Source organism: Trachurus trachurus (genome assembly GCF_905171665.1).
Source record: "Trachurus trachurus genome assembly, chromosome: 21".
NCBI lineage: Eukaryota > Metazoa > Chordata > Actinopteri > Carangiformes > Carangidae > Trachurus > Trachurus trachurus.
This window is the reverse complement of record NC_139899.1, coordinates 9,338,042-9,482,220: the sequence shown is the minus strand read 5'-3', so window position 1 is coordinate 9,482,220 and position 144,179 is coordinate 9,338,042. Positions and strand designations below refer to the sequence as shown.

The 144,179-nt window shown below is 41.1% G+C and overlaps 6 protein-coding genes across 6 annotated transcripts; 1 reads left to right on the top strand and 5 right to left on the bottom strand.

Moving 5' to 3' along the window:
• Positions 1-1,481: 1,481 nt before the first annotated feature.
• On the bottom strand, positions 1,482-2,357 carry LOC311005149 (cyclin-dependent kinase 5 activator 1-like; the record flags this gene model as incomplete). The annotated part of the gene is made up of 1 exon (XM_083997493.1): positions 1,482-2,357. One exon carries the CDS (start codon positions 2,355-2,357, stop codon positions 1,482-1,484), a length of 876 nt encoding a protein of 291 aa, XP_083853619.1.
• A 49,812-nt stretch (positions 2,358-52,169) lies between these two features.
• wnt10a (wingless-type MMTV integration site family, member 10a) lies at positions 52,170-74,100 on the bottom strand (the record flags this gene model as incomplete). The annotated part of the gene is made up of 4 exons (XM_083996341.1): positions 52,170-52,721; positions 65,567-65,940; positions 71,964-72,229; positions 74,039-74,100. The coding sequence occupies 4 exons, from the start codon at positions 74,098-74,100 to the stop codon at positions 52,170-52,172; spliced, it is 1,254 nt and encodes a 417-aa protein (XP_083852467.1).
• Positions 74,101-86,483: 12,383 nt separating this feature from the next.
• wnt6b (wingless-type MMTV integration site family, member 6b) lies at positions 86,484-107,109 on the bottom strand (the record flags this gene model as incomplete). Its single annotated transcript, XM_083996342.1, has 4 exons — positions 86,484-86,945; positions 88,497-88,846; positions 96,245-96,465; positions 107,030-107,109. The coding sequence occupies 4 exons, from the start codon at positions 107,107-107,109 to the stop codon at positions 86,484-86,486; spliced, it is 1,113 nt and encodes a 370-aa protein (XP_083852468.1).
• A 12,894-nt stretch (positions 107,110-120,003) lies between these two features.
• LOC311004763 (FAST kinase domain-containing protein 3, mitochondrial-like) lies at positions 120,004-124,274 on the top strand (the record flags this gene model as incomplete). Its single annotated transcript, XM_083996932.1, has 9 exons — positions 120,004-120,861; positions 121,705-121,855; positions 121,953-122,140; positions 122,376-122,544; positions 122,814-122,899; positions 123,007-123,178; positions 123,603-123,672; positions 123,794-123,908; positions 124,162-124,274. The coding sequence occupies 9 exons, from the start codon at positions 120,004-120,006 to the stop codon at positions 124,258-124,260; spliced, it is 1,908 nt and encodes a 635-aa protein (XP_083853058.1). The 3' UTR covers positions 124,261-124,274.
• Positions 124,275-125,946: 1,672 nt separating this feature from the next.
• Positions 125,947-137,506, bottom strand: cfap65 (cilia and flagella associated protein 65; the record flags this gene model as incomplete). Its single annotated transcript, XM_083996931.1, has 32 exons — positions 125,947-126,289; positions 126,869-127,000; positions 127,164-127,384; positions 127,674-127,799; positions 127,972-128,088; positions 128,495-128,638; positions 128,801-128,959; positions 129,234-129,425; positions 129,566-129,676; positions 129,791-129,857; positions 130,043-130,128; positions 130,254-130,344; positions 130,574-130,702; positions 130,869-131,082; positions 131,205-131,333; positions 131,533-131,698; positions 131,852-131,998; positions 132,107-132,191; positions 132,310-132,449; positions 132,530-132,781; positions 133,003-133,125; positions 133,336-133,495; positions 133,640-133,866; positions 133,999-134,184; positions 134,272-134,540; positions 134,710-134,935; positions 135,019-135,155; positions 135,348-135,556; positions 135,644-135,810; positions 136,399-136,501; positions 136,603-136,790; positions 137,441-137,506. The coding sequence occupies 32 exons, from the start codon at positions 137,504-137,506 to the stop codon at positions 125,947-125,949; spliced, it is 5,112 nt and encodes a 1,703-aa protein (XP_083853057.1).
• Positions 137,507-139,049: 1,543 nt separating this feature from the next.
• LOC311004576 (uncharacterized protein) lies at positions 139,050-141,839 on the bottom strand. The gene is made up of 3 exons (XM_083996687.1): positions 141,202-141,839; positions 140,034-140,194; positions 139,050-139,584 (listed from the first exon to the last, which is right to left on the bottom strand). Exons 1-3 carry the CDS (start codon positions 141,665-141,667, stop codon positions 139,255-139,257), a joined length of 957 nt encoding a protein of 318 aa, XP_083852813.1. The 5' UTR covers positions 141,668-141,839; the 3' UTR covers positions 139,050-139,254.
• Positions 141,840-144,179: the final 2,340 nt, after the last annotated feature.

Sequence of the window (144,179 nt, the reverse complement as noted above, 5' to 3'; positions counted from 1 at the left end):
CATCCTGAATTGGCTGTAAACTGAAAATGAACTGAATCCAGCAAACTGAGGCTCACAACACATTTCAAAGAACAGGGCAAAAAAACAAACACACACCTTTTGACCATTAAGCTCTGTTTGTTCGTGTAATGCTTCAACTACATCATTTGCAACAACCTTCCAAGCAGGCGGAGGAAAACAGAAGAAATAGCTTAATAGATTTAACATGTGGGGTATGTACATGTAAACCATATAGTTTCAGGCCAAGAGAGTTTTAAAGTTGGCACATATGAGATTAAAAAAAATCCCTTAAAAACTGTACATTCAATCCATTCAGTCTTTGTTGGACTCTGCAATATGCTGCAAAGCAATACCAACATGTATTGAAAGGCAATACATAACAGAAACCTCAGATTCATAATGTTACTATTTGGCCATCTATGGCCCCATTCAATGCCGTTAATCACATTCTAGCCGGGGGAAATACTCCTTCATGAATTTCCCCCTGATGTTCAACTTGAACCACTGGCCCACTTGCAGGTACAGTACAAGGAGTATCACATTGGTAGGCAAAAACAAGTTGTTCTGATTCATAGCCAGGTTGTTGTCATGACAAATTTGTTGTTGTTTTTTTTGTACATAACACACAAAGAGATAAAAACAGTAATATTCCAACCATGTATTAAAATAGCCATACGTAGGCTATAGCACAGTGCTTTTTACATCTAGTCAAGGTTTGCAGATAGAAACAAGCTTTGAAAATGATGCTGCCCATAGAGAAATATCTACAGTTACACCAAATAACGTGTGTTGTTCCCCTTAAAGAAACATGCTCCTGATATCTGTTGCATGTCTAACACCTTAACTATCAGCTGGCTGAGACTTTTCCCCCCAAATAAATACAATACACTATTACCTCTCCTTACAAGGCTTAGGACTTATGTGCCGAAATTAAACTAGGCTGATTCTGGTCCTCTCGAGCCACACTTGGCTCCGTTGTGGAGCTCTGATTCAAGTAGCAGCAGATGCGGGGGCGGGGGGGTGTGTGTGGGGGAGGGAGGGGAGTAATGGCTGCACAGGTCAGCACCTCGGACAGCTCCGCCTCCTGACTCCTCACAAACACGCGTCTATTCTGGTCCTGCCTGGAACCTCACCTCACTGCGACATCCACTCTCTTACCTAAAGTAGGCTAATCATGAATGAAACGGGGGAGTTTGAGTGTCACTAATAATGTGATCTATACCTTCCCTGCGTCATTCAAGGGACAAGACAAAAAGAGAGAGACAATATCACTGGCATGCATTTTTATGAAATCTCCTACACTGTTGCCTAAACACCATACTGAAGTTGTTGTTCACGAGAGAGATAGTCAGCCCACGGGTGAGAAGAAGCCTTCAACGTTGGCCCTTTCGATCGAAACCACCTCTGTGTGGTTTCGCCATTAAATAAAAACATTCATCTCAATAATAAACCACCGGTGTTTTTTTGTGTTCATTTCCATGTCAGCGGTCCAGGTTGGAGTCGGTGGTGTCTCGTTGGTTTTTGAGATCCTGGAAGATCTCGGTGAAAAAGTGCGGGTCTGCATTGAGCTGCAGCATTTTGGCACTCATCCTGTCGATGATCCGGAGCGAGGTCTCCCAGAAAACGTCCTTGTTCGTATCGTTCATGAATGGCTTGAGCGGGTAGGAGATCTCGTTGCCCATGTAGGAGTAGGCGAGGTATAGGCAAGTCTGAAAGGTTCCCTGCAGCTCGGCCGGGCTGTCGACGCTGTCCTCTATCGTGTCTTCGCACAACAAGTACACGAACACCACGTTGGCCGGCGTGATGAAGCCTTGGTCCTGCCAGCCCTGGAGCAAAAGAGTCCGGTCTATGTTGCGGAACCAGAGGATCACCTCTCCGGTGTTGAGCTCTTTCAGTTTATAACACCTGCGGCACATGAAGTCCCCCAAGCAGCGCAACAGTTCTCCCGTTGAAGCCTGGATCACTATCCGCCTCGGCGACACTAAGGACAGGCTGCTGGGCTGCTTCTGCACCGTGGACAGCCTGGCCGCCTCGTTGTTCTGCGTGGGTACCGTCGGCACCGGGACCGGGATGGGCGCTTTGGGTTTCTTCTCTTCGTTTTGGTGCGTTTTCCGGTTGTTCTCGTTATTGAGCTGGGCCACCTGGCTGGACGGGAGCTCGCGGGTGGGCAGCGGATTAGGGGTCACTTTCTTGACACTCTTTTTGGCCGAAGTGGACACCAGCTTCTTCCACGACAGAGAGACGAACATCGAGTGGCGCTTCAGGCTCTTGTCGTTTTTCACTACATCTCCCCCGGCTTCTGCGTCCATAATAGACGCCTTCTTCGACGCGGGGGATATAGACAGGACGGTTCCCATGTCTGCGAAAGGAGAGAGCCGCGGTGGTGCTGGATGATGCTGCTGCTGCTCTTGCTGCTGCTGCTGCGACTTCAACGCAGGATCTTCTGCAAGCTGAGAGGCGGTGGAGAACAGGTCACGACAACGATTGAAACTCCATGTACGCGTTTTATTTCCACAGTGTGATCGCGCCTTGGCGGTGCAGAGCGAGGCTTGGTTGCTGCTTCACAGCGGAGCGGAGTTGTATTCCAGCAGATGCTCTGTCAGCGCCTCGGGGGGACGCTGCGACACAGTCCACAGGCTGTACACTAAACGCAGATAAGTTGCTCTGCGTAATTCATCGGTTTACACGAACCAGCGAGGACAGCCCCCTGACGGACAGCTGAGCCAGCCAATGAGAAAGCCGATCGATGATCCAATCACCGGAGATGTTGTTTCTGGTCCATGTTTCCCTTTATAACCTGTTTACAGGTAACACGCACTTGAAAGGTTCAGGTGCTATTCTTAACACTATGGTAAATCTGTGCTATCTCCATTTTGCCTATAATCCTCTCAGGGAAATAATGAACAGTGTGATTCAGAGAGCCTATTCAATGAATCATCAGCATGGTAAACATACTCTCATAGACTACTCATAGGCCATTGTTTTTGCTCCTGTTATGACCTAATGGCAGCTTTGTACTGACACTGATTTTGTTTACATAATGATTGGTCTAAAATGTAGCTTTCACATAGTATTCATACCAAAGAGATCAAAAGCACAGATGGGTTACAGAGAGAAATAGCATCCACCTGAAATCACCACATTTAGAGATGGAATCTAAACAAAGTTATGAAACAATTCTTCAAAACTGATCTTAAAATGTTTGAAACCACATGAGCACTTCATTCTTCCCCCTACAAGAATGTTCCCTGAACAGCTGCTGGAAGGAAAACTGTACAAAGTGTTTGTGCCAACGCTGGGTGAACTCAATTTAAAATGTTTTCCAGAAGTTGAACGATGATGCCAAGCAGTTTCAGTAGTGTTTATTAAACAGAACATCACTAAATCACCTAAATCCAGATTACTTGCACACTTGAATAAACCCACCTCTTTTGACCAGGTGGGCTTTTATTTTCATTACTATTTCTACGGATGCCATATTAAAGTATTTCAAACTGTGGTTCTGTGTAGGGCACAGCAGGGAGTGCGTAGCATGTCTCAGGAACCACCATAGGTGATCCAATTACCTGAAGCAGCGCTGGCACTGCTCTACCAAGTTACATGACCAGATGACCGTCTGATCTATCCACTGAACATCAAATGGAAACAGATACAAATAGCACTTGAGTCTAACACCACGGAGCCTCAGCTGCTTGTAATGCCCCAGAGCCTCCTCAGTGAGATATTCAACTCTGAGTGCTATTTATGAAGTGAGCATCTGAAGTATATGCAGACAGAAGAGCAGCATCCATGACCTTTCTATAGTCAACCTTTTTATCAGTGCACATGGAATCTGACCTCCTGGTATTCTCCACTTATTTGATCTCATGTCAGTTTGAATTGTGGATATTGTGAATATATATAATTCAGCACAATACAGCTAACATACATGGAGGTGTGACACACAATTCACCCACAAATTCTTGTATGATCCACTGGACACAATATTCAGTCATACAAACATATTAGATGCAATAGGTCTACAGAAAACAAATACATATCACAACTTAGTTGTTTTCAACTCAGAGACATGAGGCTTCACCTGTGAGCTCCATTTGTAAGTGGGCATGGACTGTATTGATGACATCACCACAGCTCGTTTCTGAGTGGTCAAACTGAGAGTGTTACAACTATCCCTTTGTTTCAACCATCCCCGGTCTCCCCTATATAATATGTTATCATTGTTAGTAACTCACTGACAATGCCCACATCAATAATACATTATAAATATAGTTATAATGTGTTATAATTGGCTTATAAACATGTATAACTCATTATAAACACTCATAAATTACCACAAGGCTTTATAACATCATAGAGCAATTATAAGTCTATCATAATACTTGACCTTTTAAGCCATTATAAAATGCTCTATGATGTGTTATGCTTATTGTTATAAAGCCTTATGATAATTTATGAGTGTTCATACACACGTTTATAAGCCAATTATAACACATTATTACTATATTTATAATGCAGTATCGACGTGGGCATTGTCAGCGAGTTACTAAGAATTATAACGTATTACCTGACTTTATAAGTCATGATAAAATGCTTTGTAGTGTGTTATGATTATTGTTATAAAGCATTATGATCATTTATGAGTGTTTATAACTATAGTTATACAGTGCTATAACTGCTTATAACTCATTATAAGTATGTTATAATGCGTTATAAAGATAGGCATCAAGTAAAGTGTTACCGCAACTTTCCCTGCAACCCTCACTGTCATCACTTTCACAAATCATCAGCATTAATGATCACCACTATCATCTGAGTCATACAACAATCAAACTCAGTTTAGCACATCAGTCATCATCAACAAGGCATTTGACACACTTCAACAAGTGTGTCAAATGCCTTGTTGATGACGACCAAAACAACTGGGACGAGAGAGACGGGTGGAGAAAGAAGGCGATCGGAACCAAACTTCAGGAAATTCACATGAAAGACAAAACTGTCCCAAAACTGCGGAGTGCTCTCCATTTCACACCAACTCTTTTGATCACACCAACGTTTGATCCAGCACATCATAAATCAGACCTAGATCAAAAGAAATTCTTTCATCACGAATCAAACAAAATGCAACAGGATGTAACAGAGGAATAATCTCAATGTATTAGGCATGAAGGAAAATGCTTTTCTCCTCCTATTATATATCATTATGTAGATGACAAAGAAAATAAATGTCTGGGGGGGACTGGTGATGGTGGGAGTAGACTTTAATACACATTTCATTTAATTAGGTTACTGGGGAGGATGTAATGTAAATGTAATGGGGGAAAAAGAGTTGAGGCAATTTGGAACCATCAGTATAATGTTAAATATAAATGTAACACTGGCATATTATGAACTTCCACACTGGGATTCTCTTTGAGTTGTGTCTCTGACCTCCAGATGAATCTAAGATACTTTCAGCTCTATGTGGGTGTCTACCAAGTGCTGATAAAGATTTCAGGATACTAATGCACTTCTAATGTCAGCAGCTTGTTGGTAATGGTTTCTGTCTCCACTGGGGCTGAACTGTGGACAGCCTGATGTGGCAAATTTAATGATGTGCAACAGATTAATTAGCTCCACAGTGAGGGGTGGAGTTTCACGACTGAGTAACCACTTACACACAGCCATTTAATCCATGGTAATTTTAAACCAATGTTTCCCAAGCATTTAACTCTTGATATTTCAAAGCTATTGAGAAATGCTTAATAATAGGTTGTCAGGGCACTTTTTCACTCGAATAACCACATTGAAAGTAGCAGCAGGATGTATTTTTTTTGTGTTTGATGTGATAGAGCTCACCTGTTAAGCTACCCTCTGGCTCTCCTTTTTTATTCATGTTGCTAACCAGCTATCCACTTTCCACTTTTAGCCCAGCATGAATGTAATGTTTTTAGCATTTAAGCAGATTAAGATAGAAAACAAATGTGTTTCAAATACACTGATTAATGAAGCTGTGCAACACCAAACTGAAAATAAAAACACACTGTATGGAATCCTTATAAAAGTTCAATTTCAATTTACCTGATAAAACTTACTTAATGGACTTAACTTAAATTTAGTTGTAACCAATAGGAAGCTCATTGTTGTGGAAATCAACACTGTTCACAGTTTAGCTTGAGTTTCAACCACCTTATGGTAAAGGAAGCTTTGTGCTATTTTGGACAAACTGTGCATGATACAGCAAAATCATCTGTGAGTCGCATAGAACAGTGACATGTGATGTGTGAAGATTGTGGAGATAATACAGTTTTTCTCAGTCGCTTTGGTGCTTTTCTCACATCACTATTAACATTTGCACAACAGTTAGTGCATTTCTCAAAACAATTAATACAAACTAGTGGATAACCTGCAAAAGCGCGTCACTTGCTCAAAATGGATTGGAGTATCCATGTCATTGAAACTGTGTCATCAAAATGAGAAGTCCTGACACCACTGTTTAGTCAAATGGCTTTGTCATGTTTTCATTATGACAGTTTACTCTGTAAGTGTTTTCCAATGCAAATAAGTCAGGTCTTGGTTACACGACCTGAAAATGCTCAACACGGCAATATACACTACTTGTACAGTACAGCCATTTGAAAATTCAAAAAATTACTGTAATTAGTGGAGTAACTGATACTGAATACGTATGTTTCACATTTTTACTGCAAATGCTTTTTGCAATTCTAATTTGTTCAGCATTGTGCAAAAGAAAAATACACTACAGTCATCTATTTACAACAAACATAATAAACACCCTTTGGGTAATAGAGCTGTGCACAACTGTAAACAATACTGCAGTACATATTGTAACTGAACCTACAGAGTACTGTAAATCATTCCTGCACATCCAGACATTCCTGTCTGTCAGGCTACATTTTCATCTACATCACTCTATCAATTGTAACGATTGAAACAGATTCAATATTCCCAAAGATATAGTCATCCTCGCCTGCTCTCAACCTCATGGCATTGTTTGCAGTCACCGTTGCACAAATGTCTTCCTCTTGTTGCAGAGTAAAAAGAGGCCCTCTTCCACCTGTCAGGTTGTCTTGTCATCCTATGTGGTGCAGAGTAAAATTATAGTAATGCACAGTAAACATGAAATATACTGCATCAACCCATATTACTGTAGTGTGCAGTACAATACTGTAAAAGTGCTTCCCACTTGTAAAATGCTGTAGTACAGTACTGTACTGTAAATATGGCAAATCTTTTCTGTAAGTAGGTTGCTGTAATACAATACAGTATATCTGTACTGTAGTATAGCTCTATGTCTAAATGTAAAATGTAAAAAGTTATTGTCCCACTGTAAGCTTAATGCCTGACACAATGACAGTAGTGCAGTGCAGATTGTAGTGCTGAATTACTGTCCAATACTATAGCCTACTGTACCTGTTCTCCCTGAAATGTTTAAATATTCACAGTGGTTCTCCCAACATTTCAAATTAGTTTGACAGATTTTGACAACTAGTTCAACAATTCTGTATGTTATGACTCAAGCAATGAAATGAGGACTATTAGTTTTATAGGGAACGACTATTCAGCATTCATAAGTATAGTTCATTTTGACTGACATGACATAATAAACAAATGATAATGTTATAAAACAGCAGAAAATTCTATGAAAGCAACTGATACATGTCCAAAAGCATTTGCAATTTGTTCAGAGGAATGATAAATTGCTACTATGATGTGCACAAATGACTAAATGTTGTGGAGGTTGAACTAATAGTTATGAGAATTTTCATTCTGATCTCAGAAAAGCACCAAAGCGACTGAGAAAAACTGTAAAGTGGAATCAAGTGGAAGGTAATGAAGCCACTGTTAATGAAGCACAGCTGCATCAAATATTTATTGTTTCTGTTCTTGCAGGCAAGGAGTGAGAAGAGCAGGGGGTAGGAGACACGTTTGTCACTTGACAGGAGGGAGAGAGAGAGGCTGGGGAGGACAACAGAGACATCTGGGTTTAGATTGAATTAAGACACCAAGACTGGGTTGGTAGCAGGAGTGGGACTGACAATATAAATACATAATATTTTAATCATTTATTTGGGGATTTATGATGCGCCCATGGCACATCATAGCCTGTGTTTGCATCGTATGATGTATGCAGGAAGATTCTGCAGCAAGAGACATTCAGAAGTTTCTGTTTCCCAGGGTAAGTTTGCCTCCTGGTGGTGTTTTAGTGCAACTATTGAAGGTGGATCAACTTCATCATCGTCACACACACATTCCATGTTTCATTCTCAGATCACTGCACATCCTCTTAGTGCGTCTTCCCATAGGTTTACAATGCTTGACTAGAATATTATGTGAAAATTAACTGGTTAATATAATATGTTGCATGTCTGTATCTTGAGATAGCATTTTCATTTGTCTAGTTGTCTTGTTGCAAAGATCACTGTGTTTTAATTGTGTTTTCATTCATTTGTATTATCATCAGTCAGCTTAATGGGTTTTATTTGACAGTTTCTTCTGTTCCTCTGTTTATCAGTGTTTCTAAAAGTGATCTAAAAGTGAGTCTGAAGACTTTCCAAAAAGTCTCAGATTTAAAAAGCTTTGATTGGTGGTGAAGGAAGGACTAAAAGAGTATTTTGAACACATTTATTACTTTCAGTCAAATTTGACTGCATACATTTGTCTGTTTTTGCCTTTCATGGACACCTGGAAGCATGATATTGTATTTTCTAACAGCCCGTCAATCTTTGACAAACACTGCCAATCTGTACATTTAGGGCTGGCAAGTAACAAGTTGACCACTGGAGAGCAGTCACATCCAGACGACTGCAATCAACCCAGACTGCGAGGAAGTATTTGTTATGAAGGGGCTTTCTGGTGACATTTCCTGTCAGCAGACATCTTTGACACCTCATCCTGGCATTTAATTAGTTTTAGTGAAACTGTGTGACGACATATCAGGCAGGACAACTGAAGAGAGGAGGAGTGAAGGTTTCTGAGACTCATATGAACTTTAGTGACAGAATTCTCCCATCAACTAACTGAGGCTCTGCCAACAGGACAGAGGGAGTGAGCAGGGAGATGGAGGCTGGAGGAGGCTCACAGCACTGACAGGAGAAAGATATTGCAACACTTTAATGTTTGTCGACACTTAACCGAGTTACACCGATTTAAAACCCATTTATTAAACTCACAGTAAGTTTTCATGTCATTCTCTTTATCTCTTATGCCTGTTTATCCCATATTTGTCCCAACATTGTACAATGCAAGAACACACATTTTAAAAAGAGAAAGAGGTGATTCATAAAAATGTCTCAAGATGTTACAGATGATGAATAAGATCTTATTTTTGAGAGCATTCAAAGGGAATGTGGCTCCGTCTCCCCCTCACTGTCTCTCTCCCTGTGTGTGAGTGTTTTGTGCAGATCAAACGTTAGTAAAGGGATCGGGTGTCTTGTCTTATCGAAGACCTGTCTGTCAAAGCCTGTGGGAGGGATTAGCACAGCTGACACAGACAGGTGAAGACAAAATACAATCTAGCAGGAGAAGACAGGGAGAGGCAGGTGGGATTGTGGATGCACACACAGACACACACACGCACGCTCGCACACAGGCATGCACACTAAGACACACACACACGCACATACACACAGGTGGGTCACTGAATGTCACAGACTTGTAAGAGCTGCCTCTCTCCTCTCATCTGCAGCTGCATGGCCATGGAGTTGCTGATAATGGTGCACAACACACTTGCCAGATATTCACATATTTTCCCATCTGTGACAGAGCAGGATTGTTAACACCACTGAAAGGGGCAGTTCATATATTATAGTCATAGTCATCCTCTCATTGAGACATATGCAGTCAGTAAGTACAGCTCTACGCACCTGCTTTTACCAAACCCCTATTCATATACATACGTAGCCTACATTTAAACTTAGGACAATATTATTTCTTGTCTATAATGTGTGGCTGAAATTTGTTGAAATCTGCTGTACCACCATGTCATCAAGATGTACAACAGTGTAGTTACTTAGTACTGTGAGACCTGTAAGCCCTTCCAGTACTGTGCTCCAGGTGGTTCACTCTGAATTTGCTACTTTTGCTTCTATTATGCTACACTTTGAAAGACCTAGACTTACTTTGTAGTTCAGGCGTCTTCAATGTTTTTCAGGCCAGGGACCCCCAAACTGACAGAGACATGGAGTAGGGACCCCTACTACTGTATATTAAAAAGTTGCACTAGGCCCAGTATAGCTTGATATTGTGCATTCAATACTAAGCTTTTGAAATAACACACAGGTTGATACATTCATGTTTTTTCTAAACGTGTATGTACAGTGAGTAGAGTAGTCGTCCTGGCATGGTCATCATAGACACGCTATTCAAAAATGATGTTTTTATTTGAAACATAAATGCGGAAACTTAAAAAATATAAAACTAATTTTGTCTAATCAACCAAATATTGCACGACCCCCCTGCAGCACCTCCGCGGACCCCCCAGGGGTCACGGACCCCCTGTTGAAGACCTCTGTTGTAGTTTCTTCACAGATTAGGTTTTTAAGATGCAACATCATTTTAATAAAAAATAGAGTGCAGATAGTTGGCTCCACCTCTAGCAGATACATTTTGTATTCTGCTTAAACTGCAATGCATCAATAACAGTAAGCCTTATGGTTCAACTATGCATTATTCTATTCAATTATTATTATAATCTATATTATGTTAATCCTATTTGTGTGTGAGATCCAGCATCTATCCAGTTCTGTATCAAAGAGATAAACTATGCACTATAATTGATCCTCAAGTGCATGAATTGAAGTAGATTTTTAGATTACAATTATGCGTTATAATGTTTTATAACTTTTTATAAACTTCATATGATTTCATGAACTGCTGCTGCTCCATGCTTGGCTGATTTTACAGAAAATAGGATGTGATTGTGAATTTCTCTTTGAAAGGACTTTCACTGTCTGTATCAAGAAAAACAAATGCAACAAACCATGATAAGCAGAAAACACGTGTTTCTTAATACTATACAGTATTATGGTGAGCACCTCCCTCCATTGTAAGTGTTTTATGATACTATTACAGTTGGACATGATAACAATCTGTCCTTTGAAAACCATTTTGGTTACCAGCTTTGAAGCAATAACTGACAATGCTGATTTGGCCACCCTGTTCAAGCACATGTAACCTGCAAAAACACAAAAGCAGCATCTGGCGTTAAACAACCCCACCTGCCACTTCCTATTGAATTATTTAACAAAAGACAAAAAAACGACGATATCAAAACAAGGCTTTAGCTCTGTACCAATTCAATCAAACACAGCCAGGTGATCAAAGGCTGTGATCTCACTCTCTCTCTCACACACACACACACACACACAGAGTTACGGGTGGATGTAGGTCTTTCCTCTCATTTAAAACCAGCCTGCAGTCCTGTCTGGCACTGTTGTGGCTCACTGCTATAATTACAACAAGGGATGATAAGCCTACAAATGCTTTGATGTTCTTATCTGAGGCAGCCAAAAGGCGGATGAGGACATGCACACAGTCAAGGCTCAATTTGTCAAGCATTCTCAAGCAATCTCAAGCATGGTGAAACCCACACAACTTGATTTGAAATCAAACTCTTTTAGCTTCATAGTGTGGAACATAAAGAGACAAAGAATATGCTGAATGGTGGATATTGTCTTGTAAGGATGGAAAGTAAAGTGTGGGAATAAAAAGGGGAAATCAAGACTGACAGGTTTTAAACAAAACAAACAAATACATTCATGGGAAAAAAAATGTGCACGTTGTTTTATGCTCATTGTAAGGTGCAGGTGCTGTGTTGCATACAGATTAGGTTACACTACCCTCCATCGCCACCAGGCTGCGCCCTTGTCTTGAGCTTCAGTAACATTTTGTTATTGGGATAATCAGTGGTGTGTCTAGATGTGTGTGTATAGCTGTGCACTGAAGTGTGTGCATGGATGGTTATACATTTGTAGACAGGGTTTATCTTAAATGCCCAATCCCCACCAGACAGAGCCTGTACAACTATAAGAGGGTGCAAGTAGCCTACTGTTGATAAAAACCGAGCCAGGCACACAATCCTGCTCCTTTACTTTCACACACATTCTCTCTCTCTCTCTCTCTCTCTCTCTCTCTCTCTCTCTCTCTCTCTCTCTCTCTCTCTCTCTCTCTCTCTCTCTCTCTCTCTCTCTCTCTCAGCTTGTCATCAACCCCTGTCTTTGATGACATGCACTGTATCCGTATCCAACCCCTCTTTGTTTTTCCAAAATAAACCCTTCTCGCTTCTCATCTTATCCTCTCCTGTCAGGAAGACCTGTCACAAAAAGAAGTAAAAATAACAACACCAACAAGTGGAAGTGATTTTCAGATCTTTAAATTAATTTATTATTTTGTGTATATAACTCCCAGCCAACTAAGCCAATATATTCACATTGTGAGAGTGATATGATGCATCTTGTCTTAAAGCCTGCTGATAAAGCTTCCTTTTTTTCTTATGGAGGTAAATTACTGTAGACCCAAAATAAGATAAACTTTGTTCCGCCAACACCCTAATTTCCCTTTGGCTGAATGGTACAGTATAGATGTTGAGGTTCACACGCAGGTTCAAGTCCAATCTGTTTCTCAGTAGGAAAAGGACTGGAGCGTTGTTTACACAGTAGGGAGATTCCTGCTCCATAGGAACAGAGAGTGGAGCCTTTGATGCTCAATAGGAGCTACTGAAAAAGAACAAGAGGAAGACAGAGGGAGAATATGGTAGGGGAGAGACAGAGATTAAAGTGATGATGACCTTCTTGGAGTAACCTTGGATTGCTCCTCTTGGAAGGATCACAAAATATGGGTAACAGATGTTTTATGTTTGTGTCTGTGGGCTTGTCATGCCCACAGGGCAGATGCACTGTGATCTGCCCTGGTTTCTGTGGAATTTCTCTCTAATTTTTTCGAACATGTTGGAAAAAGAATATTTTGCACTATATGTATTCATGTACAGTAAATGCCATTGATTTTGATTCTAATGAGGCAGATTAATTCAAAGATTCATTAATAATGGCTAAACCCGTAAAAGTAACATGTTTGCAAATTTGCAGGTGTGAGTCAAGCTCACAAACCCTGAGCTCTTCAAAATGCAGACAAAGAAAATACTAAAATATCCATTGTAACTTCAACAAAACTCAACTGCCCAGCGACCTTCAATGCAAATAGACCCTTTCAGCTCCCCTCTTGCCTCTGGCTGTTGTATTTTCTCTGAGCCAGAGATCAGGGAGAGCTCCAGAGTTCTGCGGCTGCTGGCCAGCTGGCTGATACATTTCTATCAACTGGTGGCTATCTAACTTCCCCTCCCTCCCACATCCTCCTCCTCCATCTTTCTCTTCATCCCACTGCTGCATTAGCACAATAACACACAAAGAGATACACATGCACACACACAGAGACAAATGCTGTGCGCCTGTCAGTGTGAATTATAAGGGAACCGCCCCCCCAGTCCCAGTAATAGAGTAACATTATTGTGAAAAGCATCATCATCAGGCTCCAAAACCCTTTTTTTTCCCTCCACCCTCACACAATTGTTGAGTAACCTGTCGTGATATGTATCAATTGAGGAGCAATGCATGGTTTTCAATAGAAAGCATGCATGAATCAATACAAATTGTGACATCTTGATGTTGTTTCTAGAGATTACATTTGTTTTGAATTAGAGAGAGATAAAGTTAAGATGAACTCATGGCTCATGATCGGTGAGATCAAGTTTTTGGAGAAAACAAGATAACATAAAGTAACGTATGGGTCAGGAGGCGAAACTGCCTCCAGAGGGTGACTCCATGACTCATGACTCTTGGGACAGACATGAGAGGCTGAATATCCTCATATCCCTGACATCTGGGTTACTCAATGAAATAAGTTATGTATAGGTAGTAAAAATGGTAGAGGAAAACACTACAATGAAGTCAATTGGATTGTATTTCGGTACTGCAGGAAAAATGAATAAATATGATGATAAAGCCTTGTTGAAGTACAGAGGCTTCCAAGCCAAATGTGTTGAGAGTGAAGTCTGAGACACACACAGTAATAGTTCTACATGCTTTTTGTCTCTGAAAGTTCATCCATTACTTAGCTGTGCACATTTGCCATCTCTTCAAAACCAACATCACTAATTTTCATGCTCCTTAAATGCACCTCTGGGTGTCTCAATCAGAACATTGGCAAAAGTCTTCACCAGCATTTTTCTTCGCTTCTTCCAGTTTGAAATCTTTTAGTACCAGTTATTCACAAAGTTCTACCTAGACTTGAATTATCTTCAGTAGTATCCTCATCACCAAACCAAACAAACCGACATTTATGTAACTGGTAGAACACTAAAAAGCAATTTCATATTTAAAATCAATGTTTCTCCATTGCCATACAGTGGAGACAAGGTGTGAGGAAAAAATGAAGCAATTTCAAATTCAGTTTAAATTTCAGTGATTTGCCAAAGTTCTTTTGTGAACACAGGATAGGTCTCCAGTGTTAAACATTTGTCCAGGTTATTTCTAGATTTCTAAATGTCCGATGACTAAAATCCTTTACCCTTCAGATATAGCCTACTGTATAATTGAAAATGACTAAAGCAAAAAATGTGTATGTGGTTTAAAACTAGACAAAAGTCACCCTTGAACATCTGGCACGAAACCACAACACACAATAAATGATATGTCGTTATCACGATTAAAATAACACGTCTTTAGGTTTGAGAAATGTTGTATGAAACATTTGGGATAATGCACATAACTCGATATAATGTCAACTTCAGACATTGAAAGGTCACAATTTAAGGTTGCATTTGTCAACCGTATGTATATTAGATGTTATCCTTGTCTTGCCCAACAACAGAGGGCAGCATTGCATCTTTGTGGTTGCTTCTGTTTCTCCCGCTCTTCCAGCTGGAACACATGACATCAGCCCCTGCATTCTCCCCTGAGAATTACCAGAGTCCTCACCCAGGGGTAAGGAGTCATCCAAGGAAAACAAACCAAAGCAACCAAAAGGCTCTATTACTGGAATGTGGGTTTGTTACACCCACAGTGATCTGCCATCTCTTCTACAGGTGCTGCAAATATGTGGAGGACAGTTTTCACTGGTTTGATTTTATAGTTTTTTTTTTATAATGCAGCTTTGTGTTTTTCAGTTGGCTATCACCATATGTGTAAACAGGGGAGGAAAAACTGACGCTTGAATAGAAAAATTCACACCAAGCTTCTGTATGGTCAAGTATTTGACTCCAGCAACAATTCCCATCAGGTATCAAAAAAACACTCCATAAAGATGGGAATGAATTATATCTGATAGGAGCTACAGTCAACAAACTAGTATAACTGAGAATCTTTCACTCCAGTCATGTTCAATTTGTTGTTTTTGTGCAGTAGCATCACATATGACACGGTAGGCAGCAGCACAGACTAGCTTAGCAGACAGATCACACGGCTACTGCTAATGTGGATCTTGTTATTGCAAGGCACCCAGAGGAGCATTTTAGCCCTGCAGTGGGCCTCCCTCTCTGGGCCGCTATCGTCCCACATCAGCCCAGGGTTCCTTGATGTGGTTTGGGAGGACATGATGGGGCCGAGCGGGGCCCAAAGTGATCAGTCGCGCAGTAACATCTGAAACCCATTTCCCCACAATTAAAGAGAGAGAGAAACTATCAGGACCAAACATCACCCGTTTCCACGACATCCAGTCAAACATTTGCATGTGTGTATGTGTGTGTGAGCTGTACCTCCCCACCACAATCACTCGCAGACACATACACACTGCTTTCCCACCCTAAACAGTGACAGAGCATTTCCAAATGTGTTTACTTAGAAAGAAAACCACTTGCCACCAAAAATGACAAATATCGAGACGGATGCAGATATTCAACATAATACGGAGAAAGACATAGATAGAAGAGATGACGGACGGAGCCTTCGGATGGTGTCGGATTAGTTGTTCTTCACACACCTGTGTCATATACAAAGTGTTGGCACCGCAGAGAGAAGACATGAGAAGTCAGTTAGACGGTGCTCTTGTCTGGTTGCTCTCCACCATGTGTGCATGTGTGAGTGTGTGCGTCTGCATTAGCAAGCTATGCGTGTTGAGTTGCTCCGTCTGGATGCTCATCGGACATCAAACACAATAAAGCAGCGAGTGGAATGGAGCTGATTGCTATCTCCAAATGTAATCAAACCAATTCAAACCACTAAAACACGGGCACATACTCCCTCGCTGCTCTCGCTTATACAACACACACACTGGCACGCATGCACACATGTCCACACATCTTCCCGTACTCCAAACCCAGAGTAAAGGACTCAGTCTTCCACTCCTCTCACAGTGCCTCCTCCCTGGTTCAGATCATTGGTCATGATGTGCTCGCCATGTCCTTGGCCCAGGATGTACGCTACAGTCACCGAGTGCTGCTCTTTACTGTGGTATCAGTGGTCGGCCATTTTACAAACATCCTCCAAGAGAACCTGTCAGTGAAGTTCCTATCCAGTCGAGCCAAGAACTGCAGCTTCCCATGACCCTCAGCTTTCATGGGTGAGGTTGACCTACAGTGAACCCAAGGATGACCTTTTGGAACAGCTCAAGGTTTTTGATCAGTTTGTCTGTTATGAATGAGGCATGAATATGATAATATCAGGCCATGTAAGAGGCTACTTATCATGCTCTTTGGGTTTTTTAGGTTAAGTTGCCTTGTGCTCTCTGATCATCTTTGGCTCAGTGGCTTTCCATAATGACCTTGGTTCCCTGCGAGTGTGTATGTGGATAAGAGAGGTGGATACAAAAACATAGAGACAGAAGTAGAGTATGTGTGAGACCCAGAAACAGAGATGAGCTTTGGGATAATTTAAAGTGCCTGATCAGTGAAGTGTGGCTGATATCTGACACTGAGCAGGGAGTAAATATCATTTAGTGGTCATAGAAAAGCAGCCAAAGATCAAATTTGGTTCAGGGACCTTGGACCTTGGATGTTATAGGGTTTTTCGTTCTTTTCTTCTTCTTTTTTTTAGTTTCACTTTTTTGTCTCATGTTTCATAACAGAAATATCTATGAGAACATTGAGCCAGGCCAAAACTTCTGTAGCTCTCAATTTAAGTAGTAATGTTTTATTGGCTCTGGAATACACTTGACAGAACAATCTGTTATAGTAGCAAATGAGAGTCATTCCTATAACATCCAAGGTCCTGTGTTCCCTTGGTTTATATGGCACATAATAGACATGGCAAAGGGTCAAGTCAGATCAAGCCAGTTAAATGTTCCCAGGATGTTCCCAGAAGATCAGTTCTATGTACTGACTGGGGGTCATATATTCCTTTGGTACCATTCTCTCCTGGTCTCCCATTTATATATTGCAAAGTATATGCTGTATGGCTCCAAATATAATAGGCCTATTTTGGGGGGGAACTTGTGGTTAGGCGTCAATAACCAGACATCATGGTTTAATTCTTCTTTGCATATAGGTTGAGGGGTTAGGGAACATAGACCCAAGTGGGAGTACATAGAGTACATAGAACCTTGAGATCCTAGACCCCCTTGAATACTGGACCCTGGGGAACATGGATACACACCCCAGCAAAGGAACCAATGAAATGTGAAGTGGTTAAGTGGACAACGACAAAGACTGACAGAGACGAAAGTCAAGGCAGAGGCACAGCGATAAAGCCAGAGGGAGACAGAGACAAACCAGATCTTGAAGTTCAAGAAGCAAAGACAATTTATAGAGCCCTGAGATAAAACACATGAGACGGAGAGACAGGCCAGACTGAGAGACAAGAGTCTAACAGAGGCAGAGCCAAATCTTTACTGTTTGATTCTTCACTAAGACAAGCATGTTCTAAGTATCGAGGAGTGAGCGGTACTTTCACTGGCCTTTCTCTGAAAACACCATCACAGGGAGAGGCATTCCTTAACCCTTCACCTTTTGTAACTTGGCAACAACCAGCTATCATCTCCCATTGCCTTCCTCAAGAGACGGGAGGGGAGCTGACGAGCATGACATCAATTTGTGGCTGAGGAAAAATCAAAGCTCTGAAAACAGAAAATCCAAACTAATCTGTTACGGGTTTGGATTACTGGGTTTGCTTGAGCTGCTCAATGTATACACATCTGACATTTAGAGGATGATTAAGATACAGTATGAGCAGAAATACTGTATAAAGGATTCAGTATCTCACCCAGACTGCTGTAAAAACATGTGCATACAATATGTCAAGACAAAAAAATATCCCCAAAAAATAATGATGAACAGTTTTAAAGCTTTGGACGAATAAGGTGACTATAGTTGGGTCCCAAAGTAAAGCAAACTATAGCAAAAATGCAGCAGCCAGACTGGAAGGAGGGGGGAACATACAATCTTGTTCTTCATACATTACACATTTTCCTTTCATTAAGACATTAACTTGTTTATTTAATTTGCACAATAACCTTCAAATGTAGCTTTTACATTTCAATTAGCTTGTGTTTTAGCTGCATGTCCAGTCTTTCCACCTGTTGGCTGTCGATTACAATTTTTTGTACTGACGTCAGGGTAAAGTGAATCTCCTCATCAAGCTGTTGGGAAATAAGTATAAGTAAATAAATACAGTATGTTCCCAACAAGTCAAAAGTTTTTTTTTTAAGTATTGATCAAAACATGTACAGTCAGTCACTCCCCTGTTGTTTTTCTTACTATATATTGTAGCTTATTGTTTTTGCACTGATGTTCATGTCACTATTGTTGTTCAGTGTACTGTTTACCACTTACACTGGCTGTATTTTTTGTGTGTTTGATGTCTACACTATGTGCCTTATAAATTCTTCCCTGGGGACAAATAGAGTTTGTTGAATTGAACTGAACTGAGATCAGATATAAATCAGCTTGTAGAAGCTGTGGATTCATTTTATGTGTGCACGGTGTTCCACCTTTGGTGTTAACCTCTGCGGAGGGCCCCTTCTGCAAAGTCATATGAAACAGATTTACCTGGCCGGTGAAGGGAGCGGAGAAATGCCGAGACAGGAACGGAAAGAACGAGACAGAGCAGTAAAGAAGGGAGAGGGAGAGAGAGAGAGGAAGAGTGAGAGAAGATCCTCTGAGGGCAGCAGCTCTGGTTTCATCCAACCACTGATGCTGACTGGCAGCCATGTCAAAAGCTAAGAAGTCAAACGATGCTGATTCTCAAGTTCATCTTTAGGGCACGTCAAAGTAAAGCTTATTATACATGGTTTCGGAGGGCCAGGAATGTGCAAACACACTAATTCACGTACACAAATACATATATGGAGACTCGCACGCACACACACACACACACACAGACGCACACAATACGTTGAGCACAATACATTTTTGTCCTTTTGATATACGTACACAGTTGAAAATGTGTGGACTCGCACTGTAATTTGTCATAGCATCTCGGCTGTCAGTATTTAATGAGAAGTAAAAACTTTCAGGGTTATTAAGTCACGCATACTGAGGAGTGGATTAAACATGATTACTGCAAAGACATCTTCATCTGGAGATTACCTCTGTGATGTAGAGTGAGACAGTCAGACGACGACCTTTGTGAGGACACGGGGCTCATAGATTACTGATCATAACACAGGAGGGATAATCACATGTCCTCTTTTTTTCTGTATGTGAGGTTACAGGTCAACGTCTTTGTGCTGTTAGTTGGTTCAACTTTTCCTTGAAGATTTTCTGCAACAGTTGAGTGAACACTGTAGTCAGTTACTACATAAAAACATTCTGCTATGTCCTCTGCAAAACTGTTTCCTAAGCTGTGACCATATTAACAAACCACTGGAATAGGTTGAAACAGAAAAGCTGTTTACTTGAATGTGACACTTTGTACACTTTTTCCCCCCTTCAACAGTTTAATTAAATTTCTTTTCTCTAACAAATCCTTGGAATTCAAAGTCTGACATTGTTTAGACTTGATTGGTGCCTAACAGAGCCCAAGGCACATCTCATATCATTTAATGCCTCAATTAGGCTGTTACTTCTTCATAATTTCCCTGTGGAAAATCTGTCACGGTCTGATAAAACAGTCCCTATTGCCCTTAAAAGACATTTTTGAAACATGGCCTAAGAATCTGGCTTCTGGCACCAAGCTTTTGGCCAAAGAAACGTAAGTGTAAGTCTTCCTCTGTGAAGCTTTTGTGGACCAGGTGGACGGCTGTGGTGCACTGGTGCCATCCTTTTTTCCTTCTGTTCCTCCTCCAACACAGGGGTTAGGGCTCAGCAGGAACTTGGCCTTAAACAAGGTTGTAAACCTCATTTATGATTAAAAGTGTTGCTTTTTCATTAAATGTATGTATTATAATGTAAAAAATAACAAATAGGACAGTGAAAAAAACAACAATTATTAAACAATTATTTATTTCATGATAAATAAATATCAAATAAATAAAATCTAAAGAAAGAAATATTGAAGGAATTCTTAATCCATGATTACAGGCTTGTCTGATAATTTATTTTCACTTTAAAACAGATGAACACTCTTGGAATATCTGCATATATCTGTAGTTTATGCCTACAGCTGTATGGAGCATTTTTGTCTTGACTTCGCGTTAACTCTCTCTGTCTGTCTCTCTCTCCCTTGTTCTCACACACACACACGCGGATGTGAAATCTTTACAAGATAGAATAAATCACCAACCTTAAGTGCCTTTTACTTAGGACATGCTGTGTCATGCCGAGATCATTTTTCATCATGACTTTAATGTGAATTGCTTGAGTGTCAACATTGCTGTTACGGCAACTAGAAGTGTTCATGAAAAATGAAACGAAAAGAAAGGGGAGAAAAGGTGGAAGGAAAAGATGTCCACCACCCAAAATATTTCATTCTATTTTCCAGTGGCATTAAACTCAACATTTACCAAATTCTTGAGTGAGGCAAAAAAAAAAAAAAAAGTTTTCACGAAGCCATAAAAATTCTCCATTGTGTTTAACAACATAGCAATCCGTTTTATGTTCATTTTTCCTCTGGTGGGACGAACTGCTGACATTACATCGCTTACAGGAGCAGACAGTTCTGCCCTCAATAGCACAGGAAGCTAAAACACAGTATTTGAGTAATTGTAGTTTCACTGCTGCTGACACAGTGGCGTTACACTCCCCGTAAGGCTGGGGACTGATAGATGTTCAGTGCCGCTTTATCACCATGACTCCCAATGCCTGACTATGGTAATGGTTGTTGCCTGGGCATGTCTTGACCTATTCCTGTCCTCACCACTGAGCTGTCGTACTCATCATTGACCTGTAGAGGGAGCAGTGTCCTACGCTCTTGCACTAACTCCTCTCTCTACCACAGCTGGCTGTAACACCTGCTCTCCAGATGTCTTCTTCCGCAAGAGAGCTTGACTTTCAAACTTTGTGGTGTTTTTTTTTTCAGTAAGCATCTCTCTCTCTCTCTCTCTTTCTCTCTTTCTTTCTCTCTGTCCCGAAAAAAGTACCCTTACAAATGCAGCCTTCTTCTTCAGCTCTCCTCACCTTTCTCCTCTCACCTCTTACCTTGTGTCTCCCTCCACCCTTTCTTTCCATGCTGTGATTATTTACAGAAGTCTTTATTATGCCCAAGTTGGAAGGAAAGATGAAATGAAGGAACTGAAACATCACCTGGTGACAGAGTGCAAGAGACACGAGGGAACCTCTTCACGTCACTGCATTACGCCACTCCCTGCCATATGCCCGCTTTACGCCCGATAAAGCCCTTTAAACTGACGAAGATGAAGCGTTTGTTTTTTATGCCACTTCAGCACCTATATACACTTCAGCACCTGCGGCTCGATAGCGTAATTAGTATATTTTTCTTTGGGAATGAAAAGAAGGAGGGAGTTGCCACACACAAATGTTTTATGAGTCACATAATGATTCAGAGAGAAAATTGGTCTAAACTTGAACAATGGATAAAGCGCTCCGCGCGAGTTATATCAGAGATGTAATGTGGTAATGGACTTTATGAAGTGTCCTGTGATTCCAGGCAGTCGGAGTGTAAATCCTTTAACCTCGTTGCAATTATCCCCGGTGTGTTTGTAGTAAAGCTCCGTGCATATGGCCCTGCCTTTGAAGACAGTTAGGTACTAATCCCAGAGAAAAGAAGGGGAGGGAATAGGGAGAAGGACAGCAGGGAAAAGAGAGGGAGACAGAGCCCTAAACAAGGGACAGGAGAGTTGTAGCTGATGTTGGAAAACTCTGCAGTACTTTCCTTAAGACCATGTCAGAAGTTGTAGCTACTATCGAAAGAAAGTGTTTCAACAGATGTGGATGCTTCGGTGTGTCTGTTTTTTTGTTGTATTTTTGGGTTTCACTAGATTTTTAGATATTAAACACAAATAATGGAGTGCAGGATTATATTGATTTTTTTTTTATTTACACCACCACAAAATGGCACACATATAAAGGGAAGCAGAAATGGCCAAAGGGGAAGGCCAGGTCTTTAATATTTGTCAGGAGAGGGAAGCCACAGGGAGGGTGTTTCCCTCTGGCCCATGGGCCGCTGCTCTGGTGACCGCTGCCTGCCTGCTGGGGCCGCCTGTTAGCAACAATGTTTGATCCCGAGAGCCCGAGATCCCTGGAAAAGCTGAACTCTATTTGCCTGGGTTGGTTGACTTCTGGAAGCAGAACAGTCAAGTCAGCAGCGGATTGGCCCCGATTCTGTGCAGCTGCTTGGAGAGCAAACACCACGAGAACCGCTCAAGGAACCGCTTGGGGAACCGCCACAGTACCGCGTGGAGAACCTCGACATGTGTCATAGCCACAATTTACAGAGTTGTGTGTTGTGAAACAGATATATGATACCACGACACTTAACAAAGTTATTTTGGAAATGGTATATAAGTCCTACCAGTCAACTACAAGCTTGGCTGAAGCAGTGTGGAGTTGCTCATTAAAGCCAGAGAAGCTCTCTACTCTTGTTCACATGCAGTTGTAGTAGTTTCAGTTTATTTCCTATACATCACACTATCATGCTGCTTTTGGTCTTTCCAGAGAGTATAGATCCAGACATGCACTATTCCACTCTGTTCTCATCTCCTGCTGTGAAGTGCATTGTTGTAGCTGAAACGGATGGATGTTGTGGATGTAGCTATTTGCTTAGCGTATGCTAAACTGAGAGTCATGTTTTACTAAGTTACACTTTGAATTTGACTGTTGGGTTTTATCCATGATGGATTTCTGCTTAGTATCACTCAGTCCCACTGGCAACAGCAACAGCTCCGTGTCCAGAAACCCTAGATCTCAACCAGGATGTTGTTATGATGCCATGTAAAACCCTTTGAGACAAACTGTTTGTAAAAACGGGCTATACAAATAAAATTGCCTTGCCATTCCTTCCTCATTTCTGGGATATACTGTAGTAGTTGATTTGCATACACACAGGTACAAGGTGTTGCGCTTGTAGTCTATATTCATTTCACATTTATGTTACAAAAGACTTATCATGTGTGTGTGTTTATGTCATTTCAAGAGTGAAATCATCTGGAACTTTGAAGGAACAGGAAACCAGTCCATCCAATAATACAGACAGAAAGCAGACATCCCAGGATGTTGTGCCCACCTCTGCCACAATGAACACAAGCTGCACTTGAGTCACCCTGTTGCTACACAAGGAAAAAACAACACAAAGAAACAAAAGAAAGGCAAGACAATGGACTTAATTATGAATATTACAGAAAGTAAAATCAAATCATAAGTGTTGTGAGACATTATTGTGCTGAGTCCTTATAGGAGCCAGACGAACTGCTGCTGAGCATATGTCCTCACAAACAAATGGAGCCATGAGACAAACAGTATACAAAACAAAATTCTTATAATAAACACATGAGGAAAATCCATACGGGAGAGACAGGTTCCCAGAAGGATTGATAGTGATGGTGGTGTACCATGCAGGGTTAGCAGGGCAGCTGTTCCTGGTATCTGGAGCAAATATTCCCAAGCCGTCGTCATGACACACCAATACATAATGATCAGTATGGTCACATCCAGCCCATCTGAAATCCTACTGTACACACACACACACAAGACGGTTCCCAGACGTTCTCAGTGATGCGTGGAGCTTCATGCCCCCGTCTCCATGTGTTGAAGCAGTGTGGAGGCAACCACATCAGGGTGGTCTTTAATCCCCCCACCCTGATCACTCACAGCATCCAACACAGGACAAACACAAACAAAAACACACACAAATGTGAAGTGAAAACAAATATGCAAGTAAAACACACATAGACCTGACTTCTATGTAGCCTATATACAGTTTTGTTGTACGTATACAAGCACACTCACCGACCACATAAGTACACTCACAGATGCATGCATGCTCAGCCTGACCATACACATATGGAACCATGCAGGGGTTCAAACCAATAATGTTTTTTCAGCTACAAAATTTTCCTGCTTGAATCTGGTTGATGTTAATGTGGTTCGGGTCGGTTTTAGAAATTTCTGGAAATCTAAAAAAAATGCCCTGGGAAAGGAATGCAGCTTGTAGAGTTATCATCAAAGACAAGAATTGAATACCAAATTTCAAATGTTTAATGAATGCTGTTTTGTATATTCTGCAGCTGCACTGTACATTTCTTGATTCAGTGACAATCTCTATCATTTTAAAATGTTTTAGTTTCTCAACCTACATTACAAAGGAACGCAGGGAAGATAGCCAAAATATGAGGCAACAGATGTACAATGGTCCCAGGGTCAGAAAATGAGCGCGAATAAACCAAGGGCAGTGTCACCAGCAAGAGAACAGAACAGAAAACTTTTTTTTGGACTATCAATATCACGTTAAGATTCAGCAGATACTTCAATCACCCCAAACTCAAACTTCCCATGCTGTGAACTCATTTTATGAAGAGTGATGGTGACCTCCTTTGACCCTGCACAGGACCTGCAGGGGTCACACCTCTTAGAGTGGTTATAAACTCTTTCAGTTTTTCTTTCTGTCTGTAATTAAAGCAATAAATTACCTGCTGGTGGTGGCAGGGTGTTAATGGTGGCCTTGTGCTGCTGCCTTAGGGAATACATAGATGTCTAATTGACAGCGCTATTCATGATTATGTAATTACTTTATAGTTAGTTTTTTTAAATTATTATTATTATTTTTTTTTTAAACTATACTACAGTTAAACATGTAGGTTTTTTGTGTGGGTTTGTCCAATCAGTGGTCTGCAGTGTCACCTTTAGTATCTCTTTACCTGTTTTGGAACCTCGGCCGAGGTGGTACCAGAGAAGTAGTACCATTACCAGATTCCAGGTACTTTTACCTAATGGAAACAGAAAATGGGCGAGTAGAGTCGAGTCCGCAGCACAAGTGTCCAGCTCGACTGAAAAAAAAAAAAAAAAAAAAGATATGCATCATTGTTTATTATCTTATCTAATAGAAATTCTTAAGAAATCTGCTAAATATTATATTTTCTCATATAATTCTTAAAGAGATGTTATTTCGTTCACGGCAGTGCAACAGAGAAAGAAGACATCATTTTCAAAATGATGCTCCACTCCAAGGTTATGGGGTTTTGTAAAGAATGGACTGATTAATAAATCCTAATTTTTGTTAATATATTTGTCAATTAACATGTTCAACACACATATTCTTGATTTAAAGGTAGAGTCTGTAGGATTTTCCTAGAATACAAAATATAGAATCCTGCTTAATCATAACCTATGGGCTTTGTGTGGTGACTGTGTCTGCAGGGCTCTGCCTGTATTTTGATGTTTTAATGTAGTCAGGACGTTTCTGGGCAGCCAATGACAGAGCGCAGGTGAATTTGGGCTTGCAGCACCGTGTGTTTGCATAAAACATAGTGACTGGGCACTGTCAAGAAGAGAGAAATGCACACCTAACAGCAAAGAGAAGTTAGAGTGAGGCGCTGGAATGGCGGGCCCATACCCGGCTGTCACCAGCAACAGGAGCCTTGAGTAGGAGAGCCGGTGGGGGCGGGTCTGGGTGGTAGTGACCTGTCGCGAGCACAGGTGGAGCCTTTCAACTGCTGTTCACATGGAGAAGGGTTCTTTGTGAACAGCAGTAGAACATGGGTCAGTCCTGACAAATTCTGTCGGGGGCAGGGGGCGTGCGCACAATTTGAATGTTGTGTTGACAAACTGCAATGAATAAACCTACAGACTCTACCTTTAAAACAATTATCCTTTTTACCAACAGCAGTGACACACAATCTAATTAAAATGAAGATTTGTGTTATTCATAAATGTGTTTTTGTCATTTTTTTTATGATTATATGAGCCACACTACACTGAAATGTCAGGCCAGTGTGCAGTATAGTAACCAGTGACTTAATGGAAATAATAACCAAGTTGTCAACGTCTCACCCCAGAGTCTGGACCTCTTGTCCCCTCGATAAAACATTCCCATGTGCACACTGCACACACACACATACACACACAGCCATGATTGCATTTTCATCAGCGTCTCTGTCTTTTATGGTGGCTATGGCTATGAATGGCCCTGATTTCAACCGTAACAAACCCTCGCACGGATCCAAAACCCCAAAAAACATCATGATAACCAGTGACTATATTTCAGAGACAGTCAACTCTGTTCTTCTTTCCAGTGCTGTGATTTAAAGTCCAAAATAAGACGAGAAAATGAGAAAAGATGGAAGTAACGCAAGATGGCTGGCCTGCGGCCCATGGTATGTTTTACTCCAGCTTAGTGCAAAACCTTTTTTTCAGACCTCACACTCCTTCAGTGTCAAAATATCTAGCTCCAAATCAAGAGAAAATATCATGTCATGACTATATTACCCCTCACTGCATTACATGTCTATACTATTAATTGGAAAAGGAATTTGACGCGACATGTACAGTAAAAGTTCTGTTTAGACAGTTAGTTACCATGGTTGACGATGACGATTTTGATGAACCTTAGACCACTTAGGCCTAGTCCACACGAGCCCGGTTGTTTTTGAAACCAACGTTTTATTCCGCGTCCACACGAGTGGTGTAATAAAAATACTCCGTACACACACGCAACCGTGGAATCCACTACCGAGTGACACAATGCACATGTAATACATATGCCACAACCATAGGTGGCGATGTAAGGTAAAATGGGAAGGCTGTTTTAACCAATCAACCAGGCAGAGGTCCAACCTGGTCTCGTCCAGAACCTCCGCTGACGCCGGGCGTGTTGTTGTCCTCTTGCCGTTGGGTCTTCGCTGCTCGTCCAGGCGCCTTTGTTGTTGCATTAGGTTGAGCAACTGCATGTGACAACCACATAAAGCCGAGAGCATGCCAATAAACAAGATCCACTTTGTCACCTCCATTTTTTGCGAGCTCACGTCAACTCCTGCAAACCGTTGCAAACAACCTCTGCGGACGGGCAACTATGACGTAAACGAGAGAAACAATCGCGGTTGCCATGTCCACACGCACCCGCTGAAACCAAACCTGGCCGAAAACCTCACCCTGGACTCCGGTTTCAAAAGACCACGGTTTCAGTGTTCCAAAAGCGCGGTTGCTTGTGGACAGAACATAGAACCGGGAACATATGTTAACGGTTTCAAAAATACCCGGGCTCGTGTGGACTAGGCCTTAGTCCACCACTGAGATTTCCATATTTCTTTTGTGACTGATGAGTTCAACTTCTTCTCTTTGTGAACTGAACATGCTATTATTTGCAGATTAGCTGCAGGGAAGCTGTACGGAATGAACAACACTTTATTCAACAGTGATTCAAAGGACTTACAGGGCAATGTTGTTCTGACCTTGGCGTAGGAGAATTGCTTCACTGTGTTTGGTCAACAAATGATGAAAGCTTTCCTTAATTATAACATTTAGCTGAATCAGAAGCTCTGAACCAGTTTGTCAGGTTAACATGAGCATTGGTAAAAGCAAAAAGCAAAAAAAAAAGTTCCTGAGAAAAGACTTTAAAGTGATCCTTCCCTTCATCACAATCATCTGGATACAATTGTGTCATTACAGCCGACTCCTGTCTATGGATGAAGGGATGTTAAACACCCTGATGATAAGGCCTCAGAATTAACTTTTATTTTCTTAGCCCAATCCCTCGTTGACTCTCTTACCCTCTCTTTTTGTCTCTCTCTTGCAAACAATCTCAGGAGCCACACAAGAAGCTTGGGACCGCAGGAAATAAGGTTGCTCCCATCTAGGCAAGTCGGACCTCATTTGACCTTTGACCTCACTTAGTGACTGGCTCATGAACGGTGACTCAACACAGACGCACACAAACACTTACCGTAACTCAAAGCTTTTGTTCCCGTAACATATCCAAATATACGAGGCGTCTTGCAACTGTGTATAGCTGTGAGAAGTGATGGATGTCATGGAGCAGCTGCTGGAGTTTTACTGGAAACGCTAATGAAAGTCACCTGGCTTCAAACTTCTTCAATCTTCTATGCATTATTTATTATAACACAACAGAGTCTTTCCTGAATTGTAGCGTTGCAATTCCTGCAGTGCGTCTTTTGAAAACAGTTTACAAAGCACCAGCCTCTCAACAAAATGCCTGTAATTTTCCCTGCAGTGAAAAGAGTAAGTGTGTTATCTGTTCTTACCAGATTAGTAATCTTAGCAGAGAAAATGACTCAATTAACATGACTTTAGAGATTTCCCGGCAACATGTTTTGATTGTTTGTTTGCAATGTTGCAAATGTGTGTATCCATGTAAGTCTGTGAGCACACAAGTGTGTAAGTATGGCTCATTCAACAAATCATCTTCTCTTGATCCCCATAAGTGACAGCTACTCATTCACCTGATATGGCAGTCAGCCCCACCCTATTATTTAGCTTCAGCCAAGAGCCTTCCCCCTCAGTGCAGGTCAGCACTAACCTCCTCATCTAATCACTCCCATGTCATTACTTAGTCTGCCCCGAGAATCAAAGACTTCATCCCACATGCAGAGCAATTTATGGTCATTTTAGACGTTTTAATGGCCAGAGAGATTTATAGTGGCGACACAGTGAACATGTTATTGAGAAAACAGCGGTGATCGGTCAGTCAATCAGTTTTGTAAATGAAACAGATGGGCAGAGTGAAGAAGATTTGTTTTTCACATGGGTCCCCTAAGCTTTTCAATCTGGCACCTATATTTGGGAAATGAAGTCTCATCGCGGGAAACAGGCATATTGAATCACAGAGAGCATGTGGTGACCCAACAGACACAAGCCTGTGACTCATTTGGGTTCTTGGGAAGTGCCTCAACAACCAATAGGGTAACTAGTTGTTGTTGTGTAATCATAGGTATTTAAAATGCATCTCAACTGTAGTTTTATGCAACAGACCTATTTGCCCTATTTATTTGGATGAGTATAAGGTTCTGGGTGAAATAGTTCAACAGATCCCTCAGATCATGTGGGTAAGCTTTTATTCTTAATCTAAAAATCATTATCACAATTATGCATTTTGATTTCAAAACCTTTCAATTGTAACTCTCATACAGAAAACCTTGTTACATTCATGACCTGTGTTCCTTTTCCTGGTAAATACATGCTTGACTGAGTGACCGAAATGTCTATTGAAAATCGTTAGTTAATCTAAATACTTGGATTGTGAACTGTTGTCATAACAACAACTTTCACTCGCCATCAGGTGTGTTTCCAAGTGGACAGGAAAACACATGTGGTAACACTTTACTTGACGCCCATCTCTATATAACACATTGTAACCATACTTAATAATGAGTTATAATGCAGTATAACTATAGTTAATGCTTTATAACAATAATGATAACACACTGTAAAGCATTTTATCATGACTTATAAGGTCAGGTATTATAATACAATATAATTATTAGTGACTCGCTGACAATGCCCACGTGGATAATGCATTATAAATATAGTTATAATTGTCTTATAGACATGTATAACTATCATTATAAACACTCATAAATTATCCTAAGGCTTTATAACAATAAGCATAACACTTTATAGAGCATTATAACTCTATTATAATACTTGACCTTATAAGCCATTATAAGATGCTCTATGATGTGTTTATGAGTGTTCATAACTATAGTTAAACAGTGCTATAACTGCATTGTAACTCATTATAAGTATGGTTATAATGCGTTATAGAGATAGGCATCAAGTAAAGTGTTACCGCATGTTATATTAAAAAATGTTAATACTCGGGTTTTACACATGTGTCTTTATTATTTTTGCATGGGACCTAAAGGGTTTATTCTAAAGTGAAATTTCTGACAACCCCATGTGAAGATCATACAAGGCACAATGGATTTCCTCACTAGTTCTTCCTTTTCTCCCCCAGCTCCACCTGCCACTGATTAAAAACATCCTGAATCTCCCTTGTGTTTGTATGTGGTGTGTGTGATCAGTCCTGGTGTGGTGTGGTCTTGTGTGGTGCGATGACTGCTTTGATCACACCATCACCTCTCATGAACAGACACAGCTGGCCCTGGTTCTGTACGTGTGCGTGCTGTATTGTAAATGCTCCTCTTGAATGAAATGTAGAGTCGAATACATGACGTGAACATGTGTGAGTACAGCTGAGGTTATTCTCTGGAAAAGTAGGGGGGGTGTTCATCCCATTCACCTTTCACAATGTCATGTATGTGATTCAGTTAAATCTTTTCATAACATTATGATGCATTGATCCTTCTCTACATTCAATTCGAGAACCACAAAGGCCCCAAAATAAAGCATATTTCAAGCAATTCAAGGCATCAAAGAACAAGGACTGGATATTACATAAAAGGACTTTTGCTGCTTCATTTGCCTATGACTGGTGGGTTGTTTTATTAATCTTTTCAAGTGTTTTCTAGGGTCCATATGAGCATCTTGATTTTTCAGCAGTTACCAATCTACACATTGCTCTACTCAGTGTTGTGTAACCAAGTACAAAGGTCTCTGTTGCATTATAAACACTGTCCTCAATGTGGCATGATGCTGTTGGAATGTGAAATGCTCTCCACAGCACAGATGCACTGCTGCTCATGGGACTTAACGCTGAGCACATGCTTTTGTGTCGTCAACCGCACACACAAGACAAAACATTCACTAGTCCCTGCTCAATTAATGAATCTTAACTTGGCTTTAGATCCATGAAGCTGCTGGACTGTACAGTCGTGTTTATAATACACATAATACAGTTTTGTTTACACACTGGTTTGCCCCTCCAAAGGGCCAAAGGGCTGGTGGCTTCGCTGAATTACTACTATGCATGAAGTAAACTTTTAATCTAGTTACAATCGTGTATTGAGATGATGTTCAAAGATGGCATCCAAAAGTTGCTCAATGGGCCATATGTGGAAAATGTGTTTGTTGACTTTCTCCAGTCATTTCCTGTTTGCTCCCTGCCTCCCTGACCAAGACATGATCATTTACTCACACAGTTCTGTTACTGGACCATTGTTTACTGGTTCCAATTGGATTTTTTATTTTTTTTTATGATGTGCATTGGTAAGCTTCACTTGTCATCTCCTGATGCTTCTTATCCCAGAGACAATGCCAGATACGGGTTACCACAATAATCAGCTTGTCAACAATTCGTCATCAACACAAACACATGGATTGCTCACAGGCGCTCATGAGAGCTGCACCCTCAGTAAACTGTAGCTATCACAGAGGAGAAGTTAGATACAAACGTTGCTGCATTTTAATAGTAGAAGTCTACGGTACAGTTCTCACAGTTCATAATGAGAATTTTAGGCCTCTGTTGAAAACTTTTTGTTGCCACTGCCAACCCATGGAGATGTAGACCATATGACAGATATTACCCCGCTTTCTTTATATAGACCTAACCCAGGCTGGCCCTGCCCAAAGCTTTCCTCATGCCCCCCAAACCAGGCAAAAAAGATGTAAGTAAAGACATAGAGGGAGAGGGAGAGAGAGGGAGAGAGAAATATATTAGGAGATGCAATAATTAATAAACAAAATGTTTTTGAGAATGACATAGTCGCTAAAGATGGCAAGTGGTAAGATAGCTGAAGGAGAGATCAGAGGAGGGGAAAGAGACGGACAGAGTGAGTCTGGATCTGAGCTCTATAGAGGAGGAAACCACAGAGAAAACCTCTGTGGCCAAAGCATCCATCATCCTCATGTTACTGCGATGGGAAGAGATCGCTGACCTCACCAGCAGATGTGCAGCCTGCAAGCTGGGCTGGGCCGGCCAGGGTTGGGCAGAGAAGAGTCGGACTGTTAAATTTACATGGATATTCCCATCCAAGTCGTGCATTTGTCATTTTTCTCATATGCTTCTTGTGCTTATAACTGAGTGGCCATTATTCTATTACAGTATATTAGTGGTCATATACACATATTGCAACATTTATTCCTTAGGGAAGGTATGCCATGTCAGAAGTATGGCATGCACATTATCAACCAGTCAAGCCAACTCCCTAAAGATGAGGAAATATAATGTGTTTTATCAATATAACAAGAGTTATAGTGGACACACCAGGAAATAATTTACTGTATGTATTTTTTCATGCAATATGCTTTTTTTTCAACTGACATTTTTATGGTTACATTTAGTGCACTCAGATTACTTTAATGCCATGTTGATGCTATGGAAAACCATGGTTTTGGTTAAATATTTGAAACGATCAGCAGTGAATAGAAGCACGAGACCAGACAAGTTGACTCTTTCAATATTTAACCGAAACCACCACCTTATTCTAACCTTAACCACGTGTTTAAGTAGCCTAGACCTAACCACATGTGGGGCGCTGGACTCAAGCTCCTGTCAAATCAAGTCAAGACGATTTTATTTGAATAAATAAATAAACTTAAAATGGGGAAAAAGTGGAAGTAACCTCAGGCAGAGTAACAGAGGAGGGAACCTTCTTCCAGAACAGCCAGAAAAGACCAATATGGTAAACATGGTATTACTGTATGGACAATCAGAATGACAAAATTATAGTGAGACTGTAAACCAGGTGCTGCCAAAGAGTGACCCTAAGCCGCACAACATCCTCTTCACCATGGAGACATGCAGAGCCGGCCCTCCCTATAAGCGAACTAAGCAGCTGCTTAGGGCCCCGCAGCCACTAGGGGGCCCCCAAACTTTGCTCAATCATTTGTCTAACCGTCTCTGACAACGGCAACGTGTAACCCTTGACCCAACTGGCAACAATGACCGTGACACGCATGTAAACGTAACGCAGACTGTGGCCGTTCTCCGGTAACGAGCGCGCACCACCCCTTCTCCCCCCCTCTCTCCCCCTCCCTCCCTCCCTCCCTCACTCACTGAGATCGCGATTTGCGAGGAGGTGATTGGCTTTTGGACAGCGACGATGTCCTAAAGGATATATCCGTCAGGTGCGGAAAATAGGAAAAAGAAGAAGGTCGAGGATGAAAAAAAAACAAGGACAAGGTAAGGCTAATTAATGTTATGTTTACCAGATGAACGTTTAGCCGAAAAACATGTCGGTGCTTGTGTTAGCTCACTTATGTACCAGCCTGCTGCAGTTCACATGTCCTGGCTGATTTTAAGGTCTGTTTACAGTGAAAAGATAACAGCTGTTTTCCTGTGAGGGGATAAAGGATCAATCACCCATTTATTAATGGCTGATTAGATAGGCTATGTCATGTTGCCACATCCTCATCCCCTGTGGCTGGTTCCAGTCATACAGTTGGTAAGTTTCTTGTTTGTTGCCACAATATGTTTATCTCTGTTGGAAAATTAAATTGTGTGTACACAAGTGGCTAAAAAAATTCTACTAATCTTCTCCACAGCTCCAATGGTTACTGCTGATGATGCTGCTGACCAACCAACATCCTCTATCTTCTTCTCAACTGAAGTTTTGTTTTAAGGGTTCTAGAATTTAGCTGTACAGATAATTTAAAGAAAATAAATCTGTTCAAACTGTAATCTTTTGTAGAATCTTTTATCTTTCTGCTACATCAAAAGTAGTGATTTAATACTGCAGGTTTGGAGCCACCTATTGCCATTCACAATATTAACATTAACATTCAGACAAAAACAAAGTAGAAGAAAAAATGACAAGTGCAATTAGACAGCTTTAAGTGTTTCAGTGACTCTAATTAGTAATAAAATATCTGCTCGCCATCATGTTGATAAAGGTACAATAAAATATGCAAGGGTTGCATACGGTAGCTGGTTTTATGAATATTTGATGGTACATATATACACTGTGAGGCAGGGCCCCCAATTTTATCCTGCTTAGGGCCCCCAGATGTACAGGGCCGGCCCTGGAGACATGGAAAGGGGACAGACTATACAAACACACAAGAGACAAAACTCCAGCATATCATTCACACAGAAAATATACAAGCAAGTGGAAAGTGAGACAAAGACAACATGTACAAAACCAAGAGGGAGACAAGAGGACAAAAATCCACAATGTATATTTACGGTGCTAGAGGGATAAAGAGTAATTTGCATAAAGGGGCTTGAAACCTGCACAACAATGAGCAACTTATGGCAGTACAGATCTGTGTAATCTCTGCAAGCACTGGGGTACAGAAGCGTGATTAGTCCCACATGGCTCCATGTTGTTCATATGTAATATATTATTTATTACGAGATATAGCAATTAGGTGACACCTTTGTATTGAAAATAATTATAATATGAAACTTTTAGCCAATTTAAGTCATCTATCTGATCCCTAAAATAACACAAAATAGCACAAAACTCATAAGACACAGGGTTTCCTCACAGGCACTCATGAACATCCTGTCTGCCAAACAACTGTCATATCAGTTACTACTGCCTTCGATATGGGTTGCATTTACAGATGTCCTTGCCTCTCTTTTCAAGCCAAACTTTGATCAAACTCCAAACAAAATATCAAAATTATTTGTTTAAGTTTTTCAAATTCCTCTCTCTTCATGCTTCTGCATTTTTTCCTTCAACCTCATGTTTTATCAGCTTGTCTGCTTACATTATCACTAGTGCTTTCCCCCCCTCTTTTGTTCTCCTTTCCTTATTTGTTTTGAAGCTACTTTGCAACATTTACCTCTGTTTATCTCCCCCCCTTCCTCCCTCCCCCCTATCTCCTCCACTCTCTCCCACTTCTCTACGGGAAAGTCCCCTGAGTTTTGCAGTAGCACCAGGAGCTGCAGCAGCAGTGTTTAGGTCACACTGGTGAGGGGAAGGCACGCCACTGGCAGCTGGCCTACCACATGAGAGGACTCTGGTGTATGTATGTGTGTATGTGCATGTATGTGTGCGCTTGCATGTGTGTGAGTGCATGCATGTGTGTACAATAATAAGAGCCCTGCTGCCTGTCAACCACAAGGCAGCAGCTGCTCAGGCCCACAGATTAGAGGCTTGCACTGCACTGGATGCCCTTAGTGAGTGGTTAGATGGATGGATGCATGGATGGATGGATGGATGGGTGGATGGATGGAGGGATGGATGGATGGATGTTCACTAAGCCTTGTCCCTCTTAGTAACTTGTTCTACACCTGCCAAACTCTAGCAAGCAAGTGTACAATGATAATGCTGGTAAACAAACCAACTGTAAAACTGTACTCTCTGTCAATCCAATTTACATTTTCACTGCAATGCAGATGCAACAAGTGCAGAACATCATTGGCACTATAAAAGTGTCACTTGAAAGTTGTTCTTGCTGGAAAAACAATGATAACTGCCTGTAATTTGAAATTACAGTTAGAAATTTGCCCAAATCTATTTGAGTAAGAATAAGGGATGAAGGCAGAAGGCTGGATACAAAACATGTGACAGTGACCAAGTGATTAATAAGGCCAATTATTAATGTATGAAACACACTAATGTGGGCATTGGCAGTGATATTTTCAGATAAGTTATGAAGTTTAAAGATTAATGTCTCTGGCTAAATTTTATGCAAGAATTCAAACTACATCTAATTCTGCTGTTAGTAAGACAAGGGCCTCTGTAAAGAGTAGTGTCTGTCATTTATCCCACCTGTGCGTAAAATTAGTTTTAGGGTGGAATTCCCCTTTAGGCGGGGCCCATCAGTCTTATGCCGGTGAGGTATCCCCCTTGATCCTCTGTTGTGGTTTCTCTGGGTGAGATGAAGGCTATTGCTGTGACTCTGGGAGGCAGGCGCACTCTTAAATGTTCCCTCTTTGTGTCTGATCCATCTGATCTCTTTGTTCCACACACTCTGGCACGCGCATGAATGGAGATACACCAACACCAATGAATGGATACAAGTACCTGCAAGCACACACACAGACCTGCAAACACATTCATGCGCACGCCGTTTGTTGATCCCTGTAAGAGTATACTGTTAATGTCATAACCCCAATAAAAGTGCAGCCATCCAGATGTCTGGTGTGTGTATCATTGTATTGGGTAGATCACGTAAGATGAATGCCTGCTCACTACATCATACTGTTCTGAATTCCCTCACACAACACTCGCACACGTCATCCAGCCAGAAGGTGTGATCATGTCAGTTGCACAGCGGAGGTGAGACACCAATAGTGGCTGCCTCATACTAGAAGGAATGCTGTTCATTAGACATCTGGTGCAGGTAAGGATGCAACCTAGTCGAGCATTATGTCATCCCGTTCAGGTGCTGGTGAAGAAGAATGGGATTGTTTTATTCACCTCACATCCACGCACAATGACATAGCTGTCTTTCCCTTTGTCAGATAACACAAGTATATAATTTCCTTCAGGACAGGATTTTATCAACATTATTACAAAATGGAGAATCAGGCAATGTTATCATTGGCAAACACTTCAAATTGTGTTCTGACTCACAAACATACATTTTATAGTGATAAGTCACACAGACAGATACTGTATATGCAAATACAGTAAGTTACCAGAAAGTGACTGGTTGAGATAAGACATGATTAGACTGTCAGGATAATGTGGTGTAAACATATGATGAGACAATCTTTAAACCCAATCCCATAACTTTATTTTGTTACTAATTTTATTGTAAATTGTATCTAGTAATGTCTGAAGCGTTGGGTCTTTCTGTGTGTCATGCTCTTCCTATGTGTCAGCATGGGGTTTCTCCGGCTACGCAGTCATCCTCCCACAGTCTAAAGACATGCTTTCTATATTCACATATGGACTGTCTACCTGTACCTTTGGCTCCTGCAAGGCTAAGCTTTCTAGTCAATTGTCCAGTGGATGAAGCTTCTTGGCTTACTGTGGCTCAAGAGGTCATTCACTAATTGGATTGTCGGTGTAGCACAATCCTCCAGTTTGAATCAAAGTGTGCTTGGGAAAGATATTTCACTCCATATTTAATCTGTGCAGAAAAACTTTTCTGAATGCGATGACTAGCATTTAAAACCTTCTCAGTGATTCCTCAGTTAACCCTGAACTGTAACTCTTAAAATTGTCTCATCATCTGACCCTTAACTTTGCATTGCAGCTATCACACCATGCTGTTCTGTTCTGTGGCCACTATTCTGACAATTGCACAGAATTTTAATTTGCTGCTTCTTTCCATTCTCCTGCTAAACCTTTGAATTTTTGCTGAATTTTTGACCTTGCTACAGTGTGTAGATCAAACTTCACAAACAAGAACTCCATCCAACTGTAGCCTACACATCAGCATCTCTTTTCAGGTCTTGGGTATTAGGCCTCACGTGATGTCAAGTGAGTCAGTGGTTGCTGGGGGTGAAGAAGACAGTTAAAATACTTTGTGTTGCAAGAAATGATACCAGACCTCTCCTCATCTTTGCTTCAAGCTACAAACTCAATGCTACATTAGCCACAACTAGCATAACACACCTAAGCCTCCCACTGACTTTTCAGTGGTCAGTTTATACTCTAGCTAATGCAGGCCAAAACGTATTCATGACAAAGGGGAATGCATTAAATTGAAAAAAAAAAAACGATATATGAAGTTCTCTTATTTTAGAAAATGATCTCTGGAGCTGCATATTTCAATTCCTTTGGTGTGGATACTAATGACCATCATTAATAACCTTCAGAGTCAAGACCCAGGGCTTAGCATTTGAATTCCTCTGCCTACTTGCGGTTTAGATCTGTTACATTGGGAGGTGTCTGATTTGCAAAGATACATACTTGGAAAAGATTGTATATGTGTGTACATGTACATATACATGTGCAACCACACAGGCAAGCTCACTCACACACCCGCCTCCAGCATGGCAGGTCTGAACACTGTGGTAGCAGTGAAGCCTTGGCACTCCCCTTCTGACATGTTCCAATCTGTCCTCATCTGTGATTCTCCACTTAATCTGCACCGGATCACCTCTGTCTGTCACATCAAAAAGAGAAGGGAGGGGTGGCAGAGAGACGAATGATGCATTCTGTGTGTTCTTCTATGATTTCCTAGTTATTTACTAATATGGGGTCAATAAAGCACCTCTGAGTTACTGGAAATGTAGAGAACGGCATTTTAAGTGGTGGTGGGGCCATGGGTTGGGCTTTGACATGAAACAGGAGTCACACCTGCATGAAACAGAAGGTGAAAGTGTAAGCTATACATTCCTTACACTAAACTGCGTATGTGCGTGTGCATGCTTTTCACAGGTAGCGATTAGATGAACATGTACGTATACTGCAGACGAAAGATTGCGTATGTGTCTATTGGCAAAAGACATCTGCAAAAGTGAGGCTAATTGAATTTGATATATCATAAAAGCACTCAATTTTGGGATATATAGATGTGCCTTCCAAGAAATAAATGATCGATTGTGTTTCACTGTCAAAAAGGTGGTAAGCGTGATGCCCATGCAATTTGAAAAAATCCAGCGTGTGGGTGTAACAGAAATAAAGAATATAAGTGCATAATAGGTAAAATAAGGTCATGTGATCCTGCCCGCTCCAGGCATAGCTACCCAGTGTTGTGCCACATTCAGCAGACAGCGTTGCCCTGCGGGATCATGAGAGGGAGAAAAGAGGGATGGACAGGGAGGAAGAATGCAAGGAATGAAGGGTGAGCTCAGCCCGGCAGGTCTGTGCAGCGACAACACGCACAGTGAACTCTAGGAGAGGTAGTAGAAATGGCCTAGGGACACATCTTTGCCTCTGCATCTGCACAAAGAACTTGCTACTGATTAATCTACATCAAATCAACTCACACACCCAGTCTTCAGCACTGTCTCTATGAACCTCTCTGATTTTAACTGTAGAAAATATAACCCCGGTGAGTGAGACATCCTTGCTGACACTAAATTGATCGGGTATAGGGACTAGTCACTAATCTTTGGGGAGCATACATCAGTCCGACGGCTCATTTCTCCGACTACCCATTCTACAGTGTTAAGGTTAGGTTTAGGGTAAGGTTAGGGTTAGGGCTACTTAAGTCGGAGAAATGGGAGGTTGGACTAATGGACGCAAAAATAAAGAAATGTATGGTCGGAGAAATGGGTAGTCGGACAGACGTCATGCGCCCGTAATCTTTAACTAATTCACCTGATTGCTCCATAATGGCATGTCTTAAAGCTTGTGTACCAGAATGTGTACATTTCTTGATAAAACCTGCTATACTCGCCAGATATCGGATTCAACTTTCATCAAAAAATATTTTAACTGATCACTCTGACAGATGTTGCTGGTCGATACTGAACTTCTTTACTGTCTTCAACAGATAACCCCTCCAAAGACTTTATCATTGACCTTAAAAACGTTGTCAGAAAGTATAGTTATTTTAGCCAGAGTTGGAGGCAGATTGTAGATTGTTGTTGAGTTGTCTGCCTGTCCATCCGTCCATATTCTGTTGAACCCCAAATATCAGTAACACCTTCATGGAACTTTAACACAAATTTAACACAAATCTCACTTAAAGATGAACTGATCAGATTTTGGAGGTCAAAGGTCAAAGGTCAAGGTTGTGGTGACCTCACAAGACACTGTTTGGGCCCTGTGAACATGATATCTCATTAACGCCTTGAGGGAATTCCCTCAGCTTTTGTAAAATAAGTCACGCATGAATGGATTAGACGTTGGTGGTCAAAGGTCAAGTTCAGAGACGTCACAACATTTTTTAGCCATAACTGAAGACATGATACAGCAATTATGAAAAAATGGTGGGTATTCTATATGACTCTGGATAAAACACCAGAAAGTGTTGTAAACTGGTAGAGGGATGTGGCTTTAATTCTGCATTTGTTGTTGCTGTTGTTGCTTTAGCTTCAGCATAATTATTAGGTGTTAGGAAGCCAATCAATGGGGGAAATGTCCTTCACACTCAATTGCAAATAAATACCATTATTGCCAATGGGCATGTATCTTACTTCTCTTAAGAAGATTACCTATACCTAGAGGATACATACTTAATTGATTGAAGTGAGCATATAAGTGAGATTTGAAAAGAGGACCTGGTTTGTTAATAACTGAAAATCAGTCGCCAGAAAACACACACTTCTTTATGTAATGATGTCGTTATGACGTTACCAAAACTGCAGAACTGAATTTGAGATGATTCATGCAATTACTTTGTCTCCTTAAATGAGTCCATCCATCAGGCCTTAAATGAATAGCTGTTGCTGCAAAACTCAATTTTAAACGCTTGTGTAGGAGTGAGTCCAACTAACAGATCCTAATCCTAGTTATCAGTGATGCATAACTGAAATGTATGTAGTGGGCAAGTAGCTGTGAGCCTTGATTTACTGAAATGTGTTTTATTTACCTCCACAAAAAACAAAACACTTTCAAGATGGAGACCATACCATTTATCATCACTGTACTTTTCCAAAACACTGAAACAAGGCAAATTACTGGCAGCAGACAACTGATTGTAATTAAGTCTTACTGTCTTAAAAGTCATCTGTGCTACAAAGCTTGGAGAATCGGAGGAGACCAAAAACACAACAAGTTAGATATACTAAGACATGCCTATTAACTCTTGTGCATTTTTGTGAGTCTAGCCCCTGAACTATGAAGATGAGGAGGAAAACTCACTTGTTTCTTTTCATCAAGGCTGTGTCTACAGCTGAGAGCAGTTTTGGTAATGACTCTGATTGAGTCCGAGGCCATGAAATTGGCGATCAAGATTTTGACCTTCATTGCAACGGATAACTGGAATTCCTCTGCAAGTGCTGAATCTCTGGACAATAAAAACTGGACCATAATGATTATATGACAGTGTTAAATGATCAGTCAGCCTGACAGGGGCTTTACCTGCATAATGGGGATGTGAAAAAGAGTAACATTGTTGGATTTTATTGAGGAAATCACCCAGATGTGGATTTTATTTCGTCTGTTCAGCAAAATGATGGCTACACAGAGTCTCGCTCTATGGACACACACAGCTCACTAGCTTCAGCTACAATATAATTTAGGCAGAAGTCATATCCTTTGATGCACCACAGGTCACCAGAGAATGTCTTAGGAGGACTACTGAGGAAATATCACTTACAAATAAAGTTGTTTGGCTAACCACCACAGATCTGTCTGTAGAACCATACACACCCTCTCTCTGAGGCTTAAAGTCTAGTTTGGTTCAGGATCAAGGGTTGCAGGCGATCATGGGTCACTTGAAGTAAGAGGTGGAGAGGAGGGACATAAAAGAGCCCTCTGAAAAGCTTAAGATTAAAGGGTACCTCTGCTTGTCCCTCGTTGTGTTATTAATGCCAAAATTACTAATTATACTGTCTCAGATGTTTTTAAGGCTTGGTTGATAATGCAGCAATTTAACTTGTTAGGGGCAGATAACTGATCAAAGAAGAACACCCGGCTTGGTAAAGGGACAGACTTAAGTTCATACAGTTAAAGAAAGAGAAGAGAGAGTGGGAGGGAGAGAAAGGACAATTTCATACATTGGAAGAAGAAGTTGAGTTGAACAGAAAATATGACTGCCACAATAATGAGAATCAATTCATCAATGCACTGAAAACAAAAGCATGTCTTATACATCTTGCTAAAAAATAAAATGATTTAAAAAAAATCTTAAAGATGTGTGAGTGAGGCAAACCATGAAACCAAAAGAAAAGAGAGTTGTACACATTAGTTTAGATGGTACTTATGTTTATATTTTGATCTGTTTGTGACTGAAAATAATCCAATGAAAAGTCAACCTAAAGAGGCAGGCTGAACACAATGAGCTGAAACACAGTACAATAGCTTTGAAGCTGAGGGGAGTTTAATATTCGGGTGATACAGCCCATAACTACGAGCACTCCTTTTTTACACTGTCACACTGTTACCATTGTTACACATTGTTACCACATTATCATTCATACACTGCTATCAATAGAAACACTGGATAGCCACTTTAAGGGTTAGCTAAGTGTTGTTTTCCATCGCTTCTGTGTATAGAATCAATGCAAAATTTGCATCATCCATAGTCAAAAAGGTTATCATTTATAAGAATAAAACCCAGACTGAAAAATATACATTTTGCCCACAATTCATTATTTATTGAAGTCTCTCTTTTTATTTTTTTAAAGTATATTTTTGGGGGGCTTTTTCGCCTTTAATTGGATAGCAGTTGAGAGAGAGAGAGAGAGAGAGAGAGAGAGAGAGAGAGAGAGGGACAGGAAATGGGGAATGGAGGAAAGGGCCGCTCGATGCGGGATTGCAACCGGGTCGCCTGCAGTGAGGACTGTAGCCTCAACACATGGCTGCTCTACCAACTGAGCTAAACACATCCCCTGAAGTTTCTTGATAGTAGAAGCCCTATCTCATATAATATGAGAAAAAAATAAAAACAAAAAAAACAGAGGATTCATGAGAAACAGTAGATGGGTGAATGAAGACTTTAATCATCTATATTCCCATCACTGCATGTGGATATTGGTACAGTGGGTGGGAAAGGGTTCCCAGTGGTTTGAGAGCATGCATGACAAATGAGGAAAGAATGCAAAGATAAACCAAACATAAATGGCACATTAAGTACATTCCTTTGTTTGAGGGCAATAATCAAGATATCAGCCATCCTCAGATGTGTTTTTGACTCAAGCTCGAGGTCAAGTCTGAGGTTTAAGGAGGAGCTGAACTTTTTTTTGGAAGTATGCGTCTTTTGTTTCTTGCTAACAGTGAGATTCTTAGATACCACTCACCTAGTTACGCAGGAAGCGAGAGCCAGTGACCTGTTAGCTTAGCTTAGCATAGCATTGAGACTGAAAATTGGCAAATGGCTAGGCAAGCTCTCTCCAAAGGTTAGTGCTTCTGAACCTAATTATGTTATCACAGTTTAATCTGTACAAAATCTTAACTGCAACTCGTCTTCTGGCCTATTAAAGGTGACAACGAGCCTCTTCTCGGTGGTCACTATGCAAGACAAACAGAGAGTCAGTACAACATTTCGTTAAATTGTGGAATCATTCACACAACTTATTTACATGATGACACATTTTGTGAGATTACATTTCAGAAATAATCTTCAAAAAATTTTAACTGAGTTCTGTTGATAGATAACCAATATCTCCTGTAAAAAGGCATACATTGCTTATCCTCATGATGATACCATGTGAAAACTGTTGTTGTGATCCTGCTGTAGATGCCCTTCTGTTTTATCTGAACTACTCATCATCGATCATTGTGTTGTGCAGTCATTCATACCTGAAATATGCCTTTCTCTGCATTTTTGTGTGTAGCTTTGTTCGTGTAGACTTATGAAACACTGTCTGTCATTGCCCAACCTCTTTCCCAAAGTATGGTCCAAATACCTATAACCATTTTGCTGTCTTCCACTTTGTTGAGCTCAAAGTGCAATATTTCAACCAGTTCTAGGTGAATCAGACGAGTTAAAGGTTCCTCCTGGGGAGAACTGTTGGACCTGAGGGGCTGGACCTCTTCCATATATAGCCCTTCTTATGAGGACATGTTTGACCCTTGCTGATCAATATTTTAGGAAATTGCTGCTTGTGTCACTCCCAATCTCCCAAGATGACAAGGACGTCATCATACTATGTGTGTGTGTGCGGGTGGGTGTGAGAGGCTTGAGTTAAAGTGAATCCGTCAGCCAGCCCATAGCCTTTCTCTCCACCATCTCATTCCCTGTCAGGCTTCAAGAAAGTGAACTCAAATCCAGTGAAGCGAGTGTCAACTTAGGTCGAGTGGAACATGTTGCAAATGGTGTTAAAAGCATGTACTTGTTGGCCTCCACTCTCAATAATTAATGTGAGGAGGCCCACAAAAAATGATCCCTGTTTCCTCTTTGATCCTTCCCTGGTGGAAGACAGCATGAATTAGTAATACAGATCAAACTGCTGTGTTAGCGCAGATCAAGTATTTGTAAAGAAGCTGAAAGGACTATATACAAGAGAGGCCCTATGAGATAATGTGGATGCGCCTTGTATGTTCTCTGGTTCTCTCACATTAAATTTTCATTTGGATTAAAGCGATTCTATATGATGAATTAATTATCTAAACCTATCTTTAGACATGTCGAATGAGAGTTTTTAAAAATCTGTCTTCATAGAGATAAAGGTGTAATATTGGGAATAAAAAAAAATCTCATGATGAATGTACTTTAATTAATTTGAGGCCAGTGAACAAATCAGTCAACAACACATCCTTTCAAACTGATTTAACATTAGAGGGTTGGTCTGCTTCAGCTAATTGGATTAAACTATCCACTTGTGTGGTCTCCTCTGATCTAGCCTCAACCAGGGGCATCTATGCTGGTGTGGTATATCTAAAATGGCAGTCAGGGAATGCAGCAGAGTTTCCAAACATGCATTTTAAGAAGTCCCCACTGGATATGGACAAACTGCAGGAGCAATCTAAAAACACTAGCTACCATTGCTTTGCTTCAATTCCCCCTCTGAATGTTCATAGTGTCCTTAAGAGGAACAAATACCCTTCATGGTGAAATTGCATCATATACAGACAACTATTCAGATTCAGTTTGATGACGCTCTCGCTCAACAGCCATAGAGATTCAGTGACCGCTGATGCAGCTTCTCCTCGGTGCAGTGACGTTACTCATTTTATTGATGCTCAGTTGATGCAGAACGATCAGTCACACTCTGTTGTTATCTATTATGTGCCCTTGTACTGTAGCTCACAGTGCCAATCGTAAATACTGTTGATTTGCTCAGTTTTGCTATTTGCTGCATGTGGCATGCACACACAACACAAGCGGATTACTGTTATAATGCACTATTCAATGTTTTTCTCCTGCGTTTACTTGTAGGGACTGGTCCTCACGTTTGTTCTTTTCAACCCACCCTTGAGGGAAAGGCAAGTAGAACATTTATTCCTCATCAAGCTTGTAGCAGCTAGCTGCCTGTCTGTCTGCTTATCTTTGGCTTCCTACATATCTTTCTTTCTATCCGTCGTATTGTGTTATTTGCTTACTCAACTGTAACTCTGTTTAACCCCCCATTTGCCTCTGCACCTTACGTCTTTAAAGATAAAAGCTCAATGCACCTATTAATCTGTTGTTTTGCTCTTCATGTTGTGGTTAAACTAAACACCTAACATAATCTGTTAAGGTGACTGATGACACGGTTCTGGGTCAGGTTGGAACGACACACACGAGATTTGTTTGTTTTATTCACAAAAGGCACAGATGCACACATACCTGCAAATGACACTTGCATGCACGGCTGCTCAAATACACATGTACAGTGTCTCAGCTGCTGTCTTTTGCACAGATACGTTACGCACACTTGCCAAAGAGTTAAGAAAATGCTGATTACAGTTTGAATGGTGACGTCATGAAGCTTGAATACATAATAGGTCAGGACAACTGTGCTATTGTGGTTACCTGTTGAAAATTTGGTATACACAACTAAAACTGTCAATGTCCTGGGAAAACCCTTTACAGTTTATTCAGATCAACTGACGTTATTGGTAAACTGAAAGTGTATTTACAACGGTTTTTCACATGGACACTGTGAACACACATGCCACTGCTTGTTATTTACATGCATAGTGAGTGTCCACTGATCCACTGGCATTGCACAAGTTGAAATTGTCCTTGAAATCGTTGTCCTTGACACATCAAAGGATGTTTAACAAGTGATGCAGACCTGCAAGTTCATGCGAAGGGATCATAACATCATAAATCTCATTCACCAGGATAATGTTGTTTCAGCTCAAATCTGCAGTCACTTTGGGACCTGCTCTCTATCAAAATAACAGGCACTGTTCAAATAAACCCACGACACACAAGCCCAGGCCTGATGTTTCTGACATTCATAGGCAATAGCTATTCTCATGAAGATAAATGTTTCTTTTTTTCTTTTGTGAAATCTAATATTATACAAGTATTTATCGAAGATTATAATATCTGTTCTGGCTCCCAACAGTTATATGATCATTTGGCATTTGTTCCTTTCCATGCAAGGTCTAATCATTAAAGAAGAAAAAAATCAGAAGTGAGCATTTGGATTAATTTCTGCAGATTGAATTCTTTACTTCTCTACGATAGGGAGAACCAAGAAGTTTGATTTGGCTGCTGCTGAATCCTACTGGTGGAGGAGCCCAGCAGGGATGCCTGAGCAGAAGTCACTCAACCCTGGCTTTAGTTCGTTGTCAACACACACTGCGAGAACACATACACTCACCCTGTCACTTAAATACATGTGCCCACAAAAAGAAACACACTGGCTTGCATAAACAAACACACATGGTGTTCTCACCACAAGTACACATCCACACATAAATTATTTATACATGTAGAGAGGGAGATGAAGAGAATGTTCACTTAAATCAGTGCACTGAAAGATGCACGGTGCATGCTAAACTCATACGTACAGATGGTGAGAGAGGCCTGAATGGCAAAAGAAGCTTTTTTTTCTTCTTTTTTTTTTTTTTACTCTTTCAATGTTCGAAGTATGTTTGGATAAGAATAGAACCGCATGACTCTGAAATAGCACCTTTTTACTGCACATCTGTTTACTTTGAAAGTGTATTTCTTGCATTCTTACACTTGACTTGGTGACTTCATCACTTCCCTCAGGGCACAGAATATGTAAGTGAGTCGAGACACTCAACAGGATTTCTCTCTGCACGCAAGCAGCAACTGGTAAGGGAGGGTCTACACTCGACCACAGGCTTGTGGTCTTATCTGGACTGGATATATCTCAAGGTTACTCCAAAAACATTCACTCAAGAAGGGAAAAAAATAAAATCTTGTACACTTTCTCCACAGCCAATTTGACGTATAGCCTATTGGCTGAGCTTTCTGTCTAAGACCTTTTACTCACTAGACATGACAGACACCAGCAACTCTAAGCTATGTCATATAAAGAATCTGTTCATTCAAATATGGAGGATACAGATAGCATTATTAAATTGTACATACATACATAAACATATATCATTAAGATATGATACATACTGTAGATCTTGTTTCAAAAGTCAAAATAAATAACAAGACAGACAGTTTCAAGCAAATCACACCATTCCAGTTTCTGGCTATATTGACTGCTGAATTATGAGTGTTGCTGAAATTTCACATGGTTTACTAATATGATCCACTAAACACAAATATCACACCATGTGCTCTCTATACTGTTCCCAGGTGCCGTGTTTGTTTAACCTTGGTTGGATGAAACACTGCCCGGCCCGCTTCCGTACAATAAGAGCCTCTCAATGGATTCTATTTTTGACACCCAAGGCAGTCTTCCACCACAGGCTCTTGTCTATATTCTGATGTCTTAACACACACAACCACCCAGTCTGTAGGAAAAACGTCAGCTTTTCATTTACAAATCCACCAAAATACAGCAGGCCTAGCTATTGCATTGATACATTAGCAACGGACACCACCCATCCATGTATTAAGTTACTTTCTCACACCCAGGTGGTCTGGCAAGCTATGGGACATGTGAGCCGTAAGAATTTACATTAGACATACTTATTGGACATTGTTTGCTAGTATATTCTTAACTTAAAACTTTGGCATTACGTAAGAACATGACCTCACCTCACTTCAACTGTGACAGTCTGTCATAATTAAAAAGCACTGTAGTTGTAGAAGTTCAAGTACTTGGTAGTAATACTGCCAGCTGTAACAGTTTCTAGGAGTCCATCTATTTGTTGAGGTAAAGGAGCGAGGCAGTGGAGTATGTGTATTGTTGTTGCTCTTGGGGCAAGGTGACCAGACATAACAAATTGGAAGGTACGGCTTGCCTGCCTCCCAGGCTTTTGTTTGTTTTTAGTTTATGTCTTACCTTATTTGTGTCACTCTTATATTATGTATTAAACAATTTCCTATTTTATTTTGTGTCTTTCTGTGCGTGTTTGGGGGTCATTGGTGGTCCATTGTTATGCCCCTTAGGGCCGACATAGCTGGGGCGTAACAGTGAGTGTATAAGCCAAATCTACACCGGGCTCTATTTTCGTAAACTAGCCTTCGCCTTCGCTTCGCCAACGGGGCGTGTCCAGGAGCAGTTTGCAATTTTCCTGCGAAGCGCAGTGGGGCGCATCCCGCCTACTTCCCTCCCACCAGCGCAAGTGGCATAGAGGCAATAAATAAATCCGCCGCGCGCGCGAGGCGCAAGTTTGATTTCACCGTGGAAGAGGGAGGCAATTGACTGCCCAGCTCGCAGTGCGCACACCTCACAGGCAGGTTTCCACAGTTCCAGGCACATTTAAATGCAATTAATAATCACAATAACCCCTATTTATTGTAACTATCTGAATCAGCAGTTTCCTCCCGTCTCACTTGCTGTGAGAGATGATAGTTTATTTGTTTTCAGTTTTATTTGTTATGGTTGCGTGACGATGCGGCGCTCGCCCTCTAATAAATCAATAAGTAAATAAATATAGCGGATCATCGCAACGGCACAGTGTGTAGTGTCAACACCTGCTCTTGGGACATCCACGGCTGCTTTTTTGTCCAGTCCCTCCCTGGTTTCATCTGTGTTAATTCAGTCAGGCTGAGTTTCCATTACGCATGCCGACAGCCTTTGATCTGTCATCAATCGATATAGATATACGTGTATGTGCTGATTCAGATAGTTACGATAAATAGGGGTTATTGTGATTATTATTATTATTTATTGCATTTAAATGTGCCTGGAACTGTGGAAACCTGCCTGTGCGGTCTTGGTGAGGTGTGCGCACTGCGAGCTGGGCAGTCAATACCACTGCACCTGCTGCGCTTCGCCTTGCGCTGAGAGTAGACCAGGTTGGAGCTGGCGAGCTTTCGGCGCACTCTCCGCGCGGTCTGTCGGCAACAAATTGTCACTGCGCCAAGGTGAATCTGTCGACACCTCCCCCTGCTGCGCGACCACTCCCATCTCGGCGAACAGCAGTCTGCCAATTTATCAAATCCGCTGCGCACGTTGTTGCACTGGAGGAAAATACCACTGCGCCAGGGTTCGCCTCCCTGCGCCCCCCTGAGTTGCGCCAGGAAAATAGAGCCCCAAGTCTTGTACTTAGCTAACCTCTTTATAAAAGGCAGTAGAAATATTATGTTACAGTATCAGACTGGAGATAGATAAAGTGAACATTAGCTGACAAAGTGACTGTTACAAGCCAAGCTAAAGGGTAACTTGTTAATCCTGTTAGGCTACAAATTTACATTGCTGTGCAAGTCTGTTATGTACGCTGCTGTACAGTAATGCCTGCTTATTAACTCTTAATTACTCTGGTTTGGCATTTAATAAAACAGATACTATGACTGCTTAATTACTGACATCTGAAGGGATTATTACAGATCATTGCACATGCAGCTGAGGTCGCCACGCTTCATGATCAGGATATGAATTAATCTAGTTTAACTTGTTTGAGTACAGAAAATAAAAACTATGTAGAATAAAATTAAAAGTACATGTCATTTGTCAGATAAATAAATTGTGTCACAGAGTGAATGCAGTTTTTTTTTCACATGTAGGTGTAAACTGTTGCTACTTTGTCCTGCACACTTCTCTTGTTAGTCAAATTATATTTGAATAAAGTATAGTTGAAATAGAAATAATGTTAAGTCATTTTCTGTGTTGAGGTATTTTATTCTTTGTCTTCATTCATTATTTGTATTTATTTAAGCTTGCAGTAAATACATTACACACACAGGACAAGGTGACTGTGAATAAAACTGTACATTTTCTATGTACTGTAATGCAGTATGTCAGAGATGTAGATGGTTTTTATCGGTAATGGCGAAACTGTGAGGAAACTGTTACTCCTCTGCCTCCAAAAAATACAAAAGTGTTTCCCCATGGGATGAATAAAACTAATGACCTCTCAAGAACCATAAATATACTGTAACATATATAGCAGCAGGAATTCATCACCATTACTATGCTGACGCCAGCTGACGTATGACAAAATAAACATAAAAGGACTCTCTTACCAAATCCACTGTTTTCATGTATTTTATTATTCATCACATTAAAGCCCCATTTCAATATTATGGTCTTTCTTTGTTGTCTTACAAATATTAAGTTATCCACAAAAATAAAATAACTTAGATAATAACCATATTAAAACATAAAAATACATACATACATTACATTTTATGACATGAAAAAATGCATATTGCTGATATTTTCCCAGAGTTTTCCTGGACACAGTTCTGTATGTGCAAACTACTTATCAGAATCAAAATAATCTGTTACACTGGAAACATAATCCCAGATATATTTCTTTTCCTCTGCTTTTTAACACACAAACATATATGCTTGAAATAAATTACACTGTCTGATAAGGAGCCTCACTCATACAAGTTACTTGAGACCAAATACGATCTTTAAAATGTGCATAGGCAGATATTCATATCAACTTTGTTATTTATATACCTTGAAGTTGACATCCAAATATCTCTGTTGTACACACTGGAGAATTGTGACGAAGGTGAGTGTAGATATATTACAAGAAGCTTACAGAGTCACACACATTGCATCACTAAACAGGAAACACTTTAATTGATGACAATTAAGGATGTTTATAGTGTGAGCAACTGAAGCCTGTTCACGTGCACTCAGTTTCCTGAGGCACTTTAATTTTTATTGATGATATTTGTGCAGCATTATTATGTTGTATTTACAATGCAGTTTAAGATGACGCTGTATTTGATACATTAAGGAACACTGTGCACCATGACAGTCCTCTTACATTACGTTACACACAGACACGGACCACACGTGGTGCATTTTGGATCATGGCAATGCAGGGCGGTGGGATTTGTGCGGTGTCAAAGGGAGGTCTGAAAATAAATGTACAAGCTTGAGTCACGATGGTTTGTGATTGTCCAAATGGTATCACAAAATGAATCTTATAGTTTTGGGGAGTAGTGCTTCTTACTATGTTGAAGGCTGATTTGTGTGAATTTTATTTCAACATCCTCCATTAGAGGAAAGGAAATGTTTTCATTTCATTTGTGAGGGTCTGATATGAAGAATTCCAGGAAGCAGCACCAACAATCAGATCAGTTTCATATCAGTCCTTTGATTGGCCACTTTGACTCACCATTGCTGTAATATCCTCCTTTCCACAGTGGCTATTATTTCCTATAAAAGTTTGCGGCTTTCATGCAAACGTCTGATTTAAATAGTCCAGTCTGCCCAGGGCCTTTTCTACCAAAGTGTGTGAATGTATTTGATGAGAGATGTCATGGGTTTAGCAGGGTTGGATTTATGAACACAACATAGTGATATTGACTGGTACATCTACAGTGTCGGTTGAGCCAACTCCCTGATGTAACATTAGTATAACCTGATATCTGCTAGAAACTAAACCTGCCCTTGAACAAGGCACAAAACCTTCAAGTGCTCCAAATGTGCTGTGCTAAGTCAAATCATGTGCCCTGTGAATCCTGATGTATGAAAACAAAGGTATCTATTTGTTTTATTGCATGAGTAGCAAATACTGTGTAACTGTGTTTATGCTGTATAGATAATGGGGAGGGGGGTTGTTGTAGTCTGTTTTTTTCACCACACATGTTTAGGTTTCATGAGATCCATACATCAGCCTTCCCACCTTATACCACCAGTGCTATGAAGCAATAGTATTTTCTTTGTGCATGCAACCCACTGCTCACTCTCTCTTTCCTCTTTGCTCACCTGAATCTCAGGCAACTGTGTGTCAGTCAACATACGCTGATTTCAGAGTTCAGATTTCATATTTCATATTTGGAGTTTTCAGATACATTTACCTGATATAACAATGTGATCCTTAGTCTCAAGAGGAAGGCAGTAAACATCCAAGCTCTCTGAGTTGTGGCAGCTTTACACTTGCATGTGCTGCATGTGCACACTCTTTACCAACAAGCACATCTATCTTTCTGCTGGCTCAACTGCTTCTCACTCACGTCCTCGCTCTTCAGGAAAACAGCAGTCCATCGCAAAAAGGTATGGGGTACATACATTACAGTCACATCCCCCTTTCAAATTAATAATCTGGATTTTTAAAAGGTCTTTTCTTTGTTTTCTTTATTGAGTCTTAAGTTGTGTGTTTCTTCATTTACAGACACTGACCCACTCTGTTATCCTGCACTCTTCACAGACCACATAGCAGCACCAGTGAAACTTGCAGTTGCAGCGTTCGCTCCGCGTCTGCTGCAGGATGTTGTGGCCTCTCCCGCAGCACAGACTCTCACAGTTGTCCATGCCGGGGCTGGTCTTGTTGCAGATCCTGCCCTGTGTGCCGGCCGAGTCCGACCCCAGGTCCCGCTCGCAGAAATCCGGCGACTTTTCAAAGTAGACCAGCTCGTTGATGCTCGGCCGCCGCCGATGTGTGTGATGGTGGTGGTGGTGGTGGTTGTTCTGATGATGGTGATGGTGGTGGTGGTTGTGATGGTTATGGTGGTTGTGGTGGTTGTTGTGGTGGGAGTGGTCAAGCTGTCCGGTGTTCCGGTTGTGAGCTTTGATAAGCGTAGCGATGTGGAAGCGCTCTTTGAGGATTGAGCCCACCACCCGGAACTCTGGGGTGACCTGCCAGCAGGTCTTTAGCTGGCAGCTCCCTGACGTCCCGTGGCACTTGCATTTCCGTCTCATGTGGTCAAGCACCACCTGCAAAAAACAGAGACAGAGACAGACAAAAAGAGAGAGTGGGATGGTGTGAGGAAATGAGCAGAGGCGAGGGAGACAGGAGAGGGAGGGGTGGAAAAAAAAGAGATGGATTAAAAACCTGATTTTGATCACTGGTTTCATTTGAAATGTAATATACGGATGCAGTGTGCTGCAGGGTGCATGACATATTTCATTTTGCGCAGGCTTGACTTGAGTGTTTTTCATTTGTTTGTGCTCTCTTCAAGCGTCTGCTCCACTGTATGCCCTGAAGAAATTGGTCCCACATTGAAAAAGCCAGGTGGTCCAACTCTGTCAAACATACTCGTATCAAATAACACAGATGGATGCAGGTGTTACCCAAACAGATAGCGTTGTCATTATTCATCTTTTGGCAGCAGTGAATGACTCCAAGCTTCGCCCACATGCAGTGGCACATTAAGCATCAGACCATTGCAGTATTTACATATTTTCACTTTAATGGTTTACTGCTTGCCAATGAAACCACATGGATATTAAAAGTCTTAAAAGTCAGGAAAACATGAATTGAATAGAATCCATTTACACACGTAAATTGGGTTTGTTCATATAAAGGCTCGCTGGTATGCGAAACGACGGCACTATGCAGAGTTTAGTTGTTATATGGGGTCCAAAAGAATGTTTTTATGCCTGCACTACATCTGCACGCATAAACAAAAACAAACACAAAGGTTCCTGCTGGAGCGTAACCAACGCTGCAGGACGTACCCACCAACACGCTCGCATAAACACAACCACACAGGTACATCCCATATGGCATAAACCCTGTCCATCCTGGAAATATTCCTCTATGCTGTGTGTATGAAAGTGCGTACATTTGCATGTGTTTGTATGTGTTTATCAGTCATCACCCATTCTAAACTTTAAGATCCAATTACCAACAGGAACACAAGGCCACCCAGAGTACTGACAGATGCCGGTGCTGCTGCCCCTATCAACACACACATACACACACACATGCAGCACACTTCTGCAGTTAAACTCATTCCACGCATGTGGAAGCAATAATGCTACTCTGCACAGACACACAAAATATGACTGCTTGACTGTCATCCACACACGCATAAGATAAGAGGCAGCAGGCATATCGGTATGACCAATTCAAGGAAAGGAGTTCATGGTTTTTGGGGTTTTCTTTTTTTGATATCTTATGTTAAGATGGAAAACAAATTGTCTGTCACATTTCTTTTTGATTTCAACACTTCCAAAAATCAAGGTCAAATTCAGGTGTTTCACTTTTTGTTTTGTTGTTTCACACCACCTTTATCAGGGTGGAACAAGTTGTTCCTATCTGTAATAGTAAAAACTTGTTTGTTTATTGCTCAACTTCATGTGGGCTTCCTGAACAAAAAAAAAACAAACAAAAAAACTATCCTTGGTCCAGTGCATGAATGAGCAGATAAGGGAATGAAATGGTGATAAATAGCAGTACTTGTCTCATCTGTTTGAAATGAACAAGTAAAACGTACAGCTAAAGATCTGTTTACTACAGAGCCAAAGTTAATAATGGTGAGTACTTATCAAAAAACTGTAGTAAGACAAATCAATCAGGTAACTGTTGCAAAACCAGTGGAGCGGGAAGATGATTCATTCATCCAAATGATTATACCAAACTGCTTAGCTCAGATTTAAAGGCTGTACAAATGTAGTCATATAAATATTATTTCTTTTTAAAAGACTTATTTAAACACATTTGTTATGACTTATTTAGACACTGTCTTTGAAAGTGTATGTATATTTATGTTTGGACATAATGTATGTTGCTATCACTCATCAGACTTTCCAGCACTGCAGAAAATTAAATCTTAGAAACCGATGTAGCCTCAAATCTTTTTTTTTTTTTTTTTACTACAATTTTGTCTTTTAATCACTGCATATTTTTTTCCTAATGTTTGTTAGGATAACAGAAAGTGACTAAAGAGTATATGCTTCAGATACATGCTCTGTAACTGAGTGTTGAAAAGAAAGTTTAAAGAAACTGTGATCAGTGGTGAGGAGATACCAGAGGCTGTAAGACGTTATAGTAAACAACACCATAATAGCTCAAACAGCACTTGCACTGAGTTCAGATTGCAGTGTTCTGTTCAGTTTTTACATAAAGGCAAAGGCAACCCCAGAATCACAAACGTACTGGCCTTAAACACACAGCAAAGTCTGTAATCATAAAACGCTCTACCCCACTTAAACGTTAGGGAGACAAACTGACCAAGGAGTCATAATTGCATCCACATTGCTACTGTTTGATGGTACTTTCACAACAGGATAAGGATTTCAAAGGACAGTAAAACAACAAAAACAGAAGAAAAAAAAAGTGGGATGTCTAATGACCGTTATATTGTTGCACCATAAAGAAATGAAAACTTCTTGTAAAAGCTGCGATCTCCACACAAAATCACTTTCCAGTAGTTCAATGTCTGACCTTTGCAACAATGTAGTGTAGAAAAATCAAACTGATCAGCTCCAAGACCCCCCCCCCCCCAAAAAAAAAGAATCAGTTAGCTAGCACTGCTATATGGAAGGCCTGTAAAGTTTGTTGTCTAACTACGCCTACAGTACATTTTGTGTAGCTACAAGCCATGCTGTTATAGATCACCTCAGCTGTATGAACCTGGTGCTGAATATCATCAAAGTTTAGGCTAACATTCACATCTCACTGGCTTGCAATGCAGTTTCCCCTCAAGAAAATTGATTTGCCACATCATGTGCATGCCATAAGACCGACACTATGTCTTCTTGCATATCTATAGCCTACAGTATAGGCTACGAATGTAAGCTAAACCAGCCATTTTGAAGAGACAGGAATTTCAGCCAACTGAGCTAGCCTTGGTTTAATTAGATACAGCTAATCATGTGTAAAACGTGTTGCTTCTCAGTTTCAGTCCTGTTAACCTGTTAACCACTGACAAGGCCTGAAACAGCTGCCTAGATTTCCAGGGAAATTTAAAGTTTTGAGTGGAATTACAGACACATACCTGCATGTCTCTCTCTCTCTCTCTCTCTCTCTCTCTGTAGTTTTACATGTAGTTGAAAGGCAAGCAGGTATAATCCTGATCCTTAGTAGCAAATTGGGAAGCTGTCTGCTCTTGCTATATTATTAGAAGTGGTCTGTCAGTATGACATGTGAAACGTTGATCCATCTGACAAAAGAGCCAGGGGACACAACAGGTAAGAACATTTTGTACAAGTAGACTGAGCCTTTGATTTAATTTGACGTACGGAAACACGGCAGAGCATTCTGATTGACCTTAGTTAAAACTTTCTGACAATAGTTCAAATGCGTGACATTGCTTTTAATATTTTACTGAAGGAAGGAAAGAAACAGGGTGAAAGCGTGTCTTATTAACTCGTATAATTATTCTGTTTTCAAAAGATCTTTGGTTTTACTGATCTAACAGTTTAACAGTATTTTTCTCACTCTAATCAGACTGGATGAAAGGTTGTGGCTTCTACTCGGGGCTATGGCTTGTGTAATAAAGACTATGGAGAGAGACACAACACCAAAAAATGCTGTGTGACTGTCTCTTTGTCTGTGTTTACGATATCTGACTTGACTACTGTGGGGGGGGGGGGGGGTTGGGGGGGTGATGCATGTGATTTATAGTTGCCACCCTAAGGACGGGTGGAGGAGGGGCGGGGTGGGGGCTGTACAGTATGGGGAAGGGAGGGGAAGGGAGAGGAAAGGAGAGAGGAAAAGAGGATGACAAGAGGAGGAGATGATCTTTGGATTATCTCGTTGCTGTCCTTCCACCGCTTGAAAGGCTGTTCGTGTGTGTGTGGGTGTTGTTACAAATCACCTGTGTGTCTGGCTGGTATTCCATCTAGATGCAGCTATCATGTCCTGCTGCTATTAACCACCTTGATTTGATTGTAATCATGGATCTAACCTAACCTATCATCAGCTGATTGTTGTGGCAAAGGGCAGGGGAAACATAGAAAGATTGCAGGTCTTACACAACCTGAGTCACAAGCTATAAAAAGCCCGCTTGAAAAGAGCACAGTGTATAACACACTTAACTTTGAGCTATGTTGTTGCATAATGTGCAGAGACAGGGTAGGGGACTTGAATCAGGGTTTGAGAAGGGTAAAATGGGTCACTGTGTTAAACGGGGAGAAGTTCTGATGGTTTTTAGATGAAACAAAACATGGGAATATCCTCTCTTGCACGACTTACACCGGCCGTCGCTGCACGTACACTATACGAGGATGTAAATGCTCCACAGTCAATCCTGGACCACAGTTAGAGACACACATCTGGCATGTTTTAATTGGCTTAGAGAGTGAGACAGAGGCGTCTATAAAACAACCCCAGACAGAGATCAAACAGGACATGTTGGTGGCAGATTAGGACTGCAGGCTACATAATACAGTAGACTGGGGAACAAAACAGCATTGGAGTAGAGCAGAGCAGACTACTGTGTAATAAATGAGGAGTAATGAAGTCGACTAAAGATCAGAGCTTCGTTAACACAGCCTGATGTTGAAAGTGTATTCATTAGGTGAAGATACAGGAGCATGTTTGGCTTTAGTGGAGAGCAATCACAATCCAAATACAGGAAACAGAAGCAGAGAGAGGGCTAGTGATGACATGATAAAGTTCACCAGAAAACTGGAATCCAGGATTACAGTATGCCAAAGGTGAAGTGTTACTACACCCCTTTCAGCTGAATGGTTTGTCATCCTGGCTGGATATTAAAATTGGCTGAGTCAATACTGACTCAGTGTTAATGAAGGACTCAGTGATGACTTACAGTATAGCTTTTTTCTTTTTTCTTTGAGAAGTGAAACTACTGTTGCATGACATAAATAACAACAGCTCAAACTGAGAGACGCAACGGCCAGTGAGAAAAGGAGCAAATTTGCCTGTCTGTGCTTGTATCACCTTTTAGGTACAGTATAACATAAAAAATGTATTCCATTGTGCTCCTTGCTGTGAAATCTGTGGTTCCCATCCCTGGGTAATCACAAGCAAGAGAAGTCTGAAATAGTTTGTTTCCTTTTGGTCTCAATGTTAATCCACATTAATAATAAAAACGCTTTTTTGCAATTTGCAACTTACAAAACATTATCATCATGTGAAGGCAGGAGGTTGAGCAACCTCAGTCAGTCATAGCCAGGTACATGGGACCTGTATAATTTGTGGTTTGTTCCCTGTTGTGTTAGGTTCATTGAATCTAATCGTTGGCCAATCCCTGTGTCATCACCACTCAGCACTTCTGGGAAAATCTTAATCAAGTGTCTGTGTCCCATAGCCGGCCCTTCTCCCGTATAAACAGAGGACAGTCTGCGTCCTCCCGTATGTTTGTCAGTTCAAAGACAATCTACTGAAGGACCTTTAAAGCCAAGCAGAATGTCAAGGCAGTATCAAAGCACACAAACAAATCCCACAGCAGCACATTAAGCCCAGACATCACTTTAAACAAATCAAACGCCTTGCTTCAAAAGGACAATTACGCACACACAAATACACACGCATGCATGCACCGTGTGTACACAACACAATGACATGCAATTTACTGAGTAAGTGCATATCTACAGTATACGGTAAGAACTACACTACAGTAGAATGTATGTGTTCATGTGTGTAGTATTTACTCACTGTTAATTGCACACAATGTCCACAACTCTCATTTAGAGACTCCAATAAAATGTTATTACTAGCATAAAGACTTCCACCTGCTGAGCTTTTACCGTGAGGCATTTGCCTCTGTGTATATTTGTGTTAGTGTGTGTGTACGAGCGAAAAAGAGAAAGAGAGTTGTAAGGAGAGAGTGGGCATGAGTGCGTGTGCGCATGTGTACATGTGCAGATGTATGTGTTGGTGTGCACAGTGTGTGGTGGGTCCGATCAAATGCATTGCCTCTGCACTGTCAGGACTCAGGAATGCTGTGCACACCACTGATGATATGAACTGGCCTCTGAGCAGCACAGCGCTAACCCCACTCTAATGTTGCTATTTTTGATCAAACACACTTTGCTTTTCGTGTGGGTTCTGAGTCAATGAATTAACGTGAATGGGCTCTCCAGGGCAGTTTATCGTCGCTCAATGGTTAAATTAGGCATAAAAGGACCTCAGAGCCCCACTATACTGTAGCTGGTTTGGATCAGGCCTGAGGGGTTGCAGCTCAAATTCATTATGGTTAGAATACATTTTACAGTGTATTCGGTGCTCTCGTAAAAAAGCAGTCTTGTGCCCTGACACGACGTAGGTTGTAAGTGGCAGATCAGTTATTGTATTAGCGTCTGACAAGACAAAGTGAATCCACCTTTCGGCAACTGAAAGCAGATGTTCAGTAGGTGCAGATTAATCACACAGGAATATCTGACACCTTAAATTAGCCTCGGACGGGTTGACACACTCAGCCACTGTGTTTCTTTGGTACCAGGGGAACCATTACAAAATGTATGAAAGCAGTCAGTAACAGGGCCACATAAATCTTGTCTTCTCCACCATGTTTGGTCGTGGCAACAGGCCATTCATAAGACAATCCATCACATGGTATAGGGTGAGTGGCCGTAGAGGATTCGTCCACGTCCAAATATGAATATAGAACCACGCTCGATCATTAGCTCATTGGTCTGTCATTCCCATTTTTCTCTGTCCTAAACTTCCTGATATGTCAATGTAGGTGAATGAGGTTGTGGTAAGTGGCCAACAGCTCTCTTTAGCTCGTCTCAATTAATCTTTACCGCAAACCATGCCCACTTTTCAGCAATCCAGTCAGATATGAAGGATTTTATTCCTTGGTGAGTTTCACGGTAAATATATTTGAATCATTAAGATGCTATAACTGTGATTCCATTGTGACTTTTGATCGTTACTTGCAGACTGCACCTCTTCTTTTATCATGTGTATAATCACTGGCAATGGTTTTGAGACCCAGAGCAATTGTCTGAAATGGTTTTTGATCAGTGAACTTTAAGTTGCCAAATGAACATCTTTAAAAACGGGGTGAAAATGAGTTGAAGTGTATAGTTTCCTTCCTGCCATCTCTCCTTACTCCCCCGAAGTCAGGCCCTGATGGTAAATCATAATTACTGGAGGATGCTTGCCAGTAACACGACTGCAGACTGTTGCATAGCCTGCACTGTCACCACCTGCCTAATAAACAGACAGGATTCAACAGAACCTCGGCATGGCTCTGAGCTCTGCAACATGAACACAAGAAAGCGTGCCAAGCATTTGTTTTGAGGTGTGCTCTCTAAACGATTGAGGAGAATCACTCAGGAGGAAAAAAAGGAAAAAAAGAAGAAAAAAAAACTTGGCAAAGAAAATGTACCACCCTGGTGAGGTGTTTCCATGTCATAAGGAGATACTTTACGTAAACGTGTCGTTAAGCCTTTAAAACTGCTGTGCTAACTGCTGTGGAGTATAGTGCACTTTCATTCACCGCAACAGCACAATGGAAAACTAAACTGTGCATCTTCACAGGAAGATAAACGCAGAATTAGAATTGATTTGTTTATCAAACTATCAAGTCATGTCAATCTAAAAAACTACAGACCATTTGAATTGAAACTGTTTCTCTTTTGCATGGCAACTTTCATATCAAATTGGATTTGAAACTGTTCAGTCAGCAAATACTTTGATTTTCAGGATGATTATACATTATTTAAAATTTGCTGGCAATAGATTTATGTAAAAATGACTGCTCTTCTCACTTATATTTATTCTATTTTTTAACATAAATTATTCCAACAAATGTATAGCCTACTTTGTTTTTTGGTTTGTAAGTAGCAGGTGACGCCTGAATTGTATGTTTGCAATGCATTGTGTTATTGATATGCTGACATCATATGTAAATAATTGTTCATTCATCAGTAACTTTTTTAATTCCTCCTTGGTGAATAGTATTATTTCTGCAATCAGCCCTGCTGGAGAGAAGTTGGTGGAGGCAGAGCAGGAGTGGGGGAAGAGGGGAGGGAAGGAAGGGCGAATCTCTTTCTACTTTCCGCCCCAGTGTTTGAAGTCTAAAATCTTTTGCAGGGTTTTAAACATCTGTTTCCAAACTGCCAGCAGCCACTAATTAGGGCTAAAAACAAGACGGGACGTCGTGAGAACCCTGGGGTGGGCATGAGGCGACATGCACGCCCCGCTAAAAAACCACCGCATTCCTCTCCCTAAAGAGTACTTCTCTGGGAGGGGGGGGCCAGGCCGAGGGAGGCGGTGGGTCGGTGGGAGGAAAGAGACAAGGGAAGGGTAGGCATTATTTTGAGGCCTCACCTGTCAGTGTTTTCTGTTTGATTCTAGGGGCTGTGCGTGTGTGTGTGTGTTACAAGGTCTTAGAGGGGTTTTGTTGTGGCTTTCTATACCATTTGAAGTCATCAGGGTGCATAGTATTTCACAGTATAACAGCTCTGCAATGACTCATCATTGGTTTCTCCCTCATTTTTTCTATCCTCCAATGCGCTCCAATATGCTTTCTGTCTCTCCAGTATTGCTGCCTGTCACTTAGAACCCTCTGAGCAATTCTTTGTTTGTTTTTTTGCATTACTATATACCATTACATATGACCCTTTACTCGTGACCCTAAAGCTAATGGGAGTTTTACATTTAGGTAATTTTGTAATTTGGTTAAAATAGCAAATGGGTTTGGGTCACATAAGTCAGCAGACAAAAGATGTCAGCTTTGAACCCTACCGGGGTCATCAGGGGTCATCAGGTTTGGGTCAAAATGGTCAGAGTCACTGGGTGTCGTTTAGTCCCTGCTGGTCGTAACCAGAGTCTTTGCCAAAAAGAGATAGGCTCTTTGATGTTGACAACTACTGTATGAGTCAAGGTTTTTCTGTTTGATGGATGTCTCAGCTCACTTGGCTGGGAATTTGTAGCCTGGCAAAATTTATTATTCGAAATATCATTCTGGAAAGATCAAACTGTAAATTAAACTGAGGCTATGCTGTGCCAAATACAGATTGTTTACTTCAAGCTACTGCTGCAGTCTGAGAGATGTGATTAAATATCCTGATTTTGAAAGGTTTTCTCTCAGGCACTTCACCTGCCAAATAGTGGAACTGGCTTGGATTGACAAACTTGTTTATGATGTATACTGACTTACATCGCTTATGCATCTTAACAGATTTATGACACATCTCCCAAACCTAACCAACTAAAAAATCAAACAGATTCATGGGCAAAAGTGACAAGCAATGGTAGATCGGTTGTGACTCTCTCTGAGTCAGTTTTCCAAAACAGCCTTGTGACCTTTGTATCTGTAATTGTTTAATAAGATGCCCTGTATCAAATCATGTAACTGAGTTAAAGGCGTCTAAATATTAAGCTAATAGGAAAATTGGTATCTGTCCCATCATGCCTCACTGAACACATAGCATTTAAAGTCAACAATGATATATGACCATCACTACATGCCATTGTGAAATTATAGTTGTCGGTGTTGAGGGCGGAGTTAGCAGTAAAGTGAAGCTAGGTGATTATTTCAACAGCCACTGAATCTTACTGTACTTGTACTTATGTTTATGCTTTTCTCTTCCAATAACAACTTCCAGAAACTCAGTTCTTTCAATTTTTACATTATTATTTATCTATTTTAACGACTTCCAGAAACTCAGTTCTTTCCATTTTTACATTATTATTTATCTATTTCTATAGATCAAGTCTTTTTTTTTTCTTTCCTGTTGGCATTTCCACAGGATACCCTGCTCCAAAAAAGACACAGAGACAGGAACAATCAATTTTGGATGTGAGACACTGTTTAAGTCTCTGTCACTCTCCAGGAGTCTAATCATTGGTGAGCATGTGGCTTCAAGAGTAAAGACAACATACATGAGGCCACACTGTGATCCTGTATGTTATCAAGTTTCATAACCCTACTGACTTGGTCCAAACAAAAAGGGAAGGACCCAAAAGACAAATGATTCCCTTTCCTTGGCTCATGAACTCATTCCTACTCATGCCATATCAGCCCCCACTCAAAGTTTACTCTGTGTCTACATTACTGATTGGGATTTATGTCACCAGTCCTACGTCTATGGCTATTTCTACCATTACGGCTACTGTGGAGAGGCTAGCTGTTGTTGAATTCAACTGACGCGCTCCACATTTGTGTTTTGTCTGCATAATCAAGGAAGCCAGAAGTAAACTGATGAAAAGATACAAGCCCAAATTACTCAGGAGGAAACAGGGAACAATGAGCAATTTACGGTGGCTTCTTGTCTCTGTTCCACTACAGAACTGGACATCATCAAGGCTTATCACTGTCATTTACATCTCTCTCTTTCACTGCCCCAAGGCACAACACTTTTGGAACTGGTTAGAAGTTTATATTACACCTACAGAGTCTTTAGAGCCTTTAATTATTTTACCCTCGCATAAGTAAGCCTAACAATAACACCCTCAATGTAAAAAATAACAATAAAAGAAAATGCAAACAATTATATGTTTAAATATCCTTGACGTCTGAAGTACTTCTTCTCAGCTAGCTTTCTGACACTGAGTACCGTTACCCTCTCTTAACGCTCTGACTTATCTGACACTAATTGACATGACACAGCCAGCACACATCTGCCTCATAACAAAACAAAGATAGTCTAAACTGACAACTTCCCCTATCTGTCAGAGAATGACTTATTTGCAGATGTTTTAAAACCTCTCAGGGTTGGAGTTTCCCTGGTGAAACAACAAATCAAGGAAACAATAGTGCTAACAGGCAGTAATAATACTAGATTGACACAAAATATAAATGTAGTCTCTCGACTGAACCAGCTAGCCTCTCAGTCTGTTTTAATTGATTTGATAAGAGCTAAAAAAGAACCACCAAATCAACCATCAACCAATGCTTTGGCCTTAACATAATCATATGTATCATTACTTTAATGTAAAATTGAGTTTGAATGAAGTGGAAAGTTACTCCAGACATACTGCATGCGTTACTGTAATTCCCAAGGCTGTGGGTTAAGACAACTATGATGCGTAAAAGAAGAATCAGACTGGGAATTCCCACAGTATTGCAATCTCATCCAATACTCATACAGTACCCCCCTTTGCTCTACTGGGAGAAGGTCCTCTGAACTGCAACAGTAAGAAGATGAACTTGAGCGTGCAAGATTATTGGGGATCTGGTTTCTAAAACTACTTTAACTAAACTACAACTAAACTAAAATTAAAAGTGATTAGCTGATCTGTTACTGTATCTAACTGCTGTAATCTCAAAAACAACTACCAGAACCTAAGAAAAAAAAGCTAATTATAATTTATTGCACCTTTATCAATGCACTAGCAACCAGCGTGCAGGCTTACGCTCTGTCTCTCCTTTATTAATATTGTTTTTTCCACACAGCTCTTTTCCAGGAAAAACAACAGTGTGTCCTCTCTTGTGTTGAGTGTTTGAGCTGGACTTTCTACAGTAGTTACATGTGTTTGTATAAAATACAACTTTAGTTGTGATAAGATATCTAATTCCCCTTTGAAACACATTTTGTCAGAATTGTTGAAACAAATATAGCTTCAGTGTTTTGATAAACGTCACAGTCTGATTCAAATTACTTCCAAAAAACAGTTTCCCTGTTATTATTTTTGCAATGCTTGAACTGTGGATTGACCCTTACTGCAAGAGAAGCTTGTGCAAAAAAAAAAAAAACCCTCATAAACAGTCTCTAACGGCAGAAATAAACAGCAGTGTTATACTGACAGGCCACTGTTGACCCAGCCAATTACATCAAATTGTGTTGTGCACTGTAACATTATTATTGGCCCAGTAGCACTCAACACACCCACTATCCACCTGTTTTATTGTGTAATAAATTACATAAAAGTTGCATCGATAACATAGAGACATGTTTTACTCCCTTCATAAGTTTGTGGTTTCTTAGAAAGATGGAGTCAATTCAAATGTAAGCATTACAGCATCTTCACTTGTTGATATGAGGTAATGTGCTGGCAGTAGCATTAAATGACCTTCTCACCAAAAAGGGTGAAGCCTCTAAACTAATGTGTTTGCTAAGTGCAGCTTCACCCATCACTGAAAGAAAGCAGGTTGCATTATGCACATAAGCTCTCATGTAGAGATTAATTGCCATTGAAAATATTTATAATTGACAATTTTAACTGGTAGGCTTTACAAGACTGTCAAAACAAATGTTAGCATGCTAATGTCTGACACATTTAAAGCAAAGACTAAAAGATGTGCTACGGAATATGTTAGACAAGCTTCATAAGTGTTGTTTAATAGAGAGGGTTTCATTTATATTTCACAAAGATAACCTCAAAACATGAATACATTTGTAACTTACATCACTTAAATTAGTATTAGACTAATAGGCGTTCAAACTCTACTTCTTACTCTGACATAAATTCCTCCATATAGGTATAGCCTAACTAAATACGAAAAAGTAATTGACCTACTTAGACTTACAAAAGCAGTTATGCAGAAATCAAAAAAAGACACGTTATTGTTTGTGCTTCTAAAATTTTTAGAAGTTATGCCACAGTGGCTTCCCTTTTAATGTTGGTGGACATCACTGTGGGAGTTTCCCAGGGACCAACTGGGTAAATCACTACACTAAATCAAACAGCTGCTGCTCAGTAAAAACAAACAACACATTTAAAATTCAAATTTAACCGTAGATTTACGAGTAGATGTACCCATGATGAAGCTGGATAACATCTTTAGACCATGTACAGCTTCCTTGTTAGCTGTGGCAACTAAACTGGACTGGATGTGCACAGTTTGGTCATGTGATATGAGTAAACTTTGGGTGTCTGATAGGGTTAATGTGAATTAAAATACAGTGAGCAAATATTGCAGAAGCTGTCATAGCAACAAACACACACATCCTCTCACTTGTCACTCACTCACCTGTCTCCCAACTCTATTATTGTGCAGCCTCATTCGGGCATGGATGTCTTTGTAGGTCTCACGGGCATCCAGGAAGTCCCGTGAGAACTTCTCTCCGAATTCCACATCAGGACTGCAGCCGCCCCACTCCCAGGAGTCCTGGGGTCCCGGCAGGTCGGCGGGGAAGTGCTCCATGACGCCGTGTACCATACCCTTCCCCCTGTGAATGGCCTCTAGCTGCAAGCGGTGCAGTTTGGTGCGGAAGGCCTCCTCGTCGCCACGTCGCTTCTCATCACAGCCACATGCCTTCAGTTTGCCCATGGAGCAGGCATTGGCCACTGCATGCACCACACCTGCCGCTGCAATGGCGTACGCGAAGGCACTCTCTCTAAAACCTGTGGGAGAGAGAAGACAACAGTGATGTGAATGTACTGGTGGAAAAACCAATGACATGGAAGATGGAATTCACTCTGTCAAAGTTGACACAGGACTTCAAAGCTGTGTCCAAAATGACATGGAGACTGGGTGATTGACATGAGGACTGAGTCAGTGTTTGGGAATGTGAATGTTGCTTTTCAGAGGCCGTTAGGCATTATAAGTTGCGAGATGGAGTTTATGTAAAATGTTAAAACATTTCTGATAACCTGCAGGCAGAACATACCAGTGCGTGCCTCATGAACCTGTCAGGTGCAATTAGAAGATTATCAGGTGAATGCATGATGGTGGGTGACATGTGCTAGTTAAAAATCCAAATGATTCGAACAGTGGTGCTGCTTACATTTTTTTTTTTTTTTTTTTTTTTTAAATATGTGGTACATTTTCTATTTTCAATGCAGAATAGTGACAAACTCATCTAATTCCCCTCATTAACTCATTGAGTGCCAGCCCTTTTATAAAATGGTCAGTGCCATGTGCCAGCGTTTCGGGGCATTTTGAGTAATATTTTAAGACCAAGAGAATATTTTGTATTATGACTCTGAAAACACAAAATAGCTCAAAGGAAAGAGGAGACTCTCTATTTAACTAGGGAAAAACCATTTGTTTGTACCTTGTTCCATTCTTAATTTATCTTAAGTTGAATAGAGCCTGGTTGCACCAAAAAGACCACTTTTTTTCTAGAAAGCTGAGAAAAATGCATTTTTGTGAAAGAGAGTCTCTCAAGAAAAACAGTGATTTATCCGTTTTAATTTTGGCTTCAAAAACATGTAAGACATCTGAAAATTTAATTTCACATGTTTTTTCATTGTACAAAAAAAAAAAAAACTAAAATACAACAAGTAGGAGTCCTACTATGCAGAGTGATGCCTGCTCTCCTACTCCTCCTGCAGTTGCTGCCCCCTCACCCTCTCCTAACCCCCTCCTCCCCCCTCCCCTCACCCCCTCTCTGCCCCTCCCCTCTCCTACTTCTCCTCCTGCTGCTTCCCCTCGTCTCTGAAGGAGGGAGGGAGACGTCATGGCGTCTTCAGCCTCTGTGCTGGACGCGGCCGCGGCAGCGACGCACCGCGCTGATCTCTCGGTTCGTCGTCACGACGTCGGTTTACAGCAACTGGTGAAACTGACTCCGCGATCCGCTTTCGCTTCGGCATTTCGGTGCTGATCATCTAGATGAGTTTACCTTTCCTGCCTCCTCCGATCACTTCATGCTGGAGCTGCTAATAGCATCCGTGGCTAAGCTTTCCTCCAGCTCCACGTTACACTTGTTCCAGGCTCTGCCCGTCGTTTTCCTCTAGAAATAGAAACTTTTCCCAACTTTTTTATCTCTGTACCGATCACACTCGTCTTCTCCTTCCTCTTCACTTCTTGCTCTGATCTACAGTCTTCTTCGTTCTACACATCCCAGAAGCCCCAAAATTACTCACAGTGTGCGCAACAGCGTCCCCATTTACCAGCCGCAGAAAACTGCATTTGACGTATATATACGTCAATGGCACTCAAGCGTTGGATTTTGATTGACGTATATATACGTCAATGGCACTCAATGAGTTAAAGATAAATTGTAAAACTGCTGGGTACAACTTTGAGATATAAAGGGATTTTCCTAGCCATGAAACTCAATTTAACAGCTAAATGAGTGAGATGAAGAAATCTTTTGACTTCTCTGTTAGCAACCATGTTTGCGCTTCAGCACATGTTTTCTTTTCACACTTTCTCAGTGACACCATAGTAAAGAGCTTCCTCTGTTTTGATAAGGATACACATAAGAGTTTATCCACATGTATATTACACACACATATGCCAAACCCCATAAAACCAGAGAAAACATCTGGGACAATAGCAATTAAGTGTTCCAAACACTTGCGTACGTCGTCTCTGCGGACCAGCTGAACATGAACAGACCCCCACCACTCCCATCATAGGATTCACAGAGGGCTCATATTCTGTTACTAAACATGGCTGAGTCTCCTTTTGTCACCTCTACTGCTTATACACGATATTCAGCTGTGAAGCTCACCGCAGTCTATTTGCCTTGTACCACCTACTGGTTATGAGTAAGGAAAAAATGAAGCTAAATAGGCCATAAATTGCTCCATTGAACCACATTGGATGCATCTCAAGCAGTGGGTCCTTGTGTGACTGGAAGACTTGGTCATTAACCTAACCCAAAATTAGGTATGGCATAATCTGGCTGTAAACAAAAGTGCAACAACATATAATTTGGCCCTACATTTTATATGATATCACAGAAACATATGAGGATCAATTTAGACTAATTGTTGTTTTTTACATACACTGACAAACCTCCCGTTTCAACAAGTTTATCTGGATACATGTATGTGTCAAGTGTTGTTGTATGTGAATGAAAAATCTAATAAAAAGATGTATATAAAAATAAATAAATAAATAAATAAAGATAAGATTATGCCATACCACAGGTTTTTTCTTTAAAAAAACACTTCAAATCTCAATATATGACATGCTGGCTGCTGTCACATCCCTTTCTCCTTTGGAAAGTCTAACTTCCATGCAGCAACTCTACATCAGCTGAGCTGTAATTCAGTAGACTTATGTTAAAGTGCTACACAGAAAAATACACATTTTGGGGCCCCTACTGTGAAAACACACATTCAACCATTTCATGTTGATATATTTCTGTGGCGAAAAAATCCATGTCCATTGGGGAATCGTGAAGGATGCAGTGACAGCAGCATTTGTAGTCGCACATCTACAGTGTTAGTTGATGGATATCAGCTTACTGTCTGTGAGCACGGTACCCTCAGCCTCTATAAAAGAAGCCCCACTGGTGTCACTTACTGGTGTCAAGAACAGTGACGATTATAATGGAAACTTGTAAAGCAAACTTGAAAAGAAACCACTCAGAGGTTTATAGCACCCTGCTTGAAGGGGAAATGGTTCAGGCTGCTTGTTGGAGTCAAATAAAAAGCTAATAACTGGAACTGCCCATTTCTTTTTTACCAATGTTTGATGTTACTTCATTATTCACACAGTGAAACACAACTTTACCCACAGACTAACTGACATTCTCCACCGCAAAGCTACTCCACATACAGTACAGAACAGGCTCAATGACTGGATCACGTATTTGAACGCAAATCTCATATGGAGCATCATCTTGCAATACGATGGTAAAAAAATACATTTTTTAAAATAGATAAAATATTGGCTCACTCTGAATGATCACTGCTCTGCTAAGCTATCAGGACAGCTATTAAATCAGTGGTGCACAACTGACCTTCATGGATGGTAGTTTGTTATTTCACCCCTATCTAAAGTACTGTAACACCACCTTAGTTTTCCCTCCAATAAACAGACAAATGTTTTTGGCAACAAATGTTGGTGTTTCTTGTATTATAATTTGTATTATACTGCTATTACTGCAGAAAAAGATCCAGGTCTTGCACTAGCACTGTGTATTGTAGTTAACACCCTTCAACTCATGACAGAATCTGATACAGTACACTCAATTTCAACAAGCCAGCAAAAATCTCTCTCTAAAACTTCATTAAAATACTTTTTAACACAGTATTGATGTGTTATAAACTTTACAGCTGACAGAGTGACTCTGTAATCCAACAGCAACATTCATTTGGAGTCAGTCTTTCTGGCCATGCAACAGATATAAGTTATGAAATCAGAAACATATTAAACCAAATATTTACATATTTGTCTGTAAAATGCAAGTTGAGGTAAACTGCAAAGCCAGGTGATAAATGTAGGAGATACTGCTTGAACTTTATAAAATATGTATATTAGTATATGAGTATATAAGTATAATTTGACTCCACTCTGCTCCTCCTCTCCTCTACCACCTTGACTCACACAGGGAGGGGGGAGTGAGTGGAATGGCACTTAGGCACATCCTCATACATAGAAAGCCTGTTTTAGCTCCAGTCCCGCTCTGAGACGGGCTCCTCGACTCAGGCCCCCGGAAGACTGGGAACAAATCAATCTAACAAATAATTCACCGGCTGCGGCACGCCCGGCTGAACTGATGGCAGAGGAAGTGGCAAAATGAATTAAAGTTTCAAAGGAAACTGTCACTTTGTGTTACAGAAACCGACTAAACAGGTTTATGCTTTTGCCACAGAGAGTTGGGAAAGTGCTGAGAGCAAATTCACAAGCACTTGCACTGGCAAGGGAAGTAAAAGCATTAGGAGCAGCCCAGCGAGGGAGGACGCAGACACAGTGACAGAGAAAGAGAGAGAGAGAGAGAGAGAGAGAGAGATTCTCCTATTTCTGTCTATCCATGTCTCGCCTGATGTCCTCTTTAGCCTAGTTTTTAATGCAAGCTAAACAAGACTGAACATCAGCCCATAAAAGTTATTACAGACCATCAGCTGACAGATCCATGGCACAGCTAGAGAGGATCTAAGCAGCATCTCAGAGAAAACAAACTGCACTGTAAATCACCTGATATCCTACTCACTTTCACTGGCTTTGTAAAAACTTAGATCAACTTCTTACAGTAGTAGAAGAACAATCGAGTGAAAATATCAGTTCTGTATAGGGCATATATGCTTTGTGTGAGGCCATGTTTATTTGTCTAAGCTCAGTGACAGCGAAAAGTGTTAATCTCCATACTTCCATCCAACCCAGGACTGTAAATCTGTGTCCATGAGATTGCTGCCAGTAGCTGCACGCAATAACGGCTGCAGAATGCTCACTCGCGTCAATTTTTTAGCTTCTGTGGAGTGGAACGTATCAACATGTAACATATGAATCATCCGATTTAAAGAGGTTGTTTATATCAGTGGTTTGGAGTTTCTGCACCCGAGGCAAACCAGGGATGCCAGACAACTCGCAACTGCCTCTGCTAATAATGACAAACAGTCATTCAATGAGGCAAGGAGGAGCGAAAGCACGTCCAGAGGTATGTAAGTTCATACTGTTAAGAGTTTTTTTTTTTTTTTTTGCTTTGTTAAAGTTTTCTAACAGGATATTAAGTTAATGAGAACTATAAAATTAAAGTTTCATGCAGGAGATGATAACTGAAAAAGCCTTAAAGGAAAAAATCTGACATTTTTCTTTTATACTGGAGATAAAAAAAAAGTCTGGTTTATACCCTCCAAAAGCACATTCACAGCACTGAAGCAATGATGACGCTCAAATAAATGCTAAGGGCAACCAGTCCACTATAACATAACATTCAAACTCAAACTACAAACTGCACAGTGCACTGTTCATCTCTCCAGGTGCTCTGGCTACTTAGAAATGGATGCCTTTTCCAGTCAATAAACTGAGATGAGTCTATGTAAAGACTTCCCAACTCTGAAGATCCTCTTTCATCCTTTGTGGCTGACTTGCAAAGCTCCAAGCACTACAAAGCGTTAGAGAAAACCGATCTACACGAGGCCCAGTAATCTGGAGGTGACTAACTGCTTTTGAAGTTAGCTGCTCTTTTGTAAGGGGTTATTGAGGTGACATGGTGAGATGGTTAGAAAGTAGATACCAGTCCACCAGTCACTAAAGATAATCTAACCATTTCAGGCACCTTATTGTTGTGAGATAACATCCAAGAGTTGTGACTACGGTGAAAATGATCTCTTTATGATCTTGTTTGAAGATTTACGATTTATTATCTCAATGCTTGTTTAGGACGTGTATCTTTGTGGTAGCTAATCTTTCTAAGCCTATCCTTTCAAGGTATTCTATTATAGTGTGTTTGAGAATGAAGCCACAGCCTGTTTGAAGATGAAATCTTTTGAACTTACACACTTTTTTTTTTTTAGCAGGTATCCTGCGGTGACATCTCACCTCTGCAGCCTCATGTATTTACTGAGTCTGGTTGATTTTCAGTAATATGTAATATGTGATATGTGGAGAGTACTGAAACACAATATTTTCATTAAAGACATGCAAAACGCCAACAAGACAGATTCAAATGTTAAGTTGATTGAAATGACACGTCAGGCTTATCCTTAAGGTATAGGTTTTGTATAGTGAATCTTTTAAAGCTGACCTCTTTTAAAGACTATGCTGTCGTAGGGTATTTTGTTCCTCGTCTCCAGGCTGGAGCAGTTCCAGCGATGCCCTCTGAACTGATGCTGGCACTCGTGGATGGCAATCTGGATTCCCTGGATTGCTGAGGCCGTCACGTCTGGGTTCCGCATGCACACCTCCAGCTGGCGCCGCGTCAGTCCCGGCAGCGTCAGACACACCGTATTGGCGTTCAGGATTGGGTCAATGTTGGGGAGCTTCAGGCCCAAGATTTCATTGGAGTCTACCCTGCATAGAGCACAAAGGTCGGGTTATTGACAAAGACAAATAACATACACCTTTAAAACCATTTTCGTCTGACACTTATTTCCCACAGTGCCAGACAGGCGCCCTGACTTGATGGTCCCCAGTATGACTGATTGCTGGAAAACCTCAATAACACACATGATGTGGGTTAATAGTTGTAAAACCATCTCCAGATGCTGACAAAGGAGGAATGCACTCAAAAATCTATTTGTTTTTTTGTTGTTTTCAGATAGATTTCAGTTTATGGTCCCGCAAAATTGTCGCCAAAATAAAAAGAGAGCTATGACTGTCTATGACTATGACATTTTTTGGCAACAAGAATAGCTAATGCTTACTGACAGTGAATAGAACAAAATGGCTCTTGGGTCCTGTGGCTGATTTTACAGGAATGTTGTTTTATTTTATTTATTTATTTGACCCTATAAAACTACAATAAAAAACTGGTTCTATTGTATGTGCTGGGCCATGGATGTGTGCATTTAGTGTTAATTTAACTTAATTGAAGTGTCTCTTCTCACAATTGTTTTGATGTTGGCTCAAGTGTGCAAGGTAAGAGTTATAGAGTGGGACAAGTGAGTTGCAGTGGGGAGTGAGGGAACTGCACTCGTGTGAACCACAGTTAAGCTACTAGTAGTTCTAGTGACAGTTTTACACGCGCGCAGGGAAAATAGCAACTTACCTGCCTCATAAAATCACCACAGAAAATATGTTTGCGTGTAAATTGCCCGACGTCTCTTTACTCAACTGTCCCCTCATGTAATCAGTCAGTAGTTCAGCTGACAGCAGTCAAAGCAGCAGCTCTCAACTTCACAGAGCAACAGTCTGAGCAGTAACAAGGAAAACACAGGCTGCCCTGATGATGGCCTGAAACCATACAGCTTTTCTTTTCATTATCTTTACAAGGAAAACACAGGCTGTGCACCTCTGTGTCTGGAGGAGTGAGACTCACAACTGCACATGCAGCCGGGGAGTGTGCTCAGCTGTCGGCACACACACATACACATACGCACATACACACACGTATCTATAAACACAAATGACAAGCACACGCAAACACCCAGGTGTGGGGAGACATGTGCAGAAACACACTGAGCAAAAACACATTCACAGCTGCAGCAGATTTGCATACTCTATTCCAGTTTCGTTACTGTGTGTAACTCTGCAAGCCTGTGTATCAGCGGCTGACTCAACATTCACAGATCACCTAGTACTCCCCTCTAAAAAAAAAAAAAAAAAAAAGCAGCCAGCTTTGGATATAAATCATTATCAAAAACACATTTGGCTGGAACATACACTGGTCGTTTGCATAGTGGTGTCTTTCTTTCTTAGTGGCAATGCATTTTGAACTGTCTGTGACTGCAGTTGAGCTTCTGTTGCTACCTGTTGTGTTTCCTGCTTTGATAGTAGACCTGTTTCAACAGCTAGGCTTCCAAAAGGCAACTTTTTACATTGTTTGGGAATGAGACAGTAGGTGATTGCAGAACTGCAAAAACACATAATAAAAAGGGAAAAAAAGTGGACTAATGTTTCAGTCTTTAATTTATTTTTGGCGTTTTGTATGTTTTGGATTTGAGCACAGAATACTGTGGGTTATTTGACTTTTACTTGCACGAATGAAAACTGACTTTTAAGTTGTTTTTGCAAAGTAATAATTCAGGTTATGATAGAAAAAAACATAAAAGTAAAACAAGATTTTAAACATATAATCTTAAAATGAAAACTCATAAGTTGCTTACACCAACACAGAAGTTATTTCTTTTTAGCTTGAATTTTCACACATCTTCAACTCACCTTTTATCCAACAGACAGATAACCACCAAGACGCATGTTAGTCTGAGTACTAAGTGTTCCATTTTGTGTCTTGTAATTATTAAGGAAAGTTAAAAAAGAAAAAAGAAAATTAAAAAAGTAATACAAAAAGAGTTTTAAAGTCCAATATTCCGCCTCAAAGTTTAGGGAGGACAGCAACAGAGGGAGGTCAGGTCAGGTCCGGCTAAAAGTTGGCGCAGGACTTGACAGCTCCGACTGCCCTGAGTCCAGATGTGCCAGCCAGCGGCGGGATACTCATTCAAGAAAAGTTTCATCAACCTCTCAACTCACTGAATGGAGGAGGCTGCGAGTTTGACGAAAAGTCAGTCTTTCTCACACACATCCGTACACATCCCCGTATCTCCGTCAACGAGGTCTTCGCTCTGGTGTAACATCCGAGAGAGAGAGAGAGAGAGGAAGAGAGAGAAAGAGAAAGAGAGACAGACGGCCGGTCCAAAGGTAGGCGCTCTAAATGAAGTCTGCTTGACTAGTGATTTTTCGGTGCGCACCGATACAAACTACTGCACTTAGCGCTTCGCCAGCCCACTTTTTTTGCGTCACTCGGGGAGTAGGAGAGCGCCGAGGGAGGTCAAGTGCCTCGTTAAAGCAGGATAGAGATCCTTTTAGATAAGGAAACCAGAAACACTTAGCCTGCGCCCTCTGTGAGGAAAAAAACGCTTATATTCACTAGAGGAGCGATGCTGAGGATGAGGATGGTGAAGATAATAATGATGATGATGATGGTGAAGAGGAGAGGGTGGCTGTCTTGCAAAAGACATCATTACTTTTGTGTTAGAGCTGAAGAGGCTTTGTAGAGTTGGTGAAAAAGGTAATGATGGAGGTGATCATGAAGTGGAGGATGAGGATAAGAACGACACAATAATCTGTTATGTTTCTGTTTATTTAAAAAAAATCTTGATTAATGATGATGAGATGATGAAGATGAAGATGAAGATGAAGGACTATTGGGCTAAACTGCCTCTGTTGTTTTATATGAGATGAGTTGGTCCAGCTCCTCTGTATGTTTGACTCTTCTCACAGTAATGTAGCTGACATCTCTTAACACCTCCACCTATTCCAATGGCTGTTTACTGTTTTAATATGAATCTTTAGTTCTCTGCTGTGTTTCATGTCCCATGCATGTTTGAGTTGCAGAAACACTTGATCCTACACCCTATAATGCATCAAACAGCATCCTTTGATTACATCCTTACTTGTGTTGTATACTGGTAAACCCTGTTACCAACATCAGCGTACGTCACAGTCTGAGGAGTATAAACCATGCCCGTAAATTCATCTCGTGTAAAATCAATTGGTTTCCTTTAAATACATTTTTTCCACACACAACCATGTATATAGAAAAACAATAAGGTTGTGTGTGCCTTGCAGCATTTCTGTATTCTGTCAGTGTGAAGACCCTTTGGTTTGTCTGTAAGAAGAATGAGGGTTTGTTAAAACTGTCAGCTGAAGTTCCCATTGCTCTCTAAGCTTCCCTGTGTGTCATGGACTTTAATCTTTTGATTTAAATGGCTATAAAGTATAACAAAAAGCTCCCTTGTTGATGAAGACCACATGATATCACTCATCTCAGTGCTTTATGAGTAGCCTAGAATAAAGATTCAGAAACCACAAATAAAAAGGTTTCCCCCACCAGTGGAGGGATGCAAGCATTCTGCCAGCATGGAGTCACCAGAGCTGTAAAACACTACACGAGTTTAGCGTTCAGACGCAATTAAGTTGCCATACACAAATTTAGAAGATCAGGGAAACAATCCCACATCAAATTTTCTCCCAGAGGGATTTATCACAGCACCCTGATCTGGAGGATTTGGCAAGGACGGCAACTTTGCGCTTAATTATTTCAAGGCATGTAAGGAAAGCAGGCTTGTTAGATTAAATAGTTTTTCTGACACTGAGTTTGGTTCTACAGCAGGATGCGCTGCATGCTGTCATTCCTTCCCATGCTCCCATCAAGACTGATAATAACATTATTTTCTAAATCACAGTTCCTTATAAACATGACTCATACATAACTCCCATGTCTCTCCATGGAAAATCAAAAACAGCAGCAGAAAGAACCTCTACTGTGACCCAGTGAAGCAATCCTGTGAACCAAATTATGAAAAAGGTGGTTTTCACTTAACAGTAAAATAGTCTGAGAGCTATACCACAAACAGTTATGTAACTGACGATAAAGCATCTTAATAACAGGTCAAAATTTAAACTCATGAAGTTAAAATTAGAAGAAAAAATTAAATAACTTAAATGTGTAACTTAAACCAAGACTGTGCAACATTTGACAGAGGGAATTTAAAAAGTAAAGTAGAATCAACAGTATCACACGTCTACACATGGGTTTTGCTGCTTTACAGCCTTTCTTGCTCAGGTATGACCAGTTGCTTATCATGGCCAACGTTAGCCAGGCTAATGTTTGCAAATGTGAGCTAGATATTAGATATTAGTCCTGAAACTCAAAAGCCTGTCACTGGCATCAAATGGTTGACCTTTTATGAGGTCAGTGTCTAATGTTAAGGAACTGTAAACCCCAGCAGGGTTTTAGTTGAGTGTTTTCACATTTCAAGGATAATGACTTTGGGGCCTCATTTATTTGTGTTTGAACGACAAGTTTAGGTCCCAGCAGGCAACGTCACTTTTTTTGACATGTGCATTATGTATTCATGCTATGCTATATTGCACATTATTCATAATGAAAATGGATATTGTACACACACACTCGTGCACATGCAGACACATACACATACACACAGCTTCCATCTGGACTGCAGTCCTCTGCCAGGGAGTGTGTCTCTTTTTGTGCATGTTTCTTCTCTCTCTCTCTCTTTCTCTCTCTCTCTCTCTCTCTCTCACTCTCTCTCTCTTACACACACACACGCACAAGCGCACACCTTTAATTGTTTCCCATTCTTCACCGGAGAGTATGTTCTTGTTCAGTTACATTCATTAACAATGATGTGGGAAACATTTCAGTGCTAGTCTCAGATCAACTTGACTCCTGTGCCCAGAGACATAAAGAATTTATTTTTGTTAAATGCTCATGCCAGGTTCATTTCATAGTTCCCTATTTTGAGCCGAAAAGTTTTTGTTTTAATATGATTTTCCTGTGGCCATTGAAATCTTTTATTATTTTTATCTTGCACTGCTTGCTCTCACTCGCTGTGCTACGTGAAATATGAACCTGCTGAACATTTAATTCAATAATAAACTAAAACACAGAGTTTTCCCAATAGTGTCGGTATTTTTGTCGAGTTGCACTGTCTGGTTCAGTTGAAACTTTATTGTCCTACAGGGAGAGACATGGCCAAGCTACGTTTTCACAGTCTAGTGGCGAGTGCCATGTAAACACATTAGGTCATACTGTATTTATGAATATGTAGACTATGGTCTTGTGTAGTCACTCTGTTAACTTTTAGTGTGGTAATATAATGGAATAGCAGAGATTTAATACTGTACTGAAATATACAGAAATACAGGACTGTATCTTCTGTGTTTTTTCTATCTTTCTTCAGTCAGACAAATCCACTTTTTAAATTTTAGTTTCACTTCAGGCCCCAATACAGTAAATGGTAAAACAGGAATTGTCATGTGGCCTTCGCCTTAGGCTCAACATGAGGTCTCTCACACCAAAACAGTGATCACTTCTTTTCAAGTGACCTTCTCCTGTATATTTAGATAATCTGTTAACACAAATCAAGGCACCTCCAGCTTTTTTTTTTTTAACATCTTAGTATGTTACATTCATTTGTGGTAGTCTGTACTTCTAGGCTCATATGGACGATGGACAATGGACTTATTTGTTTTTAATGCAGAGAGTTAGCTGAGAACGTTCTGATGTTTGCTAAACATATGTCTTTAGTTTTTTTTTTTGTTCATGTTGAATAAATAAGATGAGTGACAATTTGATGTAGGCTACCAGTAGTAAATTTTGTTGCCAGACAATTCCTGTCCTTTTCCTAATCTAAGCTATAGTCAACTGGTGGCTGTAGCTTGTAGCGCAAAGTTGTATTCATCCTCTACATCATCGTCTACTTTCAAGTATACCCCAAATGCTAATTAGCTTTAAAAACTTTCCATCAGTTTTGAAAAAAAAAAAACCCTCTTTCTCTGTCCTGTTAACTACAAAGTTCAGATGCACTGCTGCTTTCATGCTTAGTTGAAAACCATGGTAACTTTGCTCTGATTACGTCTTTCGCACTTGTAAAGTCAGCACTGTTGTATAAATGGAGATGAAGTATATTACTGCCCTTTACACTGTAGAGAGTTCTCATAGTGTCGTGACTTCGGTGCATTTTATACAGAACAGTAATGAGCTTCCATTAGTTTGAAGCAGCCCCCCCTTTATTGCCATGAACTTTTTAAGATTGACTTCATTGTTGCAGAAATAGCAGAGCGGGTGTCATGGTTACTTTCACCATTTAATGCACGCATGGGACCATCCTGAACCCAAACCACTGCTACTCTCAACCTGGGATCTCATACATCCTGAATTAAGTAGAAGGTACAGTGATAGGATTTACGATACGAGGTCAGAAATAATTATAACATACAGTCATTTAAAGATAGCTTGCGGCTTTTTTTTTTTTTTTTTTTTTTTTCAAAAATCCCTAATCCTCTCTCTCTCTCTGTTTCTTGTCTCGGCCTTTCTGAAGCCTTTCTGAACCCCACTCACACATGCTGCCAAAAACACTGTGACAATACACTGCGCACTATATTAGCTGACATAAGTTATGTCTGTCACACCCTTACTCTCTGTGTCTCTCTGAGAGGGGAGTTCAAGCGGAGTTCATGTTTCTTGGAGAGTTTTGGACTGAGCCGACGAAAATGAGCAAAGCAGAGGAGAGCGCGGCGGAGCAGAGGTTAGTCAATTACAAGGCTCGACACTAGTAACTAACTTCTAACAAGCAAATTCTTGGCCCTGTCTGTGTGTGTTTGTGCGGGTCTATGCGACAGAGAGGGAGAGAGAGAGAAAAACAGTGTGGGTGCATGGGGCTGTCAATATGCAGGGGTGTTTGTATGTTTTTGCATGCGGGGACATATGTTTTGCAAGTGATCTCGTGTGAAATATGGGGAGCAGACAGGACAGGACAAACAGTGCAAAGGAAGGGACAGATGTTGCCATTACACCGAAGGAAGCCGGGGCAAATGAAAGGGATGCCAGTTAAGCAATCAGTTTACAGGATCAATGGCATTTGTGATTGAAGTATTGGTTTGAAAAAGAGAAAGTTAAGAACAAAATGTACTCATGCGAAAGCAGTCCCCCCCCACAACACACACACACACACACACACACACACACATACACACACACACTCCACTTCATGTTGTTTTCGTCTCCTGACTCCCAGAACACTTTGACTGAAGCAACAATATGACGTTGCATCGCTTTCTCTCACAGATGGAGTGGGACAATGGGCTCTGGATTTCTTCACCATGAGTGACACTTTGTTACTGTACAGTTGGTCACTTTACCTAATTACAGCCTGAGAAGCTACAGTATACTATGCTAGACTGCAGATCAAAATGTACCTCCCTGAGCCAGTAACACATGCATGTTGTTAGAACTGTCACACAGTTGTTTCTTACTGTCATGTATTGTATTTGTGTTGCAATCCCCATGCCGAGACCGTGGTGTGGTTCTAATCAATTAACCCATCTTTGCGGGTAATGAAAAATATCCCAGGGCTGTGAGAACTGGCTTTATTTTGGATGATCCTAACGATCCACAGAATGCACAGAGAACACATGCCCGAGGGGAGGTAAAACTTCACTGAGGATTCTTTAACAAAACAGGCACCAAAGTGGGATGCTAAACTTCCATGTGCTTTTTTCTTTTCTTTTTCTTTTTCTTTTTTTTTTTCCTCTGGTGATTGGAAAAGAAAATATTTCTTCGGTTGTATTTTTTGGGAAAGGGAGAAAATGAAAGTTGTATTCTTGGAGCTCAGTTCAACCAAAGTTTCCACAGAAATTGTCAAATTTAAAAACAGTTCACACAGAATTAGGAAAGACACAAGTCACAGTAATTCACTTATTACAATTAGTTTACTTCTCATATCCCATTATTTTTTATGTTAAATAAGAAAAGGCCACAGTCACATAAATAGATTGGGGATCAGTGTCCTCCTCAAAAACACTTTTTTGAGGTGCCTTAAGGTGCACACCATGTGACTATGTCCTGGATTTGAGCCCAGTCCATGACCTTTGTAGAACCTCATCCGTCGTTCACCATAATGGACACTTAGACAGGGTTTAACCAAAAAAAAAAAAAAAAACATAACTCAGTATGCTACTTGATGCAACCCATTTGTGAACAAAGAGCAAGAAAGAATAATAAAATGAAAAAAGAAAAACTTTTACTCACACATTAACACACTGACACACTCGTCAGCCCAGTCTTTGTTTTGAAGAATTGAAAGTGCTTGTTTTTCTCACTGCCTCACTTACTGTAGGGTACCTTTGGGTGTCTTTAATTAGGGACGATTACAACATGTTTGCATGCTATTGTTATCTCCAAAAGTTTCTGCCTAAGTGTGCGTGCAGTCTTGGGAGATGTGTGTGTTTTTGTGTGCATGCATGTGTGTGTGTAGTAGTTCAACGCGGGAAAGAATGCGAGGTAGCAGGCGCAGCTGATCCAAGAATGTGTTTACAAAGCCTTATCATAGCTTCACAGCAAAATGACCGTATAAAGAACAGTTGGACAATTAAATGGGTTACGAAGCTGAAAATGCCAATAAGAGTCTGCCTTTCTCTGTCTGTCACACATGGATGAGCGTGATGCAAGCACATACACACACACTTAACACAAGCAAACATAATCTAAATATTGTGCATATGGTTGCATTGGCTGAAAATCTGAGGGGATTAAAAATGACAGGCAGGTTTAGTTTCGATGGACAATCCATATGTTTCTGCCATGTTTCCCTTTTATTATCTGTTACTTTCATTATTTTGTACTTGCTATTTTTATTTAATTTATTTCAATTTAGTATAATTCACTTTATTGGAGATGTATTATTCTTTTTGCTATCATTGCTATCAGCACTCAGTGCAGCCCTGATGGGATGGTTATGAAGCGTCACAGTGAGTCAGCTTTCTGCTCCAAGGACGCCATCTTGTGTTCAAACACCAACATGAACGGTTTAATCTATGTTCAATGTATGTTCCAGTGATCGGAGTCCTCACTTGAATGCTGTCGCGGCCTCGTGCAGCTGAGGTGGACGGCTGTGCAGAGCGCTGAGATTTCATCGCTCACTTATTCTCATCTCTGAGAAACGGGAAATGATACTTAAGACAACTGATCCCATGTTGCCAGCACACATGTGCATGTGCTTTTGCGAGCTAGTTGGTCTGCTTTCCATCAAGCCATTCCATGACTCTTGTTGTACAAACAACCTTGTTTATTGTCTCTGTCCTAAAGAGAGAGAGACCTGCCCATGTCTTCACGCAGGAACAGATACCGAGCCAAAGCAGCCACAATAGACAGCAGGCCCCCTCCGTCTCCCACCAACCTCTGGCAGCTATGTTTTCACAACCCAAGATAACAGAGAAGATGGTGGGGGTGGGGGGGTGGGGGGTCCGGAGTTTGATAAATGACAAGATCTCTTAAGTAAGACTGTGTGTGTATCTGTGTGTGTGTGACAGAGAGAGAGAGAGAGGGAGAGAGACGGAGATTCGGACTCTGATAGGATTCATTGCGAGGTCATCTCAATGTTTATCCACCCACAACAATAATGTGGGTCAATGAGTGTTTCTCAAGGCAGCAAGTGTTGTTTCAGGATGTTGCAATGATGACAGGTTCCTCAAGAACAGCACTCGGATTTTCTCATACAGTATAATTCCTAAGGGGGAGGGAGAAAAACATTTTATAATGAAACTACTCTAGGTGGACCGCACTGAAATTCATCTGGCCTAGCACTCGACTCACCTCGTATTCTGGAACTGCCTTGTGCAAGATGAGTCAAATACTCTTGATGTGTTTTTTTGTTTGTTTTTGTACAGTAACTGTTACTAAAGGGGACCTGAGGCGAGCTGTACCTAAAAAGGACAGAGATGCACTGATGTGCACAGAATGGACTATTAAATCCCCTAGCAGCAGCAGCAGCAGCAGCAGCAGCAGCAGCCTAGTTGGGTGGGCTGTGGAACGTAGGCAGCAGCTGAGCCATCACCTCCAGGGCCTGCATTAACTCTTAAAGTTCACCGGCTCTTCCAAAACACCACAAGCCAGCGTCATGGTTGCTATGTGTGGGGTTTACTGTACGCGGATGTGCGCAACTGTGAGAACGTGCATGTCTACTATCTCCAAAACATGATAAATTATACTTTTAGTGCATATTTCATCTGTAAAAGAAGTGAGATTGCTTCATTTCATGGTTTGTATTAAACATGTTTCTCTCTGTCTGTCTGTCTCTCCCACTCCTATAATTACAGTCATTGGTATCAGATGAAACCCCACACAGAGCTGATCTCTGGATGTGCCCTTTGTGTAAGCAACATCTCACTGCTAGATTGATAGAGGATTGGAGGAGAGTTCACACAAATGGAAGAGCATTATAGTGTCAGGTTACCTCTAAATTCTCTTTCTGTGTCTCTTTCTCTCTCGTTATCTTCCTCTCAGCCTCTCCCTCCTTTCCTTTCACCTCCATTCAATAATTTGTGCTCCCATGTTGCTCATTTCCCCACACTGGACCACTCATTTCTCTTGTTTTATTTAATCTCTTGTCGTGTTTTATGCAAGTGAGTGCACACCTAATGTAAGTGCACGGTAAATATAAACAGAGGACCACCAAGACTCCGCTATAGGCGATAAGAGATGGCAGAACTCTGTTTATCTGACTGATCTACGGAAATGACAGTCTGCAGTGTAACACTATAGAGCCATTTACAGTGGCAACCCTTCATTAACGCTTTGTGTGCGGCTGTGTGTGTGTGTGTAAGCCCAGAACAGTCAGCTCAGGTGGAGACAAAGCTCATCTCTAGCGGGGACAATGCTGCATTCCTCAGGCACTATTTCCTTCTGAGAGGGACACATGGAAAAATACGCCCATTCTAACCTGGCCACGCGCTCCCATGGACACACACACACACACATGCGCACACACAAACACTGACTGACAAAGACAGACACATGCAGCCACATGCACACAGATGTCGACAGGCAGCTCTATTTATACCAATGCTACAATAAATCTATCTGCTCACTTGTCTATTTTCTCTGGCTTTGCCCATGCAGCAGTGAAAGCCTGCACAGCTTAAAGGAAAGAGAGGAGATGAGAGGAGAGGAGGAGAGGAGGAGAGGAGAGGAGAGGAGAGCTAGGAGGAGACAGAAGGAGACAAGAGCCCCATGGCACTATCCTCCTATTGGGCCTATACCTCTCCATGTCTTAAACACAACTCTTGGCCCGACTACTACACACCACTGTGCATAAATTCCTGGAAAATAAGTACTTGTGTCAACTTGTAGAGCTCAAAACTAATACAGGTCGGCTTTTCCTTTTTTTTCACCCCCTCTGTCTTTTCATTTCAACAGCATAAATACCTCAAAACAACACCTCTTTTTGTTGAATCTAATCGAGGCAGAGGATCCAGTTAGATGAAAATCATCCCTGAAGTCAAAACCTAACTTGACCTGGTGCCTGTGTTAAAACAAAGTATGTCATATATAGAAACATCATTTCTTTAAAGTATTGAGGGGGAAAAAGTAATATGAGAATGTTTTGAAATTAGTGTGTAAATGTTTAATGGGATGGAATCTATCTTTTTGTTGTTCCTCCTAGCAGGTATTTAATACAAGTGGGTTGGTGTGAAATATTCTGTTTCCTGGATTGGGTTTAAAGCCACATTCAAAGTCCAGAGTGACATAAATTTAGTGTAACATCATAAAACTACCAGGTATGAAACATTGAGTGCTGATTTCCCTGTCTTTTTCCTCACATGGGGATCTTGAGGTTTAAAAGTCAATGAATCATTTTCAACCTCTGACTGTGTCAACATGGTTCAAATATTGCAGGGGTATTAAATTATCAAAAGGAATGTCTTATCACCTCACGTCTCATGTAAGTCAGATACAGCGCATGGAAAGAAAAAGATTAAATAAAAACACGAATGTTTTACACTTTGTTTGAGTAGTGATTTGCACCTGAGCCACAGACATTTGTCACTTTCAACGTTTACGTTTAATGAAGCTGCAGTGTAACATCCAGATATGAAATGATTTCTGTAGAGTACAACAATGGAGAGCAGAATGGAATCTAAAGCAAGATATGAAAAACTGCATTTAAATAAATGACAATAGATGAATTGTGTATCATTTGTTCCACGAAATGGACTGAATTATGCCACTGTCATTTTATCAGTTAACTGTTGACAATGCCTTCATGACCAAACCTTCTTTGAAAAATGTTCAAGAATTTGAAGCACGTGGAGTGTGTTTAATTTACCACAAGCAGATGTTGAAATGATTCATCATCGATTGACAGATCTAAATCTTTCGGCATTGTTTATTTGACCGACTCAGGGTTTGTGAACTAGCATCACCTTGTGCCATTATGCTGAAGTGACAATCATACACTGAAAATCAAGATTACCATGTACAAAGCTCTACTGATTGGCATTTTTAATCGTATTGTATGTCTTACCTTCAACATATGTACCGCTTTCATACAGAAAGATGTGGGCATTTCTCTTTTTTTTTATAAATGCTGTGTATTCACATGTCAGTAATAAGATGAGTATAGTCAATGGGTATACAGTGACTGCTAACAATAACAGCCTGATAAAAGAAGGGACTTATCCACTGTAGGTGTAACCAGTGGTCAGTGGTGGTGTACTGAAAAAAACCCTAACAATGTAGCTATGGGAACAATTAGATTTATGATCAAGAGCAAAGAGAGATGATTCTGAGTCCTCAAGGGTGAAACACCATCCTACCTGAGCACTCAGTCAGATGCATGTAGTATTATAGTTTAGTATAGTCACTGTACATCCTCTGGTAATAAAAATTGTGTAAATGAGATGACATGATTTGGTTTATGGGAAAACATACTTCCACTGAAACCGAACAACAAATGAAAGGTCTAGTCTGCCTCGCACAGAGACAGAGAGTCAAAGAGCTGTGTGCTTTTAATAACCAATCAGAATGCAGTTTAACATCAGGCAGAGACTTAAGAGATATATCAAAGCTACTGTCCGCTGAAGGATACGGTGAAAACTGGCCAACCTGCACAAACACACAGTCACAGATAACTTTCACACTCTCTCTCTCACACACACACACACACACAAACACAAACACACATACACACACACACGCTTACATACAGTATCAAATGAAAGCTAACATCCAAAGTGCATTATTACATTAGCCCTGTATATCATAACAGATAAACACAATACATCATATACATTTTCTTGATACCAAACAATGTCATGTAAATAAAGGTTTCTCTTTTTGGTTTACAAGAAACAGCCGACTCCTAAAAAAAAAAAGGTTTTATTGCCAAACTATTGAGGAAGTCCATGGCAGCCGTCGCATCCAAAGTGCTTCTGAGAGAGATGGAAGTGAGTAGTCTTGTTATCATATCTTAATATAAATAACAGTCTTTGCTCGCAGGCCAAGTCCACACCCACAAAACATGGTGTTGGTAGCATTCTTCAAATATGATAATGTGATGCCTTTTTTTTCCCTTTTTGGTACATTTTTGACGCAGTAAAGTCAAGACCAGCATCTTTTTGTATTTGGTGTTCCTGCTTTATGACATGGTTAGGCTACAGTTCCTGTAAGGAACATCATCAGTTTGCAAGATCTTTGGATGAGGATGCTCTGATTCTTCGTGATCAAGAATTAAAGATACAACTATGTGTATTTGTTGGGGTAACAAATAGACTCTTGTATGCAAAGAAAAAAATCTTCAGAGACCTACAAGGTTTCACTGTGGACACTTACATAAAATTAATGCAAACGCTGATGCCTCTTTGGTTTGAAGCAACACTAAAAAGCTGTGATAGCTGGTCATGTCTACGTCCTCCCAGCAAAGGTCCTCCTCTTTCATTTAGATGGAAAACACACATTTTCACATTCTTTGGTCCTTTTTCATAAACATGAAATGATAAGTAGGTAGTTCGGAAAAAGTATATAGCATAGTCCCTGTTATCCATTGGTTTCATGTGGTTGTTGTTTACGTCTGGACAGCACCTCACGTCTTTTTTGGAAGCTGATCGCTACTTGAAATGAAGTTCTTTGGGGGCATTGTCTGATAGTAACTGGTGCAAAAAAAATGGGAATAGAAGGATCATCATAAAAAAGTTCAAACCCCTTCCTTCTTTCACACTAACCAAACTACAACAAACACCTCAAAAAGTAACAGACGTAATTATAATAAACCATGTGGTGTTGACTGTTCTCAACATCAGTTCGTCAGTGACAGAGACTAAGCTCTTTACGGACCAAGCACTTCTTGCACTGGACCACACAACACCAGTGGAAACGACACAGACAGTTCTCCTCAAACACCACCGTTTCCTCCCGGTAGCCACGCTCGCAGCACAGCAGGTCACAGCCGCTGATGTCCATGGCTGTGCTGTTGCACATGCGGCCCCGTGTCCCCAATGAACCTGTTTTCCGATTTGCGAGGCAGAAATCGGGCGACTCGTCTGAGTAGATCAGATCCTGCTTATCCGGCGGCTTTATGTTCTGGCCCACGGGGATCAGGGTCTTGCCGTCGTTGCCGCCCATCACCTTGGAGGCGCCGTTGAAACGCTCCAGCAGACGGTCCCCCACCTCGCGGAAATGAGGCATCTTTTTCCAGCAAGTACGCAAGGTGCACGAGCCGGACAGCCCGTGGCATTTGCATTCTGTCCGCATGTAGAGCTTCACCGCCTGGGAAGGGAGAGTGCAGCAGAGGAGGGGGGCGTGGGTTTAGAGAGGGGTATGCATGGTGGGAGAGAGAGAGAGAGGAGAGGTGAAGGAGGGCAAGCAGGTGAAAAAAAATGGAGAAAGAAAAAGGTTGGTCAGGCTGAAAAAAAGGGAGCAAAGAGGTGTTAACCTCGTACCCTGAAGTGAAGCAGAACTACCTTTGACAAATGACATGTTCTCTAAAGCAGTAATTTATTGTGTTTTTATGATATATCGTAGACAAAGCCACCAGATCACACACACACATACACACACACGGACATACACACACTGATAGATAGGTAAGATAAAAGCAGACGCTATTCAGAAGGAATTTAACTCCACAACCCCCCTCTCTCTCCTTGTTGCCTCGGGCCTTCCTACATCTAACAAGCCTTGACAACAGATCATTCACTTATACTGCACATAATTAACCCATCACATACTCGCACACACACACACACACACAGGCACACAATTGCAAAATGTGTACACAAGTACACATGCATGCATGGACTATATCCCAAAATCCTCCTCTCCTCTCCTCTCTTCTTTTCCTCTCTACCTGGCTTTGACCTCAGCCGCTGTGAACTTTGCAACTCCGTGATTTGCTTGTGCATGTGTCAACATTTCTGCAAGGTGGGTGTAACAAACCGAGATCAACACAACACTGACAGCTCAAAGTAAATGCCATTGTGAAGATTTTCCGTGCCTCGCTATAAATGAACATAATTAGCTTGTCTGACATCAACTCGGACTGAACTGAAACGTGGCGTGTTGAATTGCCATGGCCGTGATTCACTCTGCGTCCATGAGAGCAACAAAGAGGAACTTTAAACTTGAACAGGGGCTGGGGAAACATTAGAAGCTATCTGCCTCGGAGGCTTGAAAACAAAATGTGTGGCACGTTCTTGTTTTTGTGTTTCAGAAACCTGATTCTTGTCAGAATATCGGCTTACGGCGCTACACAAATATGGCCGGGGGCGATGTCTTTCTCTCAAGCATGTTCGTGGAATGAAGAATATTCCAGAGCAGTGAAAGATCAGACCTGTGTTATACACAGTAGTAGTAGCAGTAGTTTTTTTTTCATGAAGTGCATTTATATTGTGGTGGGTATTCTTAAAGGGATAGTTCAACATTTTGGCAAATTGGCCCATTGCCATAATCCCTATAGTCATAGCAGTAGGTTCGTTACCTTTAATTGTCGGTGCAAGCTATTTTTAGAACGGTGGAGCAGAGCCGCGAGCTGCTCAGAGCTACACTACGGAGGCTAATGGGATTTCTTGGTTTCCCTCATCAAACTCATCAAATACACAATCCAACAACTCCAAAACGCTCTGGTGGACAAGATGTGACCTGCTCGCGGCTCTGCTCTGCCGTTCTAAAAATAGCTTGAACCGACAATCAAAGGTAACAAACCTATGCTGCTATGACTATAGGGATTATGGCAATGGGCCAATTTGCCAAAATGTTGAACTATCCCTTTAACTTTACTAATTTAAAATGCTGTGATGAGACCCTGAGACTACTTCTTACCAGCCTCCCAGCTTCATTGTTGTGAAGGTCTATGAGCGTCCTGATGTCACTCTTGCCTCTTCTTCTCTTGGCATCCATAAACTGCTTTGACTTTTCATAACCAAACTCCACATCATCTCCACAGCCGCCCCACTCCCACTTGACACCATCCCCGGAGGGGGAGGTAGAGGAGGAGGACGAGGAGGACGAGGAGGACGAGGGCGACGAGGGTGAAGGAGGCCTCGGAGGTGCTCTGTTCCTGGTGGCCTCGCAGCCACACTGCAGCAGGTCTCCCATACTGCAGGCCTGGGTCACGGCGTGGGTCACCCCGGCCGCCGTGATGGCATAAACAAACGCCGTCTCCCGGATATCTGCGGTGAAAGAGATAGGCAAAAAGTGGAGGCTGAGTTTGCTGAAGTTTGGTTTACAAAGTCACTAAAATGCAGGAGTTAAGTGATATGCAGATGTCCAATGAGACAGAGAAAGGTATGTATTTAAAGGAATTATTCATAATCTAATTTGAAACAGGCCCACACCGAGAACTGAGAACAGGACTGGAACTCGCTTTCATTCACATAATGAGTTCAACGTTTTGGACAATGCACGCCTTCAAACTTTACACAGGGTTAAACTGTTTGATCCTGATACAGTGACAGTACATTCAAATGATAAATACTTCATCACCACATCACACTCAACATCTGTTGATTTTTTTCATTGGCACACGCAGGTCTTTTGTATTAAATCATGCATGTCGTCCACAATCAATCCCAGGATAACAACTATAGGAAAAAGAAAGAGCTCTGCAAGTGCAACAGGCGCGTTTCCATCCATCCATTCATCCAGACATCTGTCCCTCCGTCCAGTCGGTCAGTCCATATCTCAACTACATGGAACAGGATGAAAGCAATCTGAAGCGTCGCTTGGATTTGCCGTGCTGAGAGGGTGGCTTTTCCTCTCTCTCTCTCTCTCTCTCTCTCTCTCTCTCTCTCTCTCTCTCTCTCTCTGTCCCACGTGCACACACACACACACACTCAGCTGTGCACTCAAACACACCACAGCTGCTGGTTTATTTTCAGGCGCAGGGCTTAACACTGCTGGCTAAAGGCATGTCCAACCACAACTGCAAATTGATCATCTGTCCTCGCAATTGGCCTCAGCATCATCCTCACCCTTGACTCTAAAAGTGTCTTTATCCTCAGTTATTGCAGCTATTGTTATTTACTCCACAGGAAAAGAGCAGCTAAAGGAGCTGAGAATCTGTATCATCTGTGTTTACAAATCCTGACCTGTGTGTTCCTCCGGGCCACAGAGCTCCAAAAACTTTGTGTCCAGTAATTATTAAAGACTCATAGATGAACCACCCTGCTGCATTGGGTAATGTGTTTTCCTCTTGGACCTGTTTAAGTCATGTTTGCTAACAGTTCCCAACTCTTTAGGGATATGATAAAGTTTTTTTTAATGTATTAATGGAGAAAAGCATTGGATGTGAGCTATTTAATAAAGATTTATGTCACAAAGACATGAAACAAAGGCAATAGAGGGGACGAGAGGAGGAAGAATAGTCACTTGTTCGGCCATTGTGTGTGTGTGTGTGTGTGTGTGTGTGTGTGTGTGGAGACTGAGCAGAGGACTTTTATTTCTAAGAGCTGGAAGGCGGTGAGCGTGCAGTCACCACCATCAACACTGCCAACTCCATATCGCATGATTCAGTGAATGGGATTCATTAGGAATGGTAACACACACACACACACACACACACACACACACAGAATGGATGGCGTGCGACGAAACCTGCACACCCCAGCACGCCGTGATATCAATACCAGCTGTACGCCCCAACACCCTGAGATGTCTCCAATACAGGGAAATGTAAGTGTAAGTTTGTGTGCATGTGCATCAATGCGTTTGTGTGTGTGACAAATACTGTTTCATGTAGATTTTAAGTATTTATGACATTTCACAAATAGTCTGTTTGTCTAATGTTTTTAATCTCATGCTTTATATTTGTTTGTGTGTGTGTTGTGCGTGCGTGTGTGCGCGCACTGCTTACTTACTTACTTACTTATCCCCATTACGCCGGATGGCGCATAGGGCAGCAACAAAGTCCCTCCACTTCTGTCTGTCTTTGGCCATCTTCTCGATGGTTCCCCAGCTCTGGTGGTGCTGTTGTAGTTCCTTCTCTATAGTCCTACGCCATGTCATTTTAGGCCTCCCTTTCTTTCTTTTGCCCTCTGGGGTCCAATGTAGAGCGACTCTTGGGATAGCGTTGGTGTCCATCCTGAGGACATGGCCAATCCAGGACCATCTTCGCCTAGTGATTATATTGTACATGTGGTCTTGTTGGGTAATGTTGAGAAGTTTATTGTTTGAGATGGTCTTGGGCCAGAATACATGTAGGATTTTGCGCAGGCATGATGTGTGAAAAGTGGATAGTTTGTGTATGTCGCTTTCTGTGGTCTTCCAGCATTCCGCACCGTACAGTAGTGTCGACAGTACGCAGCTTTGGTATATCCTTAGTTTTGTTTTTGTTTTGTATTGGCTTGATTTCCAGATTTGCTTAAGTTTTATGAAGGCTGTACGTGCCTTGTTGATCCGGTTTTTAATATCCTGGCTTGTTCCTCCATCGTGATGGATGATACTTCCAAGGTAAGTGAAGTGATCTGTATTTTCCAAGATCTGCTCCTCTATTTTTGTATGTGTTGGTGTATTAATGTTGATAGCCATGATTTTAGTTTTATTGATGTTTATGATTAATCCAACCTGTTGACCATAATGTTGCAGTCTGTCTGTCTTTTCCTGCAGATGCGTGTGCGTATGTGATAGAAGGGCTAGATCATCAGCAAAGTCAAGGTCTTCAATGTTAGAGTGGAGGGTCCATCGAATCCCTCTTGACTTGTCTTCTGTTGTTTTCCTCATGACCCAATCTATAGCAAGATTGAAGAGTAATGCTGACATCACACATCCTTGGCGGACTCCGGATTCTACCAGAAAGCTGGTGGTGTTAGTTCCTACTGTGCATGAGAAGCCGTTATAGAATTGTTGGATAATATTGACTATGTGGGAGGGGATGCCATAACTTCTCATGATCTTCCAGAGACTATCGCGATGGATGCTGTCAAAAGCCTTTTGGAAGTCAGTGCGCGCACTGCATGCCCTTGTTACAGCTCAGACAGACCACACCTTACTGTTCCTGCAGCTCAGCAGAAAAGCGCTCAGACTTTCAGAAGCAGCGACAGTTTCAAATCAAAGATGTGTCATCTTCAAAACATCCCTGGGTTGATTTGGAACCACGTGTGTCAAACATCAGCACACAACTCATTATTAGAACAATATGGTGATAGTAGCACAAGCTGTATCCAAACAAGCTGGGAGTCTGTCCAGATGTCCTCACATGCACTCAAGTAACACTGCATCTACCAGGCAACTCTGCAGAGGACAAATGTCATTTTGACATGTGTTTAACTTTGTCTTATTTGTCCTATTAACCGCCTGTTTTTTTTGGCCCAGATACAAAAACAGTGTAAGTGATAACGGGCTAAATGAACCCAGTAAAAAGTAGACAAAGAAAGAGGTTAAACGACAGAATATAAAATCAACAGATCACAGGATTAAAAGGAGAGAGAGAGAGCGCAAACACAGAGAGAAGAGCATTGTTTTGTGTAAAAAGAAGCTATCAAAAATCCAATGATTTGAGGCACCCTGTTTCATATTTTCCTCGGAGACATGAATTCCAAACAAATACTCTGCCACGGTGGGTGTCTGGGCCTGTCTATGTCTGCTTCTAATTCCAGAGGTCCCTTCTGCAAGAATTAGCACATATTCTTTTAATACTCTTACTTTCGGCCAAGACACAAGGGAGGTCTAATGCTCTAATCTGAGGTAGAAAAGAAAACATGTTTTCTCATGTTTTTCTCGTTCTACTTCTGTGTGACACTTGCAGAAACTCATTTCTCAAATGCACACGAATCAGTCTGCATAGTGAGCTGTGGAAGTGCTCCAACTCATCCTGCAGCATCTAATGGGCCACAAAGTCATAGAGGTGGCTGAGTTGGAGGACAGGTATAGATCAAATTATATAATACGTGTATATAAAACAAACAATATTTATATCCAAATATAAAACATTGATTGTATATTTTACTATTCTGTCTTATGGTGGAGCGAGGGTGGGGAGCTCACACTGATGACAGGCACAGGGTGCACCACAGATAAAGGACCAATCTATCAGCAGGCTGCAGCATTAAACCATATGAATTCACTTTCCAAGTTATCAGAAAATGTTTTGGATTGTGGTGGGAAACTGCAGAACCGTCTATTGTCTATTAAGGTCAGGTATACGGTCCCAACAGATCTTGGTTCTAATATGCAAATGTACTTTCAAGCCATGGTGTCAAATTGTCTTCATTATCACGCCAGAGTTGATCACTACTGTTTGACAAATATGATAGTTCTTTAAATACCACTTAAATAGGGCATGGAGAAGTGTGCAAAGGTGTAAACATGTGTAATCATGCCTCTATACCTGTGTGACAACCTACGAAGATTATAAATGAGAAAGTTCTAAACATTTCTGACACAATTGACGACTGGTTTAATTAATGTGCAACCATTGTACAGCCCAAAGCAAGTGCCCTTGTTTATCCTACACAAGTCCTTACATCCGTGCGCACAACCCAACAGGACCTTCAAAGGAAAGCCGCAGCATCCCTCCTGTCACTCCCAGCATCACGGTGTGCTGGTTGGCTTACCCAGCCTGTCATAAGCGCTCCAGGGGCCATGTGTTATTTGAGTGCAGCAGAGATCAAGGAAAAGAGGATAATAACTACAATTTAATTACATCAAACCAGAAAATCAACCTTGCTTTGGAGCTGACTGTGTGTGAAAGGTTCATGTCCAGAGAAGAGAACATTTTGATTCTGACGCACAATAAGATTTCATCCTTGTGTCAACATGTTCATTCATTCACACTCTTGGCAAATAAACGTGTGAAATGGCAGTGTTTCAATAATATTGTGAAATCGACTAAAACCCCTATTAACACACCACACACATACTCTCACACACACATCTTCAGCCTTCAGTCAAAATAGGTATCTGCCTTCCCTACGCCACACGAATATGTGTGTGTTCTTTCATTTTCATGCAGCTGGTGAAGTGATGTTTTCATTATCATGTTCATCATCCAAAATATAACAAGGACAAAACTGCTTCCCAGTTGGACACACACATACACACACACAAGCACACACACACACACACACACACACACACACACACACACACACACACACACACACACACACACACACTGACATGCAGCACCAATGCCACAAAGCGAATCCAATCTCACAGGAGGGTTGGGTAACAAACACAGCCCATAACACAAGTGCAGCACGGTTATGTTTGAATAATGGCTGAAGATAGCCCCGAGATGTTTTTGTAGAGTGGAGACAGAAAAAAAAAGAAAAAGATGGTTCAGCCAGGTTGGTTGTGCTCCAGACCCAAACACCCCGTGGCTTTGTTTTCACTGTACAGTTAGGAGGTGTGTGTCAGTGTATAACCCTATCACATAAAACTCTAAACAGAGGTCAATGAGGTTAAGTAAACCACTTAGAAAGAGAGTGCATTACATAAAAAGGCACTTTTATTTTGACATTTACTGGTACTACTTCATGATAAACAACCATTAAGAGCAGATCCAGGTAATTGAGGACAAAGACTTCAAAACAGAGGAGCACTCTGGCCTCTCTTATAGACAGGCAGGAATTTATGATTAATTGCTAGTCTGTCTCTTACTGGTATATTCATGCCTCCTCTCCCCCTCTTTTCCTCTTTCTTTCTTTTTTCTCAATCTATCATTCTGCCGTCTTTCTTTTTTCCCCTTCTTTATTTCCCCGTCAGAGACACTGGCAACATTGGCAGAGTCGTAAATTCAGAGGAGATAAGAGACAAAACAATATGCTTTTTAACCATGTCAGTTTCAGTCGCACGAGGCACTGACACAATCCTGTCAGCTTCTTTGATGGTGTAAAGTAGTGGAGCTAAATCACACTCATATGGGAAGCTGATGTGCTCTAACATGGTCTGTATTATTATTGGAGTGAATGGTTCAGGACACGATTTGGTGTAGAGAACTTTAAAGCTGTCCACCAAACAAACAGAATGTATAGCATTGCAGACAGATATGAGCTTGTTTGTGTATCAAACTTCCAACTTTGCATGTTTCTAATGTTACACAATGACTGTATAGATGCAAACTTCAGACGTTTTCATTACAGTGACTAATTGCTGTTGCAGGAGTTTATGATTCTTATAAAATATCAAATTACAAAATGTTCAGCTTTGTTCAAAGCAGAACTAAAAGCTTAAATGTTAGTTGTGCAACAGATCCACTGAAAAAGTCATATTTACAAACAGGTGCCATTCATATTCATGTAATTGTAAAAGTTTTCATTCCGATGCAAGAAACTAAAGTTAATGCACCAGTCAAACATCATTTTAAGAGTATTGAACTCCCTTTGCGTGACTTGAAATTGTTATGAATTAATCACAAATTTTTCAAAATGGAAAAGTTGTAAAAATCCTGTAGATTGAAAATTACAATTCACTCTCCAGCCTTCCCTGTGTTAAGGCATGGCATTAATTAAATCAAAGAGTCACATGCCACTTCCTTGTGATGTTAATTAAAGGAGAACACAAAACTTCCGCCAGCAATCAGACCCAAAATGGATTTAATAACATGTCTGATGCGTTTGTTTTTTTAAATTATTTTTTTATTGTGTATTAATATTAGTTATTGCCTGTTTGTTGACTAAACATGCAGATAAAGGTCCTCTGTATTAGCAGTCAAAGAAGAGACAGGCAGCTCTCTATAAATCTAATCATACGAGAGGAAAACCAACACAGTAATTGCAAAAGACCCGGTGCTGACCCAACATCAGTTATATTACAAACTTCAAAGAGCTGGAGGAAGATGTCAAGAGATCTTCAGAGAGATGTTAAGGGAACGGGCAATCTTAGCTGATCACTTCAAGCGTGCCCAATCTGATGAAGAGGAGAGTCAGTCAAGTGTGAATACGTCTGGTCTGAAATACAACAGCTGCCCTTGTCTGTTGTGCTGCCATCAGACGGGGATCTGACCTCAAGTTGACGTAAGGCCGCCGGCTGCGGTCATGAGGTCATGGGTTCAGATCCTAAGGCACTCGCAGTTGAAAAATGGGGCATGACAATGTTTTTAATCTGTTTCTTCTTTTTATGCAAGAACTTTAAATTCGATGAAAAGAGGTCGTCGAGAGAGCAAAGACGATTACGGGGAATTTGATCATGCCCAATAAGCTCTCCTGCACTGAGCTACAGTAAACGAGAAGGTCAGCAGCGATCTGGCTGTTTAATATCTGGCTACAGTGCCAGGACATAGCACATATACTGTATCATATCACAACCATGACTGTATATCACAGTGAACCCATGTCACTGCACCTGACCAAGACACAGCCACAGACATAAAAACCCCAATTGTCATATTTTTCCTGCTGTTATACGTATTAAACACGTGGATAAAACATAATACGGGAGGTGTTGGTTTCCGGTCTTTACTGGACTTTACAGAGAGCTGTCTCCAACAGTGCATTTTCCCGAATGTTGAACTTTTGTCTAAAGTGGATGTAAATGGGACACCAAACTAAACAAGATGGAAAAAGAAGGACTAAAAGAGCTGCCATCATAGAGACAAGGAAGAACTAAACATCCATCCCTCCCTTACTCACCTTGCTGGAGTATTTTGCCAAAGTACTTGTTGTGGCTAGTACAGTTCCACCGGCGGTACCTGAACTGGTACTGGCACTCCCTGACTCCCAGCCTGGCTCCTTTGGCCACCTCACTGACAATCTCCGGCTGAGTCTGGCACAGCTCAGCCTGCTTCCCTGCCAGACGCTTCGCCTTCCTGCAGATACTGTTGGGGTCCATCACCAGCGGACTGCCCACTGCCCTGCAAGAAGTTTTAAACAACGTCAGAGAGGAGGAGAACAAAACCTTGTAGTGACATGACGACAATAGAAAGTTCTCCGTGCTCTTTTGTGTTGAGCAACACCTGTTAACTGAATCACACAGTAAACAATGTGGCTGCACTCATCAGCAGCCACAAACCAAATGCAAACTAAGTTTTTTTTTCTGCGGCTGCTACGCCTGCCAACTCTGCCCACCACATCTCAGCCGTGGCGACAATGTGCCTCTTGCATAGGCACATGGGAGACAAGAGAGCACAGAGTTTCCCAGAGGCATCTCCTGACGTCACATTCGGTCTCTATTTTGCTATTGGACTGCATTCGGAAGAAGTGTGTGGTCCTCACAAAGTTGGAAGTCACACAGTTGGAAGTCTCTTAACAGACAGGCCGTTTACAGTTGATCTTAATGCTAAGTTGATTTTGGTGAACCAGAAGGCAGACTTTCTAGATTTTCAGATGATATAGCCTCTCTGGAGATTTGTGTAGCAGTTAAGGACTTCAATGCTTAAACCACACATTCTACTCAAATCAGCCCTCCTTAAGACCTTCCAAGATTAAAACCATCTACATGAAAAGTCTACATATTATATTACAGAAAAGAAGAAGAAAAAAAATACATATTTAAAAGTGTAGGGAGATAAATCAAGTGTGCCGCATGTAGTTCAAATATTTAAAACATTAAAATATACAGTATATACACATACGGGCTGTAGACCTCCTCAAAAGCTTTGACAGATGAGTATATATAATAAAGATAAATAGTTTATTCTAACTCTTAATGGCTTGGCTCTACTACTTTGAAGCAATGCCAGTCTCTGTGGCCACTTCAGCGGTATAACAGGAAAGTGGCTTTATGAGATGACTTTATTTCCACTCTTTTCCTCTGCTTTTTGCATTTACTATCAGCCACTTATCCCATACGCACACACACACACAGACACACACTTCCTTTTATTTACCTCATTTACTCCATCACATCTGCTGAGATTCAGGAGTTTTTTAGTCCATAACCGATCCATAACTTTTCCCATGAAATAGGAATCAGAAGAGTTCACATGGCAAAGAGAGCAGGAGAGAGCAAAGGACCACGTTTTCATTCAGCCTTGTGCCTGTTAATCGCGACGTCTGATATCATTCATCTGCCTCGAGAGTTTGTTTTAAGAAGCAGAACAAACACTCTTGCCCATCTCCTCCCTTGGCGGTCTGATACAGAGCAAGACATTTTCACACACATTCACACAGGCATGTATATTCATCCTTGCACACACCCTGCCAGTGTTTTTGAAGTTTTTGGAAAACCAGTCTGTTTTTATTCTAATAACGTCACTCATATGACAGACTGACATGTCAAAATGTGATTGAATGAAAACTTCACTTGTAGCTAGATGATATCTGGTGCATTATTTGACAACCTGCTAATTATCGTCCAAAAATAACCAATGCACTTGCACACAAACACACACACACAGACAACTGCATGCACCAGAGTGTATATGCACTGTCTGCAAAGGCAGACACACACAAACATCTGTACCACAATCCAGGGGCACCCACTGTTGCATTCCTTCTATGATTACTGAGAGTGTATTGACAATATCACTATGGAGACAATACATTATTTTCAACACAGGTGTTCTACATGTACTGCGTTTCTCAATGTGTGTGTGTGTGTGGTAGTCACACATAATCAAATCATACAGACAGTCTGTACATGTTAATTAGCAGGTACATGTATAATACTTAGCAACACACACTCCCTCTTAACAACTGCTTATTATCTACCCAATGCCCAGTGACGGCTGGTATCAATGGGCTAGTGGGGCTAAGCCCTCCCTGCATTACACAACAAAAGATGAGGAAAAAATATTATATACGGTATAGCCTATATTATATTCTCTAAATAACATACAAAATATTGTTTTAAGTCTTAGTAAAATCGGAACTGGTAACAATATTAAATAGTTTCGAGAAAAACACAGGATATCTCTAAATGGGCTAATTTTAATCAGCCCCAGCTCACCGAGTCTGCTTTCATTCATTTTCCGACTGTGGATGATTGACAAGTGCCAGGTCCCGCCCTCGCCATTGACCGACTGTTGGGGCTAATTTCATTCAGCCCACAGGCCGATCGGTTCTGACCAATCAGCAGCGAGCTGACGCAGGGTCAGTGATTGACAGGCGTCATGTCCCGCCCCCTTGGTTCACTTGTCATTGGGGCTAATTTCATTTAGCCCAACACCGCTGTTTTCAGACCAATGACAGGAACCGGAGGAAAAGTAGTGTTGTTGTGGGAGGGAGAAGACAGAAACAGCGGCGCTAGGCGCTAGCATCACAGGTAGCTACTTTACTGCTCTAAACTGTCTTTGCTAACATGGACGAAGTGGAGAATCTAGTTTCTAAACTCACCGGGAGCACCATGACATGGCGATAACAGACCAGAAAGGCCGTCGATATGAGCTGCATATATCGTCATTTTAATTGAGCAATATCGTCGGGTGTGTGTGCGTGCGTGCGTGCGTACGTGTGTGTGTAGGTGTTTGTTTGTGTGTGTGCGTGCGTGTGTGTGTGTGTGTGTGTGTGTGTGTGTGTGTGTGTAGGTGTTTGTGTGTGTGTGTGTGTGTGTGTGCGTGCGTGAGAGAGAGATAGAGAGAGAGAGAGAGACTGTGTGTGTATGTGTGAGATAACCAGGTGAAGCTTTTTTTTTTTGGACCCTTCTACTTAATGCAGTGTGTAGGCCTAGTTAGTTGCTATACTTTTGTGAGATGGGATAACCCTAACTTTTAGCTGTGTTAACCATTTAATGGGTATAATTTATTTATTAGCCCACCCAACTAATTTGACCACCAGCCGCCACTGCCAATGCCACAAGCAAGTGTGTGTGTGTATGGGTGTGCATGTGTCCGTGTGTATGAGAGACAGTTAAATCCACATTGGTGGATGCAGACATATATTTCTATGTAATATGTTCAATTTTTCTGGGTGTGAAAATGAGAATTGGCTTGTTTGTGCCTATGTGTGTGCCTGTGCGGGTGCATGTGCCAGGGGCAGCTCTGGGAAGCCAGCTCTGTCAGCAGCTCACAAAAGCCAGCCTGGTTTTTATAATGGGAGGTGTAGAGTTGTAAAACTAGCGAATGTACTGGATGGAGTTTTGTTCCGAGTCCCGTATCACTGTCAGAGCGAGAACGAGAGTCTGAAAGTGAGAGACAGAGACAGTTAGACAGCGACGACAGAGTGAAGAAACTTTTCCTTATTTTTTTGGCAAAAATTTAAAAAAAAAAAAAAAAGATTGCAAGGTGGAGGAGGTTCAGAAAGGCTGCAACTGGCAAAAGAGCAGTTGCTGTTTAACTTTAATGACAATTTTTATAAAACAGAATATTTTGTATAATTATGCACTTTTTAATTAACTGTGGTTCCTTATAAAGTTTCTCCCTTGGCACTAACTCAATCTCTTTTGTACCACACAAAAAATGCAAACTCATTTGTGAAATTTTCTGCTGGATCTGGGGAATTTGCATTTAGTCATTGTTTTTTGTATTGCGTTTAGGTTTCTTCTGAACCTCTTCTCTGCCATCTTATTTCAGCCACTGTCAAAAAAAAGAGGGGGAGTGTCATGTCGTTTCCCTCTTTACTTTACTGTAGCTCACACTTTCAGTCTGAACCATTTGCTTAATGTTGGGTGACGGCTGTTCTTGATAATCTGTGTTCAACTGTCTAAGATAGAAGTCTAAAAAACGGGGCATGATGAGGAGAAAGAGGGAATGAATCTAAAAGGGCGAGTGAACTCAGGTGGAAAAGCGCATCGCTGGAGACATACCCAAAAATGGGGTGCATTAACTGGATAACAGGATGAATGTGGGTGCCCTGCATTCTTGCCCATGTTTGGACAGTGCAACATTAAAGTGTGCAACCCTGAAAAATACTTTGTCACTGACTCCAAAAAGTGCAGGGATGAAGACAAGCAAGGAAAGAGAGAAGTATTTAAAAAAAAAAAAAAGCAATTTATAATGTCAAAATGTCAGGGATAAAGTCACTACTGCTAGGAGCACATTGAGAATGACTGACAGGACAGAATACATAATGTATATGTGTTTTCTGTTTTATTTCTATTCTGATCGTATTGGTTGGTTAGAAATGATGTAACTGTCGGCCTGAGCTCAAATCCTGCAGGAATTCTGTTATTTGTCATCTTGTGCAGCCACAACGATGGCCTGAACTACTTGCATGAGCGTATTGATTCTACAGCACCATACACAAATCAATGTGACCCTCTTGTAGCTCAAATAACTGTAATGGGATGCTGCATATTCATACATGCAATTTACACACACTGCTTTGCATAAACACACACACATTATGCACATTGATCCAAGCAGGTGCATTTGCAACAGTGCATACCTGCACACAGACAAAAGCCCACACACACTTGTGAGAGGGAACTTCAAAGTCAGACAATAATCAGATCCTCAGATCCTTCCCATGCAAAGTTCCACTGTTTCCCTGTCTGTCATTTACGGTGCAGCTCCTGAACAGATAACGGATAAGACAACACACCAAAAGGGATGTGCAGTCACTGATTTTATCAGGGGGTTTTAAAGGAAACACGGTCTCGGATGAAAAGTTCTTCATCGTGATAAAGTCCCAAAACAGAGACAGGGTCATACAGACGGAAAGATAAATCAAGATAAAGTAAAAAAAAACACAAAAAAAACATAGAAAAATCAAAAGCCCTGATAGTGCAACTATCAATGCTGTTCCCACCTGCAACAGGTTCACAGCTAGTCCAATCTAGAACTAAAGCTTTACCTTGTGGTTGCTTGGACTGCCTGAAATATGTGAGGTCTTATCAGTGACATTTTTTACATTTTATTTGTTTCAAAAACAGCTTGGGTGGATTGTTTTTCACAGTGGACCATAGCTGGAAGCGAGGGGGAAAATAAGAAGAAATTAGAAATAGATGCCTTATTCGGTGCTTTTCTGGGCCGAGAGGTGGGTCAGAAAGAGATTAGACGTCGGTGCTAGGAGCGACCTCAGGTTTCATAAAGGATCTCACGGCACCATAGATGAAGTGCTGTACTGTACGGGGCCCTTCTTTTTTTTCACTCCGCCCACGAATGAGTGAATTTCATCCCTCCTTAATCCCCCAAGTATGCTGGAGATGAAGAAAGTCACGACAAGCGCTAGTCTAAGACGCCAGAGTGAATATGAAAAAGGGAAAAGAAAAAGGATCAAATGGAGACAAGCTAGGGAGAGATGGGAAAAAATTGTCGGGGGTTAAATGTGAGATAAGGAGGAGACATAATGAGATAAGAAAGGTGATAAAGAAATGGGGATGGAAATCAAAACACATGTACAATTTGTCTGCAGTCCCAAACTAATTTTGAAGATGGATGGGAACTAATTTAGTACCTCCTCAGCATCTCCGCCAAGAGTCCAAGTGCCATTCTCAGTGCTCTGACCCTGCAGTCTGAGACACACTCATCACTTTCAAACATGCCACCTTTTTTTGTTGTACAAAACAATAAGAACAATGGCATTTGTTGCAATAAAAAGTAAAAAAAAAAAAAACACTTAATTTGTTATGCACCCAATTTAAACAGTAGCAATAAAATTTGACCAGCAGGAAACCAACACTACTAAACCAATTTGACACAAGAAAAACATCCACAGTTTGTTCTGTTGTTACAACTGTGACACACCCAACAGGCCAGACGCCCCAAATCATGAAAACTGTCAAACAACAGACAACAGATGACACAGAGGTTTAAAGGTGTGTGAATGTACGGGAATGTACTCTGTGGTCTGTGGAGCTAAGCACTAAATATACGGCTATAGGAACCAAGTGGCAACCACCAGGGTGAAAAAATGAACAATGGTGTGTCCAAAACTGCAGTTCCTTGAATGGCCACTTGAGGCTGGTGCCAAAAGTGAGTTCATCCTTACGATAAATTTCCCCTGATAAAATGGTTTACAGCAGAATTAAACATGTTTACAGCGTGGTACTAGAAACAATTTCGGTCTGTAACAGAACACGAGGAAGTCTGCACTGCTGTTTATTGAGGTGGGTAAAACTCAAGTAGCCTATTATTTTATTGTGTATATGTTAGCACTAACTAGCTACAATTGGTGTCTGCACTCACCACACCTGGCGAATTAGCTTAAGTCATAAACAAGCTCATTAGTCAGTACAGGAAAGAGCTTTGGATTAAGGTTTGAGCAATACACCCACTCATCCAGCTGTGCTAACAATGCCAACAGCAGCATATCCTTGCCACATGTGCCCCATCTTTTTGGCCATTTTTGGGCAACAAGATGGTGACAGTGGAGCCACCCACTCCGTTCATCTACAGTCTATGCTAGGAAGCCAAGTCATTGTGAATGCCGCTGTGACTGAGAGAAGCGATACAGTTTAACCAACAATAGCTCTGTTACTGTACTGTAATTAATCAAAGTAAGCCATTTTAACACAATTTAACATTAGCAAGCATTTTCATGAAGTCTGTTGAAATAGAGCTAGCTGCTAAAACATTGGTCGGAGATCTGTAGCATTTTTGTAAGTGATCATACAATTTATTTCTCTGTTTGAAAAGCCCTATAGTAACATTGCTATTGTTATGCTTCTAAAGACACCTCCATCGACATTTTTCTGCCGCTAAAGGGGTATAAGCAGGTCAGAGTCATCAAGTCATTGATTTAACGATATGTGGCCACTGACGTTTTTGTTATTAGATGGGAAATCTTGCCCATTCAACATTGCAAGCAATTTGACAAATGGAATCGGCTCAGACAGCTTTGATAAAAGTTTCTGAACAGTGCCAACAAAAAAGAAAAAATACTCCCTACTACCAGCATAACACTGCAAATGAACAGATTTATTTCATTTCAATTCAATTCAATTCAATTCAATTCAATCTACTTTATTGTCCCTGTGGGGAAATTTGTGTTGAACTCTCTAAACCTATTTTACATTGCAAATGATGTAAAATCTCTGTTAGCTTGCAATTTTGGACATTACTTGAACCATTTTGCTCTCTGCCCTGTCTGTCTATATGTCTGGCACTGGAATACATTGCATCATCGATGTCAGAAATTCAGGCTTGCACACAACTGAAGACACGAACGTACCCACATACACACATAAACACGTTTAATTCAGTTCTCTACCTGATGCCAAACCCACATCGTCATTTAATCTTTATCTGTGCCCATCACCCTGGTCCTGATTAGACATCTAGCTTTTCAGACTCGGAGTGGAGTGGACAAGATAAGATCTGTTACAATGAAACTCTCCTCTGGTGATGATGATGGTTCAGACTCTACTGTGTGCGTGTGTGTGTGTGCACGTAGAGTACTGTATGACTAAATTAGAGCATTTTTACATCTCGAAGTGCATGTTAAACACATTAACCAGGATCCACTGGTTCAAGATGTATTTGTACCGACATACATAAACACACAAAGGGCCGAGCTTCACACACACACACACAAAACTGTGAGTGTGTGTGTGTGTGTGTGTGCACCTGTGGGCCAGTGGCACGTTCCAGGCAGGCTGTCTGCCAAACTGGGACTATGACAGACACACCACACACACAAACACACTAAGTTGGCCCTGCTAAGCACTGCAGTCAAAACTAGTATAAGAGAGCAAAGGCATTCCTCACTCTGAGACTCTGAGCTGTGCTCTCTGCTCTCAGGCCAAATGATTAGAGCGCTCTAATCAGCAGGGGCTCTGAAAGGACAGTTATCTCCCAGCATTTCATCTCTTCCACTGTCCGTCTCTCACTGCAGCTCTCTCTCTCTTCCTTCAGCGACGGCCTATCTATATGATAGGTATTTTCCTTCAAAAGACAAGTATGACTAAAGACAGACAGAGATAGAGACGTTCAAGAGGAGCGCGCATGAGACGGAGAAGGAGAGATGTACGATGGTATGTCCAGCAGCTTTCAACAGAGAGCATCATTGTCCTGAAAGACTAGGGAGCGACCCGCAGGTGTGGCTTCACCCTAGCTGCACCACAGTCGGGCACTGTGTGTGTGTCTTTGCATGAATATGTGCGTATCGCATGTCTGTGTGAGTGAGTGAGTAAGCGAGCCAATGAATAAGTGAGTGAGTGAAAGAAGATGACAACGTATGTCAATGGGAATTAGGAGGAAGTAGGTGATTTCTTAATGCTGACGCTCTTAATCCTCTACAGCTTTTTTTTAAAGATAAAAGTCCAATAGATCATGCTGCCAATAGGACGGTGTATAAACATTCTAAAAATGATAATAAACAGCATAATTTAGTCAGATCTTATTCAGTTAAGCTCACTCCATAAATATGACAAGGTTAGTCTGAAGGTGTGGCAAACATTTAGTCTTTATTTTATTTTTCAATATTATTTGATCACACCATAGATTATATATATATAATTGGTGTATTCCATGGCTGTTTCTTTGCAAGATTTAGCCCAAGTGAACCAAGTGTTTAAAGGCAGTGTGATAAATTACTGACCCCTCCAGGGACATTGTTTTTTTCCCCCCTCTTTTTCTCCACAGCTGGGTCAAAGCACAGATCAGCACCCTCTGGTTAATCTGATTTAGTATGTCCATACTAGGACACCTACATACCACAGAGCCATCTTTTTCTCCCCATTTTGCCTAATCACCTACACTATTTTCACATTCATCATACCTGATACTCAGTCTTTAAAAACACGATAAATCTGAAAGTAACAGCCTTGTGTTTTTGTGTGGATAAGAAATACAAGTTTTGGAAAATGATGACATAACAGACAGACTGGAAAGTACGCCTCAGCAAAGTTAGGACAACTAACTAAAAATATCTTTCTCCCTTTAAATGTTGATATAGCCTACACAACAACATTATACAATTTTGTCATGAGCTAATATTTATGTTGATTTCATCAAAAACTTTACAAAATTGTGATTTGATCCATATTGCAGCATTGTAGTTACTATTGCCCTTGGTCAACGAGAAGCATTTCTGAGCCAACAGCAAAATGCTGTATTGTTCTCATTCAGTTGTCTGACAACATAGAAAAATATCGAACAAGAACAGATTATGAGTCTGGGTTTATGGAAAGATCTGACGATGGAGATCAGAGGGGAACAGGACAGAGATTTAACCAGCTGAGTTACTGGGCTGTCTGTCCTTATTGACCCAGTAACAGATGTGGGGGACACGTATTCTGAAGCTGCGAGCAGCGAGCACATCTACCAGTTTTACAAGGACATACAGTACAGTCCACTTACACAGCCTCTGTGACACTACATCCCACATTGACCTTGACTGGGCTGTGAATGAACAGTGGGAGGATTCGCTGGACAGAAAAAAAAAAAAAACACAAAGCTTCACATTCAAACGCGGCTACTTTGCAGAAGTGTGTGTGTGAGGGAGAAAGAACGAGAGAGAGAGAGAGGGAGAGAGGGAGATGAGGACAGAAACATTGGATGTTGTCTAATGAAACAGAGAGCACAAGACAACAAAAGCCCAACAGACAGAGAGACAGACAGACAGACAGACAGAACCACATGTTATCAGCAGATCTGCAGAGGGGTTGTCTGTCTGTCTGTCCAGCTGTCACACACCTTGCAGAGCTGAGCCTATATGGATTGTTTTATGATGACATATCCACTGTGCCTAGAGGGCCACCTGACATTCCTTACTCTGAACCCCCCCTCCCCACACATACACACACACACACCATCAACACCCACCACCTCCACCGTGCTCCCTCTCCCCTCTCCTCTGCCTATTACTGCAGGCAATGAACAGCAGACACCTCTCTCTCACCTCCCTGTTTCTCTCTGTCTCTTGTTCCTCTGGCCTACTCCAGCCTGTTACACACTCTAAACACCTTACTCCCATCAAAAAAAAAAAAAAAGATGCATCTTAATGAACTCCCTCACACTTTAAACCCACGTTATTCTGTCCAATTAAGACTCATTGTGACTTGTGAATTTTTAATGGTCCTCACGTGTCCAGTGAGTGTTCAGGGATTTCACTGCTTATTACTTATAAATTAGGCTGTTTCTTACTTATTGGGACATATATTAGCTGTAGCATAGGCCTACGTCCATGCGCTATTGGAGGAACATAAAGAGAAAAAATATATATACTGATAACTGCATTGCATGACAACAAATTTAAACAGGCTAAGATGTTTTATTTTAGGGTTAATCTCAGAAACAAGTACTTGTGTGCGTCATTACTCATGTGGTCGTTTTTTATTGATTCTCTTTATTGTGTCAGCTCTTCTTTCACATCCTGCTGCTGGAGCCTTGGATAGTTATAGTGATCACAGACAGTTGTATTTGGACCAGAGTCTCGGGATATCCCGGGAACAATCTGAAGCATTGTGAGTATTTAGGTGAAAAGCCGGTAAGCTAATGCTGAGTGATGGTGCTGTGGATAATTATAGATAACATGATTACGCCCCATGTTTGCGCGCAGAAACTAAATAAAACTAAGTCGGATGAGCTCATGTGAATCTCAGGTTGACAGCGGACAGAGAGACATAAAAACACGTGGTAAAGACACAACACTTACCACCACAGTCCGATGATATTGACCGGACAGAGCAGGATAAAGAACAGGGCCAGTTGGATCCGCGATAGACGAACCGTCATGTTGAACGCTGCAAATCCTCAAGGAGAATTTCCCCCAGCAAAGTTTAGACTGACTCAGCTAAGCCAACACCGAGTTGGGTTATTTCTGAAATACATAGGAGGTTCTCGTTCTCTGACGGCGCCACTCAGCAAAAAATCTCACTGGAAACTGTCTGTCAACGAGAGCGCGAAGGGTTCATCATCCAACTCCTCTTCTGTCGGGCGCATCTTAATGCGCAGCAAAGTTGGTCAAGAGGCTACTGAAGAGACGTCCGCTTTCAAAGGTGTGGTTAACCTCTTCATTGTCGTTCTGCTCTATCTGTCGCAGCACATTACAACTGTTCGGTTTTCACCGCGGGCTGAGGAGGAAAGAGAGGCGACAGGGCGGCGAGGTCCTCCCCGAGTGCGAAACGGCGCACGACACGAACTCTTGCTTGTGAGGACAGCTCGGAGTCTCTGCTTTTCCTTTTTAACCATGAAATGATATTAAAGACGAAAATGAGCGCTGCCGCCTTCCGATGAAATAATAATAATTAAAAAAAGTTTGCTTTTGTGATGGATGTTGCCCGTGCGCTCTGAGCTGACGCGCTGATGGGACAGGGTTTTTTTTTTTTGGGTGCGCACCGGCTGCAGGTAGAGGCGTCTGTGTGCCACAGGTCTGACGATGTGTTTTCTTTGGATGATAAAGGGAGGAAAAAATGCTCTCGTCTTCTTCCACCTTAGTGTGACGTCGCTCCGGGCGCAGCGAAATCCTCGCTGTCACTCAGGGAGGGAGAGAGAAAGAAACTGCAATTAGTTTTAGGAGGACCAGAGTCTGAGCAGAGAGAGAGAGAGAGAGAGAGAGACTGAAGTCAGAAACCTGTCATAGTTTGTGGTGAACCCAAAATAAAAGCTTATGGCCTCCTATGTCAGTACAGGTGAGGGAGCACCTTTATGTTTATTGTTCCATCTGGATGGAATGGTACATTTATACAAATTTTATATGAATTGTTAGAAAGAGAAAACTGTTATGTCATATCAAACTTTTTGTACACACAAGACAAGTGTCTAAAGTGTAACAGCTGCCCCCCAGAGAAACCATGAAGTTTGTGTGCATGTGTGTGTGTGTGTGTGTGTGTGTGTGTGTGTGTGTGTGTAGGGACGGGGTAGTATTATCACCTGCCTGGCCAAGGGCATATCCATTGAAATTCAACACCACTGTACTGTAGTCCCCCATAAAAGCCCTGACACCCGACTTCGTTCCACTGCAGTGATGCAATCAATCACGAGTGTAACACAAGGAGAACTCACCCAGTCATGTACCACTGTCTTTTTGGAGAAGGCCTCAGTCCCATTTATGTTGAGGCACAGCCCCAAATGTGCGCTTTACTCTCGACAATTCACTCAAGCTTCCAAAAATTCTTAATCAGATTTTCTTTCTTTCTTTCTTTCTTTCTTTCTTTCTTTCTTTCTTTCTTTCTTTCTTTCTTTCTTTCTTTCTTTCTTTTTAACCCACAGTCAAGCTCAGCAAATTCTGAGCCGTCGTGTCAGGTTTCATTTGTTTATCCAAACTTTCCATCCATTCAAATATTTTTGTGTGTCACTACCTTGTAAAAAGGTTGAAAAACCACTAGAAGCGAGTCCACTGAAAACACACTTGAGTTTTTCTTGATTTGGTCCATTTACATCATGTTGTCTATACTTTACATCGCAGCTGTTTGAAGAATTTCCATAGTGTTGCAGAGCTTTGAGTGTATTTTCCCCTCAGCTCTCCATCAGACATGATCCCCATTCATTTCCCTTCAGCGTGAACAACAACGTGTTTGGACTTGAAGTTTACTTGAGCTGAATCATCACATTTAATTTACTTTGTATTGGTCAAAGTATCATAGTGCGGTTGTGGTAATGCAGTTGAAAATGTGAACTGACATGTAAGTCAGGTGGAAAGGTGCAGACATGTGCTATGCAAAACATAAGTCTACTTGTGAATAGAGGCGTATTTTCTTTTTTTTCCACAATGCAACAAGTGAGCACATTCAGTTAATGAGTCATGTCATACATGTTTTTGTTTGTTGGTCAAAGTTTTATTCTTTGATAGCCTGGCTTGTGATGTCAAATCTCCAATCAGCCCACACTGTTCAGATCCTATCTGCATTCATTAGAAATGTACTAAAAGAATCGTTTGCACCAGTTTTGGCATTATAACCATACGCCCTCTTCAAAACCAGACATTTGTCAGAAGCACTGCATGCTTGTCAAGTTTTTTGTAAACATGTGTAGTGTCTGTTGCATAGCAGTGATGAAGGGTCTTACTATCATGCGGGAAAGCGAAAGTCCTCAAGACACATGTGTTCACCTGGCAGCATCAGCTGAGTGAGTCACATAGGAAAACCTCTTAAAACATGAGCTCACCTGTGTAGTACAGTCAGAAGAGCAGGTGGAGGAACTGCTCATGTATCTCAGTTCAGTGGGTTCATCTGGTGAAAGAGGATAGGGACAGTTTTGTATCGTTTGTGTCATTTCAGTGTGGGTGACTGCTTGTAATAAAAAAAGAAAAGGGGTCATTAGCACCAGTTCAGTTCTGGTTGCGACCTAACATGACAGTGATTAGAACAATTCCCCTACCGTTGTTAAGAAGAGGCTGGAGATCTGAGGATGAGGCACTCGGTTGTCTGCTACCTAGATCAACAGTTGCTACAGCATAATGAGCTAAATCATTTGCATCTTGTCCTACTTTAACTAACTTTGCTCTCTGTATTCAGAATTAGATTCTTGTGAATACAGCAAGTCATTTACTAACTGCTGCCCTTATTCATGTTGACCCATATTTGGTACGTTACTGAATGTTAATTTCACACACTGTGTGTGCACATACACAGTATATGTACATTTCTGTGGTATTTTTTTTGATGATTAGTGTAGAACTAATCAAATCTCCTATTTGCAAAGGAAATAATGACACTTGAGAGGACAGAATGTTAATATGGTTTTGTGTTGCAGATATGCAGATAACACAATAACAATACTGTGAATAGTTACTAATATCAGAGCAGAGATTGGAAACTAGTTTCTATGTAAATGTGACAAGTCTTAATGGTACAGGAAGAACTTAACTGTTAATGCTGACTTCAGTAGAAGAAAAGTTATAGAACCAAGACTTAAAATTGGCATGGCACAGGTTTCCTATGTAAACAGTTATTCCTGCTATTGACTATATAGCAATAACAAAACTTAAGAAACAGCTTTTTTATAGCTCTTAAGACTGTTTATAGTAAATAACGGTGAGTTACTGGAGAACAAATGGGGAGAAAAACAACACTGATAAATCATTATTGACTCACATAAATATTTGTGGATCAGCATCCCAGCCATGAGAAGTTTCTCATTGACTATGATTCAGCCACTGAGTCAGTCAGTGGTCAATAGCACAATATACTGACGACTCATCAAGTGCATATTCGGTCCTCTCTTAGTGCACCCTCATAAAAAGTTGTAGAATATACAAAGCTGTTAACAAGTGTAGCTCTGTAAATCCACTTTATTCTCTAAACTCTTCAGGGGGGACGGATGTAGTAACTGCTACTCCTCCACTAGTGACGCTTTACACAAATAATGAACAACTTTGTTTATTACAGCAGAAAGAAAAGGCGTATCTATTGAAAAAGTCTCAAGTCTCTACTATATGTAAATGTACTGTGTGTATATTTGTTTACTTTACCTCTAGCCTTCATAATAATTACACATGTTTCCCTTTCTCTCTCTCTCTTCATTGACCTGTTTCTCTTCCCTACATGTGTCATGTGATCAAATCAAAACATGGTGAATTAGCATGTGGTGCCTGAAACAGAAGATTTCGTGGTGTTCTGGCAGAGGAAGCTGAACTCTTTGGAGAGTGCTGTGTTGATATGTGAACTGGCACCAACTGCAACAAAATTAGAAAGTTATGGAAATTGAGTTATCTCAATAACCTATAAATAACTGCAGCATAGTTGTGAGCATAAACATTACACTATGTACCGGCTGTTCTCTCTCTCCACATCTATCTTTCAACCACCTTCACCTCTTTTTTTCTTCCCCCAATTTCTTTCCTCTTTTCTGTATCTGTGTCTCACTCTCCCCCCAATTTCTCTCTTCGTCTTGTCCCTCTCTCTGCTGGATGAGTGTGTTTTGTTAGGGAGGGCTGATTCTTCATACTTGGCTGAGGCTTTATGGACAATAAAGATCTGATTTCAAAGTCCGGCAGGGTGTTGGGCCTGGGGTCTTGGCTCACAGCTTTAGTTGCCTGCTGGGAGGAGACGCTGCACAGCCCCTAACCAGATGGCCATCAGCCCACATACAGTAGATTCATATTGTACATTATGTGTATTGTTCAGATTCTTGTCCGCGCACAGCTCCACAATTCATCACCACAGTCTTGGCCACAGTCCCTGAGCTCCACTGACCACAGAATAACTATTAGGCACAGTGTTGTAATACACTGATATTGTAAAATGTATATACACTACACTTCTGAAGACAAAAGTCATTTATATTAAGATAACACACATAAAAAGGGTTATACTCTGCAGCTGATACTGCAAATGTTGGAGTTTCCAAATGTGTGCCTGAAAGGGGTGGTGACCGACTCCGTGCCACTTTTAATTCAAGTTTTTTGTACTAAACTGAGTTAAAAGCAGGTGACTGACTGTTACTACTAAATCAGTATAAAAAGCTTAAGTATCCCTTGGCAGGAAAGTGTAAGTGATTTGAGGCCCATGGGTAAAAAACCATCAGTGTGGCCTTCTGGGAGCTTTACTGTCCTGTCTCTCCCTGTTTGCTTCAAAACAACTGTACAGATGACTTGGTGTTTTACCCACGGACGCTTCAGCAGAACAGATGCGGGCCAACACAGAAGCTGTAACCAGGGTTTTCTAGTTTCACTGCAGCCTCTCTACCCTCCCTCATCCCAGTTCCCGTGACGTTGACACACCATGTCGACCTTGAAGAGTTTTGTGATTAGCTGAGAATTTCTTCAGTTGTTTATTCTCTGGCTGTTTCATTTTAATTACGTATCTAATAGTGGAGATATGTGACGTGTCCTATAAGACATCTGTGAGGACTTAGATCAGAGTTGTACAGGAGAACGCCCTGATAGATACAGGAGCTTCACTCGGAGCTGCCAGCAGTGCATTTTTCAGTCATTACATTAAACTTATAATGTTAGTTTTGCTCTACAAGATTTTTTGTAGTTAAGGGAGAGAAGAATGGCAGGAGTGAAACAAGGATTTGTTCATGACATGACAAAAGTTGGACTTGATCTTGCAGCCCATGCCCCGTGTGTCAGACCTTTTTAATATAATCCTCATGTTTCCTTTGGCATCCTCCAAACTCCAGCACTTTGAATATGGGCATGTTCAGTCAAAGACATGAAAATTTCTCATGAGTCCACACTGATATAATTTCAACACAATCCCACCTGTTTCAGGACAGTGTGTGTCTGTTTATTTTAAAGCCTGTCACATGAAATTATACGTTTTAAGAATGCCCAGAATATTACAATGCAGTGGAAACTACTGTTCTGGTAATAAAATGGATTTATGGAAAGCAAAATAGTTGGTAAAAATTCAGTTAGTCATCAGACACTGTCACTCATGAGGTTTACATTTCTGGCCTTTAGGGGTACATACATGTTGACCACTATAGGATAGACTTCTATGACAATTGGTACAGAAATTCATGTTGAATCTGAATACTTTGGTGATGCCCTAACCCAAGTTACTGTGTCACAGTGGATACTGTTGTGTACTATACTGGAATACTGTAAAAGTCTGTGTCATAATGAATTAAAAAATGTAATACGAGGAGTTTTATCTCTCCTGAAAAAAATACTAAATAAACAATTGGTTGCAATAATGTGGTTTACTCATGGGTCTGTCATTGATTGAATCGAAAGAGCATTGGTCCGGGTTATGAAGTGTTCTCTCCCTCCCTCCTCCACCCAGGAAAAGCTAACAGGCCTAACCCCTGTCCCGCCACACCTATCATACACACGCTGCACACACATTCCCCTTCTCACACTGCTTTCATCTGGGCGTGAAATGGATTCCTACTGTCTGCCAGAATGCACCACCTATCTCTGGATGTGATTCTCTTTCACCCTCTCTCTCTCTCTCTCTTCCTTTTTTTTCCTATTCTCTATGCCACACGTGCACCCTTTTGTTTCCACAGAAAAATGCCTCGCCCACACTCAAAAGTCCACAAAACACATTCCCCGGCGATTATGATCAAAAATGATTAGAAATCCCATTGGAGCTAATATTTTATATGACAACTTGAATTAGATCTAAATCAGAAACATATGACAGCCCTAACCTTTTTAAAACAAACCACAGTCATCCCTGGAATCCCCAGGAGAAAGGCATGTTCATAAAATTCCTTCATAACACACACACACACATACACACACTTTAAGTGTGAGAGAGGTTGTAGTATGAAATATTGATACCTCTCGCAGCCACATGATTTTACATGTCCAGAAGCAGAAAGTCTGTTTTCAGAGAGGAAGGAACTGAAGTTATGCAAAATTGTGGTCTTGTTACAGCAAGTAATGAAAGTAAACCCTGTTCCAGGCAACTGCTCCTCACTGAGGATGGCTGCGATCTGTCAACAAAAACGACATAATTTGGTGTGACTCGCATATATCCTGCTTTTTCTCTCTCTCACAAGATTGGCCCAGGTTCAGCTCAGTGACCCTATTGTAATTGAATACACATTATTTGAATCGTAACAATGTGCAGACGCTTGGAATCGATTGGATGTCCAGTTGATGAGTTAAACTGGAAGGTTCCAATGAAACAGGTACTTTTTTCAGAAAGGTCTAACTTATATCACTTGAACTGCCAGAGGAATTTGAATTGTTCAAGAATCTCCTCCTGCAGTGCCATATTTGTACACAGACAGAGAGTAGAGGAGAAAGCAGTGCACGGTGCCTGTGAATATAGTCCTCAAGTTTTGGCGAGATTTTATGTGACTGCTTTTATAAATGGGTTTTTGTGACCTCTTTTTAGAGGATTATTTCACTGCTTTAAAGGCATAACTGTGGCCAAATTCAAAACACAAGACTGGAAACACTTTTACATTCTTAGTTCACAAGATAAATTTACAAGATAAATTCTAGCTGCATAAAAGTGCTCAAGCTTTGATTGAATTTTACCCAGCAAAAGTCAGTGAATGAACTTCAAATGAGATGTGAAGTTTAGTTTAGTTTATTTAAAGTGTAAAATCACCATGGTGCAACATGGTCTCGGTACACTTTACAAAATTAATTACAATAATAGAAATAGCAAGTCACTTTACACAACAGTTTACAATAAATGATCAGGAAAAAATACAGGCCAAATAGGCGAACATAGCCTACTGTGGAGGACAAGCAAAGAACGTACAGGGAGATAAATAGGACACTCAAATTTTGCCAAAACATTGTGTAAGAAGGTGCTTCTTAAGAAGTGTTTTAAAAGTTACGGTGGAAGTGGATTGTTTGACATGTAGTGGGAGACTATTCCATAGGTAGGAGAAGGCCCTATAACCAAATGATTTTTTATTGACTATGGGAACAACCAGAAGATGAGAATTTACAGAGTGGAGAGGGCGGGGTGGAATATAGGGTATGAGTAATTCAGACAGGTATGATGGAGCCAGGCCATTCAATGCCTTATATGTAAGGAGAAGGACCTTGAAATCAGCTCTGGCCTGGACCGGTAACCAGTGGAGAGATTTCAGGACTGGAGTTATATGACTGTGTCTATGGGTTTTGGTCAGTATTCTAGCGGCTGAGTTCTGTACAAGTTGAAGGCTATGAGTTGTAGAGGCGGGAAGACCGGAGAGGAGAACGTTACAGTAATCTAATCTGGAGGATACTAGAGCATGAAGGACAATTTCAGCGTAGTGATGGGACAGAACGGGGCGGATTTTGGCGATGTTACGAAGGTGAAAGAAAGCTGATTTAATGATTTCCCTGATATGAGGCTGAAATGATAGGGAGGGGTCCAACGTGACTCCTAGATTTTTTACATGTGGACTTTCCGTAATCGTGCAACCATCAACAGTACAACAGAAGGATGGAGACATCTGCTTATTATTACACAATTTGAACACAACTAAATTGGTCTTGGCAGTGTTTAACATGAGGAGGTTTTGACTCATCCATGTTTTAATTTTGCCGATACAAGCCTCAAAATTATGGGACTGGGAGGTGTCATTGGGCCGTAAAGGCATGTACAGCTGAATATCATCCGCGTAACATTGATATTTAATGCCGCATTCAGAAATGATCCTACCTAAAGGAAGCAGGTAAATACAGAACAAAAGAGGGCCAAGGACAGAACCCTGGGGTACACCAGACCTTACACTACTAGAGCATTTGGAGTGAGAATTATTATAGTTGACACACTGGGTTCTGTCAGACAGGTAGGAGCGGAACCATGACAGCGCAGTCCCCTGGACACCAGCGCAGTGTTCCAATCGATGAAGAAGGATGGTGTGGTCTATGGTGTCAAATGCTGCGCTTAAATCAAGCATGAGAAGTATAGATGCTGACCCAGTGTCTGCTGTGATTAGCAGATCGTTAACGACTCTGGTCAATGCTGTTTCAGTGGAGTGACAGGAGCGGAAGCCAGATTGAAATTTATCAAAAAGATTGTTAGTGGAAAGGTGATCAGTCAGCTGGCCGGCAACAACTCTCTCAAGTAGTTTAGATGCAAAGGGAAGAGTGGAGATGGGTCGATAACTGGCAAGAACCAGTGGGTCAGAGTTGGGTTTTTTGAGTAGCGGCTTAATGACTGCAGATTTATATGCTAAAGGGACAAATCCCTCGGAGAGAGACTGGTTCAGGATGGTGCGTATGGGACCATTTAAAATATGAAAGAGTTCCTTAAAGAGGGGAGATGGGAGAGGGTCAGATGTACTAGTAGTGGGCTTGGAGGCTGCCACAAGAGAAGCTAAAGCTTCGGAGGAGATTGGTCGGAACTGTGGAAGAGAGCAGGAGAGCTGGGTCTCAGGGCCAGGACTGACAGTGTTGCTGAGGGCCTGCTGAGCAATGATTACATTTCGGATTGATGATATTTTATCGGTGAAAAATTTTAGAAAATCGTCTGCTGTAAGAGATGAGGTGAAAACAGGGGGGGACTGAGTCAGCTTATAGCCACAGTGTTAAACAAGACCCGTGGATTGTTCTTATTAATTTTAATTAAATTAGAGTACAGTTGAGTATAATTTCCTGTCAAATATGTCACTTTTATATCGATCTGGGTTTAATTGACAGTGATAAAATATACCAAGTGGAGTGTTTGACCTCTCGTAGCTCTGTGGTAGAAGCTTATTCTGGTCGTTATCACAAATACACTTTTATGCCAAAAGATTCAGATTGAGGTAACACGTGGCAGAAACTCACCAGTGCAAACATATACGTAAATAATGCACGATTCATTGAGTCAGGAATATATATATATATATATATATATATATATATATATATATATATATATATATATATATATATATATATATATATATATATATATGGTTATTTTTTTTATTTATTTATTTTTTTTCCATGAGGGAGAAAATGAGTTCAACACATTTGTCAGACCTCAAAGACACTCACAGGGTCTGTTCGCAAAACGTCATGAAACATGATGCTTTTTGTCAGATTTAATTACCAACAATTTATTATCACCCTTTCAGTGAGTCATGATATAAAATACTGTTTACATGTTGCAGCAACAATCAGTCATCAAATTACAGTACACATTACATAGCAGTGCATAGATTAACACTGGCCATTCAGCTGCATGATGTTGTACTTTTATCAGGATCAGAATAGTTATTCTTAAACTGTCCAGCTGGTGTATGCTCGGGAATATGTCCTTTAATTTGTAGGGGTGGACAAAATAATGAGAACAGCTGCTTAAGGTGGCACGCAAGCTCTTACGCATTCAGCGTTTTTACAGGTTATGACATCAGCCGCTCAGCAGCTAATAAGCCCTTTTAAAACAAAAGCAGCGCTGCAGAGAGCCCTGAGATGTGCAGCGAGTGAAAACATTATTGATTAGCTGTTCTGATCTTCTTTCAATCTGAACCGAAACTTGTCATGGCCCTTAAGCAGTAACATGATGCTAGATAAGCAACTTAACATCTGCTCAAGTTTTGAGCACTTGAGTGTGGATATGATGAACCACCAGAGTTTCCTAATTTCCCACTATAAAGTTAACCACTTGGACTGTGTTATCTTTAATCCAATAGCAGCAATAATTTTGGCTAGACGGGGACCGAGTAGACATGTTCTCCAAATGCGTCACATCCATTTGTGACTAATGATAACATCACCGCTGGACTTTTGATTATTAGATTAGATTTGGCCAAAGTGTGGTGTGATGTTATTCCCACACACTGTGTGTTTGTGGGTACATAGATCAATGTGTGTACTGGCACGTGTTTCCACTGTGTTAATAACATTTTGTAAGTTTCCAACACTATTGCCAGTTTCTCCGACTAGCACACAAAGTTCCCTGTCTTTAAAAGTGTTTTCTTTGTTGTTTTTTTTACATTAATTGTTCAATGCAAATTGAACAGACGTATGCTATCCTGTATCACAGGAGGAACTTTATAAGACTTGTGTTATGATTATGATTTATGATGATGAAATGACCTGATTAAACCCCAGAATTTGTGTTGCTTGTAAACAGATATTTTTGGTCACACTGCTCATTTAAAGATTTACTACAGCAAGATAAATGTAAATATTTCCACTCAGTCAGAGTGACTATTCAGTGTGATTCATCAGCATTACCGGCAGAACAGTAACTTTATTATAACAGATCTTATCTAGTCTGCCCTGCTCACCATTTGAAAGCCCTGGGTATTTTTACTCTTTCTTCTCTGTCCAACTCGTGTCCAGAGGGCTCATGGTGCTGCTGCTTGTTTGCAGAGAGATAGAGGGGACCAGCCAGATGGGTAACACACAGCCACACAGACACACACACACACACACTACACACACAGATGGTCTTCGAGATAGAGGGAGATGACTTTTGGATCAACCTTCACACACTTTGTGTCTCACCAGCCACACACAAGGCCCTCAGAGCAAATTCAAAGCTTTTTTAGAAGCAGCACATTCTGGTTTTGACCTTGCTAAACAACAACAGATCAAAATAAAACTGTGACCTCGATATGACACAGTTTCTATCAGACAATATGTCATTAAAAAAGCAGATATTTTCTGACATTTATAATAACACTGTCATTAACTCCACTGTCTGTACTGTATGACACTATTCTGGATAAAAGACAAGTCTCAGATGTTTAATAAATGCTATAATAATAACTATTATAATGTTACCACTCATAGATGTTCCCTGGGAAATCAAGCTCAGCTGTGACTGAAGGCAACATGGGCTGTGTGAGCTGTGGGGCATGTCAGTTTCTTTGTATGTTGCGCCATCTTGTGGCAAAAGTTTGAAGCTAAGCAGTGCTGCTGTATTGCTGCAGCATCATGATGAAGCTGACCACAGACAGTTCATCAAAATAAAAGACCATCATTTGTTACATAGAAAAATGGAAAACAAGATGCTCAGAGCACATAGCGCCATAAATTATTATTTTTCTCTACAACAGAAAATGGTATTTTATATATTCTCAAAATATTCACAACTCAGTGTCAGTCTGACCTACTGTAAGCACTGTAAAGCAATAAAGTATTTAAGCAATATAAATGAGCAATGAAGTAGGTAGCTAGGCTACGTGTTTTTCACAAATGCACTATTACACGTTTCTCAAAACCTTTTCAATTCAATCCAATTTTAATTCATTTAAAAGGGACAGTGTGTTCAAACATAAATGTTGCCATTTGATGCACTATACCAGTTCAGAACTTTAAGCTAATTTCCATCTTTTGCTTTTCTCCAAACAGTAAACACAATATTTTGACTACTTTCACCAAACCTCTGTGCAAAACCAAACACTCACCTCAAAAAAGTCTCATCTCTGCTCAGACTCAAGCTCTGTTTTCAGATAATCTTCCTCCATCAGGGAACAGAAAAGATGATATGAAAGGATGAACAAAAGAAAAACTTGCAGAGTCTATTAAAAACAACTTATTAACATGTACAAGTAAAGGTTACTTTGAAACTGTGACACATTAGTATTTCTTAAAAAGAAAACTTGCATACAGACAATAAGGGAATGTCACTACTGTATTTGGCAACACAGGAGGTTGTTCTTCCTATAGCCTAACTTATTTGATATAGCTTATTTCATTTGAAACATATGTCACAGTTTTGACAGTGAACATTTAAAAATGATTACTGCTGCTTTCTAAATATGACAGCTTTATGACAAGATCGCACGTGGCCACATCTTCATTGCACTTCTACATCCTCCATCAGACCGACAGACAGAGGTGTGGCTCGGCCAATCAGAGCAGGAAGAGTCGAGTATATAATATCCCGGCAGGCTGCAGTACGCGCCGTGACCGCAGGGCGGCAGCACATGTAAACACATGTTAACTTACACAACCTCTTACCAAACCAAACAACTGGAGGGGAGTTCCGTAATATGTTGTAGCCCTTCTCAAACGAGTCCTGCTGTGTCCGTGGAGGTAAGTTGTTCCTCACATGAGCGTCTTTTCATACTCACGCAGATTTAAATTAAGTTTCATTCACGACCAATGGTTAAATGCTCGAGTTATGATTTCAGATTTGATAGCTAAAGGCGAGTTTTCTTATCTCTGTTGTTTCTTTGCACTGTCGTTAAGTGTCTTTGTGTTTTTCTTTTTCTTCAACTAATGTTTGGGCTTTATATTCCAAATCACACCTGTAAAAGTCTGACAGGAAACTGACAGTGACTTTTCTTGTCTTGACTTTGTTACAGGAGGGAGCTGTTACATCACTGACAGACACAATGAAGTCCATAGCCTGCATCTCCTGGTCTGTGATGGCAGCGTGTCAGCAGCACACCTCCACATGTCTGCCTTTCCACCGTGCCCTCATCCGCTGCAGTCCAGTGGGGAGATGCTCTAATGTGGATTCAGTGGTCGCGCAGCAGCCAGTGAGACCCTTCCACAGTAGTATGAGTACAAACACGGCGGTGGTCCAGCAGGTGAGCGCTGCCCCCCTCCCCGCCCCGCTCCATCTACCTGGGAGAAGACCAGAAGAGCTAAGTGTCAGACGCATGCCTTCTTCTAACACAGTACCAGGATCAGCTGCACACCTCTCTCCCTACAGCCCCTACACCAAACCACAGGGCAGCGCCTCTGCACAGGTCAGCATCCAGTCTCTGTTTGAGGGGCGTGTGATTCCTGAGCTGTGCTCCAGGCTGGCAGGCCTCCCCAGCAGTGACCGGGCAGAGGGACTGGCCACTTTACTTGGAGCATGTGTTGAATTTGGCTTGGAAGCCCACAGCCCTCTGGTCGTCAGACTGATGGAAGAGTGCCTGGAGCTGCTCTCCATAAGCAGGGACGTCGGTGTGGCACAGCTCTGCCACCTGGGTGAGGTGGCACACGCCCTGGAAGGACGCCAGTCAGTGTTGGCGGCAAAGGTCCTGGACTCCATGGGTGCCGCTGTAGAAGAGGATGTGGTCTCTCCCCGTGTTGCTGTCAGAGTCTACTCCCTGCTGGCCTCGTGTTGCGATCCTGCCAGCCCACCGCAGGCACTCATGCTGTCTACTCTGCATGCACACACACAGAGGCTGGTCCACCGCCTGAAAGCCAGTCAAGTCAGCTCCATTCTGCAGTCCCTGCTGCAGCTACAGCACAAACAGGTAGGAGGAGCAGCCAGCTCTCAGTTCCCCATTGGCAAATTTGTCTATTGCTATAATCCCTATAGTTATAGAGGTAGGTTCATTAGCTTTAATTATCTGTGCATGTTGTTTTGAGGTCCACAGGGCAGAGACGCGAGCTGCTCAGCGAACACAAAGGAGGTAACAAAACACATTAAAACAACTCCAAAAACCCTCTTGTGGAGAAGTTGTGAGCTGCCCATTCACCACATTATGAAATAATAATGTAACATTACAAGATAGAGTTGTTTTCAAGGCAATTGCATAGCCGGAACTATACAGTCAGTATTTGCTTCATATGTCATAATGTTACACAATTATACATGATTATTTCATAGCGTGGTGAATGTGCAGGTCACAACTTGTCCACCAGAGTATTTTGGAGTTGTTGGATTGTGTATTTGATGAGTTTGATGAGGGACAGGGGACCTGTACCATTCACCTCCATTGTGTTCGCTGAGCAGCTCGCGTCTCTGCCCCGCTGATCTCAAAACAACATGCACCGATAATTAAAGGTAATGAAACTACTCCTATGACTATAGGGATCATGGCAATAGGTGAATTTGCCAAAATGTTGGACTATCCCTTTAAATGAAATCAGCTTCTATTGACACATTCTTCAACATCAAACTGTCACTTTAATAACTTCATACTCTGTTATTTAATTACACAATAACAGTTATTACACTCTGTCGAAGGGACACCCATTAATTTGTTTATTTACTATCGATTTAACACTTTTAAGAACCAAATATATTAGATCTATCCCTCTAAGTGAAGCTTTATGAGAGGGCATGACACTCATACAAATATTATGTCCTACAGGCCATTGCCCTGGTGCTGAGGCTGAGTCACAGAGCATCGCGGGTCTTTAAGGCTTTCAGCGACGATGAAATAATGAAGGTGCTCTCAGCGCTCATGGTCCTGGGGCAGCATAATGACGAGCTCCTGGCTGCCATGGAGAAACACCTGCCAGGTGTGTGTCATATGAATGTGTGTGTGTGTGCTATTCAGAGGTCACGTAAGAACAAGCGAAAAAAATGACTGATGAACGTCTTTGTTGTGTGCATCAGGGAGGCTGGGAGAGTGCGATCCAGAGCTGATCAGCACTGTCATGGAGTACTGTCTGCTGATGAGGTGCCGCTCAGAGACCATCTTTGAGGCCGTCGCTGAGAACTTTGTGTGCAATGCTGAGAGGCATACCACCCCTCAGATAGCAAAACAGATCGTTGCCATGGGAAGACTCAACTACCTGCCACAGGTACTGTACAGTATGTACTCAAGCATCAGAAAGAGCCTGGAACTCACTCACAAACATGCAGCTGCTTTTTGAACAAAAAATGGGCTCATATCAATATTATCTATAACAACATTAAGAAGTATGGTTATTGTATTAGGCTGGAACTATTTGAAAATCAAAGCTGTGGGATATTACAATTTCAAAAAGATGAGAAGCCAGTTTCTATTATGTTCTCACAAATCCTCTTATTCCTCAGTGTTCCAGCCAGATGTTTAAGAAGCTGGAGAGTATCTTGTCGACAAGGTTTTCCCAGTTCCAGCCTCGCTCCTTGATAGAGGTGCTGCACGCCTGCATCCACCTGGAACGCTTTCCACTTAACTACATGTCCAGAGTCTTGAGCCCATTCTTCCTCCAGAGCCTACAGGGTAAGTGTATTTACGTATGTGTCAGCTTGAAGGAAGGTGAGCTGTGCTGTCAGCTGTGTCTGGTTCAGAACCTCATTGTTTTAACATGCTGCTTTGCTCACGCAGATTATTTCACCATGTGTTTTGTACAGTACAGTTAATTATGAATGGCCATTTTGCTGTTTGTGAGGGGAACAGCTCTCAAAGCTACAACAGGTGGATGTCTAGTTTGTCTGTGTATGTAATAGGTTATGCAATGTTTGTGTAAGCCGTCCTTGTCTGTCCTACAGCACGGGGGGAGCCACTGGACAAGAATGCGCTGGGACAACTGACACAGCTGCATCTCTCTACCTCATTAGAGTGTCAGTACTACAGGGTAAGTGTCTCTCATTCACTAAACCTACCTTCACACATAAATGTAAAAGTGGTCGAGTCATACAAATAATAATATTGATGAGCCCTGCTCAATTCCTCCTTCAACAGGGTCCCAGACTGCCTCACTTCCTCCATGTGAAGCGGTTCTCCTCTGTGGACCAGGCCTTTGAGACACCTATGGATAGTCTCATGTACAGGCATATCAAAGGGCCCCTAACACAGCTGCTTGGGGGAAAGCTTTACACTACCAAAGTCTTCACCTCCAGTGGATATACCATAGGTAAGCTGCAAGGGGATGTTGGGTACATGATTGTACATCACATGTTAAAGCTATAGTGAGTAACTTCTGTTGACCAAAAGAGGAATTCTATACAATTACAAAAACACAGGCTGCTGTCGCACATACGTGTATTACAATGGTGAATATTCCCGGTAATTTCCAGCCTATGCAAGTGAAGGGGCAAATAAAATATTTGCTTCCTGTAGCGAAGGAAATCCCTATGAGTTACTACTCATATAATAATGGTTTGTATGTAAAGCACATTAAACATTATTAACTACAGTTTTAAACTTAGTAAGATACAATGCTTATCACTGGTTTGACAAATCCCTGATCAAACCAAATGGCCCAGAAGGCTGTGGCCTGTTTTATTGCTTCTCCTCCTCACGGACGCTGTGTTGTTTTGTCGCCCTCTCCTGTCCAGATGTGGAGATCTGTCTGGATGAGGAGGGATATGTTCTGCCTCTTTCTCAGTGGGAGCACACACACAGGAGGTAAGACTGCTAGCTGGTGCAGTCACAGTATATTATATATCCCTTCAACAGACAATAATGGAATATCAACCAATTTTATTTTGAAGCAGCTGACTGATTACATTTTAATATTGGTGTCCAGGATGGCGCTGTGTTTAGATGGTCACAGCCGTTTCTGCAGCAACACACAACACCTGTTGGGGAAGGAGGCCACAAAGAGGAGACACCTGCGCAGGATGGGCTTTGAGGTGGTGCAGGTACGTCTGTCATGGTCAGGATTATTGGTGCTGATTCGTTAAAAAAAACAAAAAAACACTTGTTTTGGTAGTAGCTGAAGTTAGCCAACATGCTTCACCCAACATGCATCCATATTAGTATAGTGTAGTTGAAATGTAATAGTATCTTTTCTCTGATGCTGCTATATCCAAGCAATCAATAGCTGGATAAAAGGAGATAATCTAAATAATATATTGTTTGACTCAACTCCCACCTTCTTCTTTTCTATTACAGATTCCTTACTTTGAATTTGAGAAGTTGAGAACTCAGAAGGAACAGGTCCAATATCTTCACAACAAGATAAATCCCACCATTTTCAAATTCAAACACTGATCTCAGTCACCTCACCTCAAGTGCAGTTTAAGTTCAACCAGAGGTTCCTCAGTGACTTTTGGTGGTTGATCTCTAATGTATAGATTTAATAGAAAAAATATCAAGTGGAGAATGGAAAATAGACAGTTTTGTCTGTGGTCTTCAGCTCTGCTCTGTCTGGGTTTTCTTTGCTGCTGCGCTCTCTGCTTATGCCGTTCATGATGGCTCATGAAGGGCAGGAAGGTGTGCTCTTCCTGCCTCAGGCTTTCCACGCAAGCGCGTGGATGAGCAGGGGGTCTCAGAACAGTACCATACCGCCAAATAAAACTGTGCAAGTAAATAAATATTATTTTGACATAGTGGTCCTGACAGAACTGAATTTACTGCTAAATAAATCAGTGATCCAATTTTTGTTTTTGCCTTTAAGTTATTCTGATTTCATTCACAACCTACCTTTGTTTCACAAATCAAACTATGTTACATATTGAAATATATGTCAATAGATCTTTTCCCAAGGATATTTTTCACAAGGGAATGGAGAGATTTGATGATGTATTGTTCCTCCTCTTTGCTGGATATTGGTGACCACACCTTTTATGTTTGCACCTTCTGTCTTTGATTTTGCTCAGTTTCTCTGGCTGTAGTTACTGGAACTTCCATTTTCAGGTAACAAAAGTTTTGAAACTTAATTGTGTCTATTTGTGTTTTCCTGTTAATTTATTATGTTGTGAAATGGACATAATGACTATTTATGCAGCCAATTAAATACAAGATGTGTAAATAGTATAACATTGATGAAGCCTTTGTTCTCAGCCTTGATACTGTTTGTGCCTGAATAAATGTTCCAATTTAAAATAAATGTACATGAGATGTGTGAAAAAAATGATTAAAGATAAATCAATGTACATTGATGTTAGCTACCTACTGTATGATAACAACTACAGTATAAACAGTGTCCCCTATTGTTGTACTGTAACCCAGTTTCTATCGACTGCTATTTATCAGATGGTCAAACATGAAAACTCTGAAGATGTGAAGTAATTGCCAAAGGTTCAAAACTGGTAAAGGGTCACAGGGTCTGTAAGTGGTTGTTTGCAGCAATATTGGTGAATGAAGTCTGATTGTGAAATTTTTATGGAATGGTGTCTTATTGTATCCTCAGCCATACAAAGTTCTTGATCTTGCATATTGTCACACTCATACAAAAAGAAATAAAATATATTTATATATATATAAAATATATCATGGTCAAAGACATTTCATATCACTGAAATGTTGCTAAAGTGTCATAGTCAGAGGTTAGAATCACTTATGCTCAGAAATTCTGTAATGACTTAATACAACTACAACATACTTTTATGAAATATTTATGAAGGAATCTGTGAGAAGTCAGCAGGCCAGGAAGCAGACACATGAATAAAGATGTATAATGGAAAGGGGGATACAGAAGAGATACAAATTATGTGTCTGATTATCCAGAATGAGGAAAGGTGGACCGCTGATGGACAGAGCTGGGCCTTTGGGATGTTGGGGTGTCATTCTCATTAGCCATGGCTCTGGACATCCTCCTGGTTTTAATGAAACACACATTATGTTAAACATTTTGTATAATGTTTTAATCCTGATATATGCAATAAAGAGAAGAGGGAGGGAACACTTCCAGAGCTACCACATGTGTATGCATGCATGTGTGAAATATGTCTGTCCTCACCTGGTAGAAACAGGTGGTAAGATAACAGTGCGTGGGTGTGCTGTGAGGACAAGCTCTCCTCTGACAGCTTCCATCATCAGGTTCTGGAAGGTGTTAAGCAGTATAGCCTCACTCAGGACATCAGGTACACGATGAGCGTGCAGTGTGCTCTGTGTTGGAGGTGTGTTTCCTGAACACCCTGCTGTCCCCTCCCTGTCCACTGTGTTGTGCTCTTCATGTGATTCCGTCTTTGTCTCGCTTGAGGATGTGGGACACACTGGGGAGCACTGAGAGGACTGGTGGAGCTTGGAGGCCAAAGTTACCAGAGTGTCGACGAAGGCTGAATCATCCAGTATGCTCCTGGAAAAAAAGGAGGAAGATACACAAATACAAAACAATATACTTAAAGGGATAGTTCAGTTTTTTTGAAGAGGGGTTGTATGAGGTGAAAATGGCCACATAAGTATAATATAGGTGAATTGATCCAGCGCGTCGCAAAGCCTGCCTGCACAGAGGATTATTAAGTGAGTTGTTTAGTTCCAGATAAACAAACTTTTTTCCGACCAGCAGATGCATTTTAAATTTTTACTTTATATCGTACTCTTGAACTGGTGTATTATTTTGAGACAGGACTTCTCATAGGCGGTGAAAATACACTGATTAATCGCCCCCCATTCACAACAGTTTACTGCCTGTGCCTCTGTGCAGCACGATGTGCCTGTATTTCTTGGTGGGGGAAGGCAGAGACCTTTCTACTGCAGATATTATACTTAGTGGACAATTGTACCTCATACAACCCCACTTCAAAAAAACTGAACTATTCCTTTAACCTAACTGTAAATCCAGTCATTACTGTACAGTACCTAACTAAAAATTGCATTTACAATCAAACAACCAAGATAATTTAGGGGCATATGGGTCTAAGTGTGTATTTGTCACCTTAGCAGAGAATTGAGTACGTGTGTGACAATGTCTCTCCCAGGGTCATGTGTTGGTGCAGGCAGGCTAACAGAGAGCGACATGCTTGAAGAAGTGGTTTCGGGCTCCTTAGGTTTGACTGACTGGAGACGCCTGAGGAACACAACAGAGATAATCGTTACTGCTTGTCTCTCGATGGAAGATGGACCACTAATTTCTTAAACTTTTAATATTTTAGTGAAATGTTTACAAGCATTTAGAGGGATTTCTATCTGTATCGCAAAGGTCAGGATGTTTCTCATTAATGTTACCTTACCTAGAAAGATTACTGAACTGGTCAGGAAAGTGCGTGAGGTACTCTGGAAGTGCGTGGGAGCGTGCCGTAACCTCCAGATGCCACAGAGCAGGTCGTGGTGGTTCAAGCTGCCTCCGTACTTTAGTTGTTTCTCGACGTGCCCGTCGTTCAGCTTTTGTTGCCTTAGTGCAAATAGACCCCACTGTTTCATAGCTACTACTGGCACAGATAGGGGGAAGAGTCTGCAGAGCAAAGAAAATTAGACAAAGAGGTGTCATCAAAATGATGCTGGAGATTTAAAAACTTACAAATATTGTATGATGTAGACAAATGAATTTGATAATTATAATGTTTATTCACAGGACAGAGCCTTTACAGCAAATGAAGACCACCTTATATTTCCTGAGTGGTGGCCCTTTTCTTACTGGAGCTGCTACAGGTTCCTGTAACAAGTAAAAAGGTGAATATGGAGAAGAAAACAGTAACGTAAATTTTCCAAAATTTCCCAATTTGAGGAAGGACCTTATCTACCAGATCCTCTTGGATTCCCGAAAGGTTCTTGTCTGTGATAATGAATTCATTCAGTTGCCTCTCTCTCTCTTCCTCTAAGCGCCTCCAAGCATCATGGTACCGAGTCAGCCCAGCTTCCTGGAAAACCTGAAGAGTAAAGAGGAAAGAAATAGAGAATACAATGGTTTGGAGAACTACACTCTCCAAGACTGAGCTAACATATCAGTGAATATTGTGTTTACATTTAATATGCTCAAAAAAACAAACAAAAAATCAATTGTGCTGCTTGATGAGACTTTACAGTGCACTGCTGTGCTACCTGACATATGAGATCCAGCTGATAAATGGTTGGGTAGTCAGTAGAAGTGAAGGTGAGGACGCAAAGTACACACTCCCCTGGACACAGACTGCCTTGCTGTGGAGTGATCTGCACCACCTGATAACAACAACACAACGACTCGAACATCATCAGCATGTTACACCTCCATTGTCAGATTCAAAAGGCTTTTATTTGTGTGTCACCTGGAACATAAATAAGTTTTAGTTTATTTATTTAAAATAGGGACAATACATATTAATGGACATATACATGTAAATATGCAAGATTATAGCCAACGGCTAATTTCCATCTTCAGTCCCTTATAAATAAAAGCTAATTCTTATAGCAACATATAGCTAATCAAAGAAAAAAAGCAACTTGTTATATGGCACATGTATGTGACTTTCAGATACAAGGAGCGAGGAACTGTTTGTTTCTTCCTCAAGATGATCTAATTTACACAAACACATGAAATATTACACATATCTTTCATGTACAGTAGTGTATGCCTTTCTGCGCCTACTACCTGGCTCCTCTGCTGGGACAGGTCCCATGTGTAGTGGACAATCTCTGTTTGAGACACGTTGGTGAGGAAGAGGATTCTCGAAGACTGTGAGCTCACAGAGATGTCACCTAGAGAGACACTGTCCTGAGACAAAAATGCCACCTATGCACAAACATACACACACAGATGAATGCAGACAGCCACAGTTAACAACAGCCACCAAGGTAGAATGACAAGGAACAGATTAATGGTATTCAGCAGAATCTAATTGAGCTCACATTTACATTCAATTATGATTGAATTAAATGCCCTTGAATTTCTCACCTGTCCTGGGAATGGCACCCTCTGGACAGAGGATACTGGTGCCTTGGGTTCACTGCATTCAAAGGGGTTTGAGGAGCCTAGTGCCGGACTATCAAACCCACACCCCTCAAACCTCACCAGTTTCGACTTCCCATCCTGGATGTGGATTGGAATATCCATCTAGTGGTGCACACAAGTCACAAATCAAAATCTCAAGCAATAGACTAAACCTATGGTGACAGTGTATTCTCAATGACTAATAGTGTAAAGACAATGGCATATATTGTTATTATTATGAGCTGAATGGCCATAATGCTACAGAAGGAAACACTTGGCGAAACACTGTAACTCCAGTGAAAGATGGACAAACCAATTGTACAGTAGGTTCTGTAGGGACAACAGCAGGGCGAGAGCAGAATGAAAGAGTGTAAGTACAGTATTGTTTAATCCATACATGATACATCTTTGCCTCCAGTGGAGAAAAGATCCATTCCAGTATGGCCGTCCTACCAGGAGGAATCTCTCCTTCTGGGTTGAGGCAACACAGCACTGGATGGTTAAAATTATCCACCTGAAGCTGTGACAACACAGCTCTGTCCACCTCATAATGGACTGGCACGGCACCAGCATTGTGTAGTTCATACACCTGCAACAGAAGACACACAAAATTTGGTTAATAATAGACAGAAATATTATATTAATTGAAATACAATATTTATCAGACCACAGGTCACTCAAATGGCCTGAATATATCAGTTAAACGTTTTTTTTAAGTAAAACACAGACCTGCTTGGGGGGATTGCAGTCCCCAATAGTTACAGAGGTGAAGACATGATGATTGGAGGTAAAGAGGAGAAATGGTCTGTCTCGCCCCTCTGTCACACCCTGGAAGTTAAGCTGAGCATAATGACAGATCACAAGGAGTTGAGGTTAAGGGAAAATCTAACAACTATGATTCAACTTATTCCAGCAAATTATTTTTTTTATATTATCACTGGAGTTGTGCCTCACCAAGATCTCTCTGCCATAAGAGAGTTTGAAAACAACAGGAAGCCGATTTAACCCAGCAAAAAAATGACTGTGAAGAAGGAAGTTTGGGTTATTTTGGGGCTCATATGATTAATGATCATCTAAGACCTAGGAGAGTGCAATTCTGATATATATGTATATAGAGAGAGATCATTGTCAGATCATTGTCAAGATAATAATAACTCTCTGACTTGAACAACAGCCTGAACTGTATCTTGTGCGCAAGGAACTGACCTGTAGCTGAGGTGTACTGCCCTCTGCTGGCCTGGCTGCAAAGTTCCAACACGTGGTGAAATGCTGAACACACGGTTTTCTTGAATCTGTCAATGAGGTGAACATACAGTATCTGTGCTTTATGTCGGTAACTTCTTTATAGGTAAAATGTAGTCTCATTATTAATATCTTTCTTAATGTTTTTGGATAAGAATATAATAACATGCCTGACCTTCATCAGGTTCAGCTCACTGCTGCTGAACTCTCCTGTCTCTGCCCAATACTCCGTCTCTATCTGTTGGTCCTCTGGAAACAAGAATGCCCTAATATTGAAGAGAAAAAAATAAATTAGTCAATCACATTGTCAGTGGAGCAAAACTAAGTAGAAATCTGTAACAAATACTACTTTACAGTCTATGATAGTGCAACTTTGCTGTCTGTTTTCTACAGAGCAGAACAGAGGGACATTTGTGTGACAAAGATTAAAAATATGAGATGTAGTTTTATTTTGGATGACCATATTACTGTACCTACAGTCTGTTGTTTGCTTACCAATCAACAGGGATCGGACCAGGGTTGTGCAACATCAGCACAAAATCTGAGGGGTCTGAATTCATGGGAGCGGCACCAAAGTAGAAATATAACATGGTGTTGGTGAAGGTGGAGGGATAATTGCGCAGACTAGAGACAAGAGGAAGAGACAAAGTCATGCACACACCACAATGTACTATAAATATAAGACATCTATTCTACTTGCCTAAACTAATTGAAAATGCAAAAAATATGTGCAAGCCTGTGTGTGTGTGTGTAAACAATGGTTCAATGTTTCATGTTTCTATATCCTAACCTGTGTCTTGTGGGGGTTCGATGAGTGAGTTCTGCAGAGGAGGGGTTGGACAGCAGGTGCTTGTTGAGGCTTCCCAGCGACAAGAGTTTCCAGAGATGCACCTTGCTGAGTCTGGCCACGCTGCCTCCACCGCGCACATCTGTCACCTGCAGGGTGGGGAACACACCCTTGGCTCGCACCTCACACAGTGGCTGAAGAGGAGATGACACACAGCCTGGGGAAAATGACAGATAGAGAAAGGGAGAGGGAGAGAGTGGTAAGCATGAAGATATTACTGAAAACAAACACAGAATATATTCCAGTATGTAGAGTTTGTGTGTGGGTTTTGTTAACTACCACTAGTATTCAGAGTCTGGTAGCTGATTTTCCACGAGTACTGGGTTCGTCTGTTTGGTCTGATGGTTGATCGGAGCAGCATTGTGGAGCGTGGGGTGATGGTTCCGCTCTCACAGTCCAGCTGTAGTGCTAAAAGGGCCAGACAGTACAGACTATGTTCAGACTAATACTGTACACTGGTTCAACTGTATCCGTACTAGCGGTGGTTATCAGTCTTTTAATTACACCTACAGACCAGACAGGCTCTACTGTTTTCATTTACCTTGCTAACAGATACTCATGGTAAAATCAAAAAAACATCTGCCACAAATACCACAGAAGAATTTACCAATTTGCTCAGTTTCAGGGTCATAAATAAGTTCTTCATCTTGAAATATCTGCTGCACAGCGAGGTGAAAGGTCACAGGACAGGGGCTGTTGTTCACCAGAGGAATTTCTATTGAGCGGTAACTTCCAACTAGAGTATCCTTTAAATCCAGGACTGCTTTTTTTGCCTGGGGAGGTGACAAACATTGCTTAGTTCAGTTCACATCAACCTTCATTTGAAAATTTGAATTTATTCACTCTAAATGTCATATGAATTTTCTAGAACACAAAGTTACAGTACAGACACACACATACAAACACACATTCAATGACAGGCCTACCTCAATGAAGCCTTTGGAGCCCACTCCCACAACGTTAAGGGTGTGTTGCGACTTTTTACATCCATCAGTCTGGACTGGCCAAAAGGTGAGAGTAGGTGTGAGTGTGTATGCTTTCTCTGCCAGCGGACTGAAGGACCAGGTCTGGACCTATAATAAAAATCAATGGAGTCAACAGCTCAATAAAATTTGGCTCAAGTTAAGTGAGTACTGTGTCCATAAATGTAGTGTCATGTGTGCTTCTCTCAATCCCCTCACTGAGCTCTCATTGGGATGGAGTTCCCCAGCATCTGGTTCAACAGAGATAAGGTCCTGGTCCGGCTCTGGAATGCTCCATTGGAACCTGACACAAAGGACAAACACAGAGATACAGTAATGCTGTAGACAGGATCAATGATGACATTAAGGTTTACAAACAATAAACTGAAAGACGTCAGAAATACAGGAATCAGCGAACCAACCGTAGCGGTAAACAGCTGAGATTCCTGATGTGGTGGGTGCGTTGTGTCTCCGAACCCACGATTGTTGGTTGGAAATATAAACTGCCGTCTCCCTCAAGAGACACACAAGGCTTTTCCACCGCATTTACAACTTTCAGTTCCTAAAGAAAACAGAAAGAAACACTTGCAAGAACAGCATGACTATTAAATAACAATACAAAAGTTGCCGTGTGTTTAGTACCTTTGTTTGGTTAGCTGCATTGAGCTTCAGCTGTAAACTGAACCCCTGTTTGGGATTGTCCTCTGTGGGAGTTGTTCTGAGGGTGAGGATTTGGTGATGACCAGGTCGGACGAGACCACAGTTTGGAATTACAGACATTGATTCGGCCAGGGCAAGGTCTGAACTGTGGTCCAGACAGAAAGTGAGAGGCAGGTCTCCACCATTCTGAAGGAGCACCGTTTGATAGGAAAGAGCACTGACGGCTGGAAACACCTATAAAGAACAAGACGATAAAGTTATAGTGCCTCAGCCTTGATGTACTGCAGTGTTTCATGTCAAGAGAAAAGATACATCAGCTTTAATGCCATCTTCATTTTTTGTTGTTTATTGGGTGAATGGAAAAACAAGAGAGGGATCAGCAACTAAAGGAGACAAATAAAGAGAGAGAGAGAAACACATAAACATTTGTGTGTTTTTTCATGGTTATGTCTCACCACTCGAGTGGGCTTCAGAGAGCAGCACGGGGTGAAGTGCTCTTTGCCGGGCTGAAAGGAGTGGCCAATGACTCTGACAGTAACACACCAGGGCGGACACAACAGTTGCTCCCCATTGTGATCCTACAGCATCCAGAGGGGGGGGGCAAGGAGTGAACAACATCAGCAAAAAAGATTTGCATAAAAACTGCTGCTGTGATTTTAACATGAGAGAGAAATGAAGAAAAATCCAAAAGAACACACTTTTGACAGCATATCTTGTAACTCAAAAGAGATGTATCTCAACTCATTTTTTAGTGGATGCTTTACTGTAGTTAAGAAAATCCTATATACCATTTTATAGCATCCAAAGCATTCAAGTTGGGCTCCATGCAAAGTGTTCAGCTGTTTGGGATCATAGGTCACTCTGAATGAGGTGGATTTCAGTGGAGCCAGGTCGCATGATGAGGGACTGACAGAAAATGCAGAGTCTTGGGCAACAGTCCACACCAGGCTGTAAGAAAATCAGAACCAGACATAGCCAAAAAAAAAATCTATAAAAACAGATGAACAAAGTCCATCAAGGTTTAATATACAAAAAACTGTGTGCTGGTAATACTACTGTGAGAAGCCAAGATCCAAGGCAAGGCAGTGGTACCTAAGTTTCCCTCTGGTGTGGTTGATGATAGAGACGGGCTGAGAGGCTGAGGCGGACAAGGAGCCTGACATTTTGTGATTAAACACCAGCTCACTAGGCACCACAGACACATGCGAGGAGGATGAAGAATTGGAAAAGAGAGGATCCGTGCACCCCAAGCAAATTTGGTAGAGCTCCTCCATGGGGGTTCTTGACACAAGAGCAGTACTGTCCAGTCTGTGGCTTGACTGCTAGAAAATGACACAGAGAAAGATTCAGGGCCGAAGAGACAATATTATACCTATACATTATCTAGATATCATGTATGTTCTTTCAAGACTTTTAAATCGTCAAAAAACGTCTTCTCTGTGCCACTTCACCTCTTCCGTGGCAGAGTGCAGCTGCTGCTGATCCAAATGTAAATTCTGGTCTGGCTGCACAGCACTGAGAGTGTCTTGTCTGCGGTTCCAGTGAAGCTTGTACAAAATCAAGTGTTCAGGTTTCAGAATGGCAGGTTTCTGAAGTTCTGAGTGACATGTACCAATCAGATCAAGGAACAGAGGCTCCTAGAGGGAAGAATATGTAGGCAGATGGTTAGAATTACTTACTTCCATATTGTACGTGTGTGTATAAATCTACATATTGCCTCCTACCTTGTGCAGTATGAGACATGCCACTCTCCTGTGGTGTGCAATGGGCTGTGTGGGCCTATAAACTGCTTTCAGTGTAATATGGCTATGTGGGCGTACAGTGCCACTTGCTGGTTGGATACTGAACACACTGTGCCCATTACAGTCTATGTCCCACTGGTAGATGGCCTCAGCTGGTGAAGAATTAACCAGATCCACTGTTTGTGTGACTGTTTCTCCCTCCTTAACACAGCCAAAGTTGAGCACAGAGGAGGACAAGGAAACCTTGGGACCTAGTTACAAAAAGAATCATTTTTTTAAGATCCTGAATTGAAGATCCTCCTCCTGTTATACAGAAAATGTTTAAGAATATACTTATGCCGTGTCTGATTTATCACTTTAAAACAATGTTGTTGTTTTTTTTTAACTAAGAATGTGTTTGCTTTTCCGTGGGTTCCTTACCTACACAGCTCCCGATGAGTTTAAGAACGGTTTCGCTAAGTGCCCCTCTGCATTTTACAGATAAGTAGTCAACAGAAACAGTATCCACCAGAACCGGAGAAAAGGTGACTGTAACTCGTAGTGATCCACCAGGAGCCACACTACCCCTGGAGACATCACATCTGAACTCTGACCCAAATAAAGGCAACCCGCCAGATAGTCGCGACAAGGAGAAAGACGCAGCTACCTGAAGGAAAAGGTAAAAGGAAATGAGAGGAAAGGTCTTTCAGAGTGCACATATGCATCAGTGCATCTTCTTGTACTACTCACAGGAAGGGGGTTGGAGATAACAAAGTGCTTCTGCAAACTTTTACCAACTGCCACAGAACCAAAGTGTAGCACTGAACTCCCCTGTTGCTTTTCCTCTGTCTCAGCTGGATTTCTTATCTGAAGACATGGGTATTTAGCTAGAAAAAAAAGGGGCAAGACAAGAGTATTAATGCTGTACTTCTAATGTTGGCTCATTCCATAATGCAAAAGATCATCAAATCAAAGCTGGTTTGTTTAATTTGTTTAAATTTTTTTATACATTGACATAAACATGCAGCTAAAATCTTTGGATCTGCTAAACTCATCGTCTCAGTTTCTGGTTGTAGTACCTATTGCCTGCAGCAGCACAGTGCAGCAGCGCTCTGCCTTGTCCCCATCTTCTCCAAACCTGCAGAAGGCCTGTTGCTGGTACACCGTTGCCTCTTGTGGCTGGAAGACCACACTGATGTGACACTCCTGACCAGGACTCAACAGGCCCTGCTCAGGGCTCAGCTGGAATGGCGCTGTACACAACCACTCAAAGCTTGTCTCAAGTTTACTGTGGGAGGAAGAGTATGAGCAAAGTGGATAAGAGTCAGACACAGAAGAAAAAAATGGGAAGGATTGATGGGCAACAGTGATGTACCTTGAATTTTTTAGCCGGAATGTTGTATCTGAGGAGTGTTGAACCGCACAGATGGGCAGTTGCACAGTGTCAGGCATCTCCACAGCAGGACAGGGAACAAGGGCACGGAGCTGTATTTGGAAACTGCCATCTTTACCTTGAAACTCAATGCTGTCCTCATAGTCACACTGTACCAAGCAGTCCAACAGACAAAACATTTCACAGACAGAAGACAGAAAACAGTTAGATCATGTAACATCCCTGAAATAACTATAATTTGTCCTACTTATGAGGGCTGCAATTTAAGAACAAACATATGTTTCCTTACATTTAAAAGCCTTGCAACACAACATTTTTAGAATATACAGTATGTAAGATTGGCTAGATAAAAGGGATAGTTCAACATTTTGACAAATTGTCCCATTGCCATAATCGCTATAGTCATAGCAGTAGGTTCATCACCTTTAATTGTCAGTGCAAGCTATTTTTAGAACAGGGGAGCAGAGCCGTGAGCTGCTCAGAGCTCATGGGATTTCTTGGTTTCCCTCATCAAACTCATCAAATACACAATCCAACAACTCAAGACAGAGTTGTTTTCGAGGTAGATTCATGCAAAACTGCAGTTTTTCGGCAAGCAGTCTCTGCATTTGCCTCGAAAACAACTCTGTCTCGTAACCTTCCGTTATTATCTCATAGCGTGGTTAATGTTAATTGGCAATGAGCCAATTTGCCAAAATGTTGAACTATCCCTTTAAGTTTGGTACTGTATGTTTTACCCTCATTAATGGTCTAAAGGTGACTGGAATGGAGAAAGTAGCCCCTGGACTGAGAACAACTATCTCTGGAATTGAGATAGTGAAAAACTTGGATACTGGAGGCCTGTGATGGGACAAAGAGATAGAGTGTTAGGATGTTATATCTTGACAGTAAATACCTACATTTGTTATATGATAAGGTGTGTCCATGTGAGTTTGAAAGACCTCACGTGTAGCTTCTGCAGCTTGTTAAGTGTGTTCTTTAAAAGTACTGTTTTGGTGAACTCGCTCTCAAGGTCCCAGTCATCCCAGACCAATTCTGGCCTCGTTTCGAAACCAAAGAAGCATCTTCTTTGGTTAAATACATGCTGCTGCCGCTCTCTTCCCTTTTGCCTGTGGTGATTCCGTGGATTCTATCGAGCAGGGCAGAAGATGAGTTTAGGAAAGAGTCATTAGAATAAGAAAAATAATTCATTGAACATTTAGTATTTAATAGTCTTTGCAGAGGTGAACAGCCATTCATCAATAGCTGTTTTGAAAAAGACTCCTGAACTCTGTCATTCTTATCAATGTAATTATTGTGAGACCCACCAAGAATGGATGAGATCATTCATGAATTAATATGTTTTGTGCATGTGTGCCATTACATCAGAGCAACTGATGCACAAATGATGAGGTCAGTTTTATTACAGTGCAGTTTAGAGGACACTAGCTGATGAGCAACACTGTAACTGTTTAAGGACATACAAAATAGACCAATATTAACAATAATCAATTTTATTACAGACTTTTATGGCCCATTCTCTCTAAAACTGTCCCTCTAATAGTAGCCCACCTATTTGTTTTCCTTATAGGAAGACATAAACGGAGAGAAAGGACAGTGACAGCTTTATGATAAATAATGGACAGATGTGACTCATGGACCATTGCTCATGAGGGGTGGATATAAAGTGATCAAATTTAACACACTATTGAGTGAAATGTTAATAAACATGTAGCCTGTTCCAAGGCTGCAACTAGGATATTAATGATGTCATGTTGTTTCTGTTCAGTCTTTAGTTACTTTGAGATCGTTTCCAGGGGTGGGAGGCTGCCAAGGTGCTCCTGGACCTCGAACCTCGGCAGACATGACTGTAAAAGAGAAAGAAGGAACTTTTACATCGACTTATTTTGGATGTCTGAGTGTGGTATGTCGAGCTGGTTTTTCAATGTGGAGATCCATGTCCTAGCCAGATTTATTGAAAAACCATGGACTCTATGACAGAAAACATCATACCCTACGTAAGACTACTTACTATATTGTAGGCTTGTAGGCTATTGTGTGTATTTATAGTGTCTAACGTTATTTGTAACGTATGTTGGATGGGCACAGTAATGTGCATGTCGGCGGCACTTAAATAAACAAATCAATCAAACAAGATAATACAAGTGGAAATATGTATTGTAGTGTTTTGTTGAGAGCAGTTTACACACCTTTTAAACGTTAACTTACACAAGCTGGCGTTGGCGTTAGCTGCACATATCCAAGCTAACACAGGGCGCAGAGAGCTGGTAGCTGAACAGACTAATGTTGCTGATAAACATAACCGCGGACGTCTAACGCAACTTTACCTCCTTCCAAACGTCAAATAATGAAGATGGGCAGCAAGGGTAACGTTACTGCTATTTACTCCGCGTGAGTTATGAGAACACCGCTGACAACGGAGGTTTTAGAAGTTGGTCGTCTAACTGCGTTTCCATGGCAACAAGCAATCGTTTGTGTCACCATAGCAGGCTACCACTGTAGCCAAGGAGGGACATTTCTAATCCGCGAAACTGGCAGAGGCTATTAAAATTAGCAATTTATACCTACTATAAAGCGAATTTAAATTTAACACGATGCATAAATACATGTTATAATGTTTTATTATGTTCCAAACGTCCCTTGTAAAAGTGTTCCATGCATGCCCTTATTTTGAAATCCCAGTACCGGAAGTAAGGAGACGGAAATAAAGTAGCGAAGTTCCGAAGATGCGGTGATTGTAGCCTATCGAGATGATGCTACATGATGGATTGTAAAAAGTCGTTACACAGACACACTCATTAATTCAACTTTATTTAAGAGTTTCCTCCACAAACCATTGGCGTTACATTCTTGATGAAATATATTAAATTCTGTAATTTTAAATTATATTGACAAGACCAATATGAGAATTCACAAACTGAAATTGCAATATCAACAGTAAACTTTCATTTCTATACAGTAGTAGCTACATGCAGTCATTTCTTTGTGGGTGTTGCTTTTACTAGGAATAACATGCAATTTCACAAAGATAATACAAAACAAAGAGCTGAATATTATAAAAGATATGCCTAGTCAAAAAACTACAATATAACCTGAGTAGCCTACCATTTTTTTCTTGTCACTCCATGAGTAGGCTATAATGCCCCATAACTTAAAGTGGGTGAATGCAAATTGGTCTTAAGTTTCCAATATTAGTTCAAAATTTGTAACAGACTGGGAAGCACTGATAATAATGTAACACTGACAATATCTCCAGGTGATATTTATTGTTTTCATCCACTAGCCTACCTACCATGAAAGTGCTATATCCCCCCTCCCACCCCATTACCAGCACAACAACAACCACCTCACCCCTTCATACAGATTCAGTTTCATGTAATTCATGCACAAAAATGCCCTTAAAACAGAATTATGATGTCCAGGTGGACAAAGTTGATATCATGTTTAGATAAAATCTGTTTTCATATCTATCCCAATGTGCAGATGTAAACTTTTTTTGCTATTTAGGGAGGCCATCATACAGTATGGCACTGTGTGTTGTCTTCTCAAGAGTAATAAACATGAAAAGACATAAAGCGTGCTGAAATTTATAGCTATGAAAAAACCCTGCTTCTCGTCCCTTCCCCCAGCTCCTCATCTAAATAAGAATTGTAGTTCCTTGTTCCTCCCATAGCGTTCCTCATAAAGCCTACAGAGCCTAAAGAACCTGCCCTCAGCATGTCTGTCTCCTCTTTTTCATCCTCATCCACCCCTTCGAGTTCCTCTTCATCCTCTAGACTTGAGCTGTGTGAGTCAGCCTGAGGCCTGGCAATGTCCATCCCCTTTCTCTCTGTATCTGTCAGTGAGGATGTCAGGGCTGCTTGCTCTTTGGCTTTACGACTTCTCTTCCACTTCATACGTCTGTTCTGGAACCAGATCTTGACCTGGTGAAAGAAAACAGGAGAGAGAAATGTTAAAAAGGCATGACGTGACTTGATTAAATATTGTGAGCGCTCTTTGTGAGTTGTAACAATGGTGTAGCCTACCCAACTTTGTGATGAAATATGATTTTTAATCTTCTCCTCCTCAAGGAAAATGAATGAGGAAGTTGTAGGACTACTGTATGTATTGTAATAAGAAATAATCTAACATCTGGTGAATATATTAATGTTATGATGTTGAACAGATTTTAAACTAGCTTTTTTGCTAGGACTGGAAATTATGTTTTTCTTTTTATACATGTTTATAGTCAGCCAATATAAGTGAAAGTTTACTTAATGCTCAGTGTTGGTCATTGCCGATATATCTTCAAAAGAGTCTGATATAGTAACAAACGTCAGTGTATTGTGTTAGGCTATGTCATTATTGTAGTCTCAGGTAATTTCTTCCTCACCTGAGTTTCAGTCAGCATGAGTGAAGTGGACACCTCAAAGCGTTTAGGCCTGGACAGGTACTTGTTGAGCTTGAACTGGTTTTCTAATTCAAGCAGCTGCTGACTGGTGAATGCTGTCCTGGGCCTCCTGCACTTCCCCAGCAAACCTGCCTGGGCCGAAGCTGAAGGGCAAAAAAAAAAAAAAAAGACACAGGCCAAGAGCAAAGAAAAGGGTTATTCTGGGCATTTGTCATTGTTTACATTTTTTATTATACAGGTTTCATCCATCTTATTTCTATAAGAACACAACAGCGGCCCACAGGCCTACAGCAGCCTGAGGAAAACAGAAATAAAACATAAATTTGACACTTTTTAAAAAATAAATCCTAAAATGAAGATCCCACAATCCCTCAGTTTGTTTACCAGTCCATGGTTTACATGCTACAGGCCCAGCTGCCTGTCTGTCTTCCTGTCTGTGTATCTTGCTGTCTCTCTGTTCGTTAACATTTATTACCCTGATGTGAGGTGGTGGTGAGAGGATATTGCTTTAGTGGGGTAATAAACCACCACAGAGGTCCATTACCTTAATGAAAACACTATAAATGTTATCAATTGATTAAGTGGTAGATCTATTTCAGGTGTTACCTTTACCGTAAATGTTGCTTGTTATTTTTATGAGATAAATTGTCCTTAAGCGACAGCATCTCAATGTCAGGGTAGGCGACTATCAAAACCAGGATCAACACACAGGTGATAGGAGACCCTCAAACATGAATGGTTGTTGGCCTTTTTACAGACAGATAGAATTTATATTTAAAGAGACATTAATGTTTGAGCCCTTATAGGATGGGCCTTTAGCTATACATCCTACCTTATTTTAAAATAAAGGACCTATTTTCTGTCTTTTTGTGAACTCATTCTTCTCACTTACTTTTCGTCCATTTGATTTAAATGAAAGAAAAATATTTTGCAGAATGAAATAGGCTACAATTTTAATCTTATTGTCCAATTACGAACAAAGCTTACATTTGTAACTTGTGTAAAATGTTTATTGAATGATATTTGAATCAAACGCATAATATTTAGTTTATGTAAATAATAAACTATAGTAAAATATTCCTGTCATTTTAATAAGGCTGTCTGATAAGTAATACGTGGTGGGGGGAGAAAAAGAAAAGTAAAACCTCACCTCCATATTCTCCAAATCTGGGTAACATCAACCCGGCTCTGATCCAGGGCTCCAGTGGCACTGTCCCGGGCATGGTGGCCCCCTTCAGCTGCTCCGGGTATGGCTGGACTAGCTGCGTAAAGCCGGGGTATATGAATGCGGGGTGCTGGCCCCCGAGGGCCCCCAGAGGATACATGGAGCCCGGGTACATTCCGATGAAACCCCCTTGGTGCAGAGCACTGAGTCCTGACTGGGATAAGTTGAAGAGCTGGGACTTGGACAGGACTGGCGGGGCAGGAGAGGAGCTCGCTGGGTGTGCATGAGGGGAGGGAGTCTCCGAGCCGCGGTTTGACACCGGACTGTCTCCGGGGCTCCTGCTGTAGTACAACCCGGGGGACGCAGCATCGCTGTCCGTCCTCTGCTCCACGTCCTGTGCCAGCAGCGCGTCAATGCGAAAGTTTTTTGACTTCTCCACGGCGGCAGTCATTCTGTTCAAAAATGTGTCAGCTGATGTTAAACTACGTGAAACTAAACTTATGATGAACTTAACAAATATATTCCTCTGACTGGTCTTTGTAACTTCTGCACTCACTGCTGACCTTATATCTCTTAGAGTTCGCAGAAACTGCTGTTTTCACTGCGCTGAAGAAATGTTTTCTTTTTGCCCCTCTCCACTTGTGCCATGCGCGTAAATAACACACATCACTCTCAGACAGCTTGCTGAGAAATCACTCGCACTGAGTATATCTATAAAAAATCTGCTGCATCGTGATTGGCCAGAGCCCTGCAGTAGGGCAGGCTGTGCTCCTCACGCTGAAGGGTCAGTTGTAGGCTAGGCATTCAAGAACAAGTGAGAACTATAGAAGAAAAAAAACTAAGAAGAAAACAAAAAGGCATAGAAATAATGTTAAAATTCTTATAAGGTTTAAATTACGGGTTTAATTTCTATTGCTTTATGAACAATGCATGTGTTTCTATTTTTCTTGTTTTGAAGGCTATTTATTTTGTTCTCTTAGCTGTTTGGCAGTTTGACCTGGTTTAGGTGAGATTAGTTGAAGCGTTCTCTCAATATGCACATTCACATTCACAAACATGCCACACACACAGAGATGCACTTTATAACTTTACTGGGTTAATTGTTTTTATCTCGCTTCAGAGAGATGACGAAATTCATCTTTTTACAACCAAATCTTCATTAGATTTTATTGCCTGCTAACATTGATAGAAACCCGCCAGGTCTTATCAGGCTGTTGCTATGATTATCAGTCATCACCACATCATGGACCTGATAATTGAGCTGTAAATTGACAGAGAGCAAACCCATTTTCTCTCTTTGCAGACCAGGGTCACACCTAGACAGGGTGATTAGGTGACACGAAGCCTTGTTAATTGTTTGCTCTTTTTCCCACCACTATACAAAATGTATGTATGTAAGTCTGGTATAGTTAACAACGTTTCATTTCATCACATAACACATCTGGCAGATGTTTCAACTGAAAAACAATTAAGTGATGGACACTATGCGTGCACCAAAAGTATATTGTAAGTGGGTCTTACAGTTGTCAGAGGATGATGGGCTTTCAGAACCCCCCTGCTATGGGTTCCATAATAAGGGAACCACGGATAAAAACAGTCAGGGTTGCAATGTCTTATATGCAGAGATGATAATGGTGGATGCCATTCCTTGGAGGAACACAGTATAGCCAAGATGGAGCAAAAGTCTGCATGATAGAGTTCAAGTAGTCGACATATTCGCCAAATCAATGTACAAATGTGTCAGGTGGAGCTTCTTAAGTTTCACTTAAGCGGCTGTAGACTGCCTTTACGTAGGTGCTCACTGCAGTTTGGTGATTTCCTGCTGGTTTATACAGGACTGATAAGAGACAGTCATAGGCCTGGGAAAACAAACCGCTCTCACTTCAAAGACAAACACACCAACACCTGCTGAACTACCCAACATATAAACTTAACGACCAATGAGTTCATGTGGGTGTGCAGGCATGTGTGAGTGACCATTTCATCTAGGTAAATTATTATCTCAGTGTCACGATATGATATGGAAGCTTCCAGACATCATGCTTCTTTTTTTTTTACAAGTCGACAAAGTTCTATAACTCATTGAATAGGCAGGTATTGATTGGTTTCTGTTGTGGCACTGTTGTTGTAGCCTGAGTAACAGTTACAGATTAGATTTAGTCCAATGATTTTAACAAGTGAAAGAAATGCTGATAAAGAGTCATTCCACATTTGACTCATACACACACAAAACACATTAGGCTTTGATGTTCTTTGTTTAAAGTCATCCCGCAGGAGACACAGGTTACTAATTTACAAGTTACATCATCCATTACTGCAATGACTCACAGTAACCTATCATACTCATAGTCCACAGCGAAACCAAACACATTTAGAAGAAAGGGATGCAGAAAGTTGTCAGATTGCATGCATTACAATGTTTCAGGTAATGATGTCATGCTTTTGAGATTCAGTGCATGTATGGTTAATGGAGGCATTCAATTGGAGACTAACCTTGTTCATAAACAACACAAAGTTGCTTTGTCTAATTGTATTTTGAAAGACAAGAGCTATGAAATCTACAAATAAAGTTCTCCCCACATGTAGTCCAACATTTTAATTTGTTTTCTGTTAGTCTTTTAGCAGAAGGAAGGCATTCAATTACAGATCAAAGGTTATTCACATCTATGTGACATTATCTATGACAAAATAAGTGCTGTATTTGTTAGCGATGAGGACATTCTTTCCCATTGCTCCCATCAGATAGGTAAAAGAAGAAAAAAAGAAAAACGAGAGTTGTAAATGCGTGCTGTAAAATAATTACACTCTGTGATCTGTTCTCCATTAGATAAGGAAGAGAAAGCATATATCACACTGTTTAATAAAGTTTTTATAATATGTCTTGACAGTGACACTGTAGTCAAGCACAAATATCACATCATTTGAGATAAGGTCCTGTAGATAAAGACAAAGCACACAACGTT

Bases quoted from the DNA above. Each gene is read 5' to 3' on its own strand.
- LOC311004576 (XM_083996687.1), bottom strand. From the start codon at position 141,667: ATGACTGCCGCCGTGGAGAAGTCAAAAAACTTTCGCATTGACGCGCTG. The intron at 140,195-141,201 runs GTGAGGTTTTAC...TTTGCCCTTCAG, and splicing joins CAGATTTGGAGAATATGGAG to CTTCGGCCCAGGCAGGTTTG. The intron at 139,585-140,033 runs GTGAGGAAGAAA...TTCTTTCACCAG, and splicing joins TCATGCTGACTGAAACTCAG to GTCAAGATCTGGTTCCAGAA.